The following is a 122,755-nucleotide window of genomic DNA, read 5'->3' as shown; positions in this document are numbered from 1 at the left end:
GGGATCCAGGGAGGGCAGAGTGAGGAGCATCCCCTCCCTCCCTGCCCGGCCCCAGCCTGGCTGAGCCCTGCTCATGCACAAACCTCCCAACCCTGTCCCCAAAACCATGGAGGGAGCAGGGGAAGGTCCCAATCCCCTCCTGAGCAGGGATTTTACCAATTTCAGAGTGGAAGGAACGGCTCAAAGCATGATTGAGGCTGGCTCAGCAGAGGGATGATGTTTTCTTTTAACATCTGTCATATCCTCTCCCGGTGTAATATTTATCTGCACATATACACACACATATAGCTAATTACAGACACATACATGTATAGATAAGTAATGCTGATTACACATAGGAGCTGCACCCTGCTTTGGCAGCACTCCTGCTGTGCCTGAGCCATGGCTGCTGCATCAGCTCAGTGAGAATCCCTCCAACCCTCCGTAGAGTCCCCCAACATCCCAGGAACCCCAGGGCTATGGCTGAGCCTCCAGTAGCTGCACCAGCTTCAGTCATTTATTCCAGGGCTGTGATGTGTTACCCAAAACTATGTTTAGTCCTGTTTTAAAAGATTAAAATGCTCTGCCTTTTGCTGCTTCCTGTAGGAGGTTATACTGCAGTTAATCTTACCATTAATTAGATTTCTTTCGATGTTTTAATTTAGGTTTTGCTTTATTTTCATTAAGTGTCATCATCTGAGCACCCCTGCCCTCCTAGATCAGAGGCCTTGCTCTCCACCACTCGCCACCTTTGCAGCCTCCTCTCCACTGGCACAGAGTGAGGGTGAAATGCCCTGTGCTGACAGGGACAGGAATAAAAATTACAAAGAGTCAGGGATTCCCAAGGATTCTTGGTGCTGCCTTTCTTATTCCTGATTCAGCGTGGAGTGCTGGACCTGGCACTCCACATCTCTGTATCTGTAAATAGCCCTGCGGCAGCCCTCGCCCAAAGGGGCTTTTAATCACTGTCAGACAAACTTTTGGGAGTATAACACTCAATTTTAAAGGTTAAAAAGAAGGAGGAAAACCAGTTCCAGGAGTTTCTGGCTGGCTGCTTGGGCTCTGATTGCCACGGCCTCTGTTTTCTTCCACAAATCAGGAATTGTTATCCTCGCTGGGAACCACGGCTCTGCCCCTGCCATGAACAGGGCTGCCCAGGCTGCCAGTTCCTCAGCACAGGCTCTCAGGGCATACAAACACACAGATTTAAGGAAGTCTGAGCCTAGAGGAACAGGCTAAAAGTATTTTTAGTGAAGGAATTAGCTCTCTTTATCCTCTGAGGTCGCCCAATAAAGGGTCCAAAAGCAGCTGGAACTGCCTTGTGGAAAACCTGGGGTTACCCCAGGAGAGAACTGTGCACCTCTGGGGGCTGCAGGGACAGGGATTCAGTCCTGCAAGAACAGGGATCCATCCCCACAGGGACAGGGATCCATCCCAAGGACCCATCCCCACAAGGATCCATCCCTGCAGGGACAGGGCAGGCTCTGGAAGAGCCCCATGAGCCCCAGAACACCGCCAGTGCTGTGCTGGCACTGCAGCTCCAAGCCTTTCCCCTCCTCTCACTCCTCGCGACTTTTTACAGTTTTAGAGACGCTCCTTTAAAAGGGGTAAAAATGGATTCTTTGTACAAAAAGCAAGTGGAAGGGCATTGTTTTTTCAGATTTTCCTAAAGCAATATAAAAATATCAAAGGAGCAACTCCCTTTTCTGAGCATTTCCTTTCCAAAGCTTTTTTCTGAAGGAAAAATATTTGCACCAATTTTCTGCCTATGCTATCAATAGATTTCCTCTCCTCTCACCTGGCATTGAGCTGCTAACAGGATTCACACCCAGCTGGCAGCAAATGATGAAAAATACCTTTCACACACAGGCTTTGACTTCTATTGACTCTTTCTAAAAGCCACCTTTTGCTTTCAGTTTCCTTACAAGGACAACCTAAGTAACACACGGCTTTAGCGCAGAATAAACCTCATGGATAATCCAAAATGCATCTGTCTTTAATTGGCCAGAAAGACCAAATTATTCAATGCCACTTGTTTAACCTAAACCTGTTGCTAATGCACCTGTACTGTAACCCAGCATATGTCATTCTAGTCTAGACAGCTCAAGGTGTGTGCATGAAAATCAGATTAATACCAGCTAAAGAATGCAAATTTCCTTCAAGAGTTTGCTTTTTAAGTAAAGAGGTTGCAGACATGTTGCATCTTACATGTATTGTAAAGAAAACCCAGGAAATTAAAAACCACATTTAATTTGTGTTGCTACATCCCTTGGACTTTGTAATATTTAATCTGTTGGACTAAGGCAGAGTCAGCACTCGTGGAGAGCTGGTGAACATCAGCAGCTTTGAACCACAAACTTAATTCTGCTTTTAAAGCTGGGTGAATAAAACACCTTTCTCACATCACTCACCCATCCAGCCCATCTCAATATTTTGGTTTAGAACATTTGTTTTTCTCCAGCACTTGGAGCCAACTGCAGCAGATCCATGGGTTTAGAGCCCAAGTTTTTAGGCTTTGTATTTGCCAAAAACGCTGTCCATGGTGATTTCCTCTTTCTAAGGCTGTCAGAGCAAAGGGAGGGCAGTGAACATCAGGAGCTGAGCACCAGCACCTGGGCCCTGCTCCTGAGCTCTGAGCCATCACTAAGTGACCTCGAAGAAGTCATTTCACCTCTCTGGCAATCCTGTAGAGCAATGAGCCCTCCTCTTGCACCGAGTGCAGCCCAGCTCCTGACACCCCAAATGCCACAGGGAATTCTGGACAGAGCCAGAGCTGCTGCTCCTGTGCAGGGGCAGAACCTGTGCCACAAACGCTTCAGGTGGAACAGAGAGCAGGTGACAGAGAGCTTGTGACAGTCCCCCCGCCCGTTCCCAGTCAGGTCTGTCCCTCTGTGTGTGTCCGTGTGTCCCTCCCCTCCCTGGGTTTAACCAGTGCTGCTCCAGGGCCTCAGCTGGGGGAAGGTGCCCCCAGTGCTCTCCCCACTCCAGCCACCACTGGGAGCTCCAGGGGCTCCTCGGACCAAGCGAGTCTCTACAAGCGGCGTGATGGTCTATTTTTGATAAACCAGTACGGCATTCCAATGCAATGGTGTTTTCTTTAGGAGTTCTATGTTGTAAGAAGCTCTCAACCCGATTCTTTTCTATTTTCGTACTTTCAATGGGCTTTGCTTTACAAATGTCAGAGGACAGATACGAAATGTACTGGACACAACTGCAGGTAGCTTCATTTGAGAACAACTTTCTAGAAGAACCGAGTTTCCTGTTGTCTTCTTTTGGAATTGTAGTGCATATGTTGAAACTTGTATATCATTTACAGTATTGAGTCTTGTGCCACTGCTGTACCTGATGTATCCAATCCGGATTAAACAGAGTATGTGCCACAAATACCAACAGCATGCTGTCGTTTCTTCCCAAAACCTTCTGGGAGGCTCTTCTGGAGAACTCTGGGTGTTGACCTGGGCCACTGGAGTTGCATTTAAATACTAATTAACTCTTCCCAAAGCAATCATTAAGGAAATCAGTGAGATGTCAGAGGACAGCAATAATGCAGATACTGAGGTGCATTTCTTACAGGGTCCCCTCTGTGAATGCTACAAGTTGCAAAAATTCATCCTGGAAACACAATCGTGCTGTCTTGGCCTTTTCCAACTACTCAAAGGGGAACCCCCTCCCTGGAGTCATTTGTGACACAAAGGGAGTAAGGCAGGAACAAAGCACAGAAAGAAAAACTTTCAAAATTGGTGCACTGGCAACCCAGGGTCAGCACCCCGAGCCAGCCAGGACTGCCCCAGGACAGCTCTGTACAAGCCAAACAGGAAATATCAATTAGTTTTAGCACTAATGGGTAATTCCATTTCTAATTAAAGCATTCCTGTAAGTGTGGGAAGCCTGATACTGTTGCACCCAGAGGGACAGACCAATTATGATTGCTGCACATTTTCTACATAATTAAATCCTCCACCACACAGCCTGCTGCACACCTTGCTATAGAAATGTTATTTATACAGTGTTAATTAACTGGATTTAATTTAGCAGTGCAGGCATTGAGATGCTCCCTTCACTCTGCCACTTCGCTGGGATGTTATCAGCGCCTGGTGTTTACCAAGAGAATCAGGGAAAACAGGATGAGCACCAACTTGGAACAGACCATGGAGAGGGAATCCAGCTTCACCCAACAGGGAGGCAGGAGGGAGGGCAGCCCTGGCACAGGTGCCCAGAGCAGCTGTGGGTGCCCTGGCGCCCTGGCAGTGCCCAAGGCCAGGCTGGACACTGGGGCTGGGAGCTCCTGGCACAGGGGAAGGGGTCCCTGCCATGGCAGGAATGGAACAAGGTGAACTTTAAAGTCCCTTCCCACCCAAACCACTCTGGGATGCCATGAAACACAACTGGGATTGTTCTGGATTTCCTGACATTTCTTATGTGGGAATGGCTGCCTTTTATCATCCTGTTTTTGCTTTGGATTGTAAAGATTCCAAGTGAGCATCCAGCTGCCTTTCTTTACCTTTTATTAACAAATTGTAACACCGTCACTGGACCTGTGTAAAACATCTACCAGACACAGCTGCTTATAAAAAGACACCATTTTCTGCAAGTCAAACAACATCTGTCTCTTGTGAGTGCCCCTTAGGCAGGGCTGTCACAGCCCTGTCCAGGCTGGTCCCAGCCAGCAGCACCAGCACATCAGTCCCCATCTCTGAGCAGCTCCTGGAGATACACTGAGTTGGTGTGGTAGGCACTGATGCAGCTCAGGTGCCAGTAGCTCCTGCTGTAGTGGGACAGTGCTGAGTAGTAGCTCTGCCAGGCCTCGTAGTAGCACCTCCAGTGGTGCTCAGAGCTGCAGCCCTGGTGGGCAGCATCCTCCCAGGAGCTGCAGCTCTGCTCCTCCTCAGCTCTGCTCCTGGCAGGACTGCAGAACTGATACTTGTGGCTTTTCTTGGCTTTAGCATTCTGTTTTGGGACTTTCTTTTTCACTTCCTTTTGCCTTGGGCTGTGGGATGGCTCCTGAGGCTGCTTTGGCGTGGGACAGGAACGTGGGGGGCCCCGGCGTGCTGGGGGCACAGGGCTTGGCTCCTGTGTGTCTGAAAAGGCCTCAGAGCAGGAGTTGTTGGCCCTGCTGTTCAAGGAACCCCTGGGGCTCCCTGAGCCATTGCTGTCAGCAGACTCAGCCTCATCTGCTGCTGCCTCTGGGTGATGTTCCATCTCTTCCCACTCCACATCCCCATTCCTGGGCAGCCCATGCTGCTCTCCTGGGCCTGAGTAACTTCTTAAAATCTCCACCTCTCTCTCTGACCCTTCTTTAATGAAATAATCATAATCTTCAACAAAATCTGAGAAGCTCCAGGGACTGGTGAGTTGGGTTTTGAAAGAAGACAAGCATGGAATTTTGGGAAGATTTTGTTTTAAGGCCTCCTCATCTGGAGCCTGAGTGCTGTGCTCTCCATCCATCCTGGAGATGGGTTTGACTTGGTTCTTCTGTTCTGTGTGACAGCTGGAAGTTTGGGGGCTTCTATTTTTCTCTACTTTTGCAGGATTTGTGCACTTTTTTATCTGTTTTTGCTTCGGAGTCTTTTTTGGCCTTTCTGCAGAGGAATTATCCCTTGGAAGATTAGAGGGAGGCTGAGGAATGTCTGGGAAGCCATTCTGGACAGGCTGCAGCTCTGGCTGCTCTGGTTTAGGACACACAGTGTCACAGTTCAGCACAGGAGCCGTGGGTATTGCAGGTTTAACTTCCACCTGCCCATCCTCAAACTGCTCCATCATTCCAGGGGGGATTGGCTCTGCACAGAAGAGAAACAAGCACCACTCAGGCAAGGGCATCCTTCCCTCCAGAGCTCACACCAGTACCCAAGAGAAGCTTCTCAAAACTGCATGTCAGACATCAAGTGAGGGCCCAAACCAACCCCTTCAATTCTCAGGAGAGTTTAAAGAGCCACAATATTTCCTTCACGGGAGGCACCAAAGGCTGCTCAAGACAAACAACACTGCATTCCCTGTGGGGAGCTGAGTGTGAGGAAAATGGGCTAAAAGCAAAGCAGCCCCAGCAGAGAAGCCACACACCAGCCTCCCTGGGCTTGTCTGAAGCTCTAACAGGAAACCACCAAGCCCAGCTGTACGCCCAGCACAGAGCCCACCTGGCAGAGGAAGAAGCTGCAGGTTGCACTTCTGAGCAATTTTCATCATGGTGTTCTCCTCCTCCCCACGGCAGCAGTAGGTCACAGCCAGCCCCAAGGTGCCTGTGGGACAGAGCAGAGTTAATTGCAGGCTCAGTAGGGCTCAGGCCAGCAGGGTCAAGCCCAGCCAGGCCCAGCCCAGCCCAGCCCAACCTAGCAGGGCTGTCCCACCGAAGCGCCCGGCGCAGCCGATGCGGCGCATGTAGGTCTCCCAGTCCAGCAGAGCCCAGCCCAGCACAGGGCTCAGCCCAGCAGAGCTCAGGGCTCAGGCCCAGCCCAGCAGAGCTCAGGGCTCAGGCCCAGCCCAGCCCAGCCCAGCAGAGCTCAGGGCTCAGGCCCAGCCCAGCCCAGCCCAGCAGAGCTGTCCCACCGAAGCGCCCGGCGCGGCCGATGCGGTGCATGTAGGTCTCCCAGTCCAGGGGCACGTCCAGGTTGATGACCAGGTTCACCTTCTCAGCATCAATTCCACGAGATGTCTGCAGCAGGGGAGGAGGAGAAAAGGGCAGTGAGAGCCGAGTAATAAACCCAGAACCCAGGGAGGCTGGAAGGGACCACAGTGGGGTCACCCAACACATCTGGCACTCACAGCATGCTGCCCCTACAGCAGCTTTTAGCTGCAGAGCAACTGATAAATTGACACCTATTTTTGAGCCAGATCACAGAATGGGTTGGGTTGGACGTGCCCTAAAAGTATCCCCTCACTCCACAGGCAGGCAGATGAGGAATGGGGTGATGTCTGAGCCCCACTGTGACAATAAGTCACAGTCCACGGTGCTTGATCAGCACATTTATGTTCTCTCCAATTCCAAGCCAAATCAAATCCTCTGAAGTAACTTTATGTGCAATACTCCTGCATGCTGTAAAATTTGCAGAGCAGTTAATAAATTTGAAATGGAATCTGTAAGAAGCTTGTTTGAAAGCAGTAAAAGCTCACCAGGTCTGTGGAAATCAGAACTCTGCAGTGGAATTGCTTTAATTTAGCCATGGCATCAAGTCGCTGATTTTGATTCATGTTGCCTAGGAAGATAAAAATTAGAAGCAGGTTACATTCTTCATCTTTATGCCCCTCACATTCCAGAAAACACTGCTTTGTATCATCAGGAATAAGTCAGAAACTTCCTCAAACATCAGCTCCAAATGAGTAAAGAATGAACAAACAAAACTGGAAAACTCAGGTCACTCATTACAAAAAAATAGTCTTTTCCTTGTAGATTGAGTCTCAAAAGACCTATGAAGATTCAAATGCTATTCTCAGCTATTTAACCAGAGGTCCTGCAAGGCAAGATTTAGGAAGTTTTCCTATTTTAGGTCACATTTATGCACAATTTCAGTGGAATCAGAACACTGTAAATGGATTTACCTGAAATGCACTCAGCAGGGAAGCCTCTGGATGTCAGGATTTCAGCCAGATGTTGAGCCCTGAGGGAACACACACACACACACACTGAAAACTGGAAATAAAACCCCAGCCTAAAACACCTGCTAGTCCTTAGGTTATTCTCTACAGGCAGGGACTGCATTCTGATATTTTCAGTATCTCACACTGCATTCCTCAGGATGTATTTCAGAGCTAAGGTTTGCAGACTGCTCTGAGACCTCACAGGTACCATAAATTTGTCATCCATGGCTGGACATCACAAGCAGTGCTCTCAAACAAGCCTTGTCCAGGTGTTATTGCAAACAAATTACCTGCTGTGCAAATTTGAGAAGACCAAGGCTTGGTTGAAAGGAATCTTGCTGAACAACTCCTGCAGGTGCTGGGTTTTTTCCTCAAAGGTTTTATGTGGGAGGGGATGGGAATTCACGATTTTGTAGTACTGCTTCAGCCCTGAGCAGGAAACCAAAACAACAGATTAGGGTTGCCATAAAAACATGCACACAGTTCTGTAAGCATGTGATACTGCAGCTGAAGGGAAACTGCAAACAGACACACAGGAGAGCCTCCAGGAGAAGTTTTTCTTAAAAAGCTATATTTTTTTGAATGGATAGGAAAAAGCAGAGTGTTCCATTTGTCACTGGTATTTTAACAATACAGAATCACAGACTGGTTTGGGTTGGAAAGGCCTTTAAAGACCTTCTCATTCCACTTCAAGATTCACTACATCAACACTGGGAAGCAGTATTCATAAACTGAGTAACTTAGATAGGGAAATTCCTAGAAAAATTCATAGAAACTATGAATTATTATCATTCATAAATTCATAGAAATTATGAAAAATCATGCATTCTAAAGGCACATGTTTTGGCTTTAGTGTCCCCTCCTCATCCATTGCTGACCATGCCACTGTCACTGCTTTATGTGCTTACCAAGAAGGGCAGGGTCCGTGGGGTTCAGCCTGACAAACGTGGGCTCCCTCATGTACCTGGTGAGAGCAGCAGCCAGGGACTCGGGGTAGGTGGCTGACACTGCCAGCATCTGCTTATTGACAGGCAGGGAGGAGTAGATCCAGCTGGGGACACAAGCAGGGCAGTCACTCACACGAGGGCAGCCGATATGAGCACACGGGCACCAGGGGAGGGCTCTGCCTTACTTGACCTGCTCCTGGAAGCTGCCCTCCTCCAGCAGCTTGTCTGCCTCGTCCAGCACCAGGAGCCTCACGCTGGCCGTGTTCAGGTAGTCCAGCTCGATCAGCTGCTTGATCCGCCCTGCAGGGAGGGACAGCACAAACAGCTCCAAAAACGTCACTCCAAACGCTCTAACAATGAACTTTTAAAGTATTCCTTAACCTCTGAGGCTGAGCCCTATTAATGACAACAAGCACAGCCAACCCAGCGTCCCCAGGCCCGGTTATTGAACCGTGCAGGGCCACAGGGACCCAAAGCACAACAAAGCTGCCCCTACCTGGGGAGCCCACAGCGATGTGGCACTTCTTCAGCCTGCTCCTGTCCTGGCTCAGAGGCGTGCCCCCGATGAACACATGGCACTCCAGGCCTTCCATTTTTATGCCGATGGCCGTGATCACGGCGTGGATCTGCACGGCGATCTCCCTCGTGGGAGCCAGGATCAGGATCTGCGCGGGGCAAGGGTTAAACGAGAGGCTCGGAGCCGCAGGATGGCGCTGAGAGCGCGGGGATTTAAACCAACCGCGATGATTTAAACCAACCGCGGTGATTTAAACCAACAAACGGCGGTATCTCACGGCGCTCGGTGCCTATCCCCAGTGAGCGGCTCCCCCTCCGGCCCGGCTCACCTGCGTGGCAGGGCTCTCCAGCAGCACGGCATCCAGGGCGATGGTGGCGAACACGCAGGTCTTGCCGGTGCCGGACTTGGCCTGCACGATCAGATCTGCAAAGAGCGGCCGCGACGGTCAGGGCAGCCCCGGGACAGCCCCGGGAGCAGCCCCCGGCCCGCCCGCTCACCCAGCCCGCAGCGCCCCAGCGGGATGGCCTTCAGCTGCACGGGGGACGGCCGATGGAAGCCGGCCGCCTCCAGCCCCGCCAGCACGGGCGGTGACAGCAGCAGAGAGCCGAAGTCGGAGGGGCCGCCGGGCAGCAGCACGTCCCGGGTGCGGAACCGGCCCGCCGCCTCCATGGGCGCCGCCATCTTGGCGGGGCGGGCGGGGGAGTCTCGCGAGAGCTGCCGTGATCCCGTGCGGGGCGAGCGCCGCCAGGGGGCGCCGTGCAGGGCACATGGCGGCGGCTCCGCCTCGGGGCGGGCGCGGAGCGGCCCCGGTTCGGACGGGCTGGGCATGGCGGGCTCGGTACAACGGGGGAACAGCCCCAAATCACCGCTGAGTGCAGCTCCCGGCCCTGCACAGACACCCCCAACCCCACCCTGTGCCCGGCAGCGCTGTCCGAGCGCGCCCTGAGCGCCGGCAGCCCCGGGGCCGTGCCCATCCCCGAGCAGAGCACACAGCGCACAGAACACGCGATTTAGGAGCCTACAAAAAATTCCTACAAAAAATTAACAGCACAGTATTCACTCAGCAAAGGGCAAATGTGCTAATCTGTGTGTGCGTTACTTACTACCCTCTGTAGGCCACTTATTTGAAATGTGGGTGGGTTTATGAATATCAGCTTTTATGGTAGCGCCTCGGAGGCTCAGGACGTGCAGCTTGCATTCATTGCAAGGGGATTTGGAAAAGCTCCACAGTGGCTTCTACTGTACAAGCACATACACTGTGCCATTATTCTTACGGTGCTGGGCAGCCAAAATGAATTTTAATGGCTTTGGTGTATCACAGGCTTGGTCACGCCTTTGAAATTCCTCATGTCTATATTCCTGATGGGGGAGAAAAGTCTGTGAGATTCTATTCAGTGCTGTTTTATTGTGATGATATTTTCCTGTGAATATCTGAGCAGCAAACACCTAACCCTGCAGGACAAAGAGCAGCTCCAGTTTGGAGAGCACAGCAGCTGGCTGGGGCTGTGCCCCAGAGCACAGGTAACGGGATCTACGGGCAGGCCACTATTCCAATCACTTTTTAATTTTTAAGTGGATATTCTCATTGGTCCTCAAGGGGAAAGAGTCTCCAGCATGAGATAATTGTCCCTGGATAAATCTGGGAAAGGAGACAGGCAAAGACACCTGGACATAACAAACATTTGATTAAATAAAGCCTTTCATAACCCTTTTAAATTGATGTGATTTGAACAGACAAGAAAGAGCAGCGAGGAGGGACTGTTCCCAGGGGGGAAGGGCAGCGAGGAGGTGACAAAACAGCCCCCAAGAGCCATTGCAGGAGCTGCTGCCCTCTGTGTTTCTCTCACTTGTTCCTTTCCTCCCCAGGTTTCATGCAGGCTGCAACACAGCCAAGGTGATGCGTGGACAGACATTATTCCGTGTGTTAATGAGACGCTCAGACACTGCACGGCCACTCACAACGATGCTGCTGTTTGTGATTTCATTTTCCTGCCGCCCTTCAGTGCAGACACACTCCAGGCCATGTCCCTGTGTGTGAGGCACCCTTGGCAGGTTTGCTGTCCCTCTCCTGCTGGTTTTGGCCCTGGCTGAGGGGCTGCGTCTCATGCAGGCTCCTGCAGCTCTGTCAGTGGATCCCGTGAAGGGTTTTGTTTCACCCTCATTCCCGTAGCGAATCTTACCTGCTGCTGCTCCTGGCTTTGCTGTGAGCCCTGTGTGAGCGCTGTGAGTCACAGCACACACAGGAATCTTCTCTTTCAGCCTTGCTTTACCTCAGCGACTCTGGAGCGCTGAATTCCCATTGCTGACCTTCACATGTCAGCCCTGCCACGAGGAATCTGCAGCTCTGCCATGACATGGCTTTGCTTCTGCTTGCAGCAAGAGCCAAAGGAAGAATTCCTGCTCAGAGCAGCCTTTGGACAGCTTGACATTGAATCTGAATGCTCTGCAGGCAGAATAGGTCCTGGGAAAGGATTTAGGTTGGTGAAAGAAGCAGATGAGATGTCCTTCAGAGCTGGAGAACTGCTAAAATAACAGGTTATTTTGAAGGGATATAAACTAGCTTGGGGTCATCAAAATCCGTGAGGTTTTAAGATGTAGAGAAGCCCTGCTAGGGAAAACTCTTCCTCCCATATACACTGAGAACATGTTTTATTCCTCCAAGAAAGTGCTCCCCACATTTTTGTCCCTGCCAGAAAGTGCACATCACATATTTGATTTAATTCTGTGCTGGACCCATTTCCCCCTGAATTTATATATCAGCTTTAGGTAAGTGATGTTCTAAGACACCTCTGAGTGATGCTGCTGATGCTCCAGGGCGGGTGGTCATAATTTCAGTCTATTTCAGACTATTTCAGACTATTTCAGCCTAACACCTGCAATACCAGGACTTTGGATTTATACTAAATACTTCCCGCAGATTTATCCATGTCATCCTTTTCTTATAAAGCCACTCTTCATTTCCAACATTTAAATTCTTGTTGTGACTCATTGAAATACTGAGGTAAAATGCTCCTGGAGGTTGGTATTGGCTTCCAGAAGTGTTGTGTTGTATCTATTTTAAGAATATATTCATTATTGATTTGGACACTGCTACTGCAAGCAGGCACCAGCCTTGCCTTATTCCTTTGCCTTCAAAGGATTTGTCTTTCAGATCTGCCAAGACACGGAATTATTCCGAGCAAATCTGGTTTACATAATATTTGTAGAATATTTTGAAAGTGAGATAATCTCATCCTCCTCTCCCAGATGTTTTGAGATGAAGACAGGGAAGTTTCTCTGTTCTCTGCAGCACGTGTGAGTCACTCTTTGGAGTGTGGGCTGTATTTGTGTTTGCACTGCCATGGGAACTGTGTTTGTTCTCTGTACAGTAGGGCTTGGGACAGTGAAAGGGCCATTGATCCAGCGCAGACAGTGACTGCATATTCCCCACAAATCTGACTCTGGGCTCCCTGCACATTCCCTTGCCCTCTGGAAAAGAAAGCTGCACGGCACGCTACCAGGAGCAGCAAGTCTTGGGAGCAGCAGAATCCTCTCTGTTCCCTCAGTGATGACAAAGCTCTGGGCTCTTCCCAGCGGGTCTGCTGCATGCAGTTATCATCAATAATGACAAGGAGGAGGAGGAGGAGGATGGTGATGGCTCACACCCACCTGAGGCACATCTCAGTGCCCTCCTGAGGAATGGACTGGGTTCCTTGTCAGGCTCATTCTTCCCAAGGATCAGGGAGAACTTCCCAGGTTTCAGATGGAATCCCAAATCCACGGGGCAGGCAGCACAGGCACATGCTGGGCGCAGCTGCAGATAAAAGCAAGGAGATCTTAGGGGTCGGGTCAGAGCAGCAATTTGAGCTCTGCACAGAGAAATGTCAGTGTTTCGCTGCTGCTGTTCTCCTCCAAATAAACAAACATCATCCCAGTTTAATCTTAGATACCAAGATTTGCTAAATTATTTTTTTAGCTCGTGTGAGCAGGATGTAGGTCACGAGAAGGCAGCGAGCCGAGAGGAAATCCGAGAGATGCTCAGCACAAGGCAGTGCTGCACAAGGAGCTCCCTGCTCCTCACTCCTGGCACTCCAGGGCAGGCACAGCAATGCCAGCAGCTGGAATTCGGCTGGAGCAGCATTAAAAGTTTAATTTTGAGGATAGGGCATAGCGAGGCTAGGACATGTCAGAACTTTATAATACAAAGGCCACAAGTGCAGAGACTGTGTGCACTAAAATAGACTTAATGGAAGGAACAGGAATATTTTCAGGGCTATTTTATCTCTTTATGCACAAATATAAAAACAGACAAAGTTCTGGCATTACAGCCTTACCTATCGTGGCTGGATGTTTCTGCCCCAGTGGGTTTAAACAAGGATGGATGCAATTCAGGTCATGCTGCAGCTGAAGTGGGAGGAAATTCTGAAAGGTTTGTCGTCAGCGTGCAAGAAAGTCGAAAGGAAAGAAAATTCAGTGATAACCATGCTTGTTAGTTCAGCAAAGAACAGTCACGTGGGAGCCTGGAGAAACCAGATCAATGAACTGAAAGACAACAAATGAGATGAGCCTTCAGCTGTGAAGGGAGGGATGTTTCCTCAATCAGGAATAAACGAGGCAGTTCACAGAAGTGGAATACTCCACTCTGAAGGAGTATTCTAATTTTTGCCCAAGGATCTCAGTTTTTCTTTTTGTCCTGAAATAAACCATGTAGCTTTCTGCTTCAGGGAGTTTTATTCTTGGCTCTGTATTTTCTCGGAGATCTGATTTTCCAGTGCACTGCACCATCTGCTCATGGTTTACACCACGACAGAGCGGGAGGAGTGCAGGGCCTGGCATGAGGTGTCGGTGCTGCTTTGAACCAGTTGTCTACACGCAAGAGAAAAATGCTGCTTACTAAGGAAATCCTACTGAGAAAATAGTTCAGATTTTTCTCTTCTCTTGCAAGTTCCCTGGAGTTTGGAGCACATGAATATTCTGTTTTATTTTTTTATTCTGTGCTCCTGAACTCCTTTATCAGTCTCCTGGGACAGGAGCAGCCCTGGAGGCTGGAAAAGGGATCAAAAAGATGTCCTTAGCAGAGCCAAACAGAGCCTAGAAACTCTTCCTGTTCATCTGCCAGAAGATCACAGAGTCTGGTGTCTTGCAGGAGGCACAGGAGCTTGCAGCATCTGCCACTTGCCTTGTACACGTGCAGGTGCCCTCCTGAATCCTTGACATGCACCGAAGGTAAGACGTTGTGTGAGTTCAGTTTGGTCCTTCCAGCAGCCGTGGGGATCACTGGCATCCCTGCTGTACTGCCACAGTCAGATGGGACAGCATGGGGTAAATTCGGATTTCAGGGAAAAACCATAGCTGGGCTGGCTGGCTCAGACTGTAAGGAAGAGCTGGGACTGGCAAGCACCCACTCACACCATGGCATGGCCTGTTGGAAGTGATTCACTTTTTGATAAGGTCATTCCTCCAATAAATTAATATCTTTACGGCCCCACATTCTACGGAGCCTCGAAGAGAGATGCTGTTCCCAGCTGAACAGATGGGAAATGGGAGCCCTGAAATGAGCGAGGAGACAGGAAATTTTGACCCATAATAACCCAGACACTGGAAGGATCGATAAACATTAACTCTGGAGTGTTTCCCAAACACATGTGAAAGGGCACATCGCAAATTTCCCATTTAAATTGGATTTTGACACAAAGGTCAGCTTTCAAAAACACTGAAATTGGTTTCTGTAAACAAACAAGCAAACACACTGAATCCTATTATCGTCTATAAAAATGTTTTCCTTCAAAAAATAAGGACCTGGAGAGGCAAAAATTTTAGCCAGTCTTTGTGAAATTTATGGGAAAAAACCAAGTAACTACGTTTTTAATCCCAAATTTGAAACCACAAAGTAGTATTTCTCCTCCTATCAAGTTCTTTAGCACTGCAGAGCAACTGAGGCTAAAATATCACAGAGGACTCAGCATTTATCATCCAAACAACACATTTTGCGAATAAGATGAGAATAATATTTATTTGTGAGAAACACTCAAAACTTCAAACCCTTTCAAATTCAGCACAGTTATGAAGTCTGATGATCCAAAAGTGTTTGTATTTTTGTCCCTGCTCGCCTGTCCATCTGTTTGGTGTCCTGCGGTGAGAAGCGATATTGGAGGCTGTTGATCTGAGATAAAAGAATCCTGCTCTTAGAGGGGCTCATCCGTGGCTGCGGCATCCTCACACCCGGAGTTTTCCAGGAGCTGCTGCGTGCGCAGAGACTGGCACGGGCCGAAACAGCGAGAGGAAAAATAAACCGCGCTCAGGCACCGTGCACACCTGGGAACACCTGCGAACACCTGCGAACACCTGGGAACACCGGGCCCTGCGGCTCTCCGTGCGCTGGCCTGGCGCAGGGCGCTCGGACATCGCCACCGGTCCGTGTGTCGGTGTCCCGGCCCGGTCCGTGTGTCCCTGTCTGTCCCGGTCCGTGTGTCCCTCTCCCGGCCCGGTCCGTGTGTTCCTGTCCCGGCCCGGGGCCCCGCCATGTCCCCCGCGCTGCCGGGCACAGCCCGCGGTGAGGACAGAACGGGGACACCGCAGCCGGGTGGCTCTGCAGTTTCTCCCGATTAAGGCCATGTAGGTTAATCCGCGCTTTCGGCGGGGTGGTCGCGCCCGCGGAGCGCCGTGCGGAGGGAGCGCCGAGCGCCGCGAACTCCAGCGCCAACTTCGGCGGGGAGCGGGGGCGGGCGGGGCGCGGGGCCGGCCCGGGAGGAGCGGCCGCCGCCTCCAGCAGCGCCGCGGCCGCCGGGGCCGGGCCGGGGGATGCGGCTGCCCCCGCCCCGCCGCCCGCACACGCGGCCCCGCCGCCGCCGCCGCGCTGCGCCCGCCCCGCGCCCTGTGCCCTGCCCCGCCGGAGAGCCACGGACAGACCCCGGACAGACACCGGACAGACCCCGGACAGACACCGGACAGACACCGGACAGACCCCGGACAGACACCGGACAGCTTCCAGGAGCCGCCCCCCGGACACCGGCCTGCCCCCGCTCCTCCCCGCCCGCCGCGGCCCCGCGCCCAGCCGGGCCATGGAGCAGCACCTGCGGCGCCTGCGGCAGGAGCTGGTAAGGGCCGGGAGTCGGGGCACCCGCGGGGCGGCTTTGGGGGGCCCGCTTATGGGTCTTGGTCCCGGTGCTGCCATCCCCGTGAGCAGAGGCAGGTCCCGGTTATGGGTTGGGGTCTCGCCGCTGCCATCCCCATCCCCGTGAGCAGAGGCAGGTCCCGGTTATGGGTTGGGGTCGGGGTCCGTCCGTCTGTCAGAGAAACCGCGGCGGGGCCGTGCGGGGGCTTTAGGGACCAGCTGCCCGCACAGGTCAGAAATCAGGGAAGCAGCCGCAGAGATGGATTGGAACAACTTTCTGTGAGTCGGAAGGATCTAAAGGGAGCGCGCTGGCACCTCCGGCAGCCTGTGAAAGTACTCGTTTAATAGGAAAGCCTTTGTGAGAAAGGAGCGGTGTTTTCGCCCTCCCGCCGCTCCTGCTCGGGGGTAGCCCCGGTCCCGGGGCTTGCCGGGGCTTGTCCAGCAGCCCGAGGGGATTGCTGTGCTCTGGGGCTGCCTGCGGGGCTGGGCAGCAGGAACCGATCCTTCCCAAAATAGGGCTCCAGCGGGGCTGGCTCGGAGTCTGCGTTATTATCCTGATAAATAGATAATGAGAACAAAAGGGGAAGACAAGGCAGAGCGAGAACGGCTGGGTGAAGTTTCCGAATGAGAGAAGCTCCCGGCATGGACTGGAGGGAGGTGATTCCAGCCGGGTTCGTGCTCCCCGTGCATTGCAGGAATCACTCTGTGTGTGTGACCCTGTCCCCGAGGAGCGGGCGAAGCTCCAGCTGTGCCCAGGGCAGAGCCAGGGCTGGAGAGCCCCGCGCTGCTCCGCATCCCGGTGCCTTGTGAAACACAGCTGGGGCAGTGCCTTTTGCTCCCCATGAACGCGGCAGCAGTGACATTTAACCTGCTGCCGTTCCCAGTGCTTCCCCAGCAAACACAGGAGGTGAAAGACAAACTAAAACAAAGGAGAATGGGAGTCACTAGTGTGCTGTACCCTGGGTGTGATGAATGAAATGCAAACTGCCAACCGGGGCATGTACAGAATAATCTGGCAGCCCTTGAAAATCTGAGCTGGGAGAAGGAATAGCTTCCAGAAGAACATCCTAAGAATAAGGTTCCTAAATCAGTGTTTTGTCTTCTCACCAAATCAGTTTTGTTATCTGAGCAGTATTTTTGTAGAGGAGTCTAAACATTGCACCTCTGAGTCTGAAACATGCCTGTTCTGTAGTGCAAAATACAACTTCTGAAGAGTCAATATATTCAACAGAAAAGGTCATCCCTCACACTTAATGTGAAAGCCAGAAAAAAATTACTTTAAATGAGAAAATTCTGGCTTTGTTCAGTCCTTGCTATAATGCAGGAATTTATTTTTTAATTATAAAAATGCAACAGTTTTTATTATATGAATAAATGACTTAGCCTGGCATAAATCTGCGTATGCTTGGCTTGAAGCCCTGGGAAGGGGCAGTTGTAGCCCTGAAAGGGGCAGTTGTAGCCCTGAAAGGGGCAGCTGGAACCTGGGAAGGGGCAGTTGGAGCCCTGAAAGGGGCAGTTGGAGCCCTGGAAGGGGCAGTTGGAGCCCTGGGAAGGGGCAGTTGGAACCTGGGAAGGGGCAGTTGGACCCTGAAAGGGGAAGTTGTAGCCCTGAAAGGGGCAGTTGGAGCCCTGAAAGGGGCAGTTGGAACCCTGAAGGGGGCAGTTGGAGCCCTGGGAAGGGGCAGTTGGAACCTGGGAAGGGGCAGTTGGGAGCCTGAAGGGGGCAGTTGGAGCCCTGAAAGGGGCAGCTGGAACCTGGGAAGGGGCAGTTGGAGCCCTGAAAGGGGCAGTTGGAACCCTGAAAGGGGCAGTTGGAGCCCTGGGAAGGGGCAGTTGGAACCTGGGAAGGGGCAGTTGGGAGCCTGAAGGGGGCAGTTGGAGCCCTGAAAGGGGCAGCTGGAACCTGGGAAGGGGCAGTTGGAGCCCTGAAAGGGGCAGTTGGAACCTGGGAAGGGGCAGTTGGAATCCTGAAAGGGGCAGTTGGAGCCCTGGAAGGGGCAGTTGGAACCTGGGAAGGGGCAGTTGGAACCCTGAAGGGGGCAGTTGGAACCTGGGAAGGGGCAGTTGGAACCCTGAAAGGGGCAGTTGGAGCCCTGAAGGGGGCAGTTGGAACCCTGAAAGGGGCAGTTGGAGCCCTGAAAGGGGCAGTTGGAGCCCTGGAAGGGGCAGTTGGAGCCCTGGAAGGGGCAGTTGTCACCTTGAGCTGGGCGAGCTGTGACTCGGCCGGGAGCACATTGTGTCTCTGTACATTGGGTTTTCACCAGCCCCATTGGTTCCCCTCCCACAGCCCGGGTTTTGTTGTTCAGGACTTCCTTTCACACGGGTGATCCCAGCGTGGTGTGAGCGGCTCTGGGGACATCCGCAGGGTGCAGCTGGACAGGGCTGGGCCCTCCTCCTCCTCCTCCTCCTGCAGCTGCAGGGCCGGTGGGAGCTGCAGCGCTGGAACCCCTCCAGGGGTGCTGCCCTGACAGTCCCAGCCTGTCAGAACCCCTCGTGTCCCCGCAGCCCGGAATGAAAACAGAGCAGAGTTTCTGTGAAGGGCAGCGGGCAGCCCGGGGACAGCTGGGCCCATCTGCGCCGTGGGCAGTGGAGCTGCTGCTCTGCCTCTGCCTCTGCCTCGCTGCGGGGCAGCTCCTGCCAGCCTGGGCTGCTCCAGAGCCACAGGACACGGGCAGGAGTGTGAGAATGGCTTTGGCCACCGGAGTGGGTGCAGGGGAGTCCAGCTCTGGGCATCCTGTGCATTTAGGAACACACCAGGCTGTGCTGTGGCCAAGGAGCAGCCCTTGTGTGCAGGGAGGTCCTGCAGAACTTCCCTCGGTGACCAGCCAGGCTCTTTGGGGCTGCTCAGTGTCACAAGGCAGGGTTAGAGACTGTCCCATTAGCAGAAGTTCAGTTTGTCTCAGTGCAGGCAGCCTCTGGTGTGGCAAACCAGACTTTTGGCCAGTTTTGAGGAGGGGGTTTTCTCAGAAAATAGTGGATGTTGGCACAGCTCCCAGTTCCCAAGGAAAGGCTATCTTCCAGTGCAACTCAATCCCCCAGCAGTGTGAGACAGGAGGATTCCAGCTCTGTTTTTCCTTTCCCTTGCTTTGTTTACTAAAACCACATTTAATGGCTGGTGTGCTTGGCTGGGGGCCCCCCTGTGTCACCTGTGTCACCTGTGTGAGCTGTGCCAGGCAAGGCAGCCGGTGGGGCACTGCCCTGCTCTCCCCGTTTCCTGTGGGAAAGCTGTGCCAGGGCTGCCCAGGATCAGCCTGACCCCTTTCAGTCAGTGGGGAGAGCTCTCCCGCTGCAGCCGCCTGCTTTCCATTGTAAGCTGATCGTTTCTGGCATGTGTGGTGTCCCTTTGATTGGAATCCATTCAGAAGCTTCCACAGCAGTGCTGGGGAGCCTCGGCTGACACAGCCATTCATCCCTGGGAGCGGGGCACCCTCGGCCCGGGCAGCTTTCCCAGGGCTGTGCCAGCTCTCTGCACCTCGGCTGCAGGAAATGCTTGAGACCTTTTCTGCTCTGGGAGCCCCCGGGTTCATGGGTGCACTGTGGCTGCTGGGAACGTGCTGGTTTCCAGCTCTGGTGATGGAATAATGGGCTGTGCTCCCGATCTCCTGTCATCTGTCCTCCCCTGGCACTTGTGAAATGTGCCCCAGAGCTTGGGAGGGTGCCATTCCTGCCCTTTATCCCCATCCTCAGAGCCCTTCGGTGCATTTGGGATCTGCAGGCATTGTCCTGAGGCACAGCAGAACTGTCACAGAGTTATCTCAGCCGAAGGCTCGGGTTCAGCAGGAGCTGTCTGGCTGGGGAATTGGCAGAGAGGAGTTCATTTCTGTGCTGCACATGGCAGTGCCTGCTGCACGCCAGGACAGCTTGAACTGATGTGCCCAGCACCACCCATGGACTGTGGGATGGGGCTCGGGGCTCTCTGCAGGTGGAATAAATCCTTGTTTTGTGTCTGGGACTGCTGAGTCCACGGGGCAGATTCATCTGGCACGTGGGGTATGTGTGGTGTAACAGGCCAGGGGGCACAGCCGTGTTAGCTGTGCCTGTAACCTTACTTGGCTGTGCTTGTAGCCTCACTTGGCATGTTTTGGTCTGGCAGATGAATCCAGGATATATCTGGGCTTTCTGTTGCTTTCTTCTGGGAGGAAAAGTATTTCAGTCACCACTCTGACTGGAACTTCTAATGTTCTTCCTGCACATTTGTCATAAACGCATCCAATTACTGAGTTTGATAGAGTCTGACTCCCTTCTTACATTAATTTATGTCCTGGTAGACAGTGTTTCTTGCTATGAATATCCTGCAGGAATAGAACATTGGGTCCGGCTGCAAATACAGCCAATTATTTTTCCTCTTTGTCTGACACCGGGTCCTATTCCGGTAACTGTGTCACGCTCCGAGGGCTGTGCTGCGTTTGCATCCTGCTCTCTCTGCAGGGGCAGCTCGGGTGCTGTGCGGTGTGCCAGGCACCAGGGACAGCCCCGAGGGCCCAGGGCCACTGCTGCAGCTGCAGCAGGTGGGAACAGGCAGCTCCAGGGGATGCAGGTCCCAGGGATGCAGGTGCCAGTGATACAGGTCCCTTTTTGGGTGATGGGAACAGGCAGCTCCAGGTGATACAGGTCCCTTTTTGGGTGATGGGAACAGGCAGCTCCAGGGGATGCAGGGCCCTTTTTGGGTGATGGGAACAGGCAGCTCCAAGCAATGCAGGGCCCTTTTTGGGTGACCTCACCCTGCTGCTGGAGGCAGAGCAGGAGGGTGGGTGGTGTCACAGATCTCATCCCTTGGTGTTCCTGAGGGGATGGTGCAAAGGAGTGACTTGGCAGCAGATGTCCTGTCGTGTTTAACTGGGGACAGAAGGCAGTCACAGGTTTGGCCTCTGGGTTATTTCCAGAGCAGCCACCTAAAGATGAGGGTGGATTTTTTCAGACTACCAGTTTCACATAATCAGGAATGTTAAAGAGCAGATTCCCAGGACAGCAGGTCTGGGCTGAGAACTGTCACTTCTAACCTCATCTTCAGTGGCCAGTGGTCTCTTCTCCTTGGGTTGTGAGTGAAATCTGAAGTTTGGAGTTATTTTTGGCCCATTTTTATCCTGGTTGAGGAGAATTGATTTTTCTGATTTGCCTTTAAGCACAGGGAGTGTGACTGGGAAGCACAAACAATATCCTTGCAGTGGGAAGGAAGGTGGGTAATGGAGTGGTGTGAGCCACATCTGTCATGGTTAACATCTGCTTGGGGTCTGTTGAAGTTGTTGTGAGGGGGAGTCTCAGGTTCAGTTTCAGCATCCTTCCTCTTTCAGATAAACTGTGAGCTCACACTCAGCATCCCATGCACACCTACCCTGGGAATAGGTAAGAGAGAGACTTGAAATTATTGTGATAAAATGCAAGGACTGAAAGACAGCTGCAGGCCCTTGGCATGCTCCAGGGGAAGGAAAAGAAAGGTGGAACGAGGGGCTGGGGAGAGCTGTGTGTGAGCTCTAGTGTGCAGCAAGGCCGTGGCCAGCCACAACTGCAGGCTTGCAGGAGATTAATCCAGTTACTGACCCAAAGGGAAACACAGAAACAATATGGTCAGCTCAGCAGTTCTAAAATAATTTCAGTCTCTCTTATGTCATCTGCTTTAAATACCGATTGTTTGGTGCTGCCTCTGTTGCCCATCAGAATTATTATTATGAACTATTTGCCATTTGTTCTTTCCTGTCCTCTTAGCAATAACTTCCTCTGTGTGCATTTCTTTTTCCTAAGAGCTGCACATCTGTCTTCCTCCTGGTTTGACAAACACACTCAGGGCTCTTCTTCCCAGCTCTGGGCTTTTCCTTTCCATCAGCAGCACCGAGCTGGGGATGCAGAGCTGTGGCTGCAGGAGATGGGCTGGAACTGATCCTGAGAGCTCAGAGAAGGGAGGTGTAACAGGAGAACACCAGTTCCCAAAGGGGCTGGGAAAGGTTACTGATTTACCTGGGAAGGGGAAGGAAAATCTCCCTTGTTTGTGGATCTCAGGTGTTTGGGGTTGATGAAATGCCAGTAACTGCTGGAGGAGGTTCCTTGGGCCGGGTTCTGTGAATCAGTGGTGGAGATCAGTGATTTACCAGCTGGGTAAAGCAGTTGTGGGTTATTGTTTGGGGTGAGGAGATCATGGACAGGGTGGCTTCCAAAGCAGTTGTGCTTTGCTGCTCAGGATGGGGCGCTGCCAGTGCAGAAACCACTCTGTGTATGAGCTCTGGCAGCTTTGCTTTGGTTCCCCCCGTGTTGAATATTCCCTGACGGTCATTTGAAAGTGGAATTTTGAGTTTTGCGCTTCAGTTCTCAGTGCTTGGGGTGTCTGCAGTGTGAATGAGCCTTGCTCTGAGGAGCACTGAGAGCCAGGTAACACCTCAGAGCTGCAGAAGGAGCCTCTCCCAGCACACCCCAGTCCCAGGCACCGAAGGGGAGCACAGCCCTGTGAGTACTTGTCTTGCTTCAAAAGGCATGAGTTGGCTTGTGCGGAATTAGGCACCAAATTTTTCATGCCAATTTTTAGGGATTGCAAAAGTCTCAGGGATAATGAGATCCAATTTGAGGCATCTGATTTTTAACTGGTGTATAGAGCTAGATTTGGGTATCTGTAAGTTGTCCTGGTTCTAAGAGGGCTTTTTTGGAAGCAGAGAAGCCAAACCACCACTTGTGTTGAAAGGCTGAGTGTCTCAGGTGAGACACCTGGGGACACAAATCTGAGTTCCTTGTGCATGAAGTGTGTGACCCAGAGCCAGTGAGGGCTGTCCCTTCAGCCTGGAGTTCCCACCACCTCCAGCAGGGCATCCATTTGATTTCCAGCCCAATCTGCTGAATTTTTTGCAGAATCCCTTTTTCTTGTCACAGAGCAGGCAGTTCAGTCCTGACCCTCTGCCAGGGAGGGGATCTCTCCTCCCTGGGACATTGTTCTTTCTCTGGAGAGCCTCAGAGAAGCCAGTCTGGACTTGGGAGAGCTGAGATCTTGGCAAGGAGGAGAGGCTGGCAGTGAGACACGGGGGCAGGTTTATTTTCCCTGCAGAGTTTTCTCTCCAAGGTGAGTGCTGTTAATTGCAGGTGGATGGAATCCAAGCCCCGCGGGCTGTTCGGTCACCAGGCAGTGACTTCACCCTGGGCTGGGCTTCCCTCTCTCTCCATTCTGTACAACACTGAGCAGACACCGAGAAGAGCAGGAGATAAAGCAGAGGGGGTTGGTTTGCCTCATTTTCTAGCTTGCACACCCCAAAATTACAAAGTGTTTGCCAGCAGGGTTGGAAGGCTCAGGATGTGCAGCAATGTGGGGGGGTTCACATTGCTGGAGGGGCTGGAGGGTGGGGTTCCCATCCCTGGGGCTGGAGGGTGGGATTGCACTCCCAGGGCTGGGGGCACAGCCCAAAGCCCCCTCTCCTCTGCTGTGCTGCCAGGGCTCAGCCCAGGACCCCCACTCATTCACAGGAGAACATCTCCTCTTCCTCTCCAGCAGTTCAGCTGCCCGGGCTGGTGCTGGCCCAGCTTTGGCAGCCCCAGGTGCTTGGTTCAGGAGGAGAGGTGCTGCCTTTGGGCTCAGTCTGTTCCTCTGTCTGCTCCTGTGGGGCAGCTGGCTCTGCCTGTGAGCAGCACTGCCCAGGAAGGGTTAATGCTCCCGGGGCTGGCCCGGCTGAGCCCGGCAGAGCTGCCCCAGCCCGGGGCAGTTCCCTGGGGCCCGGGGCAGTTCCCTGGGGCTGGGGAATTGCAGGGCAGGTGCCAGGGGGGCTGGAGGAGCCCCGTCCGGGGCAGGACCCCGCGCTCCCCAGGGCGCGATTACTGCCCAGGGGATTTGGTGGGAATGGCCAATGAGGGGCCAGGCTGGCTCCAAATCCAGCTTTTTCCAAAGCCCCAGATAAACCAGACTGCCATTAATAAGGCAAGGAGGGTTAGGACGAGCAGCATCTCAGCAATCTGGAGAGGTAAGGTGCAGTTCTGTCTGAGGCTGGCCCCAGCTCGGGGTGGGAACAGGGACACGGTGAGGATGCAATTGGGACATTATTTGCAGGAGTGTATTTGCTGATGCTAAGAAATGCCATAGCTGGAGGCTCTGGGTTGTGAAATCAGGAAGCTGAGCACAGGTTTTCTGTGTCTCTGTAGCTGTGTGCTCATTCTGGGTGATAAACAAGTTCCTTGAGAGGAAAACTCTGAAAAATGTCTGCAACCTGCTGGTGAGTTTAGTTCCAGGTTCTGGGGTTTGAAATGGGATTTGTGGTCAGAAACTGTGGAGCAGTTTCCCCTTGGAGAGCTGGGCTGTCACAATTCTCTGATGGCTGCTCTTCCTCACTGCTCAGCTCCACGTACAGAGATGGAAATAGAGCGAGTAATTGAGCCAGCTTGGGTAAAATGAAGGAGATGTAGGAAATAAAGCTTGCTAATGTAAAGCTGAACATAAGAATAACAGAAAAAGCTGGCCTTTTTCACCCTGATCTTGAGATCTGTACAAGAAATGGTGATGAGCTTTTTAGAGTGCTGGTGGCAGCGTAGGCTGGAGCTGCCTGGACGGGGTAATCTCTGCAAACCCCTCAGCAGAGTGCAGTGACACGGCCTCGCTGCAGCCCTGCCAGCCCCACTCCCCTCCTGCTAAAAATGACTCATGGCAGCTGTTGGGAAGTGGAGCCCGTGTGTTTCCTGGTGCTGCTTTGGGAATATGATCCAGATCCTGCAGGAGAGAGAGAAAGCAGCAGAGCGAATAAAGGGGGAGCTGGGAAGCTCTGGAGAATAACTTGCTTATTTTAAGCCTGGTGAAGAAAGTTCAATCTTTGTAGCGAGGTTCAGGGGTGAAGCAGAACTGCTTCTAAAGGTCCTAGCCTGGGAATCAGAGAATTCCTGCTTGAATGTAAGTAATCCTGGAGTTTGTTGGTTGTTCTGTGCAAAATTTCCAGTGCATTGAAATGTCTTTGATTGTCCTCTAGCGAGAGCGGCCTGTGCTGAGGGCATTGAGGGCTGGAGATGGGTTATGGAGTAACAAGTTAATTCTTCCTGGGGTTTATTTTTAATCTACTTGAGCACTTCAGGTGAGGAAGCAGGGCTCTGTTCTGGCTCCTGATTTCAGCTGGCGGCAGGGCACAATGGACTCAAAAGCACGAGAACATTCTAAAACTGGCAGCAGCCAAACCCATTCATAGTTCTACACCTTGGGCTTCTGCCAAGCAATTAATGGGAAGCCAAACTCTTTATTTTTGTTGTCAGGTCAAACAATCCACTTCTGTCAGCTCCTCTTAATCCTAGAGGGACGCTCCTAGAGAAATCTAAGGAGAATCAGAGTGCTGTTGGCTGAAGTGGGTGGAGTGCAGGTGGGATGGATGGCAGAGGTGGCCAGGAGGAAGGGCATGGCCCAGAGAGCTGCTGAGCCCTGCTCTGCTGCCCTGGGGACACTGCTGGGGACCCTGACCCATGGGGACACTGCTGGGGACCCTGACCCTGGAGACCCTGACCCTGGAGACCCTGACCGCTGTGCTCTCCCCCCACAGCTGTCCATGAAGGAGGTGGGTGACGGGCTGCACGAGCAGATGAACTGCATGATGGGCGCCCTGCAGGAGCTGAAGCTGCTGCAGGTGCAGACGGCCCTGGAGCACCTGGAGCTCTCGGAGCAGCGCCACTGCTGCAGGAGCAGCACGGGGACGGGGCTGGGGGACACCCAGGGACGCTGCCCCCCGTCCCTGGCGTGTCCTGTGCCACAGCCAGCCAGCCTGTGCCAGCCTGCCGCGTCCCCAGAGAGCCACCAGCCCCGGGACAGCCCCTGCTCCTCGCAGAGCCTCTGCAGGGACGGCGTGCGCCCCCCGAAAGGACCCTCCCCAGTGCCCCGGGCACCGGAGCCAGGCCAGGGCACGGCTGGGGCGTGGGCACCGTGCCAGGAGTGCCCGGGCTGCGACGATGGCCACGACTGGACCTCGTCCCTGATGTCGCAGAGCAGGAACCGGCAGCCGCTGGTGCTGGGCGACAACATCTTCGCAGACCTGGTGGGCAACTGGCTGGACCTGCCCGAGCTGGACAAGAAGGGCGACAAGGGCGAGGCCTCCCTGTCCCTGAGCAGGTCCCAGGAGCTCTGCAGGAAGTTCTCCCTCACCACCAACATCTTCAAGAAGTTCCTGCGCAGCGTGCGGCCGGACCGCGACAGGCTGCTCAAGGAGAAGCCTTGCTGGCTCCCTCCCGAGGACAAACAGCCCCACATCTCCAAGAGGTCCAAAAAGATCAGCAAACTCAAGGGCACGTTTTACCTGCCCCTGCACGGGAACCTGCAGAGCCACCACAGCAAGGCAGAGAGGTGCCCAAGGGCAGAGGGCCGTGGTGAGCTCCCCAAGGTGGGCACCAGGAAAGTGCCCGAGCCCAGAGACTACAGCCAGGCAGGGTTTGACATCAACACGGCCGTGTGGGTGTGAGCCTGCTCTGCCCAGCCTCTCGCAGCTCTGCTCTGCCCAGCATCTCCACACCCACCGCCAGCTGGAGGCCGCCCACCTGCGCAGGGACTCTGACAAGAGAGGATCCTGCAGAAATGCTGCACACGGAATTTTCTGCACAACTCCAGCTCCAGGGACTGCCTGAGCAGCAGCTCCACCTGGGGAGACCTTTGGGGACCAATATTGGCAAAAGTAATGCAGATCTTTACCAGCTTTAGGGTGAGTGGTGCCACAGGTGAGCAGCTCCTGGTGCCAGGCCCATTCCATCATCTCCAGCTCAATGGTGCAGCACAAAATCCACAGTGTGCATGTGTGTGTATGCGTGTGCAAATATATATATATATATATAGTTTTGTTTAAAAAATCTATTCCTGCTTGTGTGCACTTGAAACTGGGTTACAAACCAGGCATCCCAAGCCTTGTACCTGAAGCACTTGTTATTTAAATGGAAAGAAATATGTTTGAATTTATAAGACTTGAACAATTGCTGAGTGGGGGCCAAACCCCCAGCTTTGGGGGAGTTTCCCTTTAAACTGTGTCCCTGGTGCCCTGCCAGCATCTCTCCCTCCCCTGCCAGTCCAGCCAGGGGGCACAAGGCTCCTTACAGGGGGTTTGTGACCGGGGGTCTCGGTGGGTTTGCCCCTTCCCCTTGCCCCTGTGGATTGTTGCAGGTACAGCACTGCTGAAGTTCATGGTTGGATTTTCTCCAGATGCAAAGTTCAGTGCCCCATCTCCTGTTGTGTTCCTGTTGCTGTTGTACAAACCCTGCTGTGACAGAACCAAGTTCTTCAGCGTCCGACTCTCTGAGAGTTCCAATAAAGTGGGATTGTCTCGCTCTGCTCTGGGACACCCTGGCTCTGTTCTCTCACTGTGGGGGTTCCCTGGCTGTTCCCACCTGGGGCTGGGCAGTGTGGGGAGCTTCCATTGCAGGAGAGGCTGTAAATCATGGCACAGCTCCCTGCCAGGGTGCCAGCACTGCTGCAGAGTGAGCCCCTGCTCAGCCTGAGCCTGCAAGGCTCCTGCAGCCTCCCCATCCCTCCCCATCCCTCCTGCCCCCCAGCAGGGACACGGGCAGGGCTTTGGGGTTTGGGGAGAGGCTGCTGCCCAGGGAAGAGCCCCAGAGCTGGCTGGAGAGGGGCACAGGGACAGGGATGCTGGCTCAGCCATGGGGAGTGTGACCGTGCTCACAGGGTTTCTTGGATGAGGGAAGAGACAAGGATCTGACTCCATGTTTCACAAGGCTGATTTATTATTTTATGATATATATTACATTAAAACTATATGAAAAGAATAGAGGAAAAGGTTTAATCAGAAGACTAGCTAAGAATAGAATAGAAGGAATGATAACAAAGATTTGTGGCTCAGACTCTGTATCCGAGTGGCTGTGATTGGCCATTAATTACAAACATCCAACATGGGCCAATCACAGATGCACCTGTTGCACTCGGCAGCAGCAGATAACCATTGTTTACATTTTGTTCCTTTGTTTCCTTATTTTAAACACCCAGCTCTGCTCCTGCTGAGCTTCCCGAGGCTGAGGCGGGCACAGCACAGGCAGAATTCTTGTTCTGCTTTGCAAATTAAATATAGGCACAAGGCAGGCCGTGCTTGTGCCCATACAAGGAGAGGAGCAGGGCAGCCCCCGAGCTCAGCACTGCTGCAGGAACCCGAGCAGGCTTTGTCCTTCCTCCTCGTGGGCTCCAGGGCTGCTGCTTCCCCCTTTCTCCTTTCTCTGAATGCTGAGAGGCTGCTTGGGAAGCATTTTGTTTTCCTCCTCTTTTATCAGCAGTTCATCCTGTTTGTTACCTCCCCTATCCTTTCCAGAGGGTCACCAAAGAGAAGGAGTTTTCCAGGGAGAGGAGCGGCTTTGCATTAAAATAGGATTTTCCAGGGTGTTTGCAGTGACAAATCCAGTGTGGGCTAGGCTTCAAACGTTTGGAAATAGCAAGAAGATGCAGCTGCATCTCAAAGTTCTTAAGAGAAAAAAATATTTAATAAATATTCCTTATAGACATTCAAATAATGAAGAATATCACCCAAGCCAGACATCCTCCCTAATTTACTCTCCAGAGCAGGATCTGCTAATAGATCAGAGTTGGATTTGTGAATTACCATTTCACTTCTCCAGGGACTTTTCCTGAAATTATAATGGCTTTTGCTCCTCTTTTTTCCCTTCATGAAACTGCCACGAAATTGTTCTCCATTATTGAGTATGAAACCCAGCTAATTAGCACAATGGCAGCGTGTGAGGAGGCCCTGGCTGCGTTCTGCATGGCTGATAGGAGTGAGTGGCTAATCCCAGACACGGGGCAGCAATGGGAGGAGGAGGAGGAGGAGGCTCCCCATGGGCCTGCCTGGGAGGGCAGCAATGGCAGGGGCAGCGTTGGGGTTTATGGAAATCTCTGGTCAGCATTGGGATTTATGGAGATTCTGGTCAGCATTGGGATTTATGGAAATCCCTGGTCAGGCTGAGCCAAGGGCTGGGTGAGCAGCACAGCCAGGGCAGCCTGGGCACTGGGATCTCTGGAAATCTCTGGTCAGCCTTGGGATTTATGGAAATCCCTGGTCAGCCTCAGCCCAGGGCTGGGTGAGCAGGGCAGCGATGGCAGCGGCAGCGTTGGGATCTCTGGAAATCCCTGGTCAGCACTGGGATTTATGGAAATCCCTGGTCAGCCTCAGCCCAGGGCTGGGTGAGCAGCACACCCGGGGCTCCCAGGCACCCAGCCCTGCAGCTGCACAGCCCTGGGATGGATGGATGAGTGCTGCTCGGGCCCATATGGCCTGATGGCAAGAGAGGATTTAGCTCTTAGTGTTAATGGAGTGCTTTTGCAGGAGCTGCTGCTGCTCCCTGGGCTTTCCCTTGCTGTAGCCCACACCCTGCTCTCCGGCCAGATGGCCTCCAGAAGGCTCCCAAATGTGCCTGTAATTAAAGAGCCTTGATTTCCAAACCCATTTCACAGCTTATTCCTCTGACAATGAGATGGGGCTGCTTGGGCTGCTGCAGGGCAGGGGCAGAGGGAAGAATGGCTGGGTGCCCTCGGGAGTGTTTGTGTTTGCTGTTTGCTATTTGTGCAGGGGCAGGACAGGGGCAGGGGCCTTAAACTGGAGCAGAGCAGCGTTAGACGGGATATTGGGATGCAATTCCTCCCTATGAGGGAACGAGGCCCTGGCACAGGTGCCCAGAGCAGCTGTGGGTCCCTGGCAGTGCCCAAGGCCAGGAACTGGGGCAGTGGCAGTGTCCCTGCCCAGGGACTGGAATTAGGGCATGTTTAGGGTGCTTTCCAACCCACAACATGCTGCAGCTCTCCCCAGGTACCTGCTCAGAGCTTTCCCCTCCTCCAGGCTCCCTCTGCTCCAGACAATTGTGGGGCTCACACCCAGGGCAGGCAGCCAGGCGTTGGTGCTGCAGCTGCCTGATCTGCATGTGCTCATGCTAATGGTGTGGAAACCATTCAGGGCTGGCTTTGTGCTGGGTTTCCTGTGCCCTGAATGGAGCTCTGCCTGAAAGAGGAGAGGCTGGCTCCTCTGCATTTGGCATCATCCAAGAGGGGACTCTCTGTGTGCTGCTCACCTGCTTTCCAAAGGTGGGGCTGATGTGATGCTGTTGGTGGCATGGTCAGAGCTTTGCATGGAATATATGGCTTAGAGAGGCAAATAACAGAGATATTCCTATTTATTCCTAAGAGGAATGGGAGAAACATTCTGTTTGCAGCTCCAGAGTGTTGGGAAATTCTCTGGAGATAAACTGCACTGCCAGGAAAGTGGAGCAAAAGTCCTCCTTCAGCAGGGGTTTTATGGCAGCTGTAAATCACCCAGAGAGGGAGGGGATAAGGCACCTCAGACAGCCAAACCTGCCCCTTCCTCCTGCACCCTGCACCAGCCAGCTCCACCAGGCTCTGAGTGCTGAAATCCCCCCAGAGCAGCCTCTCACCCTGCAGCCCCTCCAGGGGAGGGGTCCTGGTGTCCCCACACCGGGGATTGTCCCCAGCAGGGTTCAGCTCCTTTGCCATGGTGTGATTTCATGGGACAATTCCATGTGACAGCCCTGGGAATCACAGAGGAGCTGAAGGCTCACAGGACACAGAGCCCCTCATCTCTGCGTGCATCACAGCAGGAGAAAACAACCCCCAGGTGAAGGACTTGCAGCCTTTCCTCTGGGACACAGCGAGGGCCTGAACACTGTACTATAAATTAATTATTTAGATCCCATTCCTGCAGTGAGAGCCATCTGGGCAGATGCCTCCACCCTTCCCAGAGCCCCCAGGAGCTCTCAGCACTCCAGGCTGGAGGAGAGAGCTCTCCCCGAGTGTCTCAATGGGCTGGAGCTCCTCCTGCCCTACAGGAAGCAGAGGTGGAACCAGAACAGCTCTCAGCACTTGGGTTCCTCAGCCATTCTGTTTTGCTGGAATTAGGGCAGCCCCGAAGCCTCTGTGCCATAGGAAAGGTGCTGTTTGTCCATGGGGACCTGGAGTGGGCTATGGGAACTGCCTGGACCTGCAGGGATGGCTCAGACAGTTCCTCTGCACCTCAGACAATCCCATTTCCATCTGTGGGGCTCCATGCCCAGCTCAGGGCAGGAGGGCCCTATGTCCTCTCCCAGCTCTGGATTAACAGGGATCCAAGGGCAGTTCTGTGCTCACAGAGGGTCAGGTGTTTGTAGCCCTCAGCTTTGGGGCATTGCCAGCGTCCCCCACATAACCGGGGATGGGGACTGTGGGGAAGGACAGCCCCGGGATGGAAGGAGCTCTGAGGGAAGCAGGGGAGGCGTTTTCCTGGCATGACCCAGGGGAGAGCCAAGAGGGAAAGAGTTAAAAGCTGTCTCCAGGCAGGAGAACAAAACCACCATTGCACTCATCTCGCTGCTGTGCTCATCTAATTACGTTATTTAACAGGATACCCTCTCATTGATTTTAATTACTCACATAATTTGGGAAGTAATTCACAGCGCATCCCTGCAGGGTGCATGAGTCTGAGCAGGGAACAATGTGCTGGAGTCTGTGCCAGAGGAGGGAGGGAGGGGAGATGAGCCCAGGCTCCCAGGCCAGAAGGATCTGGGGACCTGTCCCTTGGGAACGGCTCCTCGGGGAGCTGGGGTGATCCATGATATGATAGTGTCACCTGTGATACGATATTGTCACCCGTGGTACGCTATTGTCACCTGAAATACAATATTGTCACTCACAGTACGATATTGTCACCTGCAGTACAGTATACAGTACAGTCACCCACAAATATGATATTGTACCCCACAGTACAATATTGTCACCTGCGGTATGATATTGTCACCTACAATACCCTATTGTCACCTGTGATTGATACATTATTTTCACCCATGATAAGATATTGTGATCCACAATACGATATTGTCACCTGCAATATGATATTGCCACCTGTGATATGATACAATTTTGTCACCTGTGATATAATACAATATTGTCCCCCACAGTACAATATTGTCCCCCACAGTACAATATTGTCACCTACTGTACAATATTGTCACCCGCAGTACAATATTGTCACCCACAGTACAATATTGTCATCCATGATATACAATATTGTCACCTGTGATTGATACAATATTGTCCCCCTCAGTACAATATTGTCACCTGCACTCCGGGCTTCCCTCCCCAAGATCCCAGAGCTGCTCCTGGTCCCCAGCACCGTTGATCAAACAGTCCCCAGCACTGGTGGCTCTAAAAATGCTTTCACCCCCAGCCCTGCCATTTTCATGTTTTTTTTAACCACAGTTGCACATGGTTCAGTGAAATTGCACCCCCAGCACGCACTTGTTTGGTTTCTTTGCTGTTCTTTTGTAAGTCCCCCTGCTTAATTAGGATGCAAACAATCCCAGAGGAATGTTTAATTAATATTATAGAGCAACAGTGGGATGATTAAGCCAGCCTGGGCAGCTGCTATTTATACCCAGGACATGTGGCACTTGTTGGGGGCGAGCGTGTCGAGGAAAAATCCATCCATGGATCTCCTGGTTCCGTTTTATTGCCGGTTTCAATTGTCTGGATCGGGCCTTTCCTCCTCTTGAGGCTGGGCAGGGCTGCTCAAACAGCTCCCTGTGCTCTCACCCTCACACCTCATCGTGCTGGATTTGGGCATTTCCCCTTTGGAAATGAATCCTCTGCAGCCTCTCCGAGGGCTGTGCGCAACCTGAAGTAATTGAATTTGCCTTGGGTTGAACTCTTCTGGCACTCTCTAAAAATAAACACTCCATTTCTTCTCCTTCCCGTGGAGCTGCCTCTGCTGGGAGCAGAACCAAACAAACTGGTGAAAAATTAAAGAGGGAAATCCAGCAGAAGGGACACGAGATGGCAACAGTACAGCCCTGAGACTGTCAGGAGCCTAAACCCACAGCAGCCAGGGGCAAATAAATCCATGGGATGGTCTTGGGCACCTTCTAAAACAGTCGTGCTTTACAGCAGGTTTTACGACAGTCACGCTTTACGGCAAGCACATCCATTCAGATGAGGGAGCGGCTTGTTGCATGACTGAGCAGCAAAATTCAATTCATCCTTGGAGTGAACCCAATTAATATTTGTAAATGGAATATATACTTTATATATAGTATTATATATATTATATAGAATTATATATTTTATGTATTATATATTATGAATATATATTATACATAACTCTATATAACATAGAAACATACCTAGAACTGTATCCAGAAAAATACTTAACACATATCTAGAACATATATGGAACATACCTAGAACTGTATCTAGAACATACCTAGAACTGTATCTAGAACACACCTGGAACGTATCTAGATCTGTATCTAGAACATACAGAACATATCTGGAACGTACCTAGAACTGTATCTAGACCATACCTAGAACATTTTACGACAGTCGTGCTTTACGGCCGGCTTTACGACAGTCGTGCTTTACGGCACCTTTTACGACAGTCGTGCTTTACGGCACCTTTTACGACAGTCGTGCTTTACGGCACCATTTACGACAGTCGTGCTTTACGGCCGTCTTTACGACAGTCGTGCTTTACGGCACCTTTTACGACAGTCGTGCTTTACGGCACCTTTTACGACAGTCGCGCTTTACGGCCGTCTTTACGACAGTCGCGCTTTACGGCACCTTTTACGACAGTCGCGCTTTACGGCACCTTTTACGACAGTCGCGCTTTACGGCCGTCTTTACGACAGTCGCGCTTTACGGCACCTTTTACGACAGTCGCGCTTTACGGCACCTTTTACAACAGTCGCGCTTTACGGCACCTTTTACGACAGTCGTGCTTTACGGCACCTTTTACGACAGTCGTGCTTTACGGCCGTCTTTACGACAGTCGTGCTTTACGGCACCTTTTACGACAGTCGTGCTTTACGGCCGTCTTTACGACAGTCGCGCTTTACGGCACCTTTTACGACAGTCGTGCTTTACGGCACCTTTTACGACAGTCGTGCTTTCGGCACCTTTTACGACAGTCGTGCTTTACGGCACCTTTTATGACTGTAGCGCTTTACGGCACTTTTGGAACGTGACAAACAGGGGGACATGAAACATGACACATCATGCTTGTGGTGAGGGCCTCGAGGGGAGAAGGCAAAAGGGACCCCAAAGACACACTAGGGAACACGGCACACCGGACAACCCGACACACACCGGAGCTGTTCTGCACTGCCCGCCTGAAAGGTGCCATCAAAAGTAGAGCCTCTCCCTTTAGCTGTCCTAAGAGGCCCTTGGAGAATAATGCTTTTCCCTCTGCTCATTTTTAAATCTGTCCCAAGAACTCCCAACCTGCTACTCTCCCATCATCCCATCTCCAAGCCGTGGCCCTCATCTTTTGGATGATTGGTGATGTGGATCCAGGTTGCACCTGAAATGAGTCTGCCTTGGAGGGCCCCATGATGGCCTGTTAGCCTCTTGATCAGCTACAATAAAGAAACCAAAACCATGCTGGCTGTTGTCCCTCCCTCCCTGCTCTGCCCTGGCAGCTCCAGCCCTGGCACAGGTGGGGCATAATCCCAACCTGAGGAGCTCCAGAGCAGGAGGAGCCCAGCCTGAGCCCAGCACCCTCAGCAGCAGTAGGACCTGGGGACTCCAGCCCTGGCACAGCCCCAGAGGGCTCCATCCCTGCCTTTACCCCCCAAATTCTTCCCCTGGCAGCCCCAGGGCCTCAGTCCCACCAGGCAGCAGGGGACACACCCAGGAGACTCCTCCTGCTGCCCCAGAGCAGCTTTTACTGTGACTCACTGTGCCTCATTCACCACCACACACTCATTCAATGATTACCTCAGCCCCGCTCTGGGAGGCTTATCTCACACCAAATCCTTCTCAGTGGAGCCCTGAACGCTGATTGTTCCAGAAGGAAAGGGCCCAAAGCTGCCTGTTGGCTGCTGATCAGGGCGAGGGAACCCAGGTGCTGTTCCTGCCCAGGCTGGCAGGGAGTTGTCCCAGCTGTGCCAGCTGCCCCTGCCACATCCAATTGTGCCACATCCATCCCTGCATCCATCCCTGCCCCATCCATCCCTGCCACATCCATCCCTGCATCCATCCCTGCATCCATCCCTGCCCCATCCACCCCTGCCACATCCATCCCTGCCCCATCCATCCCTGCCACATCCAGCTCTGCCATATCCAGCCCTGCTCTTTGCTTCCCCTGCTCCTGCAGATTAATCTGGTGCTGGAGCCCGTGTCAGGTCTCCCTCGTTTCAAACATCATTTATCATACAGGATTATCCTGCAGGGGCTCCTGTGCAGTCAAATTTAATAACATAAACTGCTTCAAAACAAATGATTTCTCCTGTGAATTTAAGCCAAACTGACACAGCTGCTTGACACTCCTTATTTGCAAAGCTAAATGAGAGCTGGGTGTGGGATGCTGGATGTCTGCAGCCTCAGAATGTCACAGCTGGAACCAGGGGCAGGGAGAGTCAGGGTGCAGGGGAGCTGGGGCCAATTTACCCCAGGATTTGGGGCAGCCTGGAGGAAGGGGGCAGCAGAGCTGCAGCACTGCTCCTCTCACTCACCTCCCCAAAAGGAACTGGATTTCTGTGCAAAACACCTGCAGGGAAAAGGCACCTTAGGGGTCACCTCCATGGGCAGAGGGCTGGGCTGGGGCTGCTGCTCTCCTTGGGTGGTTCTGGAGGAGAGCCAGGGCCTTTTTGGGTTTCTTGGCTGGAAAACTCCTGGAAATCAGAGCTGGGAGACACCAGCAGTGTCCCTGAGCCGGGCGGGCACGATCCAGGGCCTGAAAAAGCTCCAGTGTCCCAAACAGCTCCAATGTCCCTGCCCAGCCCAGGAGCTGCTCCCCGCTGAATTTGTGCTTTGTTGGTGGCTCTGGCAACAGCTGGCCCGGGCTGGGCACTCAGAGCATCCTCCCTCCCTCCTTCCCTCCCTGCTGCACAAGGGCTCCTTGTGCCCCGCGCCGCCTCCGTGCCAGCCCCATCTGGGCTGGGGCATCAGGGAAATGCCAGGGATGTTTGACCTCGGGCAGGGCCGGGCGTGGCCTGGGCTGAGCTGTCCCTGGGTCCCCAGGGCTCCATCCAAAGCCAAGCATGGGCTGGGCTGAGCTGTCCCTGGGTCCCCAAAACTCCATCCAGGGCTGGCCAGGCCCAGCAGGGCTGCAGTTCCAGCTCTGCTCCCCACTGCTCCAAACCCTCTGTTAGATTATTTCAGCCTCCTCTGGTGCTGCTGCCCCTGCAGAACATCCTGCTGGAGATGGGGACAGAGGATCCAGGAGAACGTGGTAGATGGGGTCCCACCACAGCAGGAACAAACCCTTGTGTGCAGCCTCCTGCAGAGGGAGGACAAGAGGCTGTTTCAGTCCCAGGACAGCACAAACACAATTTCCCCATTCCCTGGGATAGGAGGGCTCAGTCCCAGGGGCAGAGCTGTGCCAGGGCTGCTGGCAGGCTGCAGCACTGGCAATGAACCCTGGTGGGGGGCTACTGAGCCCAGAGCCCCCCAGTGCTGCTCCTCTCCCTCCTCCTGCACAGCGTTTGTCTCCAAATTTGGGGAGTTTCCTTCCAGGAGGAAAGACAGAGCTGTGGCTGAAAGGCAGAGCAGTGACCAGCTGCTGCAGGGAAAGCAGTGCCAGAGCCCAGCCCCAGCCAGGGGCATGGGAAGGATGCTCAGCCCCAGCCAGCAGGGCTGGCACATGCTGGTTATTCACCAAGTGGCACTTGGGCCTCAGGAAAACCCAATTTCATTGCTCAGTGCCTGGTCCTGGCAAAATAAAGAGCACATTAATTTGTTTGGGTGATTTTGCAAAGGTTAATGGTGAATTTAATGTGAGTTTTCAAGTTTCCCTGGTGGCTGCAGGATGCAGGATGTCCACAGCCACTGCAATGGCAGGAATGCAGCTCAGAGCCTGCAGAACAAACCTGCATTTGAGCAGCCTGGGAAACCTCCCTGCCACTCCCTGGGTCAGCACCAGAACCTGCAATTAAACCTTCCCAGAGGGGCAGGACCTGTGGGACCATTCCACCCACACCGGGACCATTCCACCCTCACTGGGACCATTCCACCCACACTGGGACCATTCCACCCTCACTGGGACCATTCCACCCACACCGGGACCATTCCACCCACACCGGGATCATTCCACCCACACTGAGATCATTCCATCCACACTGAGATCATTCCACCCTCACTGGGACCATTCCACCCACACCGGGATCATTCCATCCACACCGGGACCATTCCACTCACACCGGGATCATTCCACCCACACTGAGATCATTCCACCCACACCGGGATCATTCCACCCACACCGGGACCATTCCACCCACACTGGGACCATTCCACCCTCACTGGGACCATTCCACCCACACTGGGACCATTCCACCCTCACTGGGACCATTCCACCCTCACTGGGACCATTCCACCCACACCGGGACCATTCCACCCACACCGGGATCATTCCACCCACACTGAGATCATTCCATCCACACTGAGATCATTCCACCCTCACTGGGATCATTCCATCCACACTGGGATCATTCCATCCAACACGGGAGGGAGAGAAAACATCACTTCAAATAACCTTCAGAAAACACTAAAAATGACAAACCCAGGCTGGAGTGAGGGCTGCACATTGCAGGGATGGCCAGGACTGGCTTTGGGGGAATTGTGCACAGCTCACAGAGGAGCTGGGTGGCTCCAGGGACATTTTAAATGTGTCCCTTTGCTCTCAGCAAAATGTTCTGTGCTCGGCTGGGTTCTGGGCAGAAGTAGAAGCCTGGGACTTGTGGGAGGTTTTTCTTTTCCCCTTTCTTTAGGGCACTCTGCAGTTAAGTTGTTTTTAACCAGTCAGACATTAACCACCAAGTGCTTCAGGACCTTCCTGTCTGACCTGGCTCTCCGGGGCAGGACTGCAGCTATTGCGCTAAAATCCATTAAAGAAGAACTTTTATTTTTTACCCGGTGAGAAAACGAGCGGCTCGTGGGAGGCAGAGGGGAAGGAGAGGGGCGGGACGGCTGCAAATATCCCGAATTAGAGCGGCGATGGCAGCGGAGCCTTCCCAGCGCTGCGCCTCTCCCACACTCCCATCTAGCGGCGGCCCGGGCTCGGGAGCGCTCCCCGCCCTCCTCATCCTCATCCTCATCCTCATCCTCATCCTCATCCTCATCCTCATCCTCATCCTCATCCTCATCCTCATCCTCATCCTCACTCAGCCCACGCACACCCTACCCTGTGCCCCAGTTCATACAGAGACGTGCAGCAACCACCACGTTCACTGAAATTACTTTATTGCTAAAATATTTTACATTTCAGACAGATGCCAACCTGCCAACACGGTGGTGCTTCTGCTGCTCTGAAAAAGGAGCTGCAGGGGTGCCTTGAAGAGAAGCAGCTGAAGTGACTGCTCTGGTCAGGAGGCAGATGTTTCCACATCATCCAGATGTTTGCATCCAGTCCTGTTTGGGCTGCATTAGGAACAGGGCTCTCTAGAATTCACCAGCTGCATAAGGAACACTTTTATAAAATGCTGTTTACAGAGCCTGCTGCCCCTGGTTCCCAGCGATGAGCTCTGTGCCCTGTGCTGACATTTCACCAACTCGAGGGGGGCAGGAGCCCCCAGCCCTGGGCGTCCCTCGGGGTCTGACCTGCACACACAGAGGATGGAGCACCCAGGGGCCTCTTCAGATCCTGCTCCTTGAAACTTTATAAACAGCAGGGATTGAAGAATCCAACGAACCCCAAATGAACAGAAAACCCCCTCAGCTGAGCAGGGACCACCAGCCAAAGCCAGGCTTGAAACTCAGGATCATCCTCCAGGGCAGACAGAGCTTGGGATGGAACCAAACCCGTGCACAGCAGAGTCACTGTGGAAATACCAGAGAAATACCTGCAGCAGGACCAGCTGCAAAGGGCCAATGGGAAACACAGGAGCTGCCTGCTGTCCTTTGGGAGGGGTGCATTAAACACAGCTCAGGGTATTGGGGGCACCTCAACAAACCCCCTGACCCACCAGCATGGGAGAGGAACCCCCAGAACAGGGAGCAAACCCAAAGGCTGGAAACGGTAACAAAAACACAGAAACAAAAATGAAAATGTACTAAAATTTAATCATTCATAAAAGCTGTAATTTAATCTGTGACAGTAAAACACAAGAAGCAATATTAGAGTTGGTTTAGTATATTATATATTTTTGCTTTTAAAGCCATAGAAATCAGTTATCCCAGTTTTTTTTCCTATAAAAGACCCATTTTTCCAAAGCATTATGCACAAACATTTTTAATTAGAATACAATGGCAGAATGAAAATAATGATATTCCGTAACTTTTAAATATAAAATGAAGTCAATGACTCAAAAAGTTATTTGTTGCAGTGAGTTCAAAGGGAAATTTTGGATAATATATATCTATAGTTATAGATATAAAATATAACAGTGGAACATTTTTAGTGCTTGATGGGGAGAAATTATGATAAAATGGTCAATATGAATTTTAATTATAGTAGCAATCTCTAACATTTGAAATGCATCCATGCTCCTTGGGATAATCATATGCTAGAGTCAATTATATTTATTTTCACATCTGTTAATTGCTATTGCAAAGGAGGAGGAATATTGGCTTTCATTTCCAAGAGATATACACAGAGCAACTGCTTTTTCCAGGGGCTGTGTGCAAACCATTTTTAAGATCTAAATTCTTCCTGCAGGATATAAAAAACAGGAGAAGCTTCTTCCGATATGTTACTCGTTTCCATAAGGTTCTGAAGTTGGGAATGCTGGCACTTTCCATTTAGGCAACAGTTCTTCATTCCTGCAATCTGGAGGAAGTAAAAGAAAATACAAATGAGGATGATGGGGGGACATTTCTGACTCTGCTGGTGCCACCAGTGACCTCCAGGGCCTGAAAGCCAACAGGCAGCAGAGGAGCTGCTTTTTCCCAGAACTCAGGGCTGTTCCCAGGCACAGAAAACAGGAGATTGTGGGAGTGCAACTCTCCAAATGCTGTGCTGTATCAGGGCCAGAGCAGTGCCAGCCAATGCCAGCCTGCTGCCCCTGCCCGATCCCAGCAGTGCCCAATGGCAAAGGCAGGGCTGAACAGCACAGAGCTCACAGCTCAGCACAGAGCACAGCACAGCTGAGCTCAGCTCACTGAAATTACGTTATTGCTAAAATAAAGTAATTTCAGTAAATAAAAAATATAGTTCGGTAAATAAAAAATAAAGTTCAGTGCAGCACAGCACAGCTCTGCTGGCTCCAGGAACCCCCCGAGAGCTGGCAAAAGCAGGAGGCAGAGCAGTGCCAGCACCCAGTGCCCCTCTCTGCCCCAAATGGGGACATTTCTGTCCCAGCCCTGGAGCTGCAGTTCCCTTCCAGAGCAGGGCAGAACAGCTGTGAGCACACAGAGCTCCCTGCCAAGACACACAGGAAGATTATTTATAGCTCTGTCCAGTCTTGGTGTGTTTTTAGGTTGGGTTTGTTTGGGGGGTTTTTATGCTTCTTTTGGTTTGGGTTGTTTTATTTTTTTATTTCTGTGCCACTGAACCCCATGTCCACCCAAAGCCATTTGCAATTGTCCCCAACGGTGCCAGCACAGGGACAGCAGTGGCACCGACATTTACAGAGAATAACTAGTGTTTCTCAGAGGATAACCAACATTTACAGAGGATGAACAGGAAGCACAAGCCAGCCCTGGGGCTCAGGGCAAAGCTCCTGCTCAGTCACCCCCAGGAGCAGCAGCAGCAGAGGGCAGGGCTCTGCTGGGAGCTGCTCTGCTCACCTGGCCCAGGTGGGACCCAGGCCCCTCTCACCTGGCTCAGAGCTGCTGCATGATGGGAGTCTAAAGCAGCAGACATGATTTCTTTTTAGGCTTCTTCTTTTCCACTGGTGTTTTTCTATTTATCTGTCTGACCAGGTCATAAAAGATCTGCAAATGAAAAGCACAAGTGATAAAACACAAGCTGTCAGAACTGAGGCAGGCTGGGGAGCTGACAGCTCTCTCCTGGTGCCTGCAGTTATGTAAATTCAATTAAACTGCTTGAATTTATTACACGTTTCTCAAGCAGCTGCTTATGGAGAAGGAAAGCCAAAGCTCCCATCAGAACTGAAGGGAGCTGCAAACTCAGTTTATCAGCACTAAAGCCTTCAGAAGGGCAGGGCAGTGAAATGGCAGCAGTTTCCTTGCTTTGGAAAAGTGGGAGGAAATCGGGATTAACAAAGGGGTTTTTAAATCAGGCACAAAATCCTCAGGGATCAGCAGCCCAGGGCAGCCCCGGCAGGAGGGGACAGCCCTGTCCCTGTGCCCGAGCCCCCAGTGCCACCAGGGACCACCCCAGGGCCCTCCTGCAGCTGCACAGCCTGGTCAGAGCTGCTGCTGCTGCTGCTGCTGGGAGTTGTTTTCCCAGCAAGACTCAGCCCATTTATAGCAAAATGAGCTTTGCAAAAATGCGTGCAGCTGGGTCACAGCATTGAGGAGAAATATTTCAACCTTCAGAGGGCTCCACCCTTGTCCTTGTTTATTTTTTCCCCTTCCTGGAGTGGCTGACGGCTCACAAATTCTTGTTGATTGCAGAGAAATTCACAAGACAAAGAAACAGTTTATAACATACTGTAACAACTGAAATCTGAGATTTTCCTTTCTCATAAATTAGATTATTAAAGTGCTAGAACTGACTGTGAGTACAGCCATCTGCAACAAGGTTTCAGGAATGGCACCATCCCTAAAAAGAGTCAGTGTGCTGCAAGAGCATCTCAAAGGTCAGCAGGAGGTCATCTGGATTAAAAACTTATTATCTGAAAGGTTTGGTTCACATGCAGCAAATGCATGTAGGAGTTTATCACTCTTTACCTAGATTTTAACAAATTTAGGAACTCCAAAAGCAGTGAGAAAGCAAGAATAAATCCCAAAAGAATGCAAATGGCTCCCCAGCCCAGGAGGCAGCAGGACAGGGCCCCAGTGCCCTGAGCTGCTTCACTCACAGCTCCTCTCTTTGATTCCCTCAGCTTTTGTACTTTTCACAACTAGGAAATATCAGCTGGCAGCAAACCAGAACACGGAGATCACAGCGAGAGCAGGAACTCGTCCTCCAGATAAGCACAGTGTCCTCTGTGCCGCGGGGGCTGCAGGGGCAGCAGGAACAGGCAGGACCCCCCCAGGACCCCCTTGGCACGGGGCGAGGCCTGAGAGGGGCAGTGTGCCCCCCAAAGCTGGGAATGCTCACAGCCCTGGGTCTGGCACCTCCCTGGGCACCTGCTGAGGGCTGAGCTGCTCCTTGCTGCATCCCAGCCCAGACACACACACACAAATAAATCCCAGCCTGGCTCAGCTCTGCTGCTCCTGAGCCTCGACCAGGATAACCCCAGCCCTCCCAGCCCGTCCTGAGCACCCAGCCAGGCTGATCCCAGCCCAGAGCTGCAGTTATTCTCAGTTCCTGGGGCTCCCCAGCCCATCCTGCTGGCTGCCAGGGCAGCTGGGCCCAGGCCAGGACCCTGCAGCTCCTGCTGCTCCCACAGCCCTGCACGGTCCCAGTTATCAGCTGGAACCGGCCCAGCTCAGCCTCTGTGCCCGCAGACGTGGCCTCTGGCACGGGCAGATAACTGCAGCACTCAACAGAGCTGGTGCCCGATGGGGAGCAGAGCCAGCCCAGGGCCCCAGGAGGAGCACCCAGAGCAGAGGGGTCTCAGTTAAACCCAGGGAGCTGCTCAGCTCTGGCTTTGCGCATGGCTTTAGCAAGCTGGGGGCTTGCAGGGGCTGTGATGGGGCATCTGCAGCCAGAAATGCAAATATTCCAAACCCAACAGCCAACCCCACACACGACAAGGAGCACAACGGGCATCACCCACGGTGGGCATGGCAGCAGTTATTGTGACAAACATTCTCTCCAGATAAAGCTTATCTAAGCTAAAAGTCATCCAGCTCTCTCTGTTCATGGCCCTTGGGAGAGGCTGTAAAACACCTCTGAGAGAGCTGGGGAGTCACCCTGGCTGGGCAGGGAAAAGGGAGCACATCCCTGGGGCAGACAGAGAGCCTGGCACACTGCACGGCTGGCACACTGGCACACTGCACGCCTGGCACACTGCACAGCTGGCACACTGCACGGCTGGCACACTGCACGCCTGGCACACTGCATGTATGGCACACTGCACAGCTGGCACACTGCATGCCTGGCACACTGCACGGCTGGCACACTGCACGGCTGGCACACTGGCACACTGCACGCCTGGCACACTGCATGGTTCCCTTCCCCAGCTCGACACACAGGGTTCAATGCCTCATTCACACTGGGAACACACACCACAGGGGGTGCTCACCTCATTTACGTTGATTTTCGACTTTGCAGACGATTCTAGAAAGGCACAGTTACACCACTGTCGTGCTAAGTTCTGTCCCTGCTCTTTGCCCACGACTCGTTCTTCCTCCAGGTCACATTTATTGCCAACCAGGATCATGGGAACCTGCACAGGAGCAACAGGGGGAGAAACCCATCAGCAAGGTCGTGTGCAGGTGGCTCTGTGCTGCTGTGGCCCTCAGGAATGCAGGGGGGAAATGCAGGGGGGGAAATTTTTCTCCTTAAAACTCCCAGCCATACCCATTAGAGAGTGATCATATTTTTATTTTTGAGGCGTAAATTTTCCTTATTACATCAGGAACCTGAAGCCACAGTACAGATGAAGCAAATGCAAATAAAGCTCATCTGAAATCAGATCTACAGGCTCTATCAGCTTACACAGAGCAGTAAATATCCTGTTCTTTAGAGTTTTCTAGACAGTTAAGAGAAAATTTCTCATACTGAAACATGAAAATGTGTTATGAACATGTTCAGCAAAAAACCAAAGTGCATCAAGATGTGAAATAATAGGGCAAAAAGGGATACTGAGATGAGTAAGCAGTACAGGTTTGAAGACATGAAACTGTGTAAGATTACTGCAGAAGGTATTAAAGGTTTATCCAAAAATGGAGTTTGGTGAGCAACTACCTCTGATCATTTGCTGTTAGGTGTAGGAGATGGGAATTTAAACTCTTCCAGATACAGATAATGTAATGATTGATGTACTGGGACTTTACACATGCTCTGAAAGCTCCCTCAGCACTGCCCAAGGAGATCCTGTGAAAGCAGCTTTGTGTGCGAACGCGCAGCCCTGGTGGCTGGAGAGCACAGCCCCCCAAGCACCTGCAGGAGCCCTGCCAGCCACGCTGTACTCACATCCTCGGTGTCCTTCACCCGCAGGATCTGCTCCCGCAGGTCCTGCAGGTCGTTGAACGTGGACTGTGCTGTGATAGAATATACTAGTGCAAACCCCTGCCCGTTCTTCATGTACAGGTCCCTCATGGCTGTGAATTGCTCCTGCAAGCAAACGGGTTTCACGCTAATTAGCCGTTGAATGCAGCTAATGAACGGTTCCAAAGGAATACTGCTATTGTGCTGGAGACAAGAATGCAGTGCCACAGATGGATTTACATATTTACCCCTCACAAAAACCCACTGGAGCATGGAAATTGAATAAAAGGATTAACACTCCCTTTCCCTTTGCTTTGGGTTTTGTTGTTTTTTTTCCCTTTATAAAGGGCTTCTTGGAAAAATGGGGGAAAGATGAAGAGCAGCAGTAAAACCATCTCTGCATGGTTTTATTGACTGAAATGCCAGAGCAGGCTGGACAGTGCCAGCCCAGAGCCCCAGCAGGGCCAGGACTTTTACCAGACCCACGCAGCAATGATTCCTGCTCCTGCTGCTGAGGATTTCCAGGCTTTCCCAATAAAACCAACCTCCAGGGAGCCCCAGGTGCCTGTGGTGTGTTGGTTTGTTGGGGCAGGGCTGTGCCAGCCGCAGGTAACACTGGAGGGACAGCAGGGCAGTGCCAGGGAGGTGCCAGGGCAGCTCTGCTGGGGAGCAGCCCCTTGGCTGGCACTGCTGCAGCCTGTGGCAAATTCACATTTCAAACCCTCCCGGAGCAGAATGCTGACATGGGGATGGCACAGGAGGCACCAGCCCCTCACCAGGCACTGGCACTCACCTCACTGCTGAGGTTATCCAACAAAATCCTTCATTTAAGTGACTGCACTGATTTACTGCCTTTGCTTGGGCAGGATTACTGCTCCTAAGGAAGGCACTGCACAGCAATGAGATACAGAAATGGCACTTACTGTCCCTGCTGTGTCGAGGATCTCCAGCATACACTGCTGACAGTCTACCTCCACTTGCTGGGGAGAGAGGGAACAAAAGCTCAGAATGAATGGTCAGCATGGGACAGGCAAGAGAAATCCCAGCTCCGGCTGCACCTCTGCACAAAGGGCTCCCAGCAAAGAGCACCTGCAGGGCTGGGCAGCTCTGCTCTTAGAGGATTAGCCATGCCCCAAGACAGGCATCTGGGTCAGCTCACATGCTCCAGGACTCCCTTCATTAGCAAGGCTTAAATGAGCAGCTCACTGTAAACATCTCAACTTAAGTGAGATTGGAAATATCTCGACTTAATCCACTCTTGCAAATCAAAGCACCCCAAAACTTGGATTTTTCTTTGCTGCCCGGAGAGAAGGGAGTAAGGAAGAGAAGAAAATGCAAAATGTTTCAGGACCCTCAGAGTGAGACTTTGCAAATCTTCCACTCTCTGAGAAATGGCTTGGATCTAAGGAGGGTAATTCCAGGAAAGTCAAGTAAATTTAACAGCAGAACTCACGGCACAATTTAATTTAATTATCACAGGCACAAATGTCACAAGTTTTCAGTGTATGTTTTGGTGCCTTTAATGTGCTGACACTTGTGCTAATCCGTGGAACAATGGCTCACTTGACATCCAGGCAGGGAAGAAAGCAGCTCTGTGCCTGGATTATGTAACAGCCCAGGGACCCTGCAAGGACTCTGCCCAGCAGCTCCTGGGCCCAAAGCAGCCCCAGGAATTCCCTCTGCGAGACTTGGAGGAGACAAAAATGATGGTGCTTTACCTTTCTGTATGAATCTTCTATTGTTGGGTCATATTTCTCAACAAAAATTCCCTGAACGAACTGTACAGTCTGGGGAGGAAGGGAAGAAAAACATCCTGAGTGAGCTGAACACAACCAGAAACACCAGGGAAAAGTAACAACAGTAAATCTGCTTTTAAAAGTCAATAGTAAGGAGCAGAGTAAAAGACATAAAATCTCTGTTTTGAAAATAAAATTGCCCTGAGTGTGACAATCTGACATGTGACACTCCTGATCTCTGCTGGACTTTACCTGCATCTATTGTAAGTGAAAAGAAAGGCCAAGGGAGGAGCTGCAGATCTGGGGGTGGTTCTGGGTTCTGTGTAGATCCAGGACTTTTACAAGTTTCCCTGTTTGGGTGGTGCAGCCCAGCTTTAGTTTCCAGCTGCCTGCAAGGCTCTGCACCACTGGGCACCCTTGTAAATCCTGTCACCAGCAGAGTTTCAGCCCCAGAAATGGGATCAAAGTGCTGCACAGACAACAAAAGCTGCTGAGCAACTGTGGCTTTGTGACTGTGAGGGTTTCTGCTGCTCCATCAGTGTCCCCAGCAGCAGCCTCAGCACCGGGCTGGCACAGAGGAGTTAAACCAAGCAGGATCTGCAGGGAACAGCCCCAGTTTGTCACTGCAGCCACGCACACGGGGCTGGACATGAACACCAGGCTCTTTGTTGCACAGGTCAGTCTGTGCAGTTGGGAGAATGAAATTTAAAGTGACCCCCAGATTATTTTAAATCCCACCTTGTAACCTCTCCTTGCAAATGTTTGTAAATAAGTACACAGACTGTGAAAGCTAAATATTATCCACTTCTAGCTGCTAATTGGCAATTACTGTGGGCTGCTATAAAAATAATGGATCATGAATTACCAAATTCATGCATATGAATTACCAGATATGCTGACTTAGCACCCAGCCTGTCAAAAAGAATTTCACTTTTGTTTACCAGACTATTTGAGTATTTGCATTTCAGCTGATCAAAAGGTCAGGGATGGTGCTGACTCAGGCTTCACATCACAGAGAAGGAAATTCAAGTATGTCAGATGCTGAGTAATTTTTATTTACAGCATACTACTAAGTGCCCCACTTCACCTAGTGAGTCTTTCAGAGTTACATAAGAAAATTAAGATAATCAGGGAAGTGCTGGTGGCAAAAGCAATACAGATTGCTCACATTGCTGTGGAGGAACAGAGCTTGTAAAAAATTACACCTTGTAAACACCTTGTAGTGATTAGGGTGGCATTGCTGAAGAGTGCATCAAATTTGATGTACAACTGAGTAATCTCTCCTCCTGTTCACTGGGGTTCTGCAGGTGATTTACCAGGATTATCACCTGGCTGTGGCAGCAGAATAAACAATGAGGCAAGACACGAGCACTGCTCAGCCATTATCGTGCCTGTGACAAGGAGCGCTGCAGCTCTTGCTGCAGATAACTCACACTTGACCAGTTCTTTGCCTGTCTGCTGGAGAGGGCTGCTCGACTGCTGAGTGATAAATGGGTGACAGGAGTTTCTCTCTCAGTGCTCCACTATCAGCCCTGCTGTGCAGAGCTCTCCTGAGGAACAGGACAGCACTCCAGCAGAGCAAAGTGCTGCTCCTCCCTCTCTGAGGGGCTGTGGATGCTCTCAGGGCTGGGGCTGTGAGCCAGCTGCTGCCTCAGGATGGAAACCCAGAGCCCTGGAGGTGTGCAGGGCTGATCCCAGCTCTGGGACTGATCCTGCCATTGATTCCAGCCAGGTTTCTCCTGCTGGGCCTGCAGTGCTCACAGACACTCAGCTGTGTACAGCACAGCACCCGTGCAGGAGGCAGACACGACACGCTAATTAGCGGCAATTAATCACCTCTCTGAAGCATGGCACAGCTCCCCTGGCACAGTGGCTAGCGAGGTGCTGGCACATGCAGAAGTGACCCAGGGTGCCCAGAGCAGCAGTGCCCCTAGAAGTGACCCAAGGTGCCCTGGTGTGCAGGGAGCTGCAGGGCTGGGGGGCTCAGGGTGACCCCAGACTCACCAGAGCAGACTTGCCCACACCTCCTGAACCAAGGACCACCAGCTTGTACTCACGCATGGTGTGGGCTGTGCAGAGAGCAGCGACCTGCAGGGCAGAGAGAGGGCAGAGTTAGAGCACAGAGCTGGGGGCTGCCCTGGAACAGCAGCACCCTGCACCTCCTGAGAGTGAGAACGCCTTCACTGCCAGCCTGGGTTTCATCTTCCTGAACACAAGGCTGAGAATGGCACTCTGACAGCCCCGGGTCAGGGGAAGTGGCCACAGCTGGGTCCTGCCAGAGAGGAAGAGGATGGACACAGCAGGGACAGACACAGCGGCTGTGCTGGGCACCGTGGGCTGTGCCTGTCCTCTGCTTCCTCAGCCAGAGAGGAAGAGGATGGACACAGCAGGGACAGACACAGCGGCTGTGCTGGGCACCACGAGCTGCCACTGCCCATCCTCTGCTTCGTCAGCATTTCATGGCCCCAACCAAAGCACGGGACAGGAAAATGAGATCAGAAAGCAGCAAGTGAAGAGGTTTCCCTCTCCCCTCCACCCCCAGCAGGGAGGGATTTAGGTCAGTGCTTTCTCTCTGGAAAAGGTCAGGCCCAGCACACGGCTGCCAAGGCAGAGCTCTCTCTGCTCACCCAGCACAGACTCTGCCTTTTTATGGAAATCTCACAACTCCCTCAAGTCACTACGCAGCAGCAGCAAACCGTGCTGCTCCTCGAGATTCCCTGACTAATAAGGCGAATGACAAAGGCAGTGATAAACACTGGCCAGGCTGTTTACAGAGCAGCAGGCTGGGCTGTCCCTGCAGCAAACAATGAGCTCAGCAGCGAGCCCCTTCCGCAGGGCTGCGCTTCCTTCCCAAGTAAGGCTGCACACACACACACACACACACACACACACACCAGGCTGGGCAGCCCCAGCCCAGGCACTGCAAACCAACCCTGCCCAGGATTGTGGGCTCCCAGACGCAGCCTGGGAAAGGAAAACCTCCTCCAAGGGTTTTGGGACAGAAACGCACCAGGAGCCTGTGAGGAACAGGGGTGTATTTTGTGTTTTCAGCTGAATGTCACCCAGGTATGGGTTAAACAAAAACTCAAACATCCCATGGGCAGCTGGAGAGAGACACAGATTCCTGTGATCAGTTCAGCACAACTTTAAACTCATTTTAAGGCAGAATAACAGAAATAAAGGGCTTGCCTGTGCAGTCACAGAGCCAAGGGAAGCTGCCCTTCCCTCCCCAAGCCCTGGGCAGGCAGCAAGGCTCAAGCAATCCATGCAGCCCATCACTTTCAACACCTGCAGGAGGTTTTTCTCCAACTCCTGCAGCTGCCTAACTGCAGATTGTGAAACCAACTCAGACCAAAAGGGGCTTTCCAGAAGCCCAAAGGCAGAGCAGGCAGGGCTGTGCACTCCAGGACACTGACAACAGCTCTGGCTACATTCTGGGAACTGTGAGCTCTTCTGCTCCACCATTTCCCTGAGAAGTGACATTCACTTCCTTTCCTTCTGATATCGTGATTTTGAATGAGATGGAAAGGGGAATTCCAATTAACAATTCTTTTCCCCTTGATAATCCCTAGAAATTAAAAGCTGATGCATTTTTTATAAAGCATAAATGCAACTTATTGATCCAGTTTGTCTTCATTTCCCTACAGTCCCAAAGAAAACCCAGAAAGCAATCAAGCTAAGGGTTAAATTTAGCTGTGAACTATTTCACTTCTTATTTATAGTAGAAAATACTTGTGGGAAAGCTTAAGCTGGGAGCAGTACAAGACTAACTTCTCACTTCTTCTCTACAGTATTTGCTGATTTTTTTTTTTCAGGTGCAACAGGAAACCAAGATCCTGAAAGGCACGAGCCTTATTACTGTAAACCCCACATGCCTTAATTATCTTGCAGCTCTTTCACAAGTATGTTAATGCTATCTGTTTATACGACATGAATAGAGTGCTCAAGAAATTACTATGCTGCATCCCAGCCAACTTTGCATTTGGCAACTGCCGAAGCCCACCTAAATGCAGTGAGACACAGCAGCATTCATTTCCATCCAGGGCTCTCTGGAGCAGTCACATGCTGGGAGGGAACAGCTCCATTTCCAATGGAATTGGACTATGGCTGTTGAGTGTTCTTTGGAGTCAGGAGAAGGGTATGATCACTAAGGAGTGTAGAAAAATTAACTGTAAATGTTGTGAGACTGGTCTCATTAATTCAGAATGCTGCAGTGAAAAAATAAAGCAGCAGCTGAGTGTGTCTCCTTGCTCCCTTTGGCCAGCGTCCTGGTTTGAAAAGTGAGTGAGTGTTTTTGGGACGATGTGGTCAAACTGTGCCAGCCAGGCACAGCCCCTGAGCCCCAGCAGGACAAACAAACAGGGGCACAGAGCATGAGTGCCACCCCAGCACTGCCCCAAGCTGCAGCCCCTGTGCCACTCCATCACCCTCCAAACCACCTGCATCACCTGCAGGGCAACGAATCACAGGGCTCTGCATCTGTAATCACCAAAAAACTCCGCTTCAGACACCTGATGCACCAGAATCCAGCTGTGCTCTGCACTCTTTAACAGGAGCATCTCTGCTGCTGCCACCAAGGCGCCCAGGCAGAGACAGAAATGGACTCTCCCCATTCACAGCAGCAGCCCCAGCTGCTCACAGAGAAGTGAGGTAAAAATCTGCAGGATATTTGTGTCGGTATCCAGAGGCAGAGCAGGCACACACCCCTGGGAAGGACCAGGGGTGGACACAAACCCAGCTGGAGCCCAGCCCGAAGCGTGGCTGCGCCCATCAGCCGCCCCTGGGCTCAGCAGGCCCTGGTGCCCTCTCAGCTGCAGCAGCCAGGGCTGAGCAGGCAGGAAGGAGCAAACTCGAGGGTATTTCCCAACAGAGCCGGGGAGGCCCTGGGGACAGGGGCTGAGGCCACCCAGGACAGAAACATGATGCAAAAGCGAGCTGCTGCTGTTTCTAGAGTTTCAGCAGCCCAGCAAGAAGTTTGTAATTTGGGTAGTGGGGACAGAGAAGCGTGAACCAAACTGAGCAAACACAGCACTGAAAGAGTGAGTGCAAGAACTTCACTTATCAATTACTCACTCCAACAACGTTCACAGAAATTTCATTTAAAATATGATGAGAACACTAAAAATGTCTTACCTTGGCATAAAAGATCTCTCATCAGTGTTAGCAGCTCTACTGAAGGTTCTTCCAGGCTCCCCACAAGGAACTGAAAAAAAGAAGAATAAAAAGAAGTAGTTAATAGTTTTTCAAGTGTCAGCATTTGTGAAGCATCTCTGCAGTGCTTAAGCCAAAGCACCCTGTTCCTGTGGGCCTCTCCTCCCCAGAACACTCTGCGACTTCACTTACACCAGACAGACTCAAACTAATCATGTCTGAGGTTGCACCAAGCTCTGCAACACCTACAAAGCTCAGTCATTTTAGGGAATCCAGCAGGTTTGTGGCAGGGCCCCTTGCCCAAGAGCTTGAGAAGCTCCAACATTTCCAGTCCCCAGTCTTTGCTCAGCAGCCCTGAGCAGCAGCAGAGCTGATATTCAGTGATCACAGCAAATCAAAATTATCTTGAAACGGGTAACGGAAGCTCTCATAATGCCTGTCAAATATTTTCCCAAGTGTAAGAGAAAGTGAGTCTAGAGGGCAGGGTTATTGGGATATTGGCATGAAATCCTTCCCTGGGAGGGTGCACAGGGTGCGCAGAGCAGCTGGGGCTGCCCTGGATCCCTGGCAGTGCCCAAGGGCAGGTTGGAGCAGCCTGGGCACACTGGAAGGGTCCCTGCCATGCCAGGGGGACACTGCAGGGCACTGAGCTGCCTTCCACCCCAACCACTCTGGATTTTTGTGCAGTGCTGCCAGAGCCAGCTCCAGCACTGCACAGAGCATGGCTCAGCTGCCCCTGCACCCAAAGAGCACAGCCTGAGTTCAAATGGGGGTGAGAGAAAAGGAACAGAAAGAAGGGAGGCACAGAAAGGAGCAGCACAGAAACCACAGCACCAGCTCCTAGAGACAGTGTGGGATGGCATCTCGAGGTGCAGCTCCTACAGCCTGAGGGGCTCTGCTCCTGCACCCCAGCACTGAGGGGCTCTGCTCCCTGCTCATCCATCCCCAGCACTGAGGGGCTCTGCTCCTGTACCCCAGCACTGAGGGGCTCTGCTCCTGCACCCCAGCACTGAGGGGCTCTGCTCCTGCACCCCAGCACTGAGGGGCTCTGCTCCTGCACCCCAGCACTGAGGGGCTCTGCTCCTGCACCCCAGCACTGAGGGGCTCTGCTCCCTGCTCATCCATCCCCAGCACTGAGGGGCTCTGCTCCTGCTCAGCCCCAGCACTGAGGGGCTCTGCTCCTGCACCCCAGCACTGAGGGGCTCTGCTCCTGTACCCCAGCACTGAGAGGCTCTGCTCCCTGCTCATCCCCAGCACTGAGGGGCTCTGCTCAGCCCCAGCACTGAGGGGCTCTGCTCCCTGCTCATGCACCCCAGCACTGAGGGGCTCTGCTCCTGCACCCCAGCACTGAGGGGCTCTGCTCCTGCACCCCAGCACTGAGGGGCTCTGCTCCCTGCACCCCAGCACTGAGGGGCTCTGCTCCCTGCACCCCAGCACTGAGGGGCTCTGCTCCCTGCTCATCCATCCCCAGCACTGAGGGGCTCTGCTCCCTGCTCATCCCCAGCACTGAGGGGCTCTGCTCCTGTACCCCAGCACTGAGAGGCTCTGCTCCCTGCTCCTGCACCCCAGCACTGAGGGGCTCTGCTCCCTGCTCATCCCCAGCACTGAGGGGCTCTGCTCCTGCTCAGCCCCAGCACTGAGGGGCTCTGCTCCTGCACCCCAGCACTGAGGGGCTCTGCTCCTGCTCAGCCCCAGCACTGAGGGGCTCTGCTCCTGCACCCCAGCACTGAGGGGCTCTGCTCTCTGCTCATCCATTCCCAGCACTGAGGGGCTCTGCTCCTGCTCAGCCCCAGCACTGAGGGGCTCTGCTCTCTGCTCATCCATCCCCAGCACTGAGGGGCTCTGCTCCTGCTCAGCCCCAGCACTGAGGGGCTCTGCTCCTGCACCCCAGCACTGAGGGGCTCTGCTCCTGCTCAGCCCCAGCACTGAGGGGCTCTGCTCCTGTACCCCAGCACTGAGAGGCTCTGCTCCCTGCTCCTGTACCCCAGCACTGAGGGGCTCTGCTCCTGCACCCCAGCACTGAGGGGCTCTGCTCCCTGCTCATCCCCAGCACTGAGGGGCTCTGCTCCTGCTCAGCCCCAGCACTGAGGGGCTCTGCTCCTGCACCCCAGCACTGAGGGGCTCTGCTCCTGCACCCCAGCACTGAGGGGCTCTGCTCCTGCACCCCAGCACTGAGGGGCTCTGCTCCCTGCTCATCCCCAGCACTGAGGGGCTCTGCTCCTGCTCAGCCCCAGCACTGAGGGGCTCTGCTCCTGCACCCCAGCACTGAGGGGCTCTGCTCCTGCTCAGCCCCAGCACTGAGGGGCTCTGCTCCTGCACCCCAGCACTGAGGGGCTCTGCTCTCTGCTCATCCATTCCCAGCACTGAGGGGCTCTGCTCCTGCTCAGCCCCAGCACTGAGGGGCTCTGCTCTCTGCTCATCCATCCCCAGCACTGAGGGGCTCTGCTCCTGCTCAGCCCCAGCACTGAGGGGCTCTGCTCCTGTACCCCAGCACTGAGAGGCTCTGCTCCCTGCTCCTGTACCCCAGCACTGAGGGGCTCTGCTCCCTGCTCATCCCCAGCACTGAGGGGCTCTGCTCCCTGCTCATCCATCCCCAGCACTGAGGGGCTCTGCTCCTGTACCCCAGCACTGAGGGGCTCTGCTCCTGCTCAGCCCCAGGAAGATGCCCTCGATGGAGGAAGATGTCCTGACAGAGAGAGGCAGGCAGCAAGGGCCACTCACCCGGCTGTGAGGAGGACAAAAGCAGTAACTCCTTGCTTGCCCATCACTCACACCTCCTTGTGCCTGGCTTTCACCAGCAAAGCAGAACATTGAACGTTTCCAAGGGAAGAGCGGGGTCGGCACCGTGCCCATCTGGGAGAGCAGCACAGATGGGCAGAAGGGCAGCACCTCACTCAGGGCTGGCAGTGCCACCCCTGTGCCCGTGCCCTTTCCCAGACAGAGGCAGATTCCTGGGCTGCTGCAGCCACGTGTCCTGGCTATTTTTATCCTGGCACTTCAATGCTGAATCGTGGCTACTATAAACAAACCTGTTTCATTCTCAACTTGGAAATGTTCTCCGTGCCAGTTTTCTTCAGTTACTATAAACTAGGCCATGGAAAGTGGTGGATTTTCTTTTTTTAAAAGTGTCAACTAAACATTGCTCAACACTCTACCAAAACCCCTCCATTACTCAGAGCCATGTTGGCAAAACAAACCCAAACCCAGCACTTGTGCGAGGGGGAAATTTACAGCGATCAAAGCCACACTTGAGCTGACAGATTCCCTCCAGAGTAAAAACAAAGAGTCCAAACAAACAGAGAACGATGCAGCAGCAAAGGCTGGGAACTCCAGGCCAAGGATCTCCCCTTGAACCAGCCCAGCCCCGCTCCTGGCTCTGCCCAAGGACAGCTCCTCTCAGCACCTGCTCCCTCGTTGGTTCTACACCGTGTTCAGAGGGGTTAAATTACTCAATGGTGTCTAAAGCACAAGAAATACTTCCCTAATGCTCACCAAAGCTGCCAGCGATTACACAATGGCTCCAGAGCTGTGCAGGGAACAGGGATGTGCACCCCAAAGGGGCTTGGCTCAAATCCCACAGCCTGGGAACAGGGATGTGCACCCCAAAGGGGGCTTGGCTGGCAATCCCACCTCTGAACAGCAGCAAGGCAAACAGAGATTACCCTGCTAGTTAGCAAGGAGTCTCTTTAATTAATACAAATCACTGCCATGGACTCACTCGTTCACAAAGCCTTCTCCAAGGCAGTCAGAGTCCCTGGCTTCAGGGCACAGGGAAAACTCCTCCACCTTTCCTGAGGCCGCCAACTCCAGAAAAAGGAGAGGGAAGAGGAAAACAAAAGACTAAAAGACCAGACTAAGCAGAAAGCAGGACTCCAATGTGACTTCAAAAGCACAGTTGGACAAACTTCCGCTCACAGACTCTGCATTTATTTCCTTGCTCATTATCACTGTGGTGTCTGACACCACAGCAAGTGTGTTTTAGGTACTAACATTACATAACAGGTAACATTTTATAATTTGTGCCAGAAATCTCAGCCTCAGTTTGGTAATTTTAACACCAAACTCATTATCATTTCCATTGCCTGCTTTCAGCATCAAATCAAACACCAATCAAGGCAGCAAAGGTGTAATTAGCTATGCACAAGCCTGCTGTGGGGTGAGTCATGTCCCCACTGAGGTGCATTCCTGATGCTGGAACATGCAGGCTGTCCCTTGTCCAAACCATCAGTAATCCAGGTGTAAATGTATTTTCGTTTTTCAGGTAACAAATAACCCCAAAAGGACCCAGCAAGAAGCACACACAGAAAATGAGGCTGGTGACAAGCCAAACAAGCAGACAGGTATGTGAGAACACAGGAGAACGATACGGGTCAGGGGTGTTACCTGGAGAGCTCCATCAGAAAAGGCAATAGAGCAGCCCTCAAACCCTGCATCCATGCCCAAAACTGCCAGCCCAGGTGTGTGCAGCTCAGAGCCACATCCCAACCACGCTTTCTGCATCACCCCACACCTCCTGCAGCCTGGCAGGCTCCTGAGCCAGGGCCATAAAGGCTGGGCAGGGAGTAAAGTCCTGCAGCAGCAGAGCCTGGGCTGGGCTGGAGCTCCAGCAAATTAACTGCAGCCCACACAAACACGGCCCAGAGACAAGCTCCTTGGAAAACAGCAATAATTCTGTCATGGGAAATAGTCATTTTGTGCACAAACACTCTGGGATTGATCCTCCTCAGCCTGTAATCTTTTGTGCAATCAGCCTCACGCTGAACCTGCAATTTCAAATAACATAATGTTAACTTCTATGGAAGTGGCTGCCTAATTATTCACTGGAAATTGCTCTGCTATAGAAGCTCTCCAGGCAAGGAACAAGGGCTCTGGGCAGCTAAAGCCTGCCGTGCTGAAACGGCTAATTTATTTTTTGTCCTATTGCTCTGCACTTGCAGAAAGTTGCTAGGGACATGTGCCAGCCAGACAAAGGCAGGGGAAAGGAAGCCAGCAGCACAACTCAGAGCCCAACACGCTCTGCATCCCCAAATTAGAACAAAGCCCTACGTCACGGGCTGGAGCTGGCAGCTGCCCTCCAGCCAGGCTGCAGCACTCTGCAAAGGAATGCCAAGCAGAGCTGCAGGCAGGGCACAGCACTGGGCACACCGAGGCAACACACGCTGCTCAGTTCCCAATATCTGGAATGGTTTGAGGGCAGGGATGGCAGGGACAGGGATGACAGGGATGGCAGGGATGGCAGGGACGGCAGGGCACAGCTCCTCCCAAGCAGCACCACGGCCACATTCACCATTTCTCCTTTTCCATGCAGCCCCACTGGAGCAGCTCAGCAGAGGGCTCTACACCATTCACAGGAGTTCTCCACAGCTTTTTTTGGAAGAAAAAATAAAAAAACACTTCCTTTCCCCCTTCCTCATCAGGCAAAGATGTGAACATTAAAGGGCAAATCTGCCATTAGGCACAGCAGCCGCTCAGGGCACTTCCTCCTTTTGCTGCCTATCACATCCACAACTTGCCACTGATTTTTAAACCCTGTACAGTTTTTCATTCCTCTCCATTTCCTTTAGTGGGAAAAATATTCTGACCTTTTATAAAACAGATTAAATTCCAGACAGACCCGAGGAGGCTCAGTGGTAGCAAAGACCAGCTCCATTCTACTTGGAAGGAATAATTTGTTGTGCTGATAGTAGCTTGGCAACATTCGCCACTATTCTTCCTGGTTTATACAATTAAGAGTAAATAAGTGACATGAGGTAGATAGATTGGCACTGAAAGTTCAGCCTGCACTTTAATTATTTTATTTCTGCAGTAGTAGTGACGAGACATTGGCCATAAAGTCCAGTTTGAGCTTACTTGGTCTCCAGCATAAAAAAATATAATAGGGAGAAGCTCCCAGGCCACTAAGGATTCTTTGACACCTCTCAATGAAGTTGGAGAGGCTCAAACTGCTCTTCCCTTGTATTTCAAGCTGGCAGTGGGTAGGTTGAGATAAGGTATTGGGAAGAAAGGCTTTACCCAAAGGGCAGTGAGGCCCTGGCACGGAGCAGCTGTGGCTGCCCTGGAGCCCGGGCAGTGCCCGAGGCCAGGCTGGACACTGGGACAGGGGAAGGCGTCCCTGCCACGGCACTGGATGGGCTCAAGGTCCTTCCAACCCAAACCATTCCATGATTCTACGGCTTACACCCACCAGTGATAAACCCTAACACCAAGCCTCTAAACATGGGGCACATCCCAGCCCTTCAGCACACCGGGCTACCTCACAAACCCCAGAAAATGCTGAGGTTCTTTAGATCTGCCTGGCACAGCCACCACGATCTGTGTTTGCGCACCGGCTGTGACCGTGCAGCCCGTTCTAAAGGTCAGCTCTGCATGTGCAGCCCAGAGATTTTCACTTGCCACAAGCAACCACCCCCCCATTTCCCACGCAATTAAACGCCTCTTTTAACAACAATTTCCACAATGAAAAGCCCCACTGACCATATGGCCGCTTATTAATACTACATTTGTTTATCAGTTTAAATAAACCCCCTGCAGCAATGAGCATCCGTGTAATGAGAACTTAAACACAGCTCACAAGGGATGCCCTGGCACTGCCAAGTGGGACTGCACCTCCCCAATGCTTTTCAGGGCAGATTTCAAGGCTTGACAGGAACCTGAATGGCACTGAGTGCACAGAATTAACTGCAAATAGAGGGGAAAGTAACAGTTTCATTACGTTTCGTAAAGAAATTAAGTTATTTAATGTGGTGCTTAATCCTCCAGTATTTAGCTCAGCCCCTTAATGCTGCTTCCTGGAACCTTGGGCCAGAGTGGGGGTGGAAACTGAATTTTCTTCTACAGCGAAAATGAAACTTTCTTCTGTGTGAAGGTTTTAACTGAAGGAATATTCAGACAGTTATTAACACTTCAGTGCCAGAGAGAGAGCTTCGAGACCAGAGGGGTTTTAACCAAACTGCCAGGCCTGCCCTCTACACCAGGGCTTCTCTCAAGTTTCTTAATCCCCCTGAACCTGCTTAAAAGGGCAAAACCCCTTTGACAATTCATCCTGGAACTTCCTTTTTAAGGAATAAAAGGTGACATTAAAGGAAACAGCTCTGGTAGTTTAATCAGTTTTATACGAGCCATTTCAGTATTTACAGGTCAAGCTTGATTACAACCAAAACGGACAATTATAGAGCAGCCTTTAACCAGCAGCAAGGCCAGGGCTGGGGCAGCACAGGGGCTGGATCTGACTCACAGGAAGGGAGGGCACATCCCAAAAATCCTCTCTCCCACGCTAGTATGTGCATTTGTCAAACGCACAGCCTGGGGACAGGAGGTTCTGCACTGTGCAGGACCTGGGCACACAGCTCACTTCATCTGAGTGTAAATTGCCATCTCCACAAGTTCTGCGCCTTCCTCGTGGTGAGAACACTTTCCACCAAATTAAAAACTTCCTCTATCTGTTTTTTTTCTGGAGTAAATCTACAAACAGAGAATCAGACCAACCCACGCTTTCAGCACAGAACTACCACCACTGGTTTTTAAAGTTCCCAAATCAATTTCAACTTCCACCCACGGAGATGCAGGGGATGTGAACCTGGCATGAAAAGGACAAGGGGAGTCACAGCATGACCAGGACAAGGGCAGCTCCAGCACCCAGCTCTGCACACACACTTTCATCCTCCTGACACCTGCTACGCCACCCAGCTCAAGTTTGCTCTGCTGCCGAATGGATTTGGACTCAATTATTGTGTTTGCGACAAGGGTTTGGGCAAACAGCTCGTTTAACAGAGGCTGCAAAGTGCTGGAATTACAGAAAAAAGGACAAGCCCCACTTTCTCAGAATCACACCACCGAGGAAAGTGCCCTGGAGCATTACAACATCTGTTTGATCATTTCAAATGGGATTCCTGAAAAAGCCCTGACTGCATTCTAGTGATCAATATGACAATGCAGTGTATTCACAAAACAAGGCAAAGCCATAATAATATTGTGACCTCCACAACTTGGTAAGTGATCTGATGAGTTAAAAGTCCTAAATGCATAAATATTTCATAAGAAAGGCTGTCTGGAACCACTTCAGTCTGTATCTTTAATCATAATGTTATTTTCAGCTACAATTAGTGTTATAATCTAAAGCAGAAAGCAACAATTGGCTAAATTTATTTTATCTTCACCCATATTTACTTCATAAATCCAGCAAGTTTTCTGTTCTTCAGGCCTGATACCCAGTAACAGTTACTTAGCACAGGATTGACAAAAACATTAAATCTCAGGGTAAAGCAAGATGTGCTGGAATGAGACTGTTACACAAAAAAAAGGAGAATTGCACCAGAAATAGCCTTACCCAGTGAACTATGAGTTACTTTTAACTATCACGTGGTGAGTGGCATATAAAAAGATATTCTTCTGCACGTCAGCTGTCTGTAATGAAAGTTTTCCTCTTCTCAGCCGCCCCTCCCTACCACTTCAAGTTTATTTGCATGAGAGAAAAGCATATTGCACAGAAATACAACACAAAAGGCACTGCACCCAATGCGTGCGGCTGAAGCGCTCCTCCCACGTCCTCGCTGCTTTCCAGACCCAGGGTCTATTTCCAGGTGAAGAGGTGGGAAACGCCCGATTGCACAGGGATTCCTGCCTGGGACAGAGAGCTGCAGCAGGGCAGGAGCAGCCCCAGCTGCAGCAGCGACGCCAGAGCCGCCTGCACTGCCCTCGGCTCACACGCAATGCCCCACTCCAACACGACAAGTTCGCATTTTTGCAGCATTACAGCACTGCACAACACAACATCGTTGAACCCAACAAATATTTCCACTAAAAAAAAACCCCCAAAACATTCCAGCCAGCCCTGAATGTGCAGTCTCTGACCAGGGAAATGCAAGTGTCTATTTTCCTGCAATGCTCCAGCAAGCAGCAGTTATGCAACACAGCCCATTGACAAGCACGCTCCCAGGTGCAGAACATTCCCAAAAAGCAGGGCTCTGACAAAGTAACAATCCCCATCACAGAAATGCTCACCCTGCTTGTTACATGGAGCACATTTCTGAGTGCATTCTGCCTCACTGAAGCCATGGATAAAGATTTGTTTCAGCCCCAACACAGCCACTGCTGTGGGCAGATCCAGACCTCTTGCTTCAGTGCCCCAGATGGATTTAAGTATTTCCCATCTTATCAATATTCACAATAAATAACAAACCACAATGCCTCGGGCCACCTGCTCAACAGGACTGCCATTGCCTGGCTCCCCACGTTTTGAGTTAAACAAAGTCAAAGAGGCGAAAGAGCAAAGCCAGCCACCTGCAGCCACGGGCTGGGAGCAGCCCTGGAGATTCATTCTTGCCTGTTTTTCCTGTTACCTGTTTCTCCCTGGAGATTCCTTTTGGGCTGTTTTTCCTGTTACCTGTTTATTCTCTGGTATAAAAGCCCAATGCAGGGTCAGGGTCCCCCTCAGACTGATGACTCTGTTCACCAAAAGAAAGCAGTTTCCACAGCATGCCAAGCCTGCTTTTGTCAGCATCTGGGCTTCCCAACCAAAAAGATCCAATGGGTGCCTTTGCCTGGGTTCGGGTGAAGCCAGGGCAGCTGCAGTGAGGAAGTGCCTGTTCAGGTATAGCAGGTATTTCCCAACTGCCAATACCTGCTGGAGCACACATCAAAACATCAAAACACCGTCTTTATGTGGCCACCCGACCTGCTCCAGCAGCTGACAGCTGGGAAAGAGCCCCAGCCCTGCCCTGGGCCCTGCTGCCACAGAGAAACAGAGCCAGGCAGCCCTGAGCTCACCCTCACCCAGGGCTCTGAGCACAGCCTGCAATAGAGAAGCTACAGACCCAAAATGACTGGGCATCCAGGGAGGGATGGGCTCTGGTGTCCCATTTTCTCCCACACACACCCCTGAGGATCTTCCCACAGCACATGAATGCAATTTGAGTTTAAACACAGCATTTCTGATCAGGAATGTAACGCTCGGTGCCTCCTCCTTGAGCACCACCCTTCTTCCCACAGCCTCCTCATTTTAATATTGTTAAATGGCTTTCTCTACACAACTTCATTACTGCAGCATTTGCAAGGGAAGAAGGGATCTCTCAGGAACCAGTTCCTGTCCCTCTGCAGATCAAAACTTGTTTCACAGCAGACCTGGGAGTGAAATGGCACCAGAGGTGCAGCACAGAGCGCTCCAGTGTAAAAACCAGGTACCGAGAGCTGAGCAGGCCCACGTGTGTCCTGACTGATGCTCTGCTGCCACTGGGTCCCCTTTCCCTCATAGGGGAGCTCAGAAAACAGGCACTAATTAACAAAATTATGCTATCACAGGAAATAACAGGAAGCTTCTCATAATGAGCCATTTAGCTCTGAAGGGTTTCAGTCAGACATGTCAAACCAGCTCACAGAGGATGTCAACAGGCACCAGCACACAGCCAGCTGAAAAACAACCAGCACAGACCCTCAATCTACTGCAGCAGAGAGGCAGCTCCAGGTACCTCCCATGAACACAGGCTGGTCCTTGCAGGTAACAGCCTGGTACCTCTGAGACCCAATGTCACCCCTCTGGAACATTCTGGCACCAGAATGAGGCCCAGGGCACGCTCCTCCCAGCTGTCCCAGCACAGCAAAGCCAGCACAGCATCCCTGCTCAGCACCAGGCTGAATGAAGGACACTGCCCTGCCCAGGCCTGGCAGGAGCTGCAGGCTCCTCTCTGCCCTCCATCAGCAGTGCTACTGGCACAATTAACGTGTATACTCTTCACACCCCTTTAATCCTTTCTCCTCCGGTGTCACAGTCCAACAGGGCTCCGCTCCCCCAGCACTGATGGTTTTCACTCTGATGCTGGTGCTGGAGACCCTGAGCTGCATCAGCTGGGTTCCCACTGGGCTCTGGCTGCCAGGAGGTGCTGAGCGCTCAGCAATGAAGGTTCCACAATGGGAAACAGAGGATTCAGAGTCTGCCTCGCCTTCCTCCCCTCCAGGGGTGAGTATCCCACACAGCTCCATCCCACCCCCTGCACTGGGGCCTCTGAGCCTGATCCTGCCTTCCAGGAGCTGCAGGGAGCCCACGGCAAGGATGGAGAGGGGCCGTTCACACTCACACAAGGTCTGACACCTGAGACAGGCCGGACCAAGCTCAGCAACACGGACAGCTCGCTCTTCCTTCAAACAGACTTTGGGACACCCTTACTTATCGCCGCCATTAGGTGTCATGTTTCCAGCAGCAGCAACTTTCCTGAAGAGCAAACACAAATGCCTACAGGAAAATTTCAGCCTGGGATTTAGAAGCATCCTTTTAAGAAGACGCTTTCATTAAAATTCTGTTTAATTTCCAATTAACTATTAAATAAAAGAGTAAAAGAAAACCAGTAACTACTTCAGCACTCAACACAAAATGAACTGAGGCCATACTTTAACCACCATCCTCACTACCTCATCTTCAAAAAATAACCCAACAACTCCTGAAATCAAGGCCAAAAAGTCCAAACAGCACCCCTGGACTTGAGCAAGTTTTCAAAGTTGTGTCTCTCTTGAATCTGCTTCTGCCAAATTAAGTACACAAAGTTATAAGAAGCGACTGATGTTCAACACTAATGTGGCTCATCAGAAATGAAAAGAAAGCGATAAAATAGGAAGTCTCCCATATTACCCTAAAACCCAAAAGTTTTGATCAGGATCCACAGCCAGAGCCAGCTAAGCTGATTTTGGCAAGGCTGAAAGTAACACTGGATCAAGGATAATTCTGAACTTCAAACAGCTACACATAAAAAACACTTCAAATATAAAGCCTAAAGGTTTGAACTTATGTATGTTCAAAAGATACACTTTGTTTTCTCTAGGAAAACAGATAACAGGTTCCTGTTGTCAGACCATTAGGACTCCTCTTGAAGATGATTTTTAAAGTCTGCAGAGCTGCACAGAAGCAATCTGTTCTCTAAACACTGAGTTCAAAGTGCCACTGAGCGCGCTGTGCACGTGCAGGGTACAAGAAAAAGCACTGCAATATAAAGTACAAACAAATGCTTGGAGTTGTTTATGCCCAGGACGATGATTCAATATACAATTAAAACTTTAATGTTCAAGTACATCCACATGTCACCCTCCTGCCATTTAATTACTTTTCAGTTTTTTTAAGAACAGTCCTCAGACTGGCTGAGCAGCCACCAAATGCATCACCAATAACTCATGTCTGTATATTTGCAACTTAAGGCTTCAAATATAAACTGCTCCAACGCTCTGTGTAAACACGAGCCTCAAAACAAAAGCATTAACCTGTCACTGGACTTATGCTGCGCGAGTAATTGGGCCCGTTTGGCAGGAGATCCTCTCAAACCTCCAGCAAAGCTACTTACCCTGAACACAGCCACGCCAGGGCCAGGACACGTGACGGCAGGATCCTTCCTGGGAGCCCTGGGGCGCCAGCCTGCCTGGGACAGTGCTGGGACTGGGCTGGCACCCCAGCCCTGAAGTGATGGGCATCATCCCCAGGACCAGGCTGTGAGCAGGAGCTGGGCATCATCCCCAATACAGGCTGCCCTGCAGTGCGGGGCATCCCCAGGCCCAGGCTGCCCCGAGCAGGAGCTGCTCTGGAACTGTTCTGGAGCTGCTCTGGAGGGATACCTCCGCTCCCCTCCAGGATCAGGCAGTGCCAGCACTGCGCATGAAAACAGATTTTTATTTTTAGAAGCGGCGCGAGCGCAGCACTTCCTGGCGGCTCCACCTTGAAGAACGACAGACGCTCTGTCACCCTCCATTCCAAACCCAGCATTTCACAACTTCTGCTACCTGCCACAACACAGGGAGGCAAGGGACAATCTGCTGAGAACGGCAAGTGACAGTTTCCCAGTTTGTAATTTGGCACTGAGAACTTCTGTTGGAATATGCTGCCAGTCTTCGCTCACATCAATAAATCGATGCCTTTTTTCCTGCCACGAGGATGAACAGAACATTAAATGTTTTTATTTATGACACTGATTTTTTCCATAGCAACTGGATGTGAACATGGCATTCCCGGAGCAATGAAGTCACTATAGCAACGTGATAATGATGTCAGAATAATCAGCATTTCATACTTGTGAAATACATGGCTTCTGTGAATTCAGAAAGTCACAGAGACCACAAGAGCAAGAGTGTTCCATCTGGAACTTCCCTTTAACTTGCCTGCTTTTGGATAACTTCTCATTAAAGGCACAGAGCTTTGCTAACGCACCATTTTCTGTTTCCCCAAGCCCCATCCATTACTTCCTGAAAGTCTCACAAATTCCCGCATTAAATCCGCTACACCAGGGAGAATTACTGGCACACCATTTCAGCATGAAAAAAGCAATGACACCAATCACAATAGTGAAACATTTCACAGCAGACAGGCACTGTCAGCTGAACAGACGCTCTCCTCGACTCTTCAAATAATCTGGTGTCTCTTTGCGGGGAGCAACACAACCACTCAGAGAGAATTACAGCAGCAACAGAAATTACAGAGCACCGGTACAATACTCCGAAGGCAGACAGGCGTTTTCAAGTCAAACAACTATTTCAAGAAATATTATCTCCCCTGTCAAGCTACTGAAAGGAAAAAAAAACGAGTTTTCATGGTTTGCCCTTCCTGTTTGCAGCTCTTTCCAAGCTGTGCGCAAAACAAGACCCAATTCCAGCTCGGTGTCAGTCGGAACTGGCTCGACTGTGTCCAAACCCCAAACCCACACGTTCTGGACCTCAAATATCGCCAGCAAAGGCACCAACTAACGAGAAGCACCTAAACACCAAAGTTTCCCTACGCAGAGAACGGTTTCTCTTTAAAGCGAGCGAGGGAAGTGCAAGAAGCCTTTCCAGAGCTGAGGTGGTCTGGGACAACCGGTCCTTGGGAGTGGGGGATGATGATGGGCTGGGAGGGTGAAGATGGGCTGGGAGGATGGAGCGGAGGGTGAGGATGGACCGGAGGATGAGGACGGACCGGAGAGTGAGGATGGGCCAGCCCGCTGCTCCGCGTGGCTCACGGGGGGCTCCCCTTGGCTCGTCCCACCTGCCCAAACATCCTGCCGCCCATGCGGGCCGCTTGTCCTACCGTGCCTTGTGCCCCGTCCTGCCGTGCCCTGTGCCAGCCCACCGGCCGTGCCCTGTGCCCTGTCCTCTGTGCCCTGTGTCCCGTCCAGCCGTGCCCTGTGCCAGCCCACCGGCCGTGCCCTGTCCCCTGTCCTACCATGCCCTGTGCCCCGTCCAGCCGTGCCCTGTGTCCCGTCCTGCCGTGCCCTGTCCCCTGTCCTCTGTGCCCTGTGTCCCGTCCTGCCGTGCCCCGTGTCCCGTCCCGCCGTGCCCCGTGTCCCGTCCCGCCGTGCCCTGTGTCCCGTCCCGCCGTGCCCCGTGTCCCGTCCAGCCGTGCCCTGTCCCCTGTCCTGCCGTGCCCTGTCCCCTGTCCTCTGTGCCCCGTGTCCCGTCCCGCCGTGCCCCGTGTCCCGTCCCGCCGTGCCCCGTGCCAGCCCCCCGGCCGTGCCTCCAGCCCCGCTGTCCCTTCACCCCGCACAAGCCCCTGTGCCCCTGCCTAGCCCAGCGCGGGCAGCGCGGCCGCCCCGCACGCACCTGCCCGCAGGGGCACCGCGACAGTTCCGCCTGCCGCCGGCAGCCCGCCCGGTGCCGCACAAGATGGATGTCCGGCGGGGCTGGGACGGGACCGGCCGGCCAGCGCGGGGCCGGGGCCGGGGCCGGGCCGAGCCGCCTCCCCCGCGCTCCGGCCGGGCCGCGGGCAGGGAGCGCCCGGCGCGGCCCCGCTGCCCCCGCCCGGCCCCGCCGGACTCCGGCCCGGCCCCGGCCCCGGCCCCTGCCCCGCTCCGCCCGCCCGCGGCCTCGCCAGGCCCCGCCGGGACACCCGCGGCCGCCGCTTCCCCCGCCCGGCCCCGGCCCCGGCCCCGCCGCCTTCCCCGCTCACCGCCGCCCCCGCGCCGCTCCCGCCGCCGCTCCGCCGCCGCTGCGGGCCGGGGCCGGGGCTGGGGCTGGGGCTGGGGCTCGGCTGCTGCCGCGGCCGCTGCTGCTGCTCTGCGCGGCGGCGGCGCCGCTCCGCTCCGCCCTCCGCCCTCCGCGGCCGGGGAGGAGCCAGCGGCGGGCGGGGACCGGCGGGCCCGCAAAAGTTCCGGGAGGCCGGGGCAGGTGCGGGGCCGTGTGGGAACGGGTACCTGGCGGGGTCGGGTCTGTCCCGCGGCACCGGCTCCGTCCGGGGTTGGGCACCCGGCGGGACCGGGCCGGGCCCGGCCTCTGGTGCGGGGCTGGAGCGTGTCCGGGGCAGGGAGCGGAGCCGGGAAGCGGCCGGAGCGCCGGGAGCGGCTGGGAAGGGGCTCGGCCCGGAGAAAAGGAGGCTCCGGGGGGACCCTGAGGCTCTGCACAGCTCCTGACAGGGAGGGATAGCCGGGGAGATTTGGGGTCTGATCCCAGGGAACAGGGACAGGAGCAGAGCGACCGCCCTCAGGCTGGGCTCAGGGTGGATTTTGGGGGAATTTCCCCATGGAAAGGGCGGACAGCAAGCAGGGTGACTGGGCTGAGGGTGTTTCCATAGGGAAATGATGCTGCTCTGCTCACACAGGACAGGACAAGAGTCACCAAGAGGTCACCGAGCACTACCACATCACAGGGCTCAGGAACAGCAGCACAGCACCTTCACCCCTTAAAAACCTTCCTTGAAACACAACACTTCAGACAGTTTTTTTTCTTGTTTAAAAAAGCGTGAAAATAAGGAACTGTAATATTGACGTGAAGTACACGTGCAATTGGCAAGAAACAGACAAAGTGCGGGAAGGGGAAACGGAACATGAATGGAAACTGCACATAAATGGGAACAGCACATAAATGTCCTGACGGTGTTTTTGTCACTGGGATTTGTAAGTGACACACAGGGAGGATCGGGTCAGGAGTCCAGCACAGTCACTGATCTGGGAGATCACTCATCTGCTCCAGCTTAACTATAATTCAGCTCTGCACACTCCAGAAAAGCTAATGTCAACAGTCAGTAAATTTCAGGACATTCTTTCCTCATTAGGAATGTACAAATACCCCAGGAGGAGCAGTCACTCCATGGCTGCGATGCCCGAACATCGCATGCCTGTAGCTGAACCTGCTCCAGTTCTCCCTCTCACAGCTTTGTGTGTGCAGCAGAAATGAGCACCCAGCGCAGAATTTTGCTTCCAGGTACAATTTGTGGCTGCTGATAGCGATCCGTAAATCGCTGTTTTCATGGCTGCAGAGGTGTCTCCTTCCCTGGGGACCACCGTGAGCAGGTGAATCAGGTGAATCTCTGTTTGATGGGAATCTCTGCAGGCAGGGTGATGTCAGTGAAGGATTTCCACACTTGTCCCTGCAGGACTTGGCAGCCCCAGCATGAGAGGCTCGGGCACAGGGGGGCAGTCGGGGTGACAGAAGCAGCTGCCTCCAAGGATGCTCAGCACTCTTGGTTGAGCAACTTGTTTATTCAGAGTAAAACGTTATCGTGAAATCTGTGAACTTAGGAAGTTACTGCTCAATGTTTAAAAACATGAGGCTGTGTCTGGAAAGCAGGCAGGGGCAAAATATCAGCAGTAACTTCTGTTTTAAAAGCTGTGTAAAAACGTATTCCTGTGGGCAGAAACTGCAAGGGATGCAATTCCTTTAACAGGCTCAGTGTACATGGAAATGTTTGAGCATTCTGCAAGGCTTTACCCCAAATTTCCTTTGAAATTAAAGCTTTAGCAACCTTTGCCCCAAATATCAACACATTTGCAGCTTTTCCCACTGAGCACCGACTGAAGAGTTTTATTGTATCCAAGAAATCACACACTTATCTCTTTCATGGCTCGTGGAGCACCTTCCAAGTTTCAGAACAATGAGGGTCCAGGCACACTGAGGGCCTGACTCAGCAGGACACAGCTCCTGTTTGATGTGAGCTCTGGCAAGGGTGACTTTTCCCCCCGTTTTCTGCAGGTTCGAGTGGAAGCTGATAACATTTATTGCTGAGTCAGACTTTGCAAGGACATGAAATTAGATCTGGATGTGAACCTGGTTATGAAATGACCAGAGGAGGAGAAGCAGGTCCAAGTTCAGCTGAAACCAGAGGCACCTTTCCTGGTGGCTCCAGCAGGGAATAACCCTGGATCTCAGTTCCTCCCAGCCCCAGTCCTGCCCTCCTCCAGGCAGCTCTTTCACTCCTGCCTGCTCCTTATCTCCCATCAGCAGTGGTTGCTGGTCAGCAAATCCAGGCTGTCAGCAGGCTGTCACCTCCCGTGTCCACACCGTGCCTGTCCCGGGGCATTTCCCTTTTCCAACGATCCCCATCCTTGCAGGGACGTCCCCAGGGTGGGTGACAGCACTGACACCAGCGGCAACAGCACAGGGTTATGATGCAAAGAGAATGGATTCTCTGCATCCTGTCACATACAGGACACCCCTGGAACGTCCCGGACACAGCCCAAGAAACCCAGTGACCCTTCACACTGCACTTTTATTGGAAAATGGTGCCGTTTATCACAGCCCATCTATTTCTACAAAACAGGAGTTGCCACAATAACTTTCCCACCCTGCAGTCTAAATCCATTCATATTAAATTACACCAAGATTTCTCTCCCCTTTTCCTGCTATATGGCAGCAGTAAAAACTGAAAGGAAAACACTTATTTATCCCAGAACCTGCAGCAGCATTGCAATTTCTCACCTGCTTGTGCAGCTGAGTTGCAGAGATTGCACTGAGCCTTCTGCAGGCAAATTAATGTGAAGCAGAATCCCTCAGGACTTCTTTTATTCCAAAACAATAATTGCCCAATTGGATAAATGATCACAAGTTCAGCTGATGTAAATATGTAGCTAAGGCCCATTTGCTGATTTAATGAAATTCAGAAACAATTTGTGATTGCATAATGACCTTGGATTCCTGGCTGATAGAATCAGAAGGCTGGCAGTAAATGAAAGTGGGTTTGACACCATGCAGCTAATAACACTTTATCCTTTAGCTGTGGCTGTCACAAGTGAAGGTGCTGCTCCATCCTGGCCTGCCCTCAGTGTCTGAGCTGAAGTGCACAAGGAAGGGGCTGGTGCTCTCTAAACTCACAATAACCATGCTTTAGACTCCACTCAGGGAGGAATCAAGAGAAAAACGCTCGCTCCAAAGCCCTCAACACAAGCCTTTGAAGTGCAAGCACAGTATTTTCTTTACAGATGAGATTGCAGTGTATCATTATGAATAATGACTTAATGATGTAATTAACAGTGAGCACCCACATGGCTGCCAGCACTGCCCTGGCTGAGGGTCACCGAGCTCACACCTCCCCTCCCACGCTGGCCTTGCCATGGATCTGAGCAGAAAGGATCATTTCACACCCATTTAAGCACCCCAGGCTCTGTAGGGCAGATCCCCAAGCAGAAAGGATCATTTCACACCCATTTAAGCACCCCAGGCTCTGTTGGGCATATCCCCAGGCAGAAAGGATCATTTAACACCCATTTAAGCACCCCAGGCTCTGTAGGGCATATCCCCAAGCAGAAAGGATCATTTCACACCCATTTAAGCACCCCAGGCTCTGTAGGGCAGATCCCCAAGCAGAAAGGATCATTTCACACCCATTTAAGCACCCCAGGCTCTGTTGGGCATATCCCCAGGCAGAAAGGATCATTTAACACCCATTTAAGCACCCCAGGCTCTGTAGGGCAGATCCCCAAGCAGAAAGGATCATTTCACACCCATTTAAGCACCCCAGGCTCTGTAGGGCACAGATCCCCAAGCAGAAAGGATCATTTAACACCCATTTAAGCACCCCAGGCTCTGTAGGGCATATCCCCAGGCAGAAAGGATCATTTCACACCCATTTAAGCACCCCAGGCTCTGTAGGGCAGATCCCCAAGCCCTGAGCCCATTCCCAGAGAGTCCCTGCACAGCCCATCCCTGTCCCACTGCGGGTCTGTTCCAAGCCCGCTGCCTGCCTGCCTGGCTGGCTGCAGCTCCCAGGCAATTAGGCTGTGAGCCGTGGGATGTGGGGAGCTGTGGGATGAGCTGGGAGCCGTGGGATGTGGGGAGGATCCCGAGCAGGGCAGTGCCAAAGCTCCAGCAGGTTGGCAAGGGGAAAGCCCGGACTGTGGGCAGCCACAGCACGAGAGGCCCGAGCAGGAAAAACTGGGACAGCAGAGCTCAGCATGGGCAGTAACAAGTGGTTTTCTTTACTGACAGACGTTGCTCACTGCTCGAAGGCAGCTGCAACCACACATTCTGAATTACCCAACTGCTTCCTGTGCAGCCCTGTGGGGCCAGGCACCGCTCACCCCGTGCGCCTCCTCCATCCCCGGGTACCAAACCTCCTCCTCTGCCTGCTGCTTTCGCCCATTTCAGCTGCAGCTGCCTTTTCCCTCTTCTGTTCTGTAAAATCCAGGCAGTACAGTACAAGCAAGTTGGGGGAAAGGAAAGGAAAAACCAAAGATAAAATGAAAGTTAAAATGTGACTGCAAGAGGAAGTCAGAGGCATCCTTTGCCTGGGTTTGTGGAACCCACACATTGAGACAAACAGTGCCTTGAGATTAAATGTCATATATATATTGAAATGAGAGCATGTCTAACTCAGTAAGTAATCCTTCCCATGTTTCCTTTCATGGGGTTTCAACACTTGTTTTCTTTAAACACAGTCACACAATGAGTGTATTGTAGCCAAGGGGCAAGTTTTGATTAGCAGGTAAAAGCAGCAATCCAGGCATTTGTCCATCGGCTCCTGGAGCCCGGTGAGACCCCTGGGGGTTCCTCACTCCCTGTCCCAGTTAATGGGGGCTCCACTCAGGGCCAGGGCCAGTCTCACCCAGGGTCAGCCCCTCTTTGTGCTTTCAGGGCGGCGGCTCAGCAGGCACGGGCTGCAGGACAGGGTCTGTAAGGGCATCAGCGAGGGGATAACGCACTCACCTGTACCTGGAGAGGAGATCTGTGTTCCCAATTAGTGCTGAACAACGGCCCAGCCTTGGAGACCCTGCAGCACCTCCATCCCTCCTGCTCCCAGGGGCTGGCCTGTCCAAGAGCAGCTGTGTCAGAGGCAGCTCCTCGGCTCCCTCTAATAGCTGCTCCCCTGTAATTATGGTTGCACTAACGCTTAGACTCCTGACAGCACTCTTTGTTTTCTGATTGCTTCCTGAGCACAAGTGCACAGCCCTGGCTCGGAGCCCCTCTCTCGGCAGGAGCAGGTATTTCCCTGGGCAGGGCTGGAGCCAGCGGAGCGGGCGCTGAACGGGAGGGAGCCCAGGGCCCCAGTGCCCGCTCCGAGCCGAGCTGCCCTGCCAGCAGCGTCACCCCGGCTCCGCTGGGTGCCACGGCCGGCTCTGCTGTCAGCTGGGATCGTGAGTCACTTCCAGTGCTGAGTGACTCACAGGCTGTGCCTGGGAAGGGCTGCGTGCGTGTCCTGTGTGTCTGCCACCCTGCCCTGTCCCCCTGGGCAGGGACAGCGGTGCCACTGCCTCACCAGGGCTGGCAGGTCACCCTGGGGCACTGGGCACGGTCAGGGATCTCCTTGGGGCACCCTGGGGCACCTGGGCACAGTCAGGGATCTCCTTGGGGCACCTGGGCACAGTCAGGGATCTCCTTGGGCACCCTGGGGCACTGGGCACGGTCAGGGATCTCCTTGGGGCACCCTGGGCACAGTCAAGGATCTCCTTGGGGCACCCTGGGGCACTGGGCACAGTCAGGGATCTCCTTGGGGCACCCTGGGCACAGTCAGGGATCTCCTTGGGGCACTGGGCACGGTCAGGGATCTCCTTGGGGCACTGGGCACAGTCAAGGATCTCCTTGGGGCACCCTGGGCACACTCAGGGATCTCCTTAGGGCACCCTGGGCACACTCAGGGATCTCCTTGGGGCACCTGGGCACGCTCAGGGATCTCCTTGGGCACCCTGGGCACACTCAGGGATCTCCTTGGGGCACCCTGGGCACACTCAGGGATCTCCTTGGGGCACCCTGGGCACACTCAGGGATCTCCTTGGGGCACCTGGGCACAGTCAAGGATCTCCTTGGGCACCCTGGACACACTCAGGGATCTCCTTGGGGCACCTGGGCACACTCAGGGATCTCCTTGGGCACCCTGGGTACACTCAGGGATCTCCTTGGGGCACCCTGGACACACTCAGGGATCTCCTTGGGGCACCTGGGCACACTCAGGGATCTCCTTGGGCACCCTGGGTACACTCAGGGATCTCCTTGGGGCACCTGGGCACACTCAGGGATCTCCTTGGGGCACCCTGGACACACTCAGGGATCTCCTTGGGGCACCCAGGGGTCATGGAGAGGCTCCCCACGAGCTGTCAGTGCTGTCAGTGTGTGGCTGCGGCCCAGCTGGAATCCCAGTGACATGCTCGAGACGTTTGGGAGTGCTTTGGCTCCCAGCACTTCCCTGTGTTGCCCTTTGAGAGGGGAGTGTTTGCATAAATAGCAGCAGATGCATCTGCAACCGCTCGTCTCGCAGCCCGAGCGCAGCCCTGGCAGCGAGCAGGGAGGGAGCAGCTGCATCTGGAGTGAGAAATGCAGCAGATGGGGCTGCAGCCGGCCGGGCTTCATGGGCCAGGGGTGTCCCAGCGCCGTGGCAGGGACTGGGAGAGCCTGAGACCCTGGGAGCAGAGCTGCCAGCCCAGCAGGACCTGAGCAGGGTGGGTGCCCCTAGGACTGGGGGCTGCCCATCAGACGGAGCCCAGCAGGAGCCCCAGCATGGCACGGCGGGAGGGCTGGCACGAGGCTCCCGGGCTGTTTTCCCAGCGAACAAACCTGCCGGGGGTGAGGGCATTATCTGCCAGATCTCATTTTACCCTAAACAAACACAAAGCGTCCCAGGAGCTGCTGCCCCGTTGGGTAAAGCAGGATGGGAGCTGAGCTCCTGGGCTGGCGGGGCCGGCTCCTGAGGTTGCCTTAATGACAGAAACCTCCACTTGTCTTTCCAGAGTTACAGAAACCGCAGAGGTATCAGAGCTTTTCATCACTTGTTTTACTGCCTGGGCTGTGCGCTGTGGTGAGGAGCCGCGGTCCAGACTGACGGCTCCTCCCGATGGCTGCTGTCACCCCAATGGCTCCTGCCACTGCCCGATGGCTCCTGCCACCCCTGATGGCTGCTGTCACCCCCGATGGCTCCTGCCACTGCCCGATGGCTCCTGTCACCCCTGATGGCTGCTGTCACCCCCGATGGCTCCTGCCACCCCGATGGCTGCTGTCACCCCCGATGGCTCCTGCCACCCCAATGGCTGCTGCCACCCCCGATGGCTCCTGCCACTGCCCGATGGCTCCTGTCACCCCTGATGGCTGCTGTCACCCCCGATGGCTCCTGCCACCCCGATGGCTCCTGCCACCCCTGATGGCTCCTGTCACCCCAATGGCTGCTGCCACCCCCGATGGCTCCTGTCACCGCTGTGTGTGCTGCTGTCCGGGCAGCTCCTTGGACACACCAGCAGCTCCTCGGGCACGTCCCTGCCCCAGTAAGTTCTTGGTCACTGGAGCAGGTGATTGGGCACCTTCCCACCCCAGCAGCTCTCTGGGCACCCCAGCAGATCTTTGGACATCCCAGCAGCTCTTTGGGCACCCATTGAGATCCTTGGGCACCCAGTGAGCTCTCTGGGCACCCACTGAGCTCTTCGGGCACCCACTGAGCTCTTCGGGCACCCACTGATCTCCTTGGGCACCTCCCCACCGCAGCAGCTCTCAGGACACCCCAGCTCTCTGCCCACGCTCTCTGCCCACGCTCTCTGCTCCTGTTTGCGCCCTGGGCCGCCCAGCGGAGCCAAGCCCAGCTCAGCAGTTTCACCCCCGTGTTTGGATGGGATGGGATGGGGTGGGAGTGACGGGGGCCGAGCAGATGAAACAAAGACATTTTATCTCTGTCCCCGTCCTTCATCCTGCCCCACGTGCGGTTCCCACGCAGGGGCTGTGCCAGCCCAGGGCTGCACAAGGGCAGACTGCATCCCCTCGGCCCAGGAACACGGTGCTGGCGTTGTTATTCACCTGGGAACACGCTCCCTTTGAATTCCCTTCCACTGCAGCGATGGGCTTCCTTCAGACCAACCTTAACTCCAGGTATGTCACGGTGAGGCTCCAAAACTTGCAGCCAGTGTTTCAGAACACTTTATTTCCCTCCAAATCCTGGCAATAAGTGTCATTAACAAAGCAGTTTTCTACAGCAATGGAAGCTCTGTGTGTGTGTTTTGTTGTAAGGAAAAATAAATTCCTTTTTTTTCAGTAAGGAACCAAAAACCATCTCTGAGTTAGCTGCAGAACAAAAGAGGCCTTGATTTCTGCCATCCATCATGGAAAAGGTTGGATCCAAATATACATACATCAAAAATAAAAAGGTACAAACAATGCTTCCTTCCTAGAGAGCTTCCCTGGCAAACCTGGCCCCAGAGCCTGGCTGCCTCCAGCTCATCTTCCTGTGGTGGAGCCGAGCTCTGGGGACACCCCAGGCTCCTCTCAGGAGCTCTTCCCTGGAAATGGGTTGTGTTCAGCCCATCCTTGATCCGAGGAGGGCCCAAAGGCTTTCCTGGCTGCCCTTGGTGTGGGCTGAGCCTCCCTCCTTCCTTCTCTGCCCCTTCAGACACCGTGAACTGAGCCCAGGGCAGAGGCAGCGGGCTGGGGGAGCCTGTGTGGGCTCAGTGTGGGCACTGGGACCTTTCTCCTCTCTGCTTTGGGGCCAGCAGCTCCTTCCCCTGCCCAAGGGCCCGCGGGGATTCGTTTGTCCATTTGGAATTGCAGCTCCTCGGGGAAATCCTCAGCTCCCACCTCCCAGGGGATTAGAGCAGCCACAGGGCCAAATCCCCATTCATTGCCTGGGTTAGGCTGGGTAAATAAATCCTGTTAAGCCATTGGGGCCACGCCGGGCTTACCCGGACAGAAACGGCAGCGCTATAAATAAGGGCTGGCTTTGATTAGGGAAATAAAGGCAGGAAAAAAGCACTTAAAAGATATCCAGAGGAAATATAAGCTCTCCCCCCCAGTCATGCTGGCAGTGATGAATTAGTCCACGAATGCCAGTCAGAGAGTGAGTCATGATTCATAAATAAATTACAACAGATATTCATAGAATCATAGAATATCCTGAGCTGGGAGGGACCCACAGGGATCACCAATCCAGCTCCTGGCCCTGCACAGGATGACCCAAAATCTGAGGAAATACCTTGGAAACAGGAACTACCTATTCATTTAATCTGGGACATTTGTGGCCTGAGATGCCACCAAACACTCGAAATTCAGAGTAACTCAGTGACCCTGTACGAAGCACATATATTTACTGTAGGTGACAGAGCTGATTCCTGGCAGTGTCCAGCCAAGCCTTGTTGGAGGCAAACTGCTTTGGAGAAGCTGCTAAGTGGGTTTTAGAGCCCCTGGGACAGGCAGGGCAGCGGCAGTGGGTGCTGCCTGTGCCAGGTGAGCTGTGCCCTCCTGAGGATGCTCATCGGTGAGACAATGGCCTTTCCTCCCTGTCTCTTCAGAGCGAGGCTGCCTTTGCAGTGCTGTGCAGTTAAACACTTTCCTGGTGCTCAGAAATGAGAGCTGGGAAGGGAGCTCAGGGCCTGGGCGTTGCTGTTTCACCCCGTCCTGCCTCCCCCAGCCCTGCTGCACTGAGATGCAAAATTATCAGCGCAAGAGTTTATAAAATGTCAGAACAGTTTCTCTGCTGTCAGCCAGACAATTTGTGCAAATGGAGCCTCTCTAAAGAGCCTCCTGCCAGCCCCGAGCTCCCTTCCATCTCCCAGGATTTACTGTATGCCATTCCCATGGACTTGTAAACCAGGCTGTGAGGAAGAGCGAGGATGGGAAGGTGTGTGCTGTGCAGTGGGGTCCTGGATCTGCTGTGGTTGGCAGGGCTGGGCAGGGGCTGTGGGACACAAAGCCAGGTGATGTCCTCCCCTCACACGCAGGAGGTGGCTCTGCACAGTTCTGCATGGCTCTGCATGGCTCTGCACAGTTCTGCATGGCTCTGCACGGCTCTGCATGGCTCTGCACAGTTCTGCATGGCTCTGCATGGTTCTGCATGGCTCTGCACGGCTCTGCATGGCTCTGCACAGTTCTGCATGGCTCTGCATGGCTCTGCATGGTTCTGCACGGCTCAGCCCCAGGCTGGGAGGGCAGCTCTGGGAATGGAACATTCCAGGCAGTCCCCAGTGACCCAGGGCTGCCCCCTGTCCTGGGAAGGAAGGGCAGGATAACCCTGGCACGCTGCTGCTCCCTAGGCTGGCACGGATCTGCCTGTGCACAGAGGGGCTGGCATCAAACAGGGCCCTGTGCCAGCCCAGCCCACAGCCACACCCCGAGAGAACCCTAAAACTCCAGTTACAGCGCAGTTAACTTTAAAACACACCAGAGTTTAAGCAGTCCAAGCCCCTGTCCTGCACCCCTGCCCTGTTTGCAGCTGGGGCTCCAGGGCAGCCGTGGGAGCAGGGTGGCATCCCTCCCAGCAAAGGCACTGGGCTGTACTGGTTTGGCAGCCCCAGCTCCTCTCACGGGGACTCAGCAGGAGCAGCAAACGCAGCTCCCTCCAGCTCTGGGGCTTTGGGACCAAATCCTCCAGAGAAGCCGAGCCCAGCACGGCTCAGACTCAGGGAATGGGATGTGGAAGGGAAGAGCTTTCCAGATCTGATTCTCCTCTGACAATTTGCTCTTGACAGCAGCTGAAATCATCTTTGGAACCAGCCCTGCGTTCTAAGGACAGTGAACTCTGCCTTTCAGCACAGCTCTGTGTGCCAGAGGAAGGCTTCCTTCAGGTTTGTGCATCTGTGAGAAAAACCAGCAGCGGTTTTCCAACACCACTGTGCCCCCATTGGAGAGACAGGGGGAAAAATCCCAAATGGGGAATTTCAGAGGGAAACCCAAACTGTTCTGCTCCTGTCCAGCCCTTCCCAAGGTTGTGTAGACCAGATTAACCCTCCTTGTACCATGATGGGGAAACTGAGGCACAGTGACAGGACGCTGTCGCCCATGCCAGGCTCCAGCCTCTCATTCCGTTTGTGATCCAGCAGCCCACAGCCACCCAGCTGGGGCTGTGCCCCACACTCACATCCTCCCTCTGCCTCCCAGCCTGGAGAGGCTGCCCTGTGCTCCCCCCAGCGCCCCAAAGCCCCCCAGAACAAAGGCAGATGTGGCTGTTGTTGACTCACAGGATAAGATCATTGTTGTGGGACATTTTTTTTTCCCTGTGTCACTTAGACATGATTTTTTTCCTAGCGAATTTGTTCTCCTCCCCTCCACCCCCGGAGTGAAAAGGGAATCTGGGCTCAAAGCCGCAGCTGAGGTTGCAGAGACCTTCCCTTCCTGATCCTTATCTCACCAGGATGTAGGAGGATCCCTCGGGAGGAGCTGGAAGCCTTTCGCTGGAGCCATCCAAGAACCGAGCTCAGCCTTTAAATGGCAAAACCATCGAGGGCTGAGGATCCGAGAGCTTTAACCCCATCTCAGGGTGACATCCCCGGCACTCTCCCAATCCCAACCTGCCCGGCACGGAGCCACGTCAATGGATAACAAAAACACCCCTTGGAGCCCCGACCTTGGAACCCCAACCCTGGAGCCCCAACCTTGGAACCCCAACCTTGGAACCCCAACCTTGGAACTCCAACCTTGGAACCCCAACTCTGGAGCCCCAACCTTGGAATCCCAGCCTTGGAACCCCAACCTTGGAGCCCCGACCTTGGAACCCCAACCTTGGAACTCCAACCTTGGAACCCCAACTCTGGAGCCCCAACCTTGGAATCCCAGCCTTGGAACCCCAACCTTGGAACTCCAACCTTGGGACCCCAACTTCGGAGCCCCAACCTTGGAGCCCCAACTTTGGAGCCCCAGCCTTGGAGCCCCGACCTTGGAGCCCCAGCCTGCCCCAACCCTCTGCCTGCTGCCCCAGGGATGCTGCACCCCAGGGCACAGGGAGAGCCCTGCCCGTGCCAGGACAGCAGAGGGCACGGCTCACCCTCCTGCGGGGACGCAGGAGTCACCGCAGCGGGGCTCTGTTAGCACAGGGTGAGCACAGGAAACAGATGCTGCCTGCTGAGGAAGCACCTGAGGAGGATCAGAGCGGCAGGAACCTGGAGGGAACCGGGGGTGCTGGCTGGAACCCCCGATCCGGCCCCAGCTGGGCTCGGTGGCATCGCCCTCGCACACATTGTCCCCACGGAAAAGCACCTGCCTTGGAGGGAAGGGCACGGGCAGAGGCAGAGCTGTTAAATCCGAGCCGCAGGAGCAGATCCGTGAGCCCCTGGGCAGGGGCTGCTCCATCCTCTGGCTCCAGCTCCGGCTGCCCTGTCCAGCCAGGCCAGGGAGGAGCCTCTGCTGCAGCACCTGCCCTCTGCCTCAGCAACTTGCCTTTCTTTCTCGTTTTCCTGCTCTGATTTGATTGGGAATTAATTTTTCCCCGGGTCAAGTCTGTTTTCCCCATGTTGGTAGCAGCAGAGTGACTTCTCCTGGTCCTTACCTTCATCCTGTGGTTTTCAAATGCAGCCCCTTCACCACCCCGCAGCTGAGCTGCCTCAGTGTGACAGTGAGGGACAGTCACTGCATCCCCGAGCTGCCTCAGAGTGACTGACAGTGAGGGACAGATTCACTGCACTGATAAGTGCCTGAGCAGCGTGACAGTGACAGCGAGATGAAGCTGCACTGATAAGCGGCCTCTTTGCAGCCAACTGCTGTTGCCACTTTTGCACCTCCAAAGGGGCTTGAAAGAGGAACCTGCGGAACGATTTCTTTATAAGCTGCTGGTAAGGACTGTGGGAGGACAGTTCTCCCTTCCACACGGCTTCCCAAGGCACCGTGCTGGCTTGAGGCTGCTGGAGGGATGCAGTGAGCTCCAGAGGGGTCTGCAGAGAGGGGAACAGCTCCTGGTGCTGAGATAGCAGCAGATATCTGATTTGCTGCCCGAGTGCTGAGGCCATGAGATAGCACGGAGGTGTGGGTGTCTGTCAGAGCCCCGGAACGGGCGAGCGCAGCCCCAGGATCCCAGCGTGGCCGTCGATGCTGTCACGGTGCTGCAGCCGCGGAGCCCGGGATGCCCAACAGCAGCCTGGCCCTGAGCAGCCTGGACGGGATCTACATCGGCACCGAGTGCCTGCTGGCCCTGTGTGCCACGCTGGGCAACGCCCTGGTGATCTGGGCAGTGCGGCTGAACGCGGCTTTCCACAACACCACGCTCTATTTCATCGCCTCCCTGGCGCTGGCCGACGCCGCCATGGGGCTGCTGGTGATGCCCCTGGCCATCGTGGTGAGCCTGGGCACGGCCATGCCCACCTACGGCTGCCTCTTCATGTGCTGCCTGATGCTGGTGTTCAGCAACGCCTCCATCCTGTCCCTGCTGGCCATCGCCATCGACAGGTACCAGCGCGTCAAGCTGCCCACCAGGTGAGGCTGCCCCACCCTGGATCCTCCGCCCTCCTTCCCAACCTCCCATTGCTGTGAAATGGATGCTTGTGCCTCAGAGCCCACCTGGGATGGGCTTTCCAGAGAGCTGGGGGTGCTCAAGGAGCAGTTTCTCATGAGCTGGATAACCATCTCAGCCCTGTTATCCCCGATCAGAGTGCGGTCACAGGATGCATCTGTGGGCAGAGTGTTATATTTTCAGCACTTTTGGTAATCACACAGGATGCTGAGTGTGTTATAGGGTTTTTTTTTAGGCTTCTGAGGCTTATCTTTTAAATAAAATTCCTTTTAGTATTTGCTGAAAATACAAAAGTGGTAACAAACTTATTAACAGTTAACTCAGCGTTAATTGGTCTCACTCCCTGTTTACATTTAAATGAAAAGTACACAAGCTAGAAAAGCAAAGCATAACCTCAAGCATCCAAGAAGTCATGTTTTATAATGGCAAAGGACCTGTGGAGCTGTAGAATTAATTTTCCCTACAAATGGCATAAGCCAAATAAAAAGAGGAAGGTACACCCAAGGAAGCCAAGAAATGAGATTGGACTTCCAAGCACAGCAAAGCAATATCCTGGCAAGAGGAGAACTAGGATCATAATGAAACAAGAAATAAAATAGGTTAAACATCCAATTTTAAACAAGGGAACTTAAGTACAGTTCCTGCTGATGCTGCAAAGTCACTGCTTCAAATGAGGAGGTGGGGCTTGTGTCAAGATAAAATTTGGGTTCCTGCAGTACCTGAACAGGTGAGCTCATCCTTAACTACCTTGAAATGCTTCTCTTTAACATGACCTGGGATTTCTTCCCCTACAGATATAAAACAATCACCACAGAGAGGAGAGTTTGGTGGGCCCTGGGGCTGTGCTGGTGCCTGTCCCTGCTGGGAGGGCTGGTCCCCATGTTTGGCTGGAACAAGGCAGGCCCCAGGAGCTCCAGCTTCCTCCGCTGCAGGTTCATCTCCGTGATGAGGATGGATTACATGGTGTATTTCTGCTTCTTCCTGTGGACCCTCGTGCCCCTGCTCATCATGTGTGCTCTGTATGCCGAGATCTTCCACATCATCCGCACCAAGCTCAGCCAAGGAGTCAGAGGGGCTGGGGCTTTCTATGGCCACGAGTTCAGGACAGCCAAGTCTCTTGCCCTTGTCCTCCTCCTGTTTGCAATCTCCTGGCTGCCTCTGTGCACTATAAACTGTGTTTTCTATTTTCACCCTGACTCTCAGATCCCCCCATATTTGGTTTACTTGGCGATCCTCTTATCCCATGCCAACTCAGTCATGAACCCCATTGTCTATGCCTACAAGATAAAGAAGTTCAGAACCACATACCTTTTCATTTTAAGGACCTACATCCTGTGCAAAAAACCAGAGCCAGCTCTTGCAGAGCAAACAACAGACCCAGAGTCATAAACAGAGGCTGAAGCAGCCATTGAGCACCAGAGCATTGATAAAGCGCCTGGCTTTGCCAAGAAACTCCTGGGAAATGCAGCAACCGCTGGGTCTGAGGCTGCTCTAAAGCTCCATGTGAATATATGCCTCTATATAATATAATTTCTAAACACAGAAGATGGAAACTTTTTCTGGTTGGGGGTTTTGGGTTTTTTAACACAAGGATTGGATGAGTTGATTGAAAGATAAGATGTGTTCTTTGCTGTTCATAATCCAGCAGCTCACAAGCTCACTGGCCATTCTTGTCTGTCCATCCAGACTAAACTTGAGTCTGACCAGCTTGTGCTTCAGCCAGTTGTCATGTTTTCATGAGTAATAATAAACAGTAGATGGATTTTATATTAATTCTGCCTGCTGAGTCCTCCCATGACCAAAAAACCCTGCTCAGTTCCAGTCGATGTCCTGCCTGGGATGGCTCAGAAGTGGCAGCAATAGTTACACCACAGCTGGCACTGCCCACGGTTAGGGAACGTGGGTCAGACTGAAAAGAGGTTGTTAAAGGCCAGGCTCTTTTCTTTCTCCATCTTCAAATAACGGAGCAGGAGCCCTGCTGGGTGTGCGGGGCTGGAGCAGCGCAGGGCACCCCGGCAGCCCCAGCCCAGGCTGCTGCTGCCATCAGGTGGCACCTCCAGCCCTGCTCTGACACTGCCAGCCCAGGAATGCCATCCCCACCATGCACAGGGAACGATTTTCACACCGCACTTAGAACACCGTGGGGAAAACACCTGCGTGAACATTCCCGGCGATTTTGGTTGTCACTCTCTGATTGTGCGTTTCCTTCATGGGAGCCAACCAGGAAGCACAGATTTGCATCCAAACGTTTCATGATCATCACTTCAATAACAGAAAATAACTAAGCAGAACACTTGGCAATCAAAAAAAAAAAAAAAACAACAGAAAATGTTGGAGTTGGTGACAGAAAAGGGAAACACAAGGGCACAGATATGGATAGATGCAGAGAAACATTTTCATTTCTCACGTCTCTCTGGTGGTTCTCACAAACGGAAACTTTACAAGGCAGGGAGATTTCTACAGATGAGGAAATCCTGTATCGAAACTCTCCATTTGCCCACAGCCGTTGGCAGCCAGTTTGAACAGGAGACAATTTCCTGTTGTAACTACAAAAAGAGCTGTGTTACAGAGGGCATGGGGGCATTCCCAGGGCATTCCCTCGGTGTAACATCCTCGTGGCTTTTGATATCCAGAAAGTGGGATTGTTTTTATTCCATTTGGAGCTTCCTCATCACACAGGCAGTGGTGTCCTGCCCCGCTGGAAGACCAGAGTGCTGTAGGTCACTTCATTCTGGGGATGTGAGAGAAGCCACAGACGTTAGAGGTTGCATGAACACCGCATGTCAGCAGGGATTTCCCACTTGTGACTTGTCCTCAACACCACATCCCATTAGCAGCCTGTCATGCATGGGAAATTGCTAAATGCTGGTTCATCCCACAGGCCAGTAGGCTCAGGGTAAAGTCTCCTTTAGGGGCTTCCAAAGAATTCATATCACGGAGGAAAACTGCAGACATGCTCCCCCTTTAAAAAGATTTCTCCTAAGCTGCCTCATCAGTGGTTGAGCCCCAGAACCCCTAAAGTTGTCAACAGAGCTGCTGAATAACAGTTGAGTCTCAGACATGACTTTTCTCCCTCCCACCCCAAATTAATATTTACCACACTATCAAGAATGTGAAATATCTGCAAGAAGCATTAAAATGACAGTTGTGACATTTACCTGGGTGTTCCTAACAGATTCTTCAGCTGCCATCTGGGAGAAAGTTTCCTCTTGTAAATTTTGGTGGCATCTTTTAGACCCTAGGAAGGAAAGGGATCTCAGTCTCAGGTGTTTGCAAGGGAGGCTGCAGAGGGTGACAGACAGGTTATGTGTAACCTCTGGCACACACCTGCACAGCAAAGTGGCACTTTGGGCTGCCCAGTCCCTGCCCACCTGCTGGAAGTGGCCAGGATGAATTCAGTGCAGCCAGGATTAGGATGAGAAAAGCCCACAGCCAACAGAAACCCCCAGAACTCATCAGTGGCAAAGTGAATTCTTTCCTGAAAACACCACTGGGACAATTCGTGAGGAGTTACTGCCAGGGGTGAGCTGTTCACCAACACACAATCATTCAAGGCAGACATTATTTGAGCCACTTTCCAAGTAACTTCTGCAGCCACCATCTGTCTGCTGCTATGCCCTCGAGTGTGTCACTCACTTTTCCTGACGAGGAAGATGATTGCAAAAACCAGGACAGTCAGGAGGACGCCAGAGACGAAGGCCAGTGACATGTACAGTATTTCATAGCTGTTGATACACAGGAAATAGTGTCAGAATCCTCAGTTTCAGCAGAGGGATTGAAGCACCAGCAGTGCTCAAATTCACCAGACATTATGGAGTGTAACATTTATCCCCAGCCCAATGAGACTAACGTGTGTGTCTGCACTGAGCACCTCTAGGAACACCCATCCAGTGCACAGAGCAGGCAATTCTAACCAAACTTAACCCCCCAAGATGTTAAACATGTGATATATAACCCTTCCCTTGCAGCAGGAGGCTGCAGTCTCAGGGAACTCTGGGTTTGAAATCAGGAAAGAAAGGTGCAGTATTTACTTATTAATCCCACATCTGACTTCTGCAGCTCTGAAATCATCTGTAGGGGTGTGGGCAGTGGTGTGGACAGGGACAGTAGGGCAAATGGGTCCTTGTACAACTGCAATAGAAAAAAAAAAAATCACAAGCTTGTTTTAGAATGTGCAAATTTCTCCAGCAGTACTACAAGCAACTAGAAGCACACGGGGGGCTGTGTCTGTGCAGTCTGTCTGAAAGTGGAACCAGCAGACAGGAAAATTCTGCTGCTCAGATGGTGACTGTGGCAGGCAGCCCCTGGCAGCCATGCAGCTCTTCCCCAAACACCCCCAGGGCTGAGCCCCCCCAGAGCAGGACACCACCTCAGTCAGCAACACTGCAGCTAAGGAAATTCCTTAAAATATAAAATACCTGAATCTTCTCTTGAGGGCCAGCCTCCCATTTTCTCAGAGCATTAACTGACAGGAAGAGAAGCTGAAAGAAAGGCTGAGAGTTATATTTATATACACAAACTCCTTATCCTCTTCTAACTCAAAAGACTTGACTTAGTTTCTATCCATTTCTTGGAAATCTTGTAGAAGTGGCACAAAGCCACTCAAACCTGGCAGTTCCTCAGCACCAGCCCCTGTGTCTTGTTCCTGTACACAGAATTCACTGCTCCCTGCCGGGCACAGCGCCTTCTCCACCCAGAAAATTGAGGATATTGAATAACTAAAAAGCACCTACAGAATTATTTTTGCAGCAGTTAAAACCCTATGAACATTTTCATAATCAGAAGCAGCTTTGAAAAGTTCCTCCCTTGATGTTTTTAAGTTAAATTGGCTTTTCCCACCAGAGCAGGAACAGTAACTTTCTCCAATTTGTGTGTGGAATCTTGGAGATAGGGATTCTAAAAGATATTCCACTACAAAACCCCTGCACTGGCATTTCTCACCACATGCTTTGCAAACTGTGGATCGTGAACAATGTGAAAATATTCCAACAACATGAAGACAAACACCCCGTTCTCTGCTGCTGCCACTTTTCCTCCTGCATCCCATTGTTGCCACATTCCAGAGGAGTCAAGCCATGAAACCTCCCAGTTTCCCACACCAAACCTCACAGAGTGTACAAGAATAAAAGAAACAAGAAATGATACGGCTCCATCTTACCTCCCACCATGGAAGTGCTGCTGGAAACCTCCCCAAGTGTCAGCACACCACTTTAACCACTTGCTGTGTGAGAAGAATCTGTCACACGAGCTAAAAGCTCAAATGTCAATCAGATGTGGGCTTACACAATTGTGGAAGTTAAGCAACTTCACTTTTTTATTTAAATTGACAAATAACAGGAAACCATGAAAGACACCTGCATTCTCTGGAACTGTTAGTCTAAAAAAGGAAGGCAGCTTCAGCTTAGGTTGGGCTGAAGTCAGGTTCTTGCCTCTAAAGAACACCATTCTGGTGAACTGCGGTACTGGAAATGTAGGAAAACTGTTTCTTAACCTCACAGAGAAATGGGATTGCAGGCAGCCCCAGTCTGCCCACTTGGGTTTGTGGACTCCATAAATCACAGCACACACACCAGGAGTTTATTTGTGTGGGTGCTTTGCTGGGATTTTTGAGTTTTAACAAATTCCTTCAAGGAAAAGCTTCCCATAAAATGAACAGAATGATGGAAGTCCAGAAAAACCCTTTTGGAATAAACGTGCCCATGTCCCACTTCAGACTGAGTGCACACACATGGCCAGCTGAGGGCGTTTTTCAGGAGCCTTTGACACATTTCCTGCCCCATCTCTTTCCCCAGAACCCAGACTTTCAACACGTCACAAGGCTTTATGGTGAAAGGGAGTTTCCAGCTCCTTTGGAGAACAAGAACGTTCACCCAGAGCCCCTCCCAGCCCAGAGCAAGGTGAATGGGAGCACAAACCATCCTGACTTTAGAACGTGTGTACAAGGCAGCAGGTATCTGGGGCAGCTATCACCCAGAATTCTAACTCGGGAATCAGATTCAGCAGCAGAATTTTTCTCTGTATCTGTGGAAGCGTTCCTGACCAAACAGGAATCCAACAGGATCTCACACACTGTGGTTCCAACTCATCCCCCACCACAAACCAGCTGTAGCGGCTGCTGTGACCATCCAGTGACTTCAAACAGACAGGTAGGCACTGAAAAGACAGCAGAGGAGGTTTTTTGTCTGTTTAATGGTATTTTAGAGTCATACACTATCCAAGAGGAGGTACTGGGACATGTCAGTGGGCTCAGACTGCTCGCACAGTTGCTTGGGCACTCTTGGACAGCGCCTTCAGGTCCAGGATGCACTTGGCAATGCTTTCCTTCTGCTGCAAGAGACAGGAAACAGCCTTCAGGGACATTTCAACAAGAAAATAAACATTTAAGTGCATTTTAGATAAACCTTTTTAGACCTGTAAGTTACTGATTAAGAGGAATGCAGTTATAGCTCATGAAGTCAGAGATTCACATCCACTAAAGCACAGATTCCTGGAATCCCAGAAGGTTTGAGTTGGAAGGGACCTCAAAGCTGCTCCAGTCCCACCCCTGGCCAAGGTCACCCATTCCCTCCTGAGCCAGGATCCCTGAACAGCAAACCTTTGTGCAGGCTAAAATGTAAAGCAGGTAAACCCCAGCAAGTACCTGCTGAGGTGTGATGCTCTGAACAACGCTCTTCTCCACCCACTGGATCATGTGGTCCTGCTCCTTCTGCCGCTTCAGGTTCTGCAGGGCCACCTGGTAGTCCAGCCTCTTCTTCACCTCGTTGTACACGGTCAGCAGGCGCTCCCGGTAGTTGGCTTCCAGCAGCATCGCAATGTTGTTCTGCAACACAGCGGCACACGGGGGCTGGAGGCTGGCACAGAGCGCAGCGGCACACGGGGCTGGAGGCTGGCACGGAGCACGGTGTGTGTGCAGGGCTGCCAGGGGCCCGGCAGGGCAGGCAGCCCTGGCACCGCAGCAGTGCTCACCCGTTTGGCATCGAAGAGGTAACTGCGGCCCTCGGCCCTCCACTGCTCCTTCTTCTCCTCCTCGATGGCCGTCTGCAGCGCCTGGATGGTGTCGTTCTTCATGGCCAGAGCCGAGGCCATCTTCTCCTGCGGGAAAGAAAGAGAGGACTCCATGCTTTAGAGGCAAGGAAAACCAGTGTTCTGCAGTTAATGCTGCACTGAGCTGTGAGAACCTGTGTGCCAACTGCCCTGGGCCAGGGTTGAGGTTATGCCAACGGAGCAGAACGAGGGCTCACAAACAGTCATGGAATCCCAGACTGGTTTGGGTTGCAAGGGGCTTAAATCCCATCCAGTGCCAGCCCTGCCATGGCAGGGACACCTCCTACTGTCCCAGGCTGCTCCAAGCCCTGTCCAGCCTGGCTTTGGGCACTGCCAGGGATGCAGGGGCAGCCACAGCTGCTCTGGGCACCCTGTGCCAGGGCCTGCCACCCTCCCAGGGAACAATTCCTGCCCAACATCCCATCCAGCCCTGCCCTCTGGCAGTCTGATGCCATCTGTACTTTAACAAAACCCTTCCTTTGCACACTAACAGCTGCCAAGTCAAACTGCAGTTTCTTCATTACCTCGTTAAGTTTGTCAGCAAAAGCTGCCACCTCAGGCCCAAACTTCTTGATGGCATACACGAGGACTGAGAGTATGCAGGCAGCTGCTGCTGTCTCATGGTTCACCACGTAGATCTCCTTGGAAAGGAAGTAGAGCAGGAGGCCAGTGCCCAACATGTAGGGCCCTACAGGAGAAATGAAGCAGCACTACTTCTATGAAGCACAACAAGCACCAATAAAATCAAATACCTAAGAAGCAGATACTTTAAAGGCTCACAAGGTCAGGGAAGAAGTGTTCTATTTTACCAGGACAAAAAGCAGAGCCACAATTCCACTTAGCAAAGGTGCCACAAGAAATCTCAATAAAAGTGGGAGCAGCTTGCACCTGACGTGGACCTGCTGCTTCTGCTCATTCAGAAACAGGAAGAATTTAAATTTTTTAAGGACAATCAGGCAACTAAATCTTTCTATAAAATTAAGCTCAGGGAATTCTTTCAGCCATTGGTGTCAAATTTAGAGCCAGGAGTTCTACAGCGACTTGTTATTCACAACCTGCATCTGCAAAATACTCATTTTGAGTAATATTTTACCTTTTCAGCAGCCAGAACTAGTGAACAGAACCACATTAAACATAGCTAAAAATGGTAAAAGTCTATATTAACCTGTCACTCCTGTTTTAGGGTAGAGAAACTGGAAAAACTCCTCAGGAATCAAACCATGACGAACTTCTCCTCCCTTCTCAGGCAGAGGTGGCACAGGAGCCAAACTCTGCTGAGTTGTGTGCAGTGGTCTTGTGGTGTGCAACACCCTGTGAACAAGGAGAACATTCAATTATAATTCTTATTAAAGAAATAGACAGAAAGTCCCCCAGAGCACCCTTAGATGAGGCTCAAGCACATTTCCAATGAAATAAGCAATAACTGGTGAGGCCGGGCACAGGATGCCCCATCCCTGGCCGTGCCCAAGGCCAGGCTGGCCCTGCTCTGGTGGAAGGTGTCCCTGTCCATGCAGGCGGTGGAACTGGATGAGCTTTAAGGTCCTTTCCTCCCCAGACCCGTCCGTGATTCGAAGAAGGAGGCACTGCCTGGACACACCTCCCCCCGCAAGTGGGTGGGACTAGATAACCTCCACAAGCTCCTTCCAGCGTCCCTGCTCCACACTCCCGCAACACAATGAGAAAAACGCCAGACAAAACCCCACAATGACGCTGTTTAAGCCCAAATCGCGGCCGGTGCCCCCGGTACTCACCCCACGGCGACGGGCGGCGGCAGCGCCCTGAGGGCGGCGGGGGCTGAGGGGACAAGAGGGCAGAGAGCGCGTCAGAGCAGGGCTCGGCCGGCACCCCCCGCCCGCCACCCGCTCCCCCCGGGGGGCGGCACTGCCCGGGCTCACCGGCGCGCAGGACGAGGCGGGACAGCATGGCAGGGCACGGCGCGGGCTGTGAGGAGCGGCGGGGCAGGAGGAGCGGCGGCGCCGAGCTCGTCCCGGTCCGTGACCGCCGCCGCCGGGCGCTGAGATGGCGGCGCGGCTCTCGCGAGAGCGCGGGCGGGGCGGGCGCGGGGCGGGCGCTCTCGCGAGAGGAGGCGGCGGCGGGAGACACGTGGGGGCACGGCCGGCCCCGCCGCCGCCGCCATGGAGGAGCCGCTGCCGCCGCCGCCGCCGCCGCTGCTGCCCCAGGCGGCCCCGCCGCCCGCCCCGCCCGACGGCGCGGCCCCCGCCGTCCCGCTGGATGGGGACCCCGCGGCCGAGGCCGCCGCCGAGTGGAACATCCCGCCCAACGCGCCCGCCTGCATGGAGCGGCACCTGGAGCGCGCGCACTACCGCGCAGGTAGCGGGGCGGGGGGCGCGGCGGGCCCGGGGCCGGGGAGCGCTCCGGGGCGCTGCCCGCGCCTCTCCCCGCGCCTCTCCCCGCGCCTCCCCTCGTGTCTCTCCCGCAGACGGGGCCCTGCTGCTGGGCGCCTCCGGGCTGAACGGGCGCTGCTGGACCGGCTCGCTGTGGGTGTTCGCCGAGCCCCGGCGCGCCCCCAGCGAGGGCTTCTGCACCGCCGGCGTGCAGACCGAGGCGGGGGTGGCCGACGTGTGCTGGCTGGCTGACAGGGGCATCCTGGTGGCCTCCGACTCCGGTAAGCCGTGGGCACGGCCCCGTCCTTCCTGCGGTGCGCCTGTCCCCTTGCTGAGCTGGGGGTCCCCTGGTCCCTCCCCTGAGGTGTGCGGCCCCCTCCCCTGCTCAAAGGCGGACGGGTGTCCCTGTCCATCACTCAGGTGAGTGTCCCTGTCACTGAGCTGGGTGTCCCTGTCACTGAGATGGGTGTCCCTGTCCATCACTGAGCTGGGTGTCCCTGTCACTGAGCTGGGTGTCCCTGTCACTGGGGTGAGTGTCCCTGCCACTGAGATGGGTGTCCCTGGCCATCATTCAGCTGGGTGTCCCTGGCCATCACTGAGCTGGGTGTCCCTGGCCATCACTGAGCTGGGTGTCCCTGTCACTGGGGTGAGTGTCCCTGGCCATCACTGAGCTGGGTGTCCTTGTCCATCACTGAGCTGGGTGTCCCTGTCACTGGGGTGAGTGTCCCTGGCCATCACTGAGCTGGGTGTCCCTATCACTGATCTGGGTGTCCCTGTCACTGGGGTGAGTGTTCCCCTGCATCCCCCAGGTGCAGTGGAGCTGTGGGAGCTGGAGGAGAACGAGAGCCTCATCGTGAACAAGTTCTGTAAATACGAGCACGATGACATCGTCACCTCGGTGTCAGTGCTGGCTGGCAGCAGCCAGGCTGTCAGCGGGGGCAGAGACTGCTGGTGAGTGTGCCCGGCCTGGCATCCCTGTGTCTGGCCTGGCAACTGTGTGCCCAGCTGTGTGCCCAGGCTGTGCTGGGCAATCACTGCTCCCTCTCATCCACAGTGTGAAGGTCTGGGACATCCCAGAGCAAACGGTGCTGCACTCCTACAGAGGTGAGTGCCAACACACCCCTCTCCCTTTTATAATCCCCTTTGTGTCCCACTTTGACCCTTTCCCCGGAGCCCCTGTCTGGCTCCCTCAAGCTCGGGGCTGTCACAGGGACTGTGGCCATGGCTGGATTGGGCAGCTCGTCACCTTGGTAGGAGGCAGCTGCTGCTGCTGAGCAGGATTTATCCCTGTCTGGGCATAACTGTTAAACTGCTGTGCCTCTGGTGGGCCTTGGGAATATGTGGGAAAGTTGGATCCCATCTTTAAGGCTCTTTATCCTTTTGTGCTTTTGGTAGCTCACTCCGATGCAGTGACATGTGTGACTTCCTGTCCTGGTAAGGACACTGTGTTCCTGTCCTGTGCTGAGGTAAAGCTCATTCTATTCTCTAAATCTACCCCATTTAAACGAGATTTAGCTTTAGTTATTTACAGTTTAATGCACTTAGAAACCACGTCATGTATTGCAACCTTCCTCCCTGTGTTACTGCAGTGTTCCAATCTGATAAATTTATAATCAGTTTGCCAAGCTGATTCCTACAGGTTTGTATCAAATTTTGGGAGCTCCTAGGTCTGTCCTGGGGATGGCTGAAGGCTGCACTTGGTGACAGCATCATTTTAACACAGAGGAAAACACAGGGTCATTTTGCCTGTGAGTCAGCAGCGAATCTGAATTTATGCCACAAAGAAATTGTAAAATTCTTCTAATTCCTTTTGGATTTCTAGGACAACAGAACTTTACTCTGGGACACCAGATGCCCCAAACCGGCTACCCGAATTGGTATGTGTCTGTGTGCAGTCACTGCTTCTGCATGAGTGTGTTGGAAGAAATAAATTATTTAAACTCCAAATCTAGTGATTGGAGTGCCTGTTAAAACCTGAGGAGATCTAACACTGTCACAGAAATACAGTAAGCTTAAAACACTTGTCCTGCTGCAGTAGCAGTGCTGAAGGAGATAGATGAGGAATGTCCTTGTGCTGCCTCCTTCCACTCTCAGCCCAGTTTGTTCCCTTGCAGTTTGCAGTGCCTGTAGTTACCTCCCTACCTCAGTCATGTGGCATCCACAGAAAAGTGACATCTTTGTCTTGGGTAAGAGCCTGCTCTCCCACCAGGCATGCCAAGGTGGCTGTTTCACAGGACAGTTTCTGCTGTAACCCTGGTGCCCCTCTCTCGCAGGTGATGAAAGTGGAACAGTTGCACTGGTGGACACAAAGAATCCTGACTCTGCCCTCAGCGCTGCCGTGCACACCCGAGCCATCACAGGCTTTGCTTTCTCTGCACACAGGTACTGGTGATTCTGGCACACAACGTGGCTCTGCCTCCCCTCAGAAGCCTTAGTTCTTCTTGGGTGAAACCTGTGAGAGTACCAGTTTTGGTCTTCTCATCCAGGAGATGGTAGCAGAGAATAGAGTAAACCAAGCAACATCTTACTTCTGACATGTGAATGTCCACAGCAAGAATTCTGCAGCTTCAGAATTACTGACCCACACACTGGGGATTTCTCTAATTACAGTCACCCCTGATGAAAGAAGGATCTCTTGTTTTCACATTCTGATTGAGTATTCCCACTCAGTGTAAGATTTTTGTGAGTTCATTTACTGAACCTGGGTCTTGATCACTAAGAATCCTGCTGTTCACAAGTTTGTCCCTAAAAGTTCTTGTATTTGCTTGTTCTGACTGTGCTCTCATCTCTCTCTAGTTCACCCTTACTGGCTTCCATCAGTGAAGACTGTTCAGTTGCTGTTCTGGACTCAGACCTCTCAGAGGTGTAAGTACAGACAGAATACTCACTGCTGTTGTCTTCTCGAGTTAATTATTAATACACAGGATGGTTTGGGGTGGAAGGCACCTTAAAGATCATTCATCCCACTCTCTGCCACGGGCAGGACACCTTCCACTATCCCAGGGCTCTCCAAGCCCCCTCCAGCCTGGCCTTGGGCACTGCCAGGCCTGGGGCAGCCACGAGGTGAAAATGTTCCTAAATGGAGGAGCATCATCCTGACAAGCCAGCAGTTAGGGATTGCACAAGCCCAGTACTCTCTAATGATGGCTAATGGAGTGTTGGTGTTTTCCAGGTTCAGAAACCATTCTCATCGAGACTTTGTAAAAGGCTTGTCCTGGTCTCCTTCAGATGATGCCTTGCTCACTACAGTTGGATGGGATCATCAGGTTTTACATCACACTGTCCCCCTACCAGCTGGTGAAGCTTCTGGAATCAACTGTGTAAAAGAATAGTTTTATAAACTCGTGGTCCAAGTTCCTTGCTGGCATCACTTTGATTCTGCTGAAGTCGCAGGTGTGTGAGCTGGAGCGGGGTCTGGTGTCTGCCTCCAAGCTTGTGGCTAAGAAGGTTCCTGTAGTAATTTTGAATTAGGCATAAGTTAGTTACAAACCAAGCTTTACCCTCTCCTCAGGAGTGGTGGCTTCTCCTGTAATAAAAGACTTAGGTTTTACTCAGAAAAAAACTGACTTCAGGCACAGAGGAGACTTGGAGAGACAGGGAATTAGGTGTAATGGAAAAAGAAATAAAGTAAAAAAGACTTGATCCTTTCCTCAGTTCTCCAGACTACCCATGGAATTCATAGAGCTTCTGGGGGAGGTTTGCAACACACCTCTTGTTGGGTAGATGTGAGAGCCTCACCCTTGAGCCAAGTTCTTTGCTCTGTAAATCAGGTGGAATGAAAATACCTGTTGGGATCCAGGGGCTGGAAGGGTTCCAGTGCTGTCCTTAATGCAGCTCGTGGTGGGTGGAGAGGATTCAGCCTCAGTACCAGTGGGGAGCCTGTGGTGTGCACTGGTGTAGAATACCAGAGTTTGGTGTAAAATACCAGTGTTTGGTGTAAAATACCAGAGTTTGGTATAGAATACCAGAGTTTGGTGTCAGGATGTAAGGTGAGGATCCCTGCAGTTCAACACTGGGATGGTGCTGGAATCCTGGTGTGCCAGGAGACACTGGCAGGGGCTGGAAACAGGAGAGAGTGGCTGCTGTGCTCTTTGACACCAGGGTTCATCTCCTCTGTGCTGAAGGCAACTCCCTCAAGGATAAGAGCTGTGAACAGAAGGTTTATGTGGGGTAAAACTGGACCAAGGACTTCAGTTGTCATTTGCTTGCTCCTGTACCAGCCTGTGCTTAGTGATAGCCCAGATCCACGCACTTGTGACAAGTGACTTCTTGTGCTGGCACTGAGGGGACAGGACACTGCCCCACCCCAGGCCAGCCTGCACAGAACCCACAGAGGTGTTTTTGTCAAATACCACAGACATTTCTAACTCAGCTGTTTACCTGGAGAAAGTCACTGCTCTGCATGCATTGCTGCTGCTCTAGGTATGGCTTGGTCTGGCCTAGTGTTTGCTAGACAGAATTAAGCAAGTCCTGACTGATGAAGCAAAAATACCATTGAAGTGAATGTTACCCCTGGTTCTTTAGCATGATAGCAGCACTTAAATGTACACTGCTTCCAGTCTTTACCTCTGCATCCACATAGGTTTAGTTGTGCAAAGCCCACAATTAATTTTGAGGCAGACTAAGCTTTCCCAGGCTCTGTACTTCTCTCATACTCTCAGTAAACCTCACTTGCTGCTTTTTAAATTCCCATCATACAGGTGTTCACAGCAGCTGCCTGTTCTAGAGCAGGGTATGACAAGAAACGGTCAATGGTGATAAAAACTGACACATTTCCTCAGAAATACCCCTTGAACCACAAAGTCCTCTCCTGGGGGGATGCTGTACTGAAACAGGTCTTGTGCTGGTTCTGAAAATGTCTTGGAAGATGGTTTTTATTTGTAACTGGGGTTAACTTTCACTGGGCCACTTCTGTAGCACTGAAGAGCCAGCTGAGATCATCCACACAGTTCAAGTTGTGATTTCAGTCCCTGATATTGAAACTGTTCTTAAATAAATGTTCACCGTATTCCTGTTGAATGCCAGGGTACTGCAGTTCTTCAGCACTGCTGCAAGGCAGGTTCTAGCTCTGCTGCTTTCAGGAAGTTGTTCTTGCCAGAACTCTGAACTTGGGGTTCCATCATGCACAGCTAAAAATAAAAGTTCAAATGCCAGACATTAAACCACATTAGGTCGCTCACATTGCCACACCTGAGCAAAACACAGCAGTCCATGGCAAAAGACTCTGGTGGGTGCTGAAGCCTGTAGAGAGAGCAGGTCATTGGTGATACATTAACTCATTTTTGCAATTAAAGACCAAACAAGCCTCAGTGCTTCAGTGTCTGGCAGGTGTTTGTGGTGCCACAGGATGGCAGCAGCTGCCCTTGACAAGGGCAAGGCACCATTGCCTGAAGGAGTGGTCTGCTTTTGGGGTGTCTGGCACTTGCACCCGGGGTGTTTCACTCATAGCACAGAGGAGCAGCAGTTCAGGAGTCCCTGCTGGGGTGCAGCTCGGCTCAGAGTTGCTGCACCAGTGCTGGCAGTGAAGTCACAGGGACAGCAGCAGTCCCACATCAGTGCTGGCTGCCTCTGCAGCTCCCTAAGGAATGGGGGCAGTGCTGGGGGGTTTGTGCCTTGCTCAGCTGTCCCTGCCCCACCACGCAGCGTTCAGGTTTGGGGACGCTTGGGGACAGCCACTGTGGCTCCAGTAAAGCTTCAATGCACACATTGCACCCTTCCCTCCCTCACAGAGCCTGCTCCTGTGGCAGAGCTGGCTGAAGGCGGTGGGAATGCAAATCAGTTCAGAGTGCAGAGGAGCAGCCACGCTGCAGACAAGCCCTTCATGCTGCGTGCATTGCTCACGCTGCCCGCAGTTGTGGGCACAGCGTTCCAGTTGGGACTTGCAGCAGGCAGGAGAGTTTCAGCCCTGCTGAGCAGCTCCAGCCCAAGCCTATTTATAGAGGCTGCTCCTCTGCCAGCCTGCCCAACCTGCTGGGTGTGAGTGACAGAGCTCCTGGGCCTCAGCTGCCCCTTCCTGCCCTGCCTGGGCTCCTGCAAACACTGACACGGCCACAGGCTTTGGGTCAGGCTCAGAGACACTGCACCAAGCCCTGGGCAAGCTGAAGTTCAAACCTTTCCCCATCCTTCCGGGGATGTGCAAACTTCCCAATCCTCCAGCAGACAGACCGTGTAAGCAACACCAAAAAAAGTCAGGCCACACAGGTAATAAAACATCCGGAAATGTTTAATGCAAGAAGGTTGGTGTTCAGTGGCACTCATAAATAAGAGACTTTGTTCAATACTTTACAGCTAAGCTCTGTTACGCTCCCCTAGCAGGAACCTGTGAGGAAGAGGCAGCTGCAGGGGATAATTTCAGTTGTGTCACGACTTGAATTACACACTGCCTCAGAGAGGGTGAAGTGAGAACAATTCCACACTCAGGCTTCAGCATTGCTCTCAGCACTGGGCTGAGGCAGGGTGCTTTGCTCCATTAATACCCCTTGGTTTTGTTTCCTCTTTCTCTATTGCTAAATGCCTGCAGTGAAAGAGCTGGGAGGAGTAATGGAATGCAGGGACAGTTTGTTTATCCAGTTACCTGCCCCAGGAAGGGGGGCTTGTCCCCGCCCTGCAGTCCTCACTCCTCAGAGATCCAACTCTGTCCCCTTTGGCTGCCAACAGCTCTGACAGTGCTCCCTTTGTCACAGCGGCCCCAGAATCAATGCTGAGCTGTTCCTGAAATACCAGAATCTGCTGAATGCATTCAAAAGAAGCAGGGATAGTGCAAAGTGAGGAATAGAAGAGTCCCACTGCTGAGAACCTGCCTGCTAACCAGTCCTACAACTGGGAGCAGAGTCCAACCTGGTCCAGTGACAGCTCAGGCCCCTGGGCAGCCCCTGAGTGCTGTTCTTGAATGAGGAGTGGCTACTTTATAAAGCTGATTCTATTATCACACTTCTAATGCTAAATTAAAGCAATTATGTCTGCTAGAAATGAGACACTCCGTGGGGTCTAAGACCATATTTCACCTACACATGAATTGTGTGTCTGGGTGAAGTAAATGTGACATTTAAAGCAGGTACCAACATTGGAGTGTCACATTTTTCTCTAAAAAGAGAAAAAACAACTTCAGGAGATTGCAATTTGGAAGAATTCTTGAGGTGGAACACTGCACACATACCCCCCTGCCCTCCCCTTCTGGGCAAAGTCAGTATCAAAAGCTGAAATTGCCCACCCAGCCTTAAAATTGTTTCTGAGAGCTCGTTTGCAAATATAGCTTATTATTTTGAAAAAAGAAGTATCAGGAAGAAAAAAACATTAAGTTGCAACATTACCAAAGAGACTTCTTTGTTTGCTTTCAAGTTAAACCTGTGAAACTTCATCCAGTACCAAAACATGACCCTGAAGCCCCTCAAGGGGGAGCACGGATTTACTTCTACAGATGAATAAGAACGCTCAAGATGCTCCTTGCATGGAGAAAATTCCATGTTTTGGGGCAGGTGGTATTCCACATGACACTTGGCACACTTAAATGTCCTTATAGTTACTCCATAGTCACTTTTCCCCATAAATATTTTTTTAAAACCAACACCCATATATTAAAGGCCTATTATTTCAATATTGGCTGGGATGAGCAGTGGAAATCTTCTAAGCCACTGTGACTTGCTGGCATAAAAATGCCCTTTGAATTAGCTATTAGACTGATTATTGTATTTGAGTTTTCATTTTATTCACAGCAAAGTGAAGTTCAGAATACTTTAAAGCTGCTGCAATATCTCAAAGGGCTGTTAAATTATTAGGTAAAGCTGGAAATAACACAAAACACAGAACATCAATGACATGACTCAAATATCAAGATAACTTTTGAGAACTCCACAGTGAAGGAAAATTAATCCCTGATTTTGAGCTGCATTGTAAAGCAGGATCTGCTTGCAGGCCACATCCAGGTGTGTGCCAGGCATGGTCAGCTGGAGTGGAATCAGTGGCATTTATAGCATTGAAAATAGAAAGTGCTTTCCATAAAAACAGACTCATGTCTCAAAGTGCTTTCAGTTTATCAGTGACAAGAAAAAATTCTCTACAAGTTTTTACAGTTATCTTACAGTGATTTTCAGCAGGTTTGCCTCCAAGGAAGAGTCTCTGTTTCTAGTTTCAGGACGTTGGCTATTCACAACTCAGGTCAGCTGTGAGACCCTACGGCTCACTCTGGAAGCTGGAACCCTCTTTAAGGCCCCTCAGAGCTCCCACCCTGCCCAGGCAGCAGAGGGGAGCAGGGCAGGGCTGCACCTGCAGCGCCTGGAACAGCGCTGAGGGAAACAGAGAGAGCCAGCTCCCTTTGGGTGTCCCTGCGGACACCCACCTGCACAAACAGCCACACTGAAATGGAGCTCCTCAGCCCCAGATCAGTGCAACAGTTCATAAGGACACTTATTAATAACTGAGGAAATAAGGACACTTTGGGGGGCACAGGGCTGTGAGTGGCACAGGAACCCTCAGAGAGAGCAGCACAGCACTGGGTGAGTCACTGGCACCCACCAGCCCAAGGAAAAGGATTGCTCTGTGTCCTACACCTCCAAAGTGCTTCACAGCCTTCCAGCCAGGCCTCACAGCCTCCTTCCACGAGGAATAATTGCCAACAGAAACATTTACAGTGACCAAAAGGCACAGCAAAGCAGGGCCCCTGCTCCCAAAGCTGCTCCTGGAGAAGGGTCAGAGCCTGGCATGGCAGGACAGGCACTGACTGCTCAGAGCTGGGCTTAAGGCAGAACTGATTTGCTCCAAACTCTTAAGGACAGCAAGGGTCAGGATCAAGGCATCCTAAACTCTCCTCCTACCCCACTGGGCTCACATTCTTATTTCAATCCCTGACATCTAGCTATACACTGCTTTATTTCCATTGTGCACATCTCTCAGTTGGTTTCTCCCTGCTTCCAAACATGCTGGAGTCAAACCAATTAAAAACCAAACCAAAACCAACCTTTCCAGTGGTGATGCTCTCTGAAGAGAGCTGAGGATGCTCTTTGGCTTTCCTAGACAGCCAATCAGGCTGCAATTCTGAAAATAATCCAGGAGGGAGAACGGGAAAGAGGGAAACCACGATTGCTCACGTAACACGGCAGCGGCCTGCCCTCCGCAGTAACAACTCTCCATGGCAGTCTTTGAGAAAAGTCCGGTCTCGGGCTCATTCCCCACCAGCAGTTCCAAGCACGTGCATTTCCAGGCTGGGTTGGGACCGTCCCTGGTGCCCGTAGAGAAGGAGATGTCCAACCCAGGCACCTTCTCATCCCTTTCCTGCGGCTGCCAGTGGGGCGGCCCCGAGCTCAGCCTACCGGTGGCTCGGGTAGGCGTAGGAGATGGGCTGGCGGGTGCCAGGCCGCACCGTGAAGGTGTTGGAGGGTGCCCCGTAGTGTGGGGCGCCGTGGGCAGGCCTGCAGGGAGAACAGAGGGACAGTCACCCAAAGGGAGCCCAGGCAAACCTCGGTGTTGGGTCAGCACCATGGGGATGCATTTCAGTGCTTCGTGTCTCCCCTCAGTGAGGTGGGATAGGGAGGGACGTGCACAGGGTCACAGCTGGCACCAGGGAGGAGCCAGGAATGGTCACTGCCCTCAGAGCAGGAGCCAAGGGGCTCCTGGAGCCCCAGTGCTGCTCTGGGGCTGTTCCAAGAGACACCGAGGGCAGGGAGGGTGGGCTCAGGGTGGCACATGGGCTCAGGGGACACGTACCTGCTGGCTGTCAGCACGCTGGCGGGCGAGAAGTCCCCGTTCTGCCCCTTGTACTTGGCCTCAGCCCCGGTGCCGCCGTAGGCCGCGGCTTTCCCCGCAGCATCCATGGACGCCCGCCTGCCCTGGGCGCTCGAGGGGCCATTCCTGAGGCCAGGGCCCGGGCGCCGAGCCCCCTCCCCGGGCGTGGAGCTGAATCCCCCGGGGCCGTAGGAGGAGAGGGTGGAGGACAGGGTGCCCGAGGCCCGGGGGGCTGCGGCGGCCCGGGGGTAGGAGCTGTCGGGCTCCGACATGTACAGGCGCTTCTTGATCAGCGGCCGCGGGTTGGGGCCGTGGCTGGGGAAGCTCGAGGAGCTGCTGTTATCCGGGTACTGCGGTGCAAGGTCTCCGTTCCTCCAGCTCTTCTCCGAGGGCGGCAGAGCCGCTGGTTCTGGGTTGTTGGCCCCATAGATGCGGCTGTAGCCAGCCCACCTGAAATAGCGCGGCTCTCCCGAGCCCCGGCCGCTGTCAGGGACGCTGGGGCACTTGCGGCTCTCCTCCCGGCTCGGGAGGGAAGCCTGGTCCGCCTCATTGCTGAATTCGGGGGGCGGGGGGATGATGCCAAAGTCCAGCGCCGTGTCCCCGCTCTCCTCCTCGCTGGGAGCTCCGTGCCGGGCCGGGCCGGGCTGTCCCGAGTCCAGCAGCCCCCGGAGCAGGCTGGAGGCAGCGGCTCGCTGGGGCCTGGGGAGCTGCGCCTCTCCCACCGCCCGCACGGCCCGGCCCTGCTCCGAGGAGCTGGAGAACGAGGGGGGTTTGCTCCAGCCAGACCCCGCCGGGCTGGCCGCAGACGGCCGAGGCACCACGGTGAAGGAGAAGGGCTTGGACTCGTTGCGGAAGAAGCTGGTGGAGGAGGTGGTGTCCGACGAGGCACTGCCGAGTCTCAGGGCTGGCCTCACCCTGAGTGCAGCTGCTCCATCCCCGGGCTGGCGGCCCCGCTGGGCACGCTGCCGGGCTGCCAGCAGCAGGGCCATGGGCGAGCCCCGCTCCACGCGCTCCCCCGTCACCGGGTGGATCAGCACCTCCTCCTGCCCCGCTCCCGAGGGGCCTGGGGGGCTGCTGCCTGAGCTCCTGGGGCAGGGTGGCTCAGCAGAGCCCGATGCACAGGGCGGCTTGGCTGAGCTCAGGGCACGGGGTGGCTCAGCTGAGCCCGGGGCGCGGGGCGGCTCGGCCGAGCTGGCCCCAGCCCGGTGCACTTTGTACTGGAAGACGGCCGAGCTGGGCTGTGGTGCCGGGCTCTGAGCAGGGGACACAGGGGCCGAGGGCGGGCTGGGAGCCGGGGGCTCCTCTGCCGGTGCCTGAGGTGGCTCTGGGGGACTCACGCTGCTGCTGCTGCTGAGGGACCCAGGAGCAGGGCTCATGTCCTCTGTGACCTTGCCAGCAGCAGGAGCAGGATGGTCCTCGTGGTCTGTCTCATCCTTCTCCACAGCAGCCACCGGGGCTGGGAGCGGGCTGGGGACCGGCTTTGGCACCACTGAGTCTCTTGTGTCAGGGGCGCCCTTCCTCACGTCAGGGGGGCTCTTCCTCACTTGTGGGGTGCTGATGCCATTCTCCACAGCCTGCTTCTGGCTGCTGGGCCCTGGAGCAGGTTTCCCCTCTTTCTTCAGGGACAGCACAGCCTCCAGCTCGTTTCTGATCATCATCACACTGCGGGGCTGTGTGTCAGGGTTGCTGTCTGGGGCAGTGACTGCCGTGATGGGAGAGCCCACACTGGTGCTGGGGGTGCTGCTGGGCACCTCTTTCTTCTCAGTCTCCCCTCCCTTGGGTAACCCCATGTCCTTCCTGGTGATCTGGGGCTCGCTGGGCTCCAGCTCACGGCTGCCAGCACGGCTGGGACCGCTGTCCGTGGGCTGGGGAGCTCCTGGCTTCTCCAGTGGCCTCTCCAGCGGCCTCTCCTCACGGCGCGGGGAGCGCAGCAGCGCCGAGAGCTCGTCCCGCAGTTTGTTCAGGTTGCTGGCATCCTTCCAGTCATCCTCGCAGCTCGGGTAGTCTGGAGGAGGCAGATCCAGGTCGTTGGCAGTGAGAGGTTCAGATTTTGGAGGGGAGTCTCTCCCGGCTGTTTTCAGCTGGGGAATCCTCTCCCCCTCGGAGCCTGGCAGAGGGGAAGGGTGGCCGGGGGGATTCACGCCTTGGCCGAGGCCTGTGCCCGGCTTGGGGCTCAGTGGAGGGGGCACAGCCGCCTTCCCCAGGCCCTGTCTGAGCCCGGAGCTCCTCTGCTCGGCCTCTCCCGGCCGCGCCTTGCTGGCGGCTCTGATGGTGAAGCAGGGCGGCAGGGGCGGCCGGGCGTGAGGCTGCCTGGGCACGGGGGGCTCCTGCCGGCCCTCCTGCACCGGGATGGACGAGGAGCGCGCCGGGGCCGGCGGCGGCACCTTGAACGACCTGGGGAAGGTCAGGTGGGGCTCAGCCTTGGGCTGCAGGCTCTCCTTGGGGCTGGGGGCCGTGGGCACCCCGGGCTCGGCAGCGCAGAGCGGCCCCTCGGCGTCCCCCTGCCTCGAGTTCAGCACGGTCTCTGATTTCCACTTGGACATGCCAGGCCCGGAGGGGTCGCGGGCGCCTGGCGGGGCAGGAGGGATGAAGTCTGGAGGAGCAGGAGTGCTGGGCGAGGACAGGGCTGAGGCAGGCGGCGGCGGCGCTGCCATGGCGGGGGGCGGTGGCACCGCCTCGGGTGGCACTGGCGGCGGTGGCGGCAGCATCTCGGGGGGTGGAGGCACCGGCGAGGCCACGGGCGGTGACACGGGCGCTGGAGGGGGCGGTGGGGGCACCGATGGCGGCGGGGGGATGTCTTCATCCAGGTCGTGCCCATCGAGGGCCTGCGGGCGCAGGTCCCCCACCGAGCTGTACATGCGAATATTGCCATTGAGCTGGGAGCCAGAGCCTGCAGGAGAGAGAGCACAGCTGTGAGCACTTCTCCATCACTGCTGAGTCTGGCCTGTGCCAGGGGCCTGCCCAGCCAGCCAGCCCCTTGCCAGGCTTGTCTAAAACTCCCTGAACTTAACAGCCACTCTGCCTCATCTCTGAGGAATTTATTAATTCTCAATGACTTCAAAAAATAATTAATAGCAGACTCTACTTTAGCATGAAAATCTATGAGCAGACTGTCTGCTCCTGAGCTGGGTACACACACACATTTCCTGCCCCGAGGGCTCCATGAGCGCTCTGTGCTGGCCAGGGCTGCACAGAGAACATCCCTTACCAAGAGCTGCCTTCTCCACAAAGTCTTCTGGCACCGACGGCGTTGGCACAGCCACCCCGTGGGATTCCTGGGCGTTCTGCAGGAGTTGAGAAAACAGAGCTGTCAGTCTTACGGCCAGGGATCAGTGCTAAGGGCCGACAAGCAGCCGGTAATTTGTCCACAGAGCCCTGATGGGATCGGGGCAGTGTCTGTGATATGGAGGTCCCCTGGAGGCTGCTGTTGACAGGCTTTGAGGGGACAAGTGAAGTCATCAAGGCTGCACAGGCCATGGCCAGGATTCCCCTGTGGTCAGGCACCAAGGCTGGAGAGGAATTCTACTATTTCCCATCTCCCTCCAGGAATTCAGCTATTTCCCATCCCCCTGGAGGAATTCAGCAATTTCACATCCCCCTCGGGGCTGCCCAGCTGCCAGCAGCAGCACCAGCCCTCACCATTGATGTACCAGTGCACTGGGCACTTTGGTGGGCATTTCTCTGCAGCAAGCACTGCCACAGTCACCTACACACTGACAGACCTCCAGCTTTTGTGAAACTGGCACAGCACTGTGGGGAAAGCTGCTCCTTGTGTGGTTTGTGTTTTGCTCAGTTACTCCCTGCATGCCGAGAGCTCGGCAGTGCCTGTAGCTGGTACAGGACCGGCAATTTGGCAGCCTACACACCCGGGAGGGCGCCTGCAGCCAGGGCACTGCTGTAATCGGTAATTGCAGCCACCCAGGTGAGCCATCGGGGCAGGTGACTCACCTGGAGCCAGCAGCAAAAGCCTCTCCTGTCCCTGACTCACGGCTGGGGTGGCTCCGAGGGGCTGGGGTGGCTCCGGGACACACCTGGGCACCCGTGTGCAGGGCACACCTGGGGTGAGCTGGGCACACCTGGGGTGAGCTGGGCACACCTGGGGTGAGCTGGGCACACCTGGGGTGAGCAGCACAGCCGGGGGGTCTCACACCGGGCCTGGGGGCAGCTGGGGCACAGCAATGTCAGAGACACAAAGCTCGATGGAGCATCCCAAGAGGGACACACTGTCCCATTGGCAGGCCCCACATCCATCCCCGGTCACCGAAGGCAGCTGTTTGCGCTGCTAACAGCCCTTGACAAAGGAATTGTTATCCTGCCATCAGCCTGCGCCTCTCCCCAGCCATTTCCTGCACACAAAAGCCTGGATAATGATTGAGCCCCTGCCCTTTGCCTTTCTCTGCCGTTATCACCGTTTTTACAGGAGAGCGCCGTGGGATTCCAAAGTCTCCTGGATCAAAGGTCACTTGGATTTGTCCATCCAGGCTCATCACAGCCACATTGCCCTGCCCGGGGAGCTCATTCAACAGCAGCACCTGGGCTCCTGTGGAAGAGCCCTGCAAAGCCCCAGATCTGGCCAAAATAATGGGAAATGCACGTATTTCACTTGCTGCATCCATCACCCTGCAGTGACCAAAGATCCCCGGTAACCACAAGGGACTGAGCAGCCACAGGTGAGCCAGGAGTGAGGGAATTCCTACCCTGGGATTGCACAAAGGACCAGAAAACTCCGAGCTGATGGAGAAGCCAAGGGCTGCAAAGGCACAAGGGCAGACCCTGAACTTCATCTGGGAGCCAGAGGGAAGACAAAGGCCAAGAGAGGCACTTCAAGAGCTGATAGTTAAACTGTCCAGAGCAATGAGACACCAAAATCACAAAGAACAAAGCAGCAGTCCCCATTTGCAATGGAAATGCATTGCTGCAGGTTTGCAGAGCACCCCGAGGGAGCTGCTCCTTTGCAGGGAAACAGAAATGTCTGAGCCCTGCATCACCTGCTGGAGGAGTGCAGAGGGACTGGCAGTCAGAACAGAGCCCTGCAAGGCTGGAGGACACAGCCTGCACTCCATAAAGGAGCAGAAATCGTGGACGTGTCATTTCAAACTGGGCAAGCCTGTTCCTCACCAAAACCTTCTGTGGCAGCTGCTAATGCTCAGCATCTCTCCAAAACCACCCATCCCCACGTCATGAGGTGGAAAGCATCCCCAGCACGCTGCCAGCCTGCAGAGATGGTCGGGAAGATTGTTCCCGGTGCTTGCTGGGGTGCGGCCAGCCCAGAAAAGCTCCAGCTGATTCAGGGCAGGCTCTGGGTGCTGTGCCAGGAACCTGCATTTCCAGTTTGTGGTGCATGAATCAGATCGGGGCCTGCTGAGGATCCCGTGGGGGGAAGCTTTCACTGCAAGCACCAGGAATCACTTCTCATCCCTGGAACAGAGTCAGCCATCCCCAGTGAAGGGAGCCTGCCTGTCCCCGTGGTCCCCAGCTCTCAGGAGCCCTCCCATTCAATCACCAGGGCTTGAGCTGCCCCTTACAAACCCCACCCAAAATACAACTGCTGAGCACCCGGGCTCTCAGAGACACCAAGAATTTCTCTGAGTATGAGCAGCTGCCCCCAAACTCCCTGGTTTTGAGTAGGGCAGTGTGGAGTTTGCTGCAGGAGTTCATTCCCTGGGATACCTGCAGTGCTGGGGGAGCAGGGGGACCCCTCTGAGCAGTCCCTGCTGCATTCCTGTGGGACAGCAGGGCTGGGGCAGGGAGCTGCTGCTCCTTGGGAAGAGCTGCCAGGTGCAGAGGCTCAGGAGCTGCAGGGCAGGGCGGGAGCATCCTCCTGACTCACCCAGAGCTGCTCCTGGGTGGGTGGAAAGGGTTAAGGCAGGAGCTGCAGAACAGCCCCGCGCAGGTGTGTACCTGGGGCAGGTATGTGCGAGGCAGCAGCAGAGCCAGCGCCAGATCAAATCATCATCAAACCTCACCAAAAGCGTGCAAACACCCAGCACACACCGGGCCTCCAAAACGCTGCCTTTGCCTGCTGATTGCTTCAGTCACAGCTGGGACTGGGAGGGGAAACCCAGGTTTGTGAGGGACCCTCAGAAGGGACAGAGAGCCCTAGGGCCAGCTGTGCCTGTGTGGGCAGCAGCAGCAGGGCTGGGGTGACAGCTCTGAGGATTGGGAATGGTTTTTCATACAGAGATTGGAGACAATCACCCCCGCACAGCCACAGCATCACCAGCAACAGCATCACCTCACCCTGTGCTCAGCAGGACTGGGTGCAGCACTGCAGGCTCCAGCCACACTCCTGATGTGGGACAGCACCAGGGAGATGGACTGCAGTGCAAGCCTGATCTACCATCCCCGTGCTCAGCAATCAGCTTTCAATGGAAAATGCAGTCTGACAGTGCTCACACCTCTCCCTCAGTGCCTCCTCTGTGCCCCAGAGCAGCCTGAGCTCAGACCACCCCCAATCCCTCATAGCCAGCCTCATTACAGAGGGGCTCTGCTTTCATTGCTGCTCCCCTTGGCTGAGAGCAGCAGCTCTGGGTCTGAGCACCAGAGCAGCCCTGTTCCTTCTGGGCACCAGCTCCAGCCCTGCTGGTTCCAGGCACCAGCTCCAGCCCCCTGGGTCTGGGGCACTCACCAGGGGCAGGAAGGTCAGCAGGGGCCGGACCCTCGGGCGGGGTTTCAGCGTGGCCGTGCCCGAGTCTGTCACCGTCCCGAAGCGATTGTCCCCGTAATAGACCTCGATCACATCACCTGGGGGGAGAGCAGAGAGTGAGAAGCAGCAGCACCGAGCTGGGCACTGCTGACAACAGCACGGACACCCTGAGCTCACACAGAGCTGGGCAGAATTCGCTGCAGCAGCCCCAGGAGTGGGCAGAGCCCATCAGACCCTGGGGAAAAGCTGGGTGTCCTGGAGGTGAGGGGAACACAGCACAGGAAGGGCCCTGTGTGCAGGACAGGCACTCACAGCCCTGTCACACACCTGCAGAGCACTGAGAGCCTGGGGAAAAGCTGGGTATCCTGGAGGTGAGAGGGATAAAGGAGAGGAAGGGCCCTGTGTGCAGGACAGGCACTCGCAGCCCTGTCACACACCTGCAGAGCACTGAGAGCCTCCCCTGAGCTCTGCAGGATGAGCTGGAGCAGCTCAGAAGGAACAGGAGGCAATCCTGGCTGGGCTGAGCAGCAGGAATTGATGGCAGGAGCAGGGACAGCACTCTGGGCACAGTTCTGCCATCCCAGCCAGAGGGATGCCAGGTGCTCCACCACCCTCCAGCCTGCCCACAGAACAGTGCCCTGCGTGGGGAGACAGCAGGGCAGGAAGTCCCAGGGCCCTGCTGTGACAAGCAGGAGCAGCCGTCAGGAATTCCTGGTTCCCAGCCTTGTGCTTTCACCTGGAGCCACACCTCTTGGGCTGGTTTATTTCTGACAGCGAATAAAGCTCATAAAATTAATTTAATTACATTCTTTGTGTCTGATTAGCAGCATGAATTAACAAGCAGAAAATAGTGAAGCATGTAAACCCCACCTTGGCTGCAAGGAGATACACAAATAACTCGTAGCCAAGGAGACAGACATTAAAGAAATTCTGAGAGTTTGAGGAAGGAGGGGAAGCAACAAAATGGCTCTGATTGAAGGGGAAGCTGCAGGAGTGCTCCCAACAACAGACTTTGATAGTAAAGGAAGGGAGGAGAAGAAGAAGGATGGGAAGAAACGAGGAGGAACCTCCCAAGGAAACAGCTTTACCCCAAGTCCAGGAACAAGAGGAGGGCAAATGCTCTGTGGGCATCCCACAGGAGGAAAACACTTGCATGAACACCTGGAATGGGGAACCTGACCACACCAGGGGCTGGGCATGAGGCAGCACAGCCTCTGCTGAGGGATGGAGGCAGGAGGATTCCACACAGCCTTCAAACACACCACAGAGCCCAGGAGCACGCCAGCTTCTCCCTTCTGCCACTCAGCACCCCCGGGTTACCCTGGGACACCCCCAGGAGCATCTGCCCTGCTGCCCCTGCCGGCAATCACAGCCTCCCCTCCCTCACACCACGAGTGATTCTTTACACACAGGACATTTTCTCCAGCTTTCAAATCACCTCCCAGCTGTGCTCCAGCCAGCCTGGTCCTACCAAGCCTGGGAGGGGCCCAGAGGCACCCAGGAGAAGCTGCTGCAGTCCCAGGGAGGACAGCAGGTGCCAGCAAATTGCCTGCAAGTGTTCGAGGCCAGGCTGGATGGGGCTTGGAGCAGCCTGACCTGGTGGAAGGCATCCCTGCCCATGACAGGGAGTGGAATAAGATGAGTTTCAAGGTCCCTTTCCACCCAATCACTCTGTGATTCTGTGATGATTAATTCTGTGGGTGACCCCGCATGCAGTGAGTAAGGAGCAGGAATTAAGGCCAAGGCAACAGGAGAGTTTGGACTCAGACAGCCCAAGCAGCAACAGAGCAGTTCTGAGACTTGATGAGTTTTATATTTAACAGTCACTAGGTAAACCCAGTGAGAAACTGGATTAAAGATCACAGGGACTTTGATCCTAGATTACTAAGCATCGCTACCCTGAATGCTTTAATTAAAGGAAAATGAAGTGCTTGTAGTTGTGTTTTCTCTGCTAGATAAACAGGACTTGCCTGCTGGGAGCCCATCAGCAGCAAGCCCTGAGCCCTGCCAGCCTCCTTTCCTGGAAGGAGGATCAGGAAAGGCACCCTTGGAGGCTGTGGGGAGCAGCTGGCTCAAAGCACCGGCCTTGCTTGGGCCACTCGCTGACATCCAGCCCGTCCCGGAGACATTCGTGTTTGCTCGGCCACGGGAAATCAAATAAACAATTCGCCACGCATGTAATGGAACTTCTTCCTCCCCGGGGGTTGCATCACCTGGAGGAGGCGCAGCAGGTTTGAGCCGGGGTGCCCACAGCAGGAGGAGGAGGAGGAGGAGGCTGCAGTCACTACATTCAGGAATCTCTGAGTCAGGGACATGCAAACCTACACCCATCGCACGTTGCCTAACTTGTGTTTACTTTGTATGAGAAACCAAGGTGGGGATCTGCAGGAGCAGGGGACTCCTGCAGGCACGGAGCCCTGCAGGAAACGGGCCAGAAACGGGGCCAGGGCTGGGGCAGGGCGGGCTGTGTGTGGGTCTGGGGACAGCGCATTGCTCCCTGGGCTGCTGGCCCCTTTGGGCTAGTGTCCCACCTGAGCTGTGTCACCCTTTGGGCTGCTGTCCCACTCCCTGGGCTCCTGTCCCTTTGAGCTGCTGTGTCCCACTGCCACCGCGCCCTCACGGAGCCCCATTCCGGGCACAAACTCCACCAGGAGGATGCTAAGGAAGGAGCGATCCACCAGCTGCTGCTCCCCAGGCTCAGGTTTCAGGATTCCCAACCCTTCCCCTACGCTCCGACCCACACCTGAGCAGAAAGCCTCCCTACTGCCCCTGCAGAACCGCAGCCACGGAAATCAGGCTCCTAATAAGCAGACACAGCAACTTCTTTTCTTTTTTCTAATCCAAACCACATCAGAGAGAAGCTTGAATCCTCCTCAGATTTACGACAGTTAGAAATCAGCAATTTTCCTCCCAGGTTGCAGAGTTGCACGAAACTCCCTGTCGTATTTTCATTTTATCTTGGTTTCAGCAGCTTGGCCTTTGGGGTGTAACCACCTCGCAGTTGCTTTCACAGACAATACTTCACCCTGCACAGCTCAGCAGGCAGCGCTTCCATTTTTTTAATCTTGGAAGAGTTTGTTGGGCTCTTGGAGCCACCAAACTTCATCCACAGACTGCTATCTTCTATCTACCTGGCTCCATTACTATTAATTTGGCTCCCTCCTACATGAGCCTCCAGGGCACCGTATTGCAATTAAAACCACAAAGAAACACAAATAAATCCCGAGGAATATGCAACCCTCAGCTCCGTCCTCGCTCGCAGCCCTGCGAGAAACAGGTTTATGAGTAAATAACTCCGAGCGGGCAAGGCGCGGATCAAACATGGCGTGGGAAAGCGCGACGGGAAGCAATAAAGTGAATTTTCAGTCACGCATCGGCCTCTTTGAGCCGAGTTTAACCCGCCGGGAGCGGCAGCAACCCAGCCGGGGTTCGGACACCCCGCTCCAGCTCCGGCACAGCTGCGGGACCGGCGCTGCCGCATCCCGGGGCCACCGAGCTCTCCCGGTGCTACCGAGCGCTCCCGGGCCCCCCCAAGCGCTCCCGGAGCCCTCCCATTGCCACCGAGCGCTCCCGGTGCCCCCCATCGCCACCGAGCTCTTCCGGTGCTACCGAGCCCTCCCGGGCCCCCCCAAGCGCTCCCGGAGCCCCCCATTGCCACCGAGCGCTCCCGGAGCCCCCCGGCCGGGCCGCAGCGCAGCCCCCGAGCCCACCGCACCCTCGTGCCCCGGCACCGCCCGTCCGAGCCCCGCGGCCGCCGGGGGACCCTGGGCCACTGACCGGTGCCACCCGCGCTGTCCGAGGTCACCTCCTGCGTGAAGATCCAGGGCGGGTTGGTGGCGAACAGGGACGCGGCGCTGGGGCTGGAGTGGCGCTTGCCGAACAGGCGGCTGAAGGTGCCCTGCACCGAGTGCGGCTGGTGCTTCTTCATGCTGGCCGAGCCGCGCCGCGCCGAGCCGTGCCGGGCATCCCGCGGCACCGGGGGGACGGCGCCGAGAGCTCCGGAGGGGCGGGGACGGCCCCACCCACCCCGGGCCCGCCCTCCGCCAGGTGTCCCTGCTCGTCCAGGTGCCCCTGCTGTGCCAGGCGTCCCCGCTCCTCCAGGTGTCCCTGCTCATCCAGGTGCCCCTGCTGTGCCAGGTGTCCCTGCTCATCCAAGTGCCCCGCTCCTCCAGGTGTTAACATCTTACACCTCTTTCTATCTCTATCAAGTTTTGAGAGTCAAAACAGTATAGATTGATTTAAGTGATAAATATCACTTTCTTAATCGCTTTAAAATGATGTTTTTCTTATGAAAAGCATCTTCTTTTTTGCTTTAAAGAACTAAGTAAAGCAACACATTAAATACCTTGTGATCAATGAAAAATGAGCACTGTTAGGATATTCCAAAAGTCTAATCGTGGCACAGACACGAGGCAGCACTTAAATAAAGTGAATTATGAATGGGAAACGGGGCAGGAAAAGGAGAATTAAAATGTCAAATTCAATTCCGTGGCCGTGGCAGAGGAGCTGGGACACTTTAAGGGATTTTCGGGGATTTCAGCGGGGCTGCGGCTCCGGGCGCTGCTCGGGTGCCTCTCCCTGGCTGGGGCCGCTCCCTGCGCCAGCCCTGCAATTACTGCCGTGTCCTGACAGTTATCTTAAATGGTGTTTGTGAGAGGAAACCCCGCTGCAGACACACAGACACACAGACAGACAGACAGACAGAGGGGGAGCTGCCCTGGCACTGCAGTGGGCTGGGGGAGAGGGGATCGTGCTGCATGTGGGGAAAGAGAGGGCTGGGATGGGATGGGATAATGGGATGGGATGTGATGGGATGGGATGGGATGGGATAATGGGGTGGGATGGAAACTGGGAAACAGCAGCCACTGCATTGCCAGAGGAGCAGCTTTCTGCTGCCCTGCATTGCCAGAGGGAGCCCAGGTCCATCTCAGCAGCCCTGGAGCTGCAGAGGAAAACTCCCCCCTTGTGCAGGATCCCTGCTGCAGCAGAGCCACAGCTGGCGCCGTGTGGAAATTCCCGGCTGGAATCCTCATTCAGAACCTCTCTGGTGACAATGCTGTTGGGAACACGCTGGCTGCACATTCTGGTGGTGGTCTGGTGTCAGGAGCTGGTAATGGCACCGTGCACCCCTGGGGCTGCAGAACTGGGTACAATTTCTGCAGCTGTGCAGCCAGCTTCCTTGGACAGTGAATCAGGAATGTTTGCTTGTGGTTTTGACCAGCCAGAGAGCAGATTGCTAACAGCTGAAGCTGATAAAAGTACACAAAGAAGATGATGCTGCTACTGAAGAAACCCATCCTGTCAGCTGGAAACCAGAAATTATCAAGCGAAAGTGATTTTAGTGCAGCAACATATTACTTCTGTAATCTTGTTTTGGCTTTCCTGAGAGCATTCAGTCACATTTTGTTCTGCCTAGAACACCAGAGCAAGAAGCCAGCTATTTCAACATATAATAAATTTTATTTCTCTTTAGGAGGGAAAAAAAAAAAAAAAAAAAAGGAACAGAGCTGCAGCGGCCAAGCCAATAAAATCCTGTGGAATGAGAGAGCCTGGGCTCATGCATGAAAGTGTCCCACAAAATCTCATTATTACAGCAAGGAGACTTCAAAGGGGTGGGAGCAGCAGGGGTGACTCAGCTGCTCCTGTCACTGCTGGGGTGCTCCAGGGCCCGGGGTGCCACATCCCCCCATCCCCACATCCCCCCATCCCCACATCCCCCCATCCCCACATCCCCCCATCCCCACATCCCCCCATCCCCACATCCCCCCATCCCCCCATCCCCCCATCCACACATCCCCACATCCCCCCATCCCCACATCCCCCCATCCCCACATCCCCATCCCCACATCCCCCCATCCCCACATCCCCACATCCCCACATCCCCACATCCCCCCATCCCCACATCCCCACATCCCCCCATCCCCACATCCCCACATCCCCCCATCCCCACATCCCCCCATCCCCACATCCCCCCATCCCCACATCCCCCCATCCCCACATCCCCACATCCCCCCATCCCCACATCCCCCCATCCCCACATCCCCCCATCCCCACATCCCTACATCCCCCCATCCCCCCATCCCATCCCTGCTCCTGCCCCACAGCCCAGCCCTGCCTCGCCCTGGGTGGTGAGCACAGCACACACCGCCCTCAGCGCACGCAGGGATCCCCAGGTGGATTTATCACCCACAGAGCACAAGCCGCCGCACAGCCCTGCCAGGGCTCCGGTGCGCGTTCCCATCTGTGCCTTCAGATCAAAGATGTTGGGTTTCACCTTCCAGCACCCAGAGCTCCCCTCAGAGGGGCAGCAGCAGCTCAGGAGCAGCACGGGCAGCAGGCTGGGCACGGTGGCTTCTGTGAAATGCAGCTCCAGAGCCGCAGGAGGTGCCGGGCTGGGTGCCGGGGCTGCGTTTCTGAGCAAGCACAACCATCACTGCTGTGTGTGATCGGGGCCACGCAGCAAAGGGACTGCTGGGCTGGGCACGGAGCTCAGGAGAGCGCTTGGAAGATCTCCAGCAGATTTTATGGCAGAGAAAGCGCCGTGTGAGCAGTGGTGTGATGTAACACAGCACACTGTGAGGCTGCCTTTGATCCCAACACAGTAAACACCCAGAACTATCTGCTTTCACATCAGGGGAGCAGCTGCACCTCACATGTGGAGGGTTCCTGCTGCACTCGCGGGTGTCAGAGGGGTTTGTGCAGCGAGGGCTGGACCCGCAGGAGGAAGGGGTGTGAGGAGAATCCCTCAGGTGAGCCTGCAGAACAGCAAACAGGGACAGAGGAGCAGGACAGGGGGCAGGGGCCCGTGCTGCAGCTGGAGTGGCAGTGCCAGCAGTGTCCCGCAGAGCCCCAGCTGCACCAGGGCTGTAAATCCTTAAACCCTGTCCCCATGTGCTCCTGTGCAGCCCTGTGACACCCCGGGGTCACCGTGGCCCTGAGGTCACAATGCCCTGGGAGCCCTGAGAGCCACCCTGCAGTGCTGGCCCTGCCCCTGCCCCAGGCAGTGCCACCCTGCCCTCCTGACAGCGCCGCCCAGGTGGGTGTCCCAGCTCACAGCTCACAGCTCGCAGCTCACAGCTCGCAGCAGGGCACTGTGCCACCCTGTCCCCCTCCTGCGGGCCGCAGCTCCTTGGCTGCAGGTGACCAGGTCACGGTGATGTCAGCGGGAGGCTCCATCCCATTTCTGCTCTGCAAATCCTGCTGCTGTCAGCTGGCTGCGTCCCCGTGGTGCTGAGAGCTCAGGGCAAACACACCTGCTGCTGGGATGGCTCTGGATGGCTCTGGATGGCTGTGGAGGGCTCTGTGCTCTGGGATGGCTCTGGGATGGCTCTGGATGGCTCTGGATGGCTGTGGAGGGCTCTGTGCTCTGGGATGGCTCTGGATGGCTCTGGGATGGCTCTGGATGGCTCTGGATGGCTGTGGAGGGCTGTGGAGGGCTCTGGGATGGCTCTGGATGGCTGTGGATGGCTGTGGAGGGCTCTGGCATGGCTCTGGGATGGCTCTGGATGGCTCTGGATGGCTGTGGAGGGCTCTGGATGGCTCTGGGATGGCTCTGGCGTGGGCAGCACTGCCAGCCAGGCTCTGGCAGCTTCCCAGGAGCTCCTCCCCAGGGAGGTTTCCCTCTGAACCCTTCCTGCTTCCGCAGCCTTTCCCCGGGACCCTCCGGGGGATTTGCTGTGACGGCCAGCAGCCCTTTGGGAGGGATTAGGGATCTCTCTACGTAGGAACAACGGGTGCAATAGGATTAGTGGGACTCTCCGTTGAGGCACGGAGCCATAAATAGCACCTGGACCTTAAGCTGGTGCTTCCCCTCCGAGGCAGGGATCACCAGGCAGGTGCCTCCACCCGGGCAGGAGGAGCCTCTGAGCTTCCCCCAGAGCTCCAGGGGCTGCAGAGGAGGAGCAGGAACCTGGGGCAGCCCCAGGCAGGGGCAGAGCCAGAGCCAGAGCTCAGCACTGGGTGACTGCAGAGCCCTGCTCATCCCCAGGCACCTGCATGACTTAGCAATGGGGCTGCCAGGGCAGCTGCAGCCTCCCCTCCACGCCCAAACTGGTGACTGGGTGCTCCTGCTGGGTGGGTGCGCAGGCACAGCACAGTCCTGTGTGTGCCTGGCTCCTCCAAAGGGCAAGGGGGCAGGAGCTGCCAGCACTCACCTCTGTGAAAACAGCAGATCTGAACAATCCAAGGCCAGAACATGGGGGCACAAACCTCACTGGGATGGCTGTGGTGGTATAAAATCTGCTTTTCAGCAGTCAAAATCCCATTACTTTATCCCCTGGGGGGAAATGGACTGAGGTTTCCTCGTGGCAGCAGCTGTGGAATAACCTCTGTGAGCTGTGTCCAGCCTTCCAGGCACCTGCCCTGGAGAAATGAGAGACAGAAAGAGGTGGTGAACCTGCAGGGAGCTGGTGATTCCCCTCAGAGGCTCTAAGGAGATTTCCAAACAATTTGCAGGCATTCCCCTTCTTAATAGATTTAGGAGCCGGGGAACAGAAATAGCACCAAGTACGTCGCGGAAAGTAGGAAACCTCTTTACAGGGTTAAAAATAAGCAAAGGGCAGAGCATTTATTTAGGACAGGGTGGCTAATTGCTGAGGGAAGAGGCAGTTTCCATTCGCACAGAGGTGTCGTCAATGAAAAGATAACTGAGTCATGCTTAGGTAACAGCAGCAGAAAGGTGTCTGCAGCCCAGCACGGCCCTGCAGCAGCCGTGGGTCACCCCTGTGTGTCCTGGGGCTCACACCAGCCCTGTGGGTCACAGCTCACCCCTGTGTGTCCTGGGGCTCACACCCCTCCTCTGCCAAGGGCTCTTGCAGATGCCCAGGGCTCTTTCCCTGCTCCTTGTGCCCTGGGTGGGCAGGCATCCCTCACAGTTTTGGGGTAAAACCCACGTGGAGATGGACTGAGAGCAATGCCCCGAGCAGGAGGGGGCTCAGGGAGCTGTGGGGTCCCTGCAGAGGCACCCAGAGCTGCTGCCCCAAAGGACAGTGCCAGTTCTGCCATCACTGCTACGTCCTCTTGGCTCAGATTGCGTTGAACCCTTTTCGAGGCAGGTTTGCCATGGCTGTGGCTGCTGCCATCACCAGCACCGTGTGTTGCCGGATTTTTCAGTGTTCTAACTGAGAGCCAAGAGAGAATCAAGTCCTTTGTGTCTCACCGCTCCTATTCTCTCAGCATTTATTTAAAGCCTCTTCCATATTGCCAGAGCATCACTTGGGTTTAAAGTCCCTTTCTCTTTAAGCAGCACCAGCTGAGATTTTACATGTGCAAACCCCTCAGCACCCACAGCGCCTGCCTGCCCTGCTGGGGATGCTGAGCCCGGGGACAATTCACATTTCTCTGCATCCGTTCCTCCACAGGCGGCTGGAACAGCAGCAGCCCCTGGCAGAGCCCAGCAGGGAGAGCCCGGGGATGGAGGAGGCCGAGGCAGAGCCGGGGGTCCCCCGGCCGCCCCCCGGCGCCCTCCCCGGCTCGCACCTGGTGCCCGTGGTGGTGCACGCCGGGGGCCGCCCCCTCAGCTCCTTCCGCTTCGTGTTCTACCAGCGGGCCTGGCCCAACTCGCTGGCCCCGTTCTGCACGGCACAGAAACCCTTCTGCGGCTTCCGCTTCCAGGAGGGCACCGCGCACGGCCGGGCACGGCTCGGGGTGCCCAGCACCGACATCCGCAAGTGGCGAGCCTGCCACGGCCCCAAGCCATAGCTGGGGGGCAATAGAGGGTCCCTCGGGGCAATAAAGGCTGGGACAGCACGGGGGACAGTGTGCCATGGTGTGACAGTGTGCCATGGTGTGAGAGCCACAGGGTGACAGTGTGCCATGGTGTGACAGTGTGCCATGGTGTGACAGTGTGCCATAGTGTGACAGTGTGACACGGTGTGACAGCACGGGGGACAGTGTGCCATGGTGTGAGAGCCACAGGGTGACAGTGTGCCATGGTGTGACAGTGTGCCATGGTGTGACAGTGTGCCATAGTGTGACAGTGTGACACGGTGTGACAGTGTGCCATGGTGTGACAGTGTGCCATGGTGTGACAGCACGGGGGACAGTGTGCCATGGTGTGACAGCACAGGGTGACAGTGTGCCATGGTGTGACAGCACGGGGGACAGTGTGCCATGGTGTGACAGCACAGGGTGACAGTGTGCCATGGTGTGACAGTGTGCCATGGTGTGACAGCACGGGGGACAGTGTGCCATGATGTGAGAGCCACAGGGTGACAGTGTGCCATGGTGTGACAGTGTGACACGGTGTGACAGCACGGGGTGACAGTGCCATGGAGCCTGCCATGGCCCCAAGCCATAGCTGGGGGGCAATGGAGTGTCCCTCGGGGCAATAAAGGCTGGGACAGCACAGGGGACAGTGTGCCATGGTGTGACAGTGGTCCATGGTGTGACAGTGTGACACGGTGTGACAGCACGGGGTGACAGTGTGCCATGGTGTGAGAGCCACAGGGTGATAGTGTGCCATGGTGGGGCAGTACGGGGTGACAGTGTGCCATGGTGTGAGAGCCATGGGCACCATGTGTGTCCCATCAGTGTGACACCCACAGGCACCCTGTCCCGTGAGTATGAGCAGCATGCCATCGCTGTGAGTGCCACGGGCACCGTGTCCCATCAGCGTGACAGCCTCGGGCAGGGCAGCTGGGCTGGGTGGGGAGGCTGTGCCGCTGCTCCCCGGGGAAATATGCAGCGTGCATTTTGCTCTGCAGCCCTGCCCAGCCCGTCCTGTCCCTTCCTGCTGCCCGGGTGCCACGGCACAGGGCACTGCCAGCCCACCCAGCCCAGCTCACCTGGCTCAGCACGGCCTGGGCTGGGCTCGGGGCTCCTCTGCAGCCTCACCTGCTCAACAGGGCCACTACAGAATTAGCACATCCAATTAGTGTCCCTCAGCTTAATTCCTTTTCCGTGAGTGGTTTTTGATTGTGTAATGCTGCTTTTTTTAGCAGAGTTATTCCTAATTTACTGAGGTGCAGAAGCAATACCGGCCTCTGTTACTTGTTAGATAACTGCAGTTATATATTAAATGTGTGTTATGGATAAACTCTGTGGGACACCCTGGGCTCACACCTTTCACTTCCAGCCCAGGATCTGGCCCGTGGTGCTTTCTGAGATTTTATTCCTGAGTATTTCTCAGAATGCGGTGTGCCAAAGTGAAAACAACATTGGATTTGCTTGTTTCACATGGAGAATTTTTCATGGCGATCCATCACAAGTGAGAATTGAAGCTGCATTTAACTGCACTGAGTTTGTAGTGCAGCAGCCAGGACACACCGCTGGGGTGAGCAGGGCGTGGGACAATTTTGAGGAAAAACCACTCAATTAACAGGACCAAGACTGGACACGGGACCCCTGGAGCTGGGCGGAGAGGGCCCTTCCCCTTCCTGCTGTCTGCAACTAAAGCAGACTTAAACCTGTACCATTCAAGGCAATTACGTTTCTATATTTGTCTCCTCAGACCAAATTCACCCTCCTGCTGTCTCCTCAGGAGCTGAGGTGGCTCTTTGGCCCTTGCCCCTGCTGGGTTCCAGGCTCTGGAACCCTCTGGAACCTCTGGCAGAGCGAGGGGAAGGGACAGCAAAAAGCACAAACAGCACAGAGCATCCAGAGTGGTTTTTTCTCTCATTTTTCCCACTCTGGTTCTGGTCCAAAAGTTGTTGTTCATGTGATGCCAGCCCCCCTTGCCATAAAGATAAATGAAGTGGATTAAGAGATTAGCTCATCACAGAGAAAATTCCACCCTCCTAATCTCCTGCTGGGCCTGTAATCTGCAAGACTTCCCCATTTTACCTTTTTCTATTTTAACCTGAACTCTTAATGCCTGGCAGGAGCCCACCGCCCCTGCAGCCTCATTGGCTGGGGAGGGATTTGCTGGGTGCTTAAATGCCACCTTCCCTCCAAGGAGGGTTCTGTGCTTTTGGGTTTGCCAGCAAGAGGAGCCTCCTGTGTCCATCCCTGCTGGGATCTGTGCAGCACCAGGCATTTCCTGATGCCCTGACCCTGCGCTGCTGGGGACGCCTGGGCTTCCGAGGCAAGAAGCAGAATTGTGAGATATTTTTATTTTCCCTAAATCTCACAAACGCTCCGTTTGTGGCCGCAAAGGGCCCAGCAGCCGGTGTGGAGATGGGGAACATGGACGGGAAAACCGTGGAGGAGCTGAGCACCACCGAGTGCCACCAGTGGTACAAGAAGTTCATGACAGAGTGTCCTTCTGGCCAGCTCACCCTCTACGAGTTCAAACAGTTTTTTGGCCTGAAAAACCTGAGTCCGGCAGCGAACAAATACGTTGAGCAAATGTTTGAGACGTTCGACTTTAATAAGGTAAATATTGTCCTTCCAACTGGGCTGTGCAGGGCTGGGCTGGCTGGGAGGGAGGGAGGGAGCAGAACCTGCTCTGGGTATGTGCAGCCTGGTTCACTGCAGCCTCACAAAGTGTGGAATCGGTTCTGGGACGTGAGAAATGCCAGCAGGAGCCCTCACCCACTGCCTGCCCCGCAGGGACACACAGGCTTCTCCCAGAACTGGCATTTTCCTTCTGGAACAGGGGGGCTCTATCTGGCAGCCTTTGATCCCTTTAAAATGAAGTGCCCTTTAATCCCTAAACACTGAATGTTGTGACAGTGGCTGTGAGGACAAGGGCTGCATTCAGTGAGTCCCCAGCACGGGCTGGGGCTGCTTGTGCTCTGGGAAACTGGAAACTGTGAATGGATTGCACTGGGAGGGATTTTATTCCATGGGAGAAGGAGCTTGGAATCCCTGGGGAGAGGCTTTGGGATTTGGGAATGCAGTCCCAGAGCAGATATTTGGGAATGGAATTCCAGAGCATTGGGATTTTTGGGAATACAGTTTCAGAGCATTGGAATTTGGGAATGCAGTTCCAGAGCACTGGGATTTGGGAATGCAGTTCCAGAGCAGATTTTTGGGAATACAGTTCCAGAGCAGGGATTTGGGAATGCAGTCCTGGAGCAGGGATTTGGGAATGGAATTCCAGAGCATTGGGATTTTTGGGAATACAGTTCCAGAGCATTGGGATTTGGGGATGCAGTTCCAGAGCAGGGATTTGGGGATGCAGTTCCAGAGCAGATTTTTGGGAATGCAGTTCCAGAGCAGGGATTTGGGAATGCAGTCCCTGAGCAGATTTTTGGGAATGCAGTTCCAGAGCTGATATTCGGGAATGCAGTCCCAGAGCAGATTGTTGGGAATGCAGTCCCAGAGCAGATTGTTGGGAATGCAGTCCCAGAGCATTGGGATTTGGGGATGCAGTTCCAGAGCAGATTTTTGGGAAGCAGTCCATGAGCAGATTTTTGGGGAGCAGGTGGATGCTGTGTCTCCAACAGCAAACTGCATCCTCCTCTGCTTGCAAATGACCTGAAATTGCACCTCCTGTGAGATGAGGAATCTATTTTATGGCAACCCAAAGGGCTTAGTGGCATTAATCCCATTGACAAAAATGCAAATCAGGCCCTAAACCCTTCAGGTGTTTGGTTGGTGCCTTGGCCTTTCCCTTGCTCACTGCTGTTTGAATGCATGCCTGAAAGGGGAATTGATGCACAGGAAATCCTGCTGGGAAGGGGCTTAGCAGTTATTTGTCCCTAATCTGGCTGCTGCAGCCCTGGGATCAAGCAGATGATCTCTGCAAGGTCCTGGCCCCGGGGCAGAGCCTCTGTTCACTGACAAACCCTGGATTATGCTCTGTGCTGGGAATCATGGAATCACTGAGGGGGGAAAGGGCGCTGGGATCCCTGAGCCCAAGTGCCACCGCGGGTTCCCCATGAACGTGTCCCCAGTGCCACAGGAGCCCTTGCAGGGAAGGGCCACAAGCCACAGCAGGGCAATGGATCCTTTCAAACACCGTGGGAAGGCTCTGGGGTGGGCAGGAGGCATTTTAACAACCCCTGGGAGCTGTGGGCGTCACAGGCTCATCTGGGGGCACTTTGGTGGCTGTGGGCTCAGGGCAGAGCTCTGCAGTGCTGCCACCATCCTGGCTCCAGCTGGGCACCCCAACCATGGCACCAGCTGGGGTGGGCAAACACCCGGCAGGAAAGTCAAAGATAAAAGTGTTTGTGCTCCAAACGTGGAGCAGGCACAGCAATGGCACAGGGACAGAGGAACCCCAGCCTGAGATGTCACAGCGTGCTGGGGTCACCCCTGAGTCTGCTCCTCTCCTGGGAATGGGACCCCGGGCAGGAGAAAGGAGCTGAGGGTGTGTGCAGGCAGGATGGGGCTGGGGGATTTATCAGGGCCCATCTGCATAAACCTCTGTGAGCTCTGAATCCCTGCTTTGGGCTGGTAATTAATGCCTGGTGTGTTAATTCCCTGAGCCAGGCCAGCTCTGTCCCTGAGCCACATCCACCAGCCAGTCCCAAGCCTAACGGTGCAAGGCTGGGCTTGGTGATCTGGGAGCCTTTCCCAGCCTTTATGATTCTGTAATTCCATCATTGTACAGCATTTCTGATTCAGGCAGAGCCTTGGCTTTCACCACTGCACTCCACAAGCCCCTGGTCTCAGGGTGGAGGTGAGGTTCCAGGGGGAACTTCAGAAGCGACCAAAACAATCCTTTATTGCCTGACTCTGCTTTTAATCTCAGCTTCTAACCTTCTGCCTTTAGGATGGCTACATCGATTTCATGGAGTATGTGGCAGCCCTGAGCCTGGTGCTGAAGGGCAAGGTGGACCAGAAGCTCAGGTGGTATTTCAAGCTCTATGATGTGGATGGCAACGGCTGCATCGACCGGGCTGAGCTGCTGAACATCATCAAAGTGAGTGGGAGCAGCCCCTCCATCCCTGCCCAGATGGGCCCTGGGTGCAGGGGGGCTGCAGCAGGAACTCCCAGCCATGAACGCCACGGTCAGCTGCAGGGCTGCCCAAAGCTGCTGCTGTGCTGCGCCAGCTGTGCCAGCTGTGCCAGCTGTGCCTCCAGCACCCCCGTCCTGTCCTTGCCTGACCCTGGGCATTGAAACCGGGGCTGAGATAAGCACCTCAATTTAATCTGAGGGTTTTCAGAGGTGAATGGCTCCTGGCTTATCCCAGCATGCCCAGTAAATCTTGTAAAGCATTGGTGGCCTTTTTGGGTTATTTCAATCTCCAGCCTTTCAGACAAGACTCACTCCTTTCCAAGCCTAACTGCCTGAAAACAAGTTTTAGGTTTTAGCCCTGAAAAAGTGTTTGGCCTTTTGTGCTGGTGATTTGGCCACTTGTTCTGATGGACACCCACACCCCTGCAGAGCTCTCAGTAACTCCTGTGCCCTCGTTCCCCCCAGGCCATCCGCTCCATCAACCGCTGCAACGAGAAGATGACGGCAGAGGAGTTCACAGACATGGTGTTCAACAAAATCGACATCAACGGAGATGGTGAGGCCCCTCCTGGGCACTGCCCTCCCTTCCCCGAGCCCCAGAACACCAGGGTGGGAGAGCTGGCAGAGGGTGGCTCCCTGTGCAGGCTGAGCCCCCCATGTGCCCTGGCTCTGTGCTGGGCTTTGGGGCACAGTGAGGCTGCTGGGCCCCCATTGCAGGCTCTGTGCCAGTCTGGGGTGCAGGGAGCTCTGGGGCTGTGGGTTTAACAGAGCTCTGTGCTGGGCTTTGGGGCACAATGCAGGTGCTGGGTCCCCATTGCAGGCTCTGTGCCAGTCTGGGGTGCAGGGAGCTCTGGGGCTGTGGGTTTAACAGAGCTCTGTGCCCTGCAGGCGAGCTGTCCCTGGAGGAGTTCATGGAGGGCGTGCAGAAGGACGAGATGCTGTTGGACATCCTGACGCGCAGCCTGGACCTGACCCACATCGTGAGGCTGATCCAGAACGATGGCAAGAACCCCCACGAGGCCGGGCAGGACGCCCAGGCTGCCCAGTAGCTCCCTGGGCTGTGCCTTGGCACTGCCACTGATCAGCTGTGCCTGCACTCCCTGCTGACAGGACTGTCCCCTGGGCACGGGGACCGGGGGGACACCCCTGGGTACCAGAGGAGAGGGGTGCAGAGCTAAATAACTCAATGTCCATCCCACACGGAGCTGGGATGGCTCTGGACACTGCTGAGCTCAGAGAGGGGACAGCCAGTGCTGCACGAGGCTGTGCAGGGCAAGAACTCACTGAGAACACCCCAAAATATCCACAGAGGCCAGAGGGGACAGCCAGTGCTGCACGAGGCTGTGCAGGGCAAGAACTCACTGAGAACACCCCAAAACTGCCACTGAGGCCGTGGCCAGCACCCCCCAGCGGGGTCCAACCAGGACTTGGCCCCGTGAAAGGGGTCCTGGAAAAGCAGATCCAAACCTTCCCCTTCCATTTGAATTTCCAGAGCAAGCAATCCCCTGTTCTGGTCGCTCCTTCCTTCACTCATTATTATTATTTGGTCAGCAGTGAGCAGTGATAATGTGAGTTACAACATTTGTGAGCTAGCACTAGGGGAGGGGTGAATGCAGTGGCTTTTCTTTGTTTAAAAGCACTAAAAACATGGAATGGTGCCTTTTTCTAACAACCCCCTGGACTGTAAGGAAATGTTTCTCCCTGAAGGATCTGCAAGGAAGGAAGGAAGGAAGGAAGGAAGGAAGTGCTTCCAGATGAGCAGGACCATTTTCCTGACCATTTTCCTGTGTGTCCTTTTCACTGGACAGAGTTTTACCTGGAAGCTTTTGTACTTCCAGTCCTATGGTGAGCTAATAAAGACGTTTTACAACATTATTTCAGGTTGTGCCTCTCCTCTCTTGCAATCAACCCTCCTGTTTCCAGCAGGACAGATTTAGTGGCTCACACAAGCACAGGAACAGCTGCTCTGGGGTTGTTCTGGGGCCCACAAACCACAGCACCCTGGGCAGAGGCCCTTGATGGCCAGCCTGTCCACTCTCAGCCCTGCAGGAGGGAGCGGCTTCAACCCCTCATTAGAGCGGGCTGAGATGTTACTCACAGTGTAATGTCAGATCCTAGTGCAATACAGCAGTGTAGTGTCAGATCCTAGTGCAATACATCAGTGTAGTGTCAGATCCTAGTGCAATACAGCAGTGTAATGTCAGATCCTAGTGCAGTACAGCAGTGTAATGTCAGATCCTAGTGCAGTACAGCAGTGTAATGTCAGATCCTAGTGCAAAGCAGCAGTGTAATGTCAGATCCTAGTGCAGTACAGCAGTGTAATGTCAGATCCTAGTGCAATACAGCAGTGTAATGTCAGATCCTAGAGCAGTACAGCAGTGTAATGTCAGATCCTAGAGCAAAACAGCAGTGTAATGTCAGATCCTAGAGCAGTACATCAGTGTAATGTCAGATCCTAGTGCAGTACAGCAGTGTAATGTCAGATCCTAGTGCAGTACAGCAGTGTAGTGTCAGATCCTAGAGCAATACATCAGGATAATGTCAGATCCTAGAGCAATACAGCGGTGTAATGTCAGATCCTAGAGCAGTACAGCAGTGTAATGTCAGATCCTAGTGCAATACAGCAGTGTAACTCTCCTTCTTGCAGCACAACCAACTCCCCCACAGGTGACCAGCACCAAACCCAGAGCCCTTTGGCCTTGGCACAGCACGGGGAGGGAGCTGAGCTCAGCGTGGGCTTTGTGAGCACCTCCCTGGGCACAGACAGCATCAGCTCTGCCAGAGCTCCCCTGAGCTCCCCTCGGTGCCCAGGGGCAGCGGGAAGCAGCCAGATCTCCAGTTAGA

At 53.9% G+C, this 122,755-nt stretch overlaps 9 protein-coding genes across 12 annotated transcripts; 4 read left to right on the top strand and 5 right to left on the bottom strand.

Moving 5' to 3' along the window:
* Positions 1-4,467: 4,467 nt before the first annotated feature.
* On the bottom strand, positions 4,468-9,694 carry DDX20 (DEAD-box helicase 20). Its single transcript, XM_063177973.1, has 11 exons — positions 9,510-9,694; positions 9,341-9,435; positions 8,992-9,160; positions 8,681-8,795; positions 8,457-8,599; positions 7,839-7,977; positions 7,510-7,568; positions 7,084-7,166; positions 6,520-6,625; positions 6,111-6,212; positions 4,468-5,756 (listed from the first exon to the last, which is right to left on the bottom strand). The coding sequence occupies exons 1-11, from the start codon at positions 9,691-9,693 to the stop codon at positions 4,660-4,662; spliced, it is 2,292 nt and encodes a 763-aa protein (XP_063034043.1). The 5' UTR covers position 9,694; the 3' UTR covers positions 4,468-4,659.
* A 6,347-nt stretch (positions 9,695-16,041) lies between these two features.
* Positions 16,042-27,358, top strand: INKA2 (inka box actin regulator 2). Of its 3 annotated transcripts, none has more exons than XM_063177966.1 (2): positions 16,042-16,088; positions 25,585-27,358. In XM_063177966.1, the coding sequence occupies exons 1-2, from the start codon at positions 16,053-16,055 to the stop codon at positions 26,491-26,493; spliced, it is 945 nt and encodes a 314-aa protein (XP_063034036.1). In that variant the 5' UTR covers positions 16,042-16,052; the 3' UTR covers positions 26,494-27,358. The 3 variants fall into 3 exon arrangements, with proteins under 3 accessions (XP_063034036.1, XP_063034038.1, XP_063034037.1); XM_063177968.1 differs by lacking the exon at positions 16,042-16,088 and adding an exon at positions 19,645-20,095; XM_063177967.1 differs by lacking the exon at positions 16,042-16,088 and adding an exon at positions 24,759-24,950.
* Positions 27,359-39,033: 11,675 nt separating this feature from the next.
* Positions 39,034-65,970, bottom strand: RAP1A (RAP1A, member of RAS oncogene family). Its single transcript, XM_063178224.1, has 9 exons — positions 65,932-65,970; positions 51,027-51,096; positions 47,898-47,981; positions 45,876-45,944; positions 45,081-45,137; positions 44,143-44,283; positions 43,250-43,393; positions 40,750-40,865; positions 39,034-39,759 (listed from the first exon to the last, which is right to left on the bottom strand). The coding sequence occupies exons 3-8, from the start codon at positions 47,952-47,954 to the stop codon at positions 40,779-40,781; spliced, it is 555 nt and encodes a 184-aa protein (XP_063034294.1). The 5' UTR covers positions 47,955-47,981; positions 51,027-51,096; positions 65,932-65,970; the 3' UTR covers positions 39,034-39,759; positions 40,750-40,778.
* A 12,611-nt stretch (positions 65,971-78,581) lies between these two features.
* ADORA3 (adenosine A3 receptor) lies at positions 78,582-81,089 on the top strand. Its single transcript, XM_063177795.1, has 2 exons — positions 78,582-79,337; positions 80,169-81,089. The coding sequence occupies exons 1-2, from the start codon at positions 78,988-78,990 to the stop codon at positions 80,761-80,763; spliced, it is 945 nt and encodes a 314-aa protein (XP_063033865.1). The 5' UTR covers positions 78,582-78,987; the 3' UTR covers positions 80,764-81,089.
* LOC134430226 (transmembrane protein C1orf162 homolog) lies at positions 81,066-85,391 on the bottom strand. 2 transcript variants are annotated; one of them, XM_063177797.1, is made up of 6 exons: positions 84,533-85,391; positions 83,793-83,855; positions 83,406-83,505; positions 83,011-83,099; positions 82,533-82,612; positions 81,066-82,105 (listed from the first exon to the last, which is right to left on the bottom strand). In XM_063177797.1, the coding sequence occupies exons 2-6, from the start codon at positions 83,821-83,823 to the stop codon at positions 82,046-82,048; spliced, it is 360 nt and encodes a 119-aa protein (XP_063033867.1). In that variant the 5' UTR covers positions 83,824-83,855; positions 84,533-85,391; the 3' UTR covers positions 81,066-82,045. The 2 variants fall into 2 exon arrangements, with proteins under 2 accessions (XP_063033867.1, XP_063033868.1); XM_063177798.1 differs by having other exon boundaries at positions 83,793-85,391.
* Positions 85,392-85,544: 153 nt separating this feature from the next.
* Positions 85,545-88,356, bottom strand: ATP5PB (ATP synthase peripheral stalk-membrane subunit b). The gene is made up of 7 exons (XM_063177796.1): positions 88,314-88,356; positions 88,170-88,212; positions 87,584-87,729; positions 86,943-87,106; positions 86,341-86,466; positions 86,015-86,194; positions 85,545-85,701 (listed from the first exon to the last, which is right to left on the bottom strand). Exons 1-7 carry the CDS (start codon positions 88,339-88,341, stop codon positions 85,621-85,623), a joined length of 768 nt encoding a protein of 255 aa, XP_063033866.1. The 5' UTR covers positions 88,342-88,356; the 3' UTR covers positions 85,545-85,620.
* A 197-nt stretch (positions 88,357-88,553) lies between these two features.
* WDR77 (WD repeat domain 77) lies at positions 88,554-93,782 on the top strand. Its single transcript, XM_063177901.1, has 10 exons — positions 88,554-88,749; positions 88,859-89,044; positions 89,573-89,714; positions 89,818-89,867; positions 90,159-90,229; positions 90,586-90,640; positions 90,878-90,949; positions 91,037-91,145; positions 91,560-91,628; positions 91,936-93,782. Exons 1-10 carry the CDS (start codon positions 88,554-88,556, stop codon positions 92,093-92,095), a joined length of 1,110 nt encoding a protein of 369 aa, XP_063033971.1. The 3' UTR covers positions 92,096-93,782.
* A 1,186-nt stretch (positions 93,783-94,968) lies between these two features.
* On the bottom strand, positions 94,969-109,078 carry C28H6orf132 (chromosome 28 C6orf132 homolog). The gene is made up of 5 exons (XM_063177984.1): positions 108,904-109,078; positions 105,109-105,224; positions 101,689-101,764; positions 98,463-101,370; positions 94,969-98,167 (listed from the first exon to the last, which is right to left on the bottom strand). Exons 1-5 carry the CDS (start codon positions 109,052-109,054, stop codon positions 98,065-98,067), a joined length of 3,354 nt encoding a protein of 1,117 aa, XP_063034054.1. The 5' UTR covers positions 109,055-109,078; the 3' UTR covers positions 94,969-98,064.
* Positions 109,079-117,240: 8,162 nt separating this feature from the next.
* On the top strand, positions 117,241-120,960 carry GUCA1A (guanylate cyclase activator 1A). Its single transcript, XM_063177865.1, has 4 exons — positions 117,241-117,438; positions 119,726-119,875; positions 120,377-120,467; positions 120,800-120,960. The coding sequence occupies exons 1-4, from the start codon at positions 117,241-117,243 to the stop codon at positions 120,958-120,960; spliced, it is 600 nt and encodes a 199-aa protein (XP_063033935.1).
* Positions 120,961-122,755: the final 1,795 nt, after the last annotated feature.

Source organism: Melospiza melodia, chromosome 28 (assembly GCF_035770615.1).
Source record: "Melospiza melodia melodia isolate bMelMel2 chromosome 28, bMelMel2.pri, whole genome shotgun sequence".
Classification (NCBI taxonomy): Eukaryota; Metazoa; Chordata; class Aves; order Passeriformes; family Passerellidae; genus Melospiza; species Melospiza melodia.
The sequence above is the reverse complement of the archived record's forward strand: the minus strand, read 5'-3'. Positions and strand labels throughout refer to the sequence as shown.

Excerpts from the sequence above, each read along its gene's own strand:
- LOC134430226 (XM_063177798.1), bottom strand. The coding sequence starts at position 83,823 with ATGGGAGGCTGGCCCTCAAGAGAAGATTCAG. Across the intron at positions 82,613-83,010 it reads CATCTTCCTCGTCAGGAAAA|GGTCTAAAAGATGCCACCAA; the intron begins GTGAGTGACACA and ends TTTCCTTCCTAG. Across the intron at positions 82,106-82,532 it reads AATCTGTTAGGAACACCCAG|AATGAAGTGACCTACAGCAC; the intron begins GTAAATGTCACA and ends TCACATCCCCAG.
- RAP1A (XM_063178224.1), bottom strand. The coding sequence starts at position 47,954 with ATGCGTGAGTACAAGCTGGTGGTCCTTGGTTCAGGAGGTGTGGGCAAG. Across the intron at positions 45,945-47,897 it reads GTGTGGGCAAGTCTGCTCTG|ACTGTACAGTTCGTTCAGGG; the intron begins GTGAGTCTGGGG and ends CTTCCTCCCCAG. Across the intron at positions 45,138-45,875 it reads TAGAAGATTCATACAGAAAG|CAAGTGGAGGTAGACTGTCA; the intron begins GTAAAGCACCAT and ends CTCTCTCCCCAG.
- ATP5PB (XM_063177796.1), bottom strand. The coding sequence starts at position 88,341 with ATGCTGTCCCGCCTCGTCCTGCGCGCCG. Across the intron at positions 87,107-87,583 it reads CCCTAAAACAGGAGTGACAG|GGCCCTACATGTTGGGCACT; the intron begins GTTAATATAGAC and ends TTTCTCCTGTAG. Across the intron at positions 85,702-86,014 it reads AGAGCATCACACCTCAGCAG|CAGAAGGAAAGCATTGCCAA; the intron begins GTACTTGCTGGG and ends TGTCTCTTGCAG.
- C28H6orf132 (XM_063177984.1), bottom strand. The coding sequence starts at position 109,054 with ATGAAGAAGCACCAGCCGCACTCGGTGCAGGGCACCTTCAGCCGCCTG. Across the intron at positions 101,371-101,688 it reads TGTGGAGAAGGCAGCTCTTG|GCTCTGGCTCCCAGCTCAAT; the intron begins GTAAGGGATGTT and ends TCTCTCCTGCAG. Across the intron at positions 98,168-98,462 it reads AGCGTGCTGACAGCCAGCAG|GCCTGCCCACGGCGCCCCAC; the intron begins GTACGTGTCCCC and ends TTCTCCCTGCAG.
- DDX20 (XM_063177973.1), bottom strand. The coding sequence starts at position 9,693 with ATGGCGGCGCCCATGGAGGCGGCGGGCCGGTTCCGCACCCGGGACGTG. Across the intron at positions 7,978-8,456 it reads CACGGACCCTGCCCTTCTTG|GGCTGAAGCAGTACTACAAA; the intron begins GTAAGCACATAA and ends TTTCCTGCTCAG. Across the intron at positions 7,167-7,509 it reads CCCTGCTGAGTGCATTTCAG|GCAACATGAATCAAAATCAG; the intron begins GTAAATCCATTT and ends TTATCTTCCTAG.
- WDR77 (XM_063177901.1), top strand. The coding sequence starts at position 88,554 with ATGGAGGAGCCGCTGCCGCCGCCGCCGCCGCCGCTGCTGCCCCAGGCG. Across the intron at positions 88,750-88,858 it reads GCGCGCGCACTACCGCGCAG|ACGGGGCCCTGCTGCTGGGC; the intron begins GTAGCGGGGCGG and ends TCTCTCCCGCAG. Across the intron at positions 89,868-90,158 it reads GGTGCTGCACTCCTACAGAG|CTCACTCCGATGCAGTGACA; the intron begins GTGAGTGCCAAC and ends TGCTTTTGGTAG.
- GUCA1A (XM_063177865.1), top strand. The coding sequence starts at position 117,241 with ATGGGGAACATGGACGGGAAAACCGTGGAGGAGCTGAGCACCACCGAG. Across the intron at positions 119,876-120,376 it reads AGCTGCTGAACATCATCAAA|GCCATCCGCTCCATCAACCG; the intron begins GTGAGTGGGAGC and ends CGTTCCCCCCAG. Across the intron at positions 120,468-120,799 it reads AATCGACATCAACGGAGATG|GCGAGCTGTCCCTGGAGGAG; the intron begins GTGAGGCCCCTC and ends TGTGCCCTGCAG.
- ADORA3 (XM_063177795.1), top strand. The coding sequence starts at position 78,988 with ATGCCCAACAGCAGCCTGGCCCTGAGCAGCCTGGACGGGATCTACATC. Across the intron at positions 79,338-80,168 it reads CGCGTCAAGCTGCCCACCAG|ATATAAAACAATCACCACAG; the intron begins GTGAGGCTGCCC and ends CTTCCCCTACAG.
- INKA2 (XM_063177966.1), top strand. The coding sequence starts at position 16,053 with ATGGAGCAGCACCTGCGGCGCCTGCGGCAGGAGCTG. Across the intron at positions 16,089-25,584 it reads GGCGCCTGCGGCAGGAGCTG|CTGTCCATGAAGGAGGTGGG; the intron begins GTAAGGGCCGGG and ends CTCCCCCCACAG.